Source organism: Mus musculus, chromosome 4, assembly GCF_000001635.26.
Source record: "Mus musculus strain C57BL/6J chromosome 4, GRCm38.p6 C57BL/6J".
In the NCBI taxonomy this organism is placed as follows: domain Eukaryota; kingdom Metazoa; phylum Chordata; class Mammalia; order Rodentia; family Muridae; genus Mus; species Mus musculus.
In genome coordinates this window covers 132,969,132-133,109,514 of record NC_000070.6, presented here as the reverse complement: position 1 = coordinate 133,109,514, position 140,383 = coordinate 132,969,132, and the positions used below count along the sequence as shown (strand labels likewise).

Below are 140,383 nucleotides of genomic sequence, written 5' to 3'. Positions count from 1 at the left end.
AGTCCCCGCTTGATGTGCCCCCCCCGCCCCCCCAAGGAGGTCTCACTTCTGCTTTCTGGGTCTCAGTTTGTAGACGAAGGGATGTTGGACTAATGATCTCCTTAGGGTTATTCCAGATGTGGCCTCTGGAGCAAGACTAACCCCTGGGGTTCGGGCAGTACACCACTGGGAGTTATTCCGGTTTCCTGCTTGAAAATGAGGCCCTGAGGGATTTGGAAACTTGATCTGTGTACAGGGTCAGAACCTGGGCCTGAGAGTCAAGAGACTGAGGTTTGAGTCCTGGGACGGTGTCTGGGTGATCTTAGCTCCGTGGCTTCCTTTCCTGGGCCTCTTGGACACAGAAGAGTCGGTGGGAGAAAGGTTGAACCCGCTCCAGGCTTCTAAGCGTTAAGATTTGGTTCCTGGGGAAGGGCAGTTTTCTGGCTCTGGGTTCAACTCTGCCAGGCACTGGGGATGGAGGGAGAGAGAGAAAGGCATGGTGTGATCCGCCCAGGGGGAGGGAACTCGAAGTCTGGCCAGGGACCCAGTGTTCAGCCAGGAACCAAATGGAAACTGGATTGAAGATCCAAATGAGTCTCCATGTGGGGGGGCTAAAGGGAGGTGCACTGGGGGACTCTGAGTGGGGTATAGGAGACCCCAGGGGAGCTTGTGGAGGAGACAGAAATGGCTTCCTGGGGGAGAAGATTTTTTTGAAATTGGCAGCGCAGTCTGTCCAGTGTTGCTTCCCAGAGATGGGAGGAGGCAGGAAGAAGGAAATTGGGTCCAGGTGACCACAGAACAGCAGCTTGGCCTGGTGGAGGAGAGGTGGGGCTCGCCTGTGGGAGCTTGGACAAGAGCCACAGCTGGGCTAACGGAGGGGAAGGGGGTGGGCCTGGCCTCAGCTCTGTGAAAGTACCATCTTCTTAGGCCACAGATACAGTTACAAACTGGAGGGACCTCTCCCTAAACAGCCCCGGGGCCCTGCCTAGCTGTCCTGTGACTGCAGGCTCCGGCTCTGGTCCCAAGCCCTTTCTTTCGCTCTGAGATAGCTTCAGTTTGGAGGACTGACTCCTTCTGGCATTCCAAACACAGGCCACAAAGAGCATGTCTGTGTCTCATTTCTCACGCAGAGGACTGAGGCCAGGGGCTGCTAGCCAGATTAGGGGACGTCTAACCAAGATAATGGGAATGGGCACCAACCATAGAGTCCAAAGCCTGGTTGCCGGGGTTTGACTCTGTTCCGCATAAACTGTGCATCCTCAGGCAAGCCTCTCAACTTCTCTATGCCTCTGTTTCCTCGCCTGAAAAATGGGACGATAATATTACTTCCAGGGCGTCGTGGTGAGAGTTAAGTTAGGAACTAGCTGTGCGACTCTGAGCTATGAAGAAACCCAGCCAGCTCTGCTCAGAGACAGCCGAGTAAACAGAAGACTTGAACGTCACTGTCACTCCAGCCTGAGCGCAGGTTCCTTTATCTCTAACCCGGAGCTGGTAGTTCCTGCCTTCTCAGGCACTTGTTACTCAGAAGGACACACTGTTCCTTACCAGAGCGTGCTGGAGGCCCTTCTTCTCCTACACCCCCTCTCCCTGCCCCACTGATTTCCTCAGCACCCCCTCCTGGTGAACAGCTGCCTTTGGCCACCCCTCAGGCCCAGGAATCTAGCTGGCAGTGTGGTTTGGACTAGGGAAGGGCACGCCCACGCCCTGTCAGCTGGCTCAAGGACTCCGGGATCCTTGGAATCCAGAGCCATTTTAGAAGAGGGTGGACTCTTGCCGGGCACGTCTTCTTAGCCTCTCTGTCTCCTTATTCTGTGGGGGGAACGACCAATGGAGGCGGGTGGGAGGGAGCTTTCCAAGTATTAAGGCCCCATGTCCCTGACTGCCTGGAATTAAGGGGCAATAACTTAAATCAGGAGTGGGCGAAAAACTAAACTAAAATAAAATAAAATAAATCAGGGCTGGAGAGATGGCTCAGGGGTTAGAGCACTGACTGATCTTCCAGGACCCAGGTCCAATTCCCAACACCCACATGATGGCTCACATGTCTGTAACTCCCAGTCCAGGGGATCAGACTCCCTCTTCTGAGCTTGTGGCACCAGGCACACAGAGGTACACAGACACATGGAGACAAAAACACCTGTATATACATATAAGTGAAGAAACCCAAAATATTTTGTTCAAAAAAAATGTATAAATGGCTCTCTTTTCTTCTGTTCTCTCTCTGTGTATGATGTTCGTTCTCTCTTTCCCTTTCCCCTCCCCTCTCTCCCTTCCCATAGAGACTCCCCTGGCTTCAGTCCTTTCGGCCAGTAAACTTGCCCAAGAGCCACTTCACAATAAACCTGCATCTAATAAATAAATAAATAAATAAATAAATAAATAAATAAATAAATAAAGGACAAGGCTAGGAAGACAGTTCAGCAGTGAGGAGCCTGTATCGTTCTTACAGAGGACCCGAGTTCAGTTCCCAGCACCTGGGTCACAAACCTCCTGTAACCCTATCTCTCGGGGATCAGACACAGTCTCTTGGCCTTTGTGGGTACCTGCATTCAAATGTGCACACACCCACACACAGACACACATAAGCACACAATTTAAAAGGAAATAAGCAAGACATGGGGCTTCACACATTTAATCCTAGTGTGCAAGAGCCAAAGGCAGGCAGGCTCTGTGAGTACTGGGTCAACCTGGTCTACACAGTGGGAACTTCCTCTCTCAGCATAAGTTAGCAGAGTGGTGGTGATGCGCACCTTAAATCCCAGCACTTGGGCTGGCGAGATGGCTTAGTGGTTAAGAGCGCCGACTGCTCTCCCGAAGGTCCTGAGTTCAAATCCCAGCAACCACATGGTGGCTCACAAACCATCCGTAACAAAATCTGATGCCCTCTTATGGAGTATCTGAGGACAGCTACAGTGTACTTACATATAATAAATCTTAAAAAAAAAATCCCAGCACTTAGGAAACACAGGCAGGTAGATCTTTGGTGAGTTCAAGGCTAGCCTGGTCTACAGAGTGAGTTCCAGGACAGCCTGGGCTACAAAAAGAAACCCTGTCTCGAAAAACCAAATAAATAAATAAATAAATAAAACCATTAATAAATTTTAAAGAACAACAAAGCTCAGTCCAGCACACAGACCCTGAGAAACAGTAAGAATGGCTACATTATTGACCTATTTGGCAGCTCTAGGGGGCAGATACTTCACAGCTCATTCTGAGGTTGAAGAACTGGAGGCTCAGAGAGGTGATGCTACTTACTCAGAGTCACACAGCTATATCTGAGGGCAGAACTAAAGTTCAAACTGAATCTGTCTGATCCCAAAGGAGCTCCTAGACAAGAGATGGAGCCAGGCGTGGTGGCACACGCCTTTAATCCCAGCACTCAGGAGGCAGAGGCAGGCAGATTTCTGAGTTTGAGGCCAGCCTGGTCTACAAAGTGAGTTCCAGGACAGCCAAGGCTACACAGAAAAACTCTGTCTTGAAAAAAACAAAGACAAGAGATGGAAATGACCATAGATCTTTGTGGGGAGGGGGAGGCTTGCACCGATTCAGGAGCCAGGTACTAGGGATGATGACTGGATCCAATCAGGGTGCCTTAGGAGCCTGTCCTTGAACCCCTCTCTCAACTCTCGATAGCATGCTACCTGAAGTTAGTTATTCTGTGTCCATGTGCACACCAACCTCTGGGTGCAGCCATGTCCTAGGCTCTCAGAGCCTGAATGCATGAGACTTCAATGTGCCCTCCCAGGTGCTGCTAGTTGGGTGGAAGATGAGAGAAAACTTTGCCACAGGTCTCAGTGGCAACAGCTGACTGGGGTTCGAGTCCCAGCTCTACCACTTAGTACCCGTGAGAACCAGCACAGTTACCATAGCCTTCTGAGCCTCAGTTTCCTCTGAGTTGGGTAGGGATGATGCTAGTGTGCTCACGAGCTGAGAGGGCTCTGTTTTGCTTCTGAGTATATGTGTGTGGATATATGTCCACAGAGGACAAAAAAGCGTGACAGATCCCCTGGAACTGGAGTTTGAGGCCACTGTTAGCTGCCATGTGGGTGCATGTTCTCTGGAGGAACAGTCAGTGTTCTTTTTTTTAGATTTACTTGTTCTTATATCTAAGTACACTGTAGCTGACTTCATACACACCAGAAGAGGGCGTCAGATCTCATTACAGATGGTTGTGAGCCACCATGTGGTTGGTGGGAATTGAACTCAGGACCTTCGGAAGAGCAGTCAGTGCTCTTAACCACTGAGCCATCTCTCCAGCCCCAGTCATTGCTCTTAACTGCTGAGCCAGCTCTCCGGCCTCACAAGCTGAGCTGGAAAAATTAAATAAGATCAGTGGGGAGGGGGACTGAAGAGACGGCTCAGTGTTTACACATGGAGTGCTCTTCCACAGGACCAGGGTTCAACTCCCAGCACCCAACGGTGGCTCATATCTGTCTGGAACTCCAGTTCCAGGGGATCTGAGACCTTCACATAGACATACTTGGACGTAAGACCAATGCACACAAAATAAAAATAAATTAAAAAAAAAATTTAAGATCATGACTGGACTGGAGAGACGGCTCAGCAGTTAAGAGTACCGACTGCTCTTCCAGAGGTCCTGAGTTCAATTCCCAGCAACCACATGGTGGCTCACAACCATCTGTAATGGGATCTGATGCCCTCTTCTGGTGTGTCTGCAGACAGCTACGGTGTAGAAGAAGAAGAAGAAGAAGAAGAAGAAGAAGAAGAAGAAGAAGAAGAAGAAGAAGAAGAAGAAGAAGAAGAAGAAGAAGAAGAAGAAGAAGAAGAAGAAGAAGAAGAAGAAGAAGAAGAAGAAGAAGGAGAAGAAGAAGGAGAAGCAGCAGCAGCAGCAGCAGCAGCAGCAGCAGCAGCAGCAGCAGCACACGACAGACAGGGAAGCACTGAAGCAGCTGCTGAGACCCAGATCTCCTCTAGTCAGGGCACAGAACTGCAATTTGTTGTATGAGGGCTGAGAGGAGAAACAGGAGGATCAGGAAGGCTTCCTGGGGGAGAGGGCATCCGTATCCGGCCTTTAAGGATAAGTGGAGGGGGCCGTTCTGGGAGGAATGTACAACCTAGCCTAAGGCCCAGAGACAAAGAAAATGACCTGTTTGGGTGTGGCGGACTGAAGCTGGCTGGGAGGAGCGAGTGGAATGGCAGTGGGCTGAAGGGCCTTTGGAGTGTTTCAAGGGCCGTGTTACCAAGCTCATACTTTGAAGGATTGTGGATGCAGAGTAGAATTCTGCCAGTTTTAGAAAGCCAATGCTAACTGCGGCAGGGAGAGTGAACCGGAAGGGCGAGGCTGAAGGGTATGCTGGGGAGAAGATGTGAGCATACTCCGGGTGGGAGCACACCCCCCACCCCCACCCCCCAACGCCAACCTCTGGTTCAGCTCTGACCCTTCCTACTTCCTGCCTTCCCAAGTGTGGACTTGTTCCTCTGCCTGGAACATCGACCTCCCCCCCCCCCGCCCCAATACTTGGCTACTTCCTTGTCCTTCAGGTCCCCACTGAGCAGCTGGTCCTCCTGGAATGCGGCTAGACACCCCCCCCCCCATCTAGGTTAGCCACGCCCCCCACCCACTCCTACCGATTTGTAGCCTTTCTGACTGGATGGACTCTGGCCTTTTGTTGTATCCACAAAACCGGCTGTGGCTCAGTGCCTGGCACTCAGGGTACCTGATCTATGATTCAAGAAATGATTGGTCGAGCCTGTTGGAGACAGGTGTGGTGAGGTCTGCAGTGGCTGCAGGGGAGAGGCGAGCCAGCGCTGGGGAGAAGGGCGAGGGGATGATAACTCAGGTTTGGTTGTTTTCCCTCCTCGCTTGGATAAGCCCTGGCCTTAACCAAGATAGCAAGTGTGAAGGAGGGGTTGGCAGGCGGGAGAGGAAGCCGAGGAGGCCAAAAGGGCCTGGCACACACTCTCTTGAATGTCTCTCTCTGCCCACTGGTGGGACCATATTAGGATCTGTCGTTCAAAATGTCCTCAGCCTTATGGGAGCAGCCGATTGGTAGCACGCTTCCCTAACCTGTTGAAGCCCTGGGTTTGATCCCCAGCACCACGTAAGCTGAGCATGGTGGTGTACACCAGTAATGCCAGCACTCAGAAGATGGAGGTAGGAGGATCAGAAGTTCAAGGCTAGCCCCAGCTACATATATAATTAAAGCCAAACGGGTTCCATAGCTCTAGAGGTGAGTGCCATACTGTGTTCTTCCAGAGTACTTGAGTTCGGTTCCTATATCATCTCACAAGGGAATGTCACGTCAGCTCCAGGGGATCTGACACCATTTTCTGGTCTCCTTGGGCACCTGCACGTATGTGATATACATCTACACACATACACACACACACACACACACACAAATTAATAAATCTAACAACAACAACTAACTTGCCAAGCCAGACGTGGTAGCACAGGCCTTTACTCCTGGCACTGAGGAGGCAGAGACAGGTGGATCATACACCTTTAAGTTCCAGTATCTGGGAGGCAGAGGCAGGGCAGATGTTTATAAGTTTGAGGCAATCCTGGTCCATGTAGGCAGCACCAGGCCTGCTAGGAATACATAATGAGAGCATGCCTAAATAAATAAACAATGGGGGCTGCAGAGATGGCTCAGCATGTAAGAGCACTGAGTGCTCTTGGGATGGACCCCGTTCAGCTCCCAGCACTCATTTTGGGCAGCTCACAACTCCCTTAACTCCTGCTCCGAGGCATCTGATACCCCTCTCCTCTGGTGTCTGTGGGCACACAAACTCATACAGGCACACACACACACACATAGATAAATAATTTAAAGGTGGGATGTGGGGAGATGGTTCAATTGACAAAATGCTTGCCACACAAGGAGCAAAATGAGTCTATAATCTCGAGAAAAATGAAGATGGGAGGCACCCCGGGACTTGAACTGGTAAACTCCAGGCTCAGTGAGCAACCAACCCTGTGCCAAAAAATAAGGCAGTGTGAGCTTCAGCAGCACCCTACAATTGGCGTGAGAAGAAGAAGAAGAAGAAGAAGAAAAAGAAGAAGAAGAAGAAGAAGAAGAAGAAGAAGAAGAAGAAGAAGAAGAAGAAGAAGAAGAAGAAGAAGAAGAAGAAGAAGAAGAAGAAGAAGAAAAGTGGTGTGGTCCCTGGACGACAAGGGTGACACTCAAATGCTCTTGAAGCATTCTAAGGGGGAAGGGAAGGACAAGATGAGGGGAGAGTGACTGACAGACACTTGAAGAGTAACCTCTGACCTCTATACATGTGGATCCATGCATGTATACACATATGCACACGCCTACATCCAAAACTGCCTCCCTGACATTGGTCTCTCAAACCAGCCTGTCTCCCTGTTTTTTTTTTTTTTTTTTCTCTTTTAAGGAAGATCTCACTATATAACCCAGACTGGTCTTGAATTCATCCTCCTCCTGCCCCAGCTTCCCAACGACTGAGGAGAAGATAGGCCTGTGGCACACATTGCCCAAAGCTCTCGCCTTATATTTATTTAACATATCCACCTCCCAAGACGGGCAGGTTGCCTTTCTCCACCAAAAGAAGCAGAGAACTCGCTTGCTACCTTGACCTTGTCGGTCTGGCAGACTCCTTGACCCGCAGGAGGATGCTCAGAGACCATCTGTGGAAGACGTGTGGCTCAGTTAGTGGAGTGCTTGCCTACCATGCACGAAGCCCATAGTTGAAGCACCATGGAAACTGGGCATGCCTGTGTTCTTGTTTAGTCTCAGGCCTTTAGTCTAAAGTGCCTACCTAGCCTCTAGGCTAGAGGCTGTGTTCAGGGATCGTCCCTAGCTGCATTTCAAGGACAGTGTGGGATACTCTGGGATACGTGAGCTCCCCCCTACCCCCACCCCCCACCCCCACCCCTTTTTTTTTTTTTTTTTTTTTTAGAAAGAAAGAGAAAAGAAGAAAAAGGTGAAAGACTCCCGAGGTGGGTAGTCAATTAATCTGAGGAGACCTTCCCAAGAATCAGCGAGCCCACGATTCGGATGCAAACAGCAAGAGGCTTTATTGGGAACACGGGTACCCGGGCGACTCAGTCTATCGGAGGACTGGCGCGCCGAGTGTGGAGTTCTTACCCTTTTTATAGGGCTGGGGCTGGGGAGCAAAAAGCGTGGGTACAGAAGCGAGAAGCGAGCTGAGTCTGGGAACCATCTGTTCTTGGCCCTGAGCCGGGGCCCAGGTGGGTATCATCTGTTCTTGGCCTTGAGCCGGGGCCCAGGTGGGTACCATCGGTATCCTGTTTGGCCCTTGTCCTAGTATTATTCAGCCTTGATTTTTAGCTGTTAATCTTTAACTGAACTTCCTTGTAGCTTTTGAGAACTCAGCTCTGGTACTTTTTCATGCCTTGCAAAATGGCGTTACTGCAGCTAGCTTGCTAAGCCTTATGGTGGGGTCTTTCATTCCCCCCTCTTTCTGGAAACTGAATAAAATCTTTTATTCACGTGATTCCACTGCTTCTGGATCCATTGATTTGAGTTGGTGATACTGTTGGGTCAAAACCAGGGCCTGCACCACCGAAATTCTGTCTTTTACAAACTGGACCAAGCGGTTGAGAGTACAGGGTCCGAGGAGTAGGATTAATAAAAGTATTATCAAGGGGCCCATAATGGTGGATATCAAGGTCGTGAACCATGGGGACCTGTTAAACAGTCCCTCAAACCACCCTTGTCCTGATTCGAACAATTTTACTTTGAGAGCGGTGGGGGTGGTCAGCAGGACGGTGTAGGGTCCTTTCCAGCGGGGTTCTAGGTTCTTAGTCTGGTGTCGGCGTACCCACACGGCGTCACCGACACGGAAGGGGTGTGGTATCACTGGCTGATCCAGCTGGTCCTGATAAGCAGCGGCCAGTGGCTTCCAGACCTCTCGTTGTACTGCTTGGAGGGCCTGTAAGTGAGCTTGGAGAGAGGGACTATTAGTTAACTTTGACATTTCAGGATCATGAAAATTGACAAGGGGCGGGGGTGCCCCATACAGAATTTCATACGGAGTAAGTCCATGTGGGCCCGGAGTATTCCGGGCTCGGTAGAGGGCCAGGGGGAGTAGGAGTACCCAGTCTCTAGTGCCAGCTGCAAGCGTTAATTTGGTCAAAGTCTCCTTGATTGTTCTATTCATTCTTTCTACCTGACCTGAACTCTGGGGTCTATAAGCACAATGCAGTTTCCAATCGATCCCCAACAAATCGGCCACTGTCTGACTTACCTGGGAGATGAAGGCAGGCCCATTATCTGTCCCCAATACCTGGGGCATCCCGAATCTTGGAAAAATTTCTTCAAGCAGCTTCTTGGTTACAACCCTGGCAGTTTCACGCTTGGTTGGAAATGCTTCTACCCAGCCAGAGAATGTGTCCACAAACACCAGGAGATACTTATATCCATACAGCCCTGGCTTCACTTCGGTAAAATCGATTTCCCAATGGGTGCCGGGTCGGTGTCCCCGCGCTCGCACCCTTGCTCCGATTTTGGCTTTACTAGCATTTACTCGAGCACAAGCTGTACAGGATTCCGTTACGTGCTGGAGAGTTCTATCCCGATTTAACATGTAGTAGGGGCTCTCTTCCCGGTCAAGGAGTGCCTTCATCTTCTGATAGCTGAGGTGGGTGAGCCGATGTAGGGAATCTAAGAGCTCAAAGGTGAATTGGTCAGGCATTACAGGTTTTCCCTGCAGGACCCAATACTTTTTGTCCTCATCGTATACGGCTCCCAGTCTCAGAAGGTCTTTTTTGTCAGTCTCTGTGTAGTGGAAGTAGCTGGGAGTATACGGGGACGAATCCTCTATTAAGAGCGTGGACGTTTCTGCGCTCTCTCTCATGGCTGCCTCCCTGGCTGCTTGATCCGCCATTTGGTTGCCCCTGGCTTCAGCACTGTTCCCTTTTTGGTGTCCCGGGCAATGGATAATACTGAGCCTCTTTGGCAAAAAGAGGGCTTTCAGCAAGGCTAGGATCTCGCTTTTGTTTTTGATTTCCTTGCCTTCTGAGGTCAGCAACCCCCGTCTCCTATATATTTTCCCATGAACATGGGCCGTAGCGAAGGCATAGCGGCTATCAGTATAAACATTTAGCTTCTTACCTTCTGCCATTTTCAGGGCTTGGGTGAGTGCGATCAGTTCGGCTCGCTGGGCTGACGTTCCAGCTGGCAGGGCCCTCGCCCAGATTACCTCGGTCTCTGTCGTCACTGCTGCCCCAGCCTTTCGCTGTCCTTCTTGCAAAAAGCTGCTCCCATCGGTATACCAGGTGTGGTCGGCGTCTGGGATGGGCTGGTCGGTGAGATCCGGTCTGGTTCTATGCGTTTCAGCCAAGATCTCGAGGCAATCATGGGGGGCTCCTTTCTCCGGTAGAGGGAGCAAGGTGGCAGGATTGAGGGCCACCACTGGTCCGAACTGAACTCGGTCAGTGTCTAGGAGCATTGCCTGGTAGTGGGTCATGCGGGCATTGGATAGCCAGCGGTCAGGGGGTTGCTTGACCAGTGCCTCTACTGCATGGGGGGCCAGGATGACTAGCGGCTGTCCCATAGTTAGCTTGCCTTCAGAGGTATAATCAGAGGCGCTTGGCGAACTGCCAGTCCCATGCCCCCAGTTTCCGCCCAGGCCTGGGGAAAATCAGAAAGCCAGGTGGACCCTAGAGAAACATCCGGCTCTGTTGAGGTCTCATGTAGCCGATACTCATCTTCTATGTTTAGGGTCAGCACTTGCAGGGGCTGTCCCATTGGTCCCACAACCTGAGCTCCTGATCCCTCGAAGTGGATCTGGGCTTTGAGTTTAGTCAGCAAGTCTCTTCCTAGCAGAGGATAGGGGCAGTCTGGTACATGGAGGAAAGAGTGGGTGACCTTACCGGTAGCTAGATGTACTTTGCGATCCGTGGTCCAGCGATACCGCTTTCCTCCAGTAGCCCCTTGGACCCAGGCAGACTTGTCACTTAGGGGTCCAGGATTTTGGGTCAGCACGGAGTGTTGGGCCCCAGTATCTACCAGGAAGGTGACGGGTTGCCCCCCGACTTTGAGGGTTATCCTGGGTTCAGGGGGGGGCTCCTGACCCTGACCTCCCTAGTCACCTAAGGTTAGGAGGGAGGTCTGGGGCCTCGGTCCTCGGGGTCCTCGTGGCTTCTTTGGGCAGTCCTTAGCCCAGTGTCCTTTTTCTTTGCAGTAGGCGCATTGGTCCTTATCAAGTTGGGGCCTCCTTCGCTCTCCCCCCTGTCTATCCTGTCTCTGTCCACTAACTACAGTGGCCAAGAGCTTGCTCATCTCTCTATGTCTCCTGCGGTCCCTTTCTTTCTCTCTCTGCTCATCCTCTGCCCTACGGCGTTCTTCCTTTTCCTCTGTTTCTCTCCTGATACGTTCCTCTCTTTCTTCCGGGGTTTCTCGCTTATTAAAGATCTTTTCAGCTTCCCTCACTAAGTCTCCTAAGGTCTTGCTCTTTAAATCTTTTAACCGCTCTAACTTTCGCCCGATATCCGGGGCAGACTGCCAGATGAATGACATAGACACATTGGTTTCTTGCCCTGGGTCCTCAGGGTCATAAGGAGTGTACCTGCGATATGCCTCCTTGAGTCTCTCTAAAAAGGCTGAGGGAGACTCATTAGGTCCCTGGGTTATCCCTTTTACCTTGGCCAAATTGGTGGGGCTTCTGCCCGCGTTTTGGAGACCCGCTAAGAGCAACTGGCGATAGAGGACTAGGTGGTTCCTACCTTCTGTAGTGGTGTAATCCCAATCGGGGCGTTCAAGGGGAAAAGCAGCATTGACTTCATTAGGCAACTGAGTGGGGCGTCCATCATTGCCCCGGACTGCCTTTCTAGCCTCTAGGAGCACCCGCTGCTTTTCTTCTCCGGTCAGCAGGGTCCCCAACAACTGCTGACAGTCGTCCCAGGTGGGCTGGTGGGTGATGAGGACGGACTCAATCAAAGCCGTCAATTTACCTGGGTCTTCAGAAAAGGAAGGGTTATTATTTTTAAGTCAGAGGAGGAAAACGGCCAGTACTGAAGCTGGCCATCTCCCCCCATACGGAGTGGGAATGCCTGGGAGGAGGTGGAGTCCGCTGCGGGAGGGTCCCTCCTTCCCCGCAGTCGAGACACCATGGGAGAAGGGGGGGGAACCTCGGAGGTGGCGGCCGCCTCTTTTTCATCGTCCTCTCTGGCAGAGGAGGAAGGTTGTGCTCCGTACGGCGGGGGGTCCTCTGTGAGAAGGTCAATGAGAGGTCCGCCGCTATCAGGGAGAACCTGGGGCTTAGGAGGTTTGGGCTTTATAGAGGGGGTAAGGGCGGGGTAAAGGGCAGATCGGGACGGAGGTTGCGCAGAAGGACCGGGCGGGAGGACGGGAGCTGTCGGTAAAGGAGGGGGTTTTGGAGAGTGCCTCCCAGGTGACGATATATGGGACCTGATCCGGGTGTCCGTGGGGACCAGGACAAAACACTCTAGACTTGACCTGAGAGATAATACCCAAATTAAAAGCACCATCCTGAGGCCATCCCACATTGAAAGTTGGCCATTCGGCGGAACAGAAAGTAACCCAGCGCCTCTTCCTGACATCCACAGACTGATTGGATGCAATGCGCTGGACATCTCCCCAGTGCTGCAAGGTTAGACTCAGGGGGGGTAGTTACGGTCTGTCCCATGATCTCGAAAACACTTAAAGACAGGAGAAAACTAACGAAGAACAAAAGAACAACAACAACAAACAAATCAGACGCGCGGCGCGGTTTCGGCGTAAAACCGAAAGCAAAAATTCAGATGGGGGAGGGGAGCGTTTCGGCCCCTCGCCGCCCAACAGAACCACGTATCCCTCGGTCAAAGGAGAGGCTCTAAAGAGTCCGAGACGGGTCGGGTTCTCAGATACAGATTGGGCCACAAAGATGGCCCCCGATGCCTCTGAGACGTCTCCCAGGGCTGCGGCCGGGAATACGAACTCGTCAGTTCTTCCGCGGACCCGCCAGATACAGATCTAGTTAGCTAACTAGTACAGACGCAGGCGCAAACATTAGATGCCGGCACACACACACACGCACGGAGACAGAGACAGACACGAAACGACCGCTGGCCAGCTTACCTCCCGGCGGGGGTCGGTGGTCCCTGGGCAGGGGTCTCCTAATCTCGGTGGGACCTCCAAATGAAAGACTCCCGAGGTGGGTAGTCAATTAATCTGAGGAGACCTTCCCAAGAATCAGCGAGCCCACGATTCGGATGCAAACAGCAAGAGGCTTTATTGGGAACACGGGTACCCGGGCGACTCAGTCTATCGGAGGACTGGCGCGCCGAGTGTGGAGTTCTTACCCTTTTTATAGGGCTGGGGCTGGGGAGCAAAAAGCGTGGGTACAGAAGCGAGAAGCGAGCTGAGTCTGGGAACCATCTGTTCTTGGCCCTGAGCCGGGGCCCAGGTGGGTATCATCTGTTCTTGGCCTTGAGCCGGGGCCCAGGTGGGTACCATCGGTATCCTGTTTGGCCCTTGTCCTAGTATTATTCAGCCTTGATTTTTAGCTGTTAATCTTTAACTGAACTTCCTTGTAGCTTTTGAGAACTCAGCTCTGGTACTTTTTCATGCCTTGCAAAATGGCGTTACTGCAGCTAGCTTGCTAAGCCTTATGGTGGGGTCTTTCAAAGGAAAAGGCAGTGAGCTCAGCCTCCAGGGTGTCAGGAGGCATGGAATGCTCTCAAGGAAGGCAGTGTCAGGATTCAGCTCGTGTTTTCAAAAACTCACCCTGGTGGCTGTGTGTAAGATGGATTATGGATTGAAGAGGGAAGGCAGGCGACAAGAGGAGGGGGAACTGAGGAGCCACTGGGGGAGACAAAGACACAGCACCTGAGGCTGGGCCTGAATGCCCCCTGCCTGTGAGGCTCTGAACCCCCTCCCAATCCTCCCCTCCACCCTCCAGGCCTGTTGTCTTGAGCAGCGGTGGGAAGGACAGGGCTGGCAAAACTGACACTCACTAATCACGGCCCTCACCCCAGAGCTGCACTGACTGTCTGGTCTCCATGGAGACACGGCAACCTCCGGCCACTTGTTAATGGCAACTCAACAAGGCTGCAGCAATGAGGCCCGGGCCTGACCAGTGTGCCCAGCTCTGCACCATTCATCCCAGTTTGGGCCTCTGCAGAAGACCCCAGGGGTGCGGGAGTTGGGGCACAGGAAGAAGGACTGGTTGGCTACACCCCTCTGCAGCCCCGCCTCCTTTGGCACTGCCAAGCAGCGAGGGCAGAGGCAGTCTCTGCCCTGGCTGACTCCTCCGCAGGGCTGCTGGGAAGCTGAGCTCATGCAGGTCACCCAGGCAAGGCCAAAGGGCTGGCGGGGGATGGTGAGGAATCCAGAGGGGACCTGCCTGCATCCCACACACAGCAGAATGGAGGTGGGGTGAGCTTCTCCTGCACCAACAACCCTCTGCTCTGCTAGCCTGAGGCAGGGGCCCAATTGGGAACCATCTGTCCAGAACCTCTTCCCAGAGCACTGTCGCTCCTCCATTGGAAATGCCACCATTAGCAATCCGTTCCATCAGGAGGCCGCATGGCTTAGCACACAAAACACTGGCTTTGCAGTCAGGCCAGCCTGGGTATAAAAACTTGGCTCTGTCCTTAACCGTTGAGCATTGATTTCTCCATCTGTAGGATGGGGACGATAATTGCGCATGTGTGTATGTGCGCAGGAGGAAGTGCTATGGATGTTTCCTGGAGACTGATCTTAATACCTGTGCTTTCCATTCCAGGAGCCATTTCTCTCTTTCTTTCTCTTCCCCCAAGGAGCCATTTATTTTTGCTTCTTCTCTTCTTCCCTTCCTTTCTTTAAAAAGAAAAAAAAATTTATGGGCAGGGCGTAGGCAGCCCACGCCTTTAATCCCAGCACTCTGGAGGCAGAAGCAGGTGGATCTCTGTGAGTTTGAGGCCATCCTGGTCTACGGAGCACAGCCCCATCTGGGGGTGGGGGTGGGGGGCAGTGGGGGTGGGTTGGGAGGAGGGGGAGATGGAAAATAAAGGAACAAACAAAAGATCTTTTTGAAACAGGGTGTGTTACCCAAGCTGATCTAAAACCAGCTTTGTAGCTAAGAATGACCTTGAACTCTGCCTTCACTTCCCAAGTGCTGGGATTGCAGCCTTTCTTTGCCACCACAGACCATCTGGGTCCTCTTCCACACTTCCCAGGATGATCCCACAGATGTTCCATACTCCTGTAACTGCCCCACATTTGTGGTCCCCATAGACTGGGCTGGGTAGAGTGAGCATCAGGACAAAACGGAGGAAATAAACAGGGGATGGGGAGGAGGGGGAAGAGGTTCTCTCTGCCTTTTTTCCCTCTTCCTCCTCTTCCTCCCCTCTTCCTCCCCCTCCTCCTCCCCCTCCTCCTTTTCCTCCCCTCCTCCTCTGCCTCCTCCTCTCCTTCCTCCTCTGCCTCCTCCTCCCCCTCCTACTCCCCCTCCTTCCCCTCCTCCTCCTCTCTCTCCCCCCTCCTCCTCCTCTTCTTCTTCCCCTCCTCCTCTTCTTCCTTTTCCTCCTCCTTCTTCCTCTTTCCTGTTAACCACTCCACGGAGATGTAGGCCTCTTCCCCACCCCCCTTCTCACTGTCGTCCATCTGTCTATCCCTCCCTCTCACAAACAAGAGCTGAGCCCCTCTATCCCCGGGTCCTCAGAGATGCAGATACCACCTCAGCCAGCAGATAAACCAGGAGCCAGGCTCCCAGACATCAGGCACCCCACCGTTGGCTGGGGGCCTAGATCCAGCCACATCCCTGCAACGTGGTTCTCCTCGCTCATTCCCTAGGCAATGCTGCAAGCCGAAAGGGTCCTGGGAACTCATCTACTGCAGCTATCAGGATGAAAAAACCAGAGGCCCAGGGCAGCCCAGGAGCCCACAGCAGCTCCACTTTGAAGCTGACAATATGGGCCTGCTTAGGAGGCAGCTTTTTGGCTCTCTGGATCCTGCTGACAGCTGTGTTCTCAGCAGCAGCTGGAATGTTGGTAGGAGCCTGTCTGGCCTTTGCACCCTGACTCCCCAGGGCAGAGCCAGGTGGCCCTGGTGGGGGCCCAGTGGGGAATGGGGATGGTTCTGAGTGCTTGGTGAGGGCATGGGATCCCAGGGAGAAGATAAGGGAGGCAGTGCTGGGTCTGAAGACTGAATCAGAAGCGCTGATTCATCTCAGCTCTGCTGGGCACTGGCTGGCCAAACCTGCCTTTTCTTTTCTCTCTTTCCTTTAACTTCTTAAAACAGATTTATTTTATGTGTATGTGTTTTCCTACACGTATGCCTGGGTACCATATGCATGTCTTGTGGCCACAAAGGTTAGGAGAGAACATGGGCTCCCCAGGACGTGGAGTGACAGGTGGTTGTAAGCTGCCACATTAGTGCTAGGAACTCCTGACCTCTGAGCCATCTCTCCAGCATCCCCTTTTCTTCTTATTTAACAAAGGTGGGCCTTGAACTCGTTGCAATCCTCCTGCCTCGGCCTCCTAAATCCTGGAATTACAAGGCATGAGTCAACATGCCGGCTTGGATCTGTTTTATTTTTAATGAAATGCCATTACCAAATTACCAATGCAGAATGAAAAAGATTTGTCAATGGAGGCAGCTGTACAAAGGTGAGAAATATTTATTTGGGGGCTGAAAAAGCTGGAGTCCACAGAGTGAGCCTATATGTCCCTCCTGTTGCCTTTGTTGAATTGCAGACAAAGACTTGTCCAGTCCAGACTGTTCATTTGCTAAAGGGGGAAACGAGACCAGAGATGGGGAACAAGTTGCTCAAGGTCACACAGCCATTATGGGACCAATGTGGGCCCAGAGCCCAAGCTGTACACAAGGTCCCCTGCCCAGCTGCATCACTTGCTCATTCAGCCCCTCAGCGAGTGGGCGCAGCTTCCTTCCTGCCGCCCTGCCCGCCGTCTGCCACGTTGGCAGCCGCCTGAAGCCTTCTCGCCCCTGCTGCTGCCGCCACTGCTGCTGCTGCTGCGGCGGCGGCATCGGCGGCCGAGACCAACCAGCCGCGAGTTTGCCCAGAGCAGCCAGGGCTGCCTGAGCCTGAGCTGGGGCAGGGCTGACTGATTCTGCCAGATGGGAGGGAGAGAGGCAGCCAGTGGAGGGAGGGAACCAGAGCTGAGCTCTTCTCTACTCTCACCAGCCAAGGGAGGGAGGTAGAAGGCTGCAGTTGGGGGCTAGGAGGCTACAGTATGTGACCATGAGGTTCAGACATCTGGGTCAGTCCCCGTAGGAGCATGGACATGCACATGTGTGCAGGAGCGCGCGCGCACACACACATGCACACACACACACTACCCTGAAGAATTGTATTGGGGTGAATCAATTTCCTTCAAGTGTGCAAATTCTCCTCTGCCCACTTCTTATACTCCACTTCCTCCTCCTTCTCCTCTTTCTCTTCTTTCTTCTCCACCTTTCTTCTCCTCCACCTTCATCTCCCTCTTCTTCCTCCTCCCCCCTTCTCCTTTTTCTTCTTTTTCTTTTGTTTTTCTCAAGACAGGATTTCTCTGTGTACTCAGAGATCTGCCTGCCTCTGCCTCCTGAGTGCTGGGATTAAAGGCGCGTACCACCACCACTCAGTTCAAGTGTGCAAGTTCTGCTGTGTGTGTATTTGTGCAGCTCAGAGAGCTACTGTGTGTTTGAATAAGCACTAGAGAAAGCTGTGCATGTCCTGAGTTTGAATCCTGGCTATGAACACAGAAATGCTGTGTCTAATTGTGTGTAACCCCAAACCCGTGAGTACCGTTTCATTGGCAAGGAATCCAGGCATTTTCAAGGGGGTTGGTACATGTGCCTATGTGTGTGCCATGTCCGGGTGTGTCAGGCATGCCTGTGAACTTGTTACAGTCAACAGGAGACTAATGAAGTAATTATGAACAAGGCATAGTGGGGATGTCTGCTTTAAGAGATGCTGTGTGAGGCTGTGGTTTGGTAATCTGTGTCTGGGGAGATACCGGGGAGCTGTGTGGGCTGGACCAAATGTCCAGGGGTAGGCACGCAAGCATGTCTGTGGCTATTGATGGCTGGTGGCACAGGGGAACAGCATGTGTCTGTATATATTTGGCTGTGTTGTGTGAGAGATTAGGGGAGAGTGTGGCAGTGATGGCAGTGGTGGGGATGATTGGTGGCGCTGTGCGGGGGGGGGGGGCGACGACACTGCTTGGTGTTTGCGCTTGTTTCTCTGGATGGCAGGGCCTGTGTGTGCCTGTATGCATGAGTCTGTACGGGCTGTGTGATAGAAACCACGTGGGGCTGTGGTGAGCTAAGCTTACATGGGGAGAGAGCCGATGCCTGGGTTTGTATTTGTCTGTGCAACCGAGGTCAGATGAGCTCCTATGTCCCGTGTGCACAGGTGGTCACTGTGTCCAACCATATGTCTTTGTGTGCTTCAGGTTGCCTGAACGTGCACGGGAGGAGGACAGGATGGGAGGACTTGAGTGTGTGCCTGTGTGGGCCCCTTTAACGTGGCAAGTCTAAGAAATGTCGGCCTTCTTGGCAGCAGATCTGGGCTTGGTTCCACTGGGGGTGTCTGCAGAGAGGGGCTTAGAAGGGACGTGCTTGAGCGAGAGAGACAGGAAGGGAGGGGGGGCAGCCCAGCTTGGGGTTTCCAGGAGGGAAAGCCAGACATTGGAACTTGTCAACGCTACCTCCTTCCCAACCCCCACCTCCTTGCTGCTGCCTCCCCTCCTGGCGCCTGAAGGCTGTTGGCAGAGGGACAGACAGACAGACAGTGCACACATAGACTGGCTCCATGGCACAGAGCCCAAACCCGAGCCCCTAAATACACAAGCCTGGATACAGAGGTCCAGAGAGGGCAGAGGAAGTGGCTAAACCTTGGAAGAGTATACGTGTTTATGTGTTGGGGACCAGGGGTTGCTGTTGGTCTCTGGTGCTTTAACCTAAACCAGCAGGCCTTGGGGGTGGGGGCTGCTAGGGAAAGCCTCTAGGGAGGGGGCTTTTATGGCTCAAGCCAGGCTCTCAGCCCTGCTCCCTGCTTATACAACTGCCGCAGTGTCTGAGAACGCCAGCCATCGCCTCAGGAATCACTCTCTGGCTCTGCCAGTTTTACTGAGGCAGCAGAGACCCAGGGAAGGTCAGCAAACTGATCCCAGGGTCACAGGACAGGGGACCAGGATTGGAACCTAGGGCTCCTCCTTGCAGAGAGCTATGAGCATGGTCCACGAGCCAGATAGCCTTCAGGTTATAACAAAGGATTTGTTGTTACTGTTGTCGCGAGCGATATGTCTCTCTGCCTTTAGCCCATCTGCTGATCACACAAAGGCTGTGATACCTTCTAACGGAGAGAGAGCCTGGTTCTGTACCAAAGGCTCCTAGAGAGGGAGGGTGGGATAGGGAAGATGGAGGAATGCAAGGAGGGAGGGAGAAGGGTGGGACAGAGAAGGGGCAGGAGATTGACCTGAGCAGCAGGGCCCTCCCACGCCACTATTAGCCACCAGATCACACTGTTTTGAGAGCATCCTGTTTTTCAGGGGGGTGTGTGTGTCTTCTCCCTGAACCCAACTCCTAAGTCCTAGGGGTAGAAGGGTTAGCATCTAAGGGCAGCATTCCAGGCATACACCTATGCTGTCCTTGTGCTAACCTCGCTGGTCACAAAAAAGGGGAGGCGCTGTGGTGGGCAGCACAGGTGTGAACTTGGGTTGGGTGCTGACCAGGGTGCATTGGCTTCCTGGAACCTGGCTGTGGGTGGGTATCTGTGAGGTTGTGAGTCTATAAGGACTCTCTCTGTGTGCATCCGTGAGCACATGACTATCAGGGCTTCATAGGAGGGAGGAAGACTTTGGGAGTGTTGGTGATAGTCTGGGAATGGCTGTGTGCGAATCTGTGTGCTGTGTATCTCGTGTGTGTGTGTGTGTGTGTGTGTGTGTGTGTGTGTGTGTGTGTGTGTGTAGACAGACAATTTGGAAAGCCATCTACAAAAGTGTGGGCGTGGCTGGGTCCACATGTCTCCCGGAACTGCATGAGTACATGTGAAACGTGCAGTTATGTATGCATACGGTGGTGTACATGACTCTGAGGAAGGCATGCATTGTCTATGTGAGTCATTACATTTCTTTTTCAAGTATGTTATTTATTACCGAGTGTTTTGGGTGTGTGCCTGTGTCGCTGCATTCCGTATGGAGGTCAGAGGATAACTTTAGGAGTTGGTCGTTTCCTTCTTCCGAGGGATACAATGAGCCAACTCCAGTACCCAGGCTTCCTCAGAAGTGCTTTTCCCCTCTAGCCATCTCATCAGCCCCCCCAAATTCCTGACTTGTGGGTGTCATTCACACAGGTTTGTGGGGTACTGACTAACGGGGAGCTGCTTACACAGGGCTCTATATTTGGGACGTTTGTCACATGTGGATTCACTGTAGCACCTTGGGTAAGGTAACTAAGCGCTCTATCACTGAGTTACACCCAGCAGGTTTTTTTTTTTTTTTTTTTTTTTTTTTTTTAATGTAGGCAAGGTCAGAACCACGCCTTTAGTCTTAGCACTGTGAGAAGCAGAGGCAGGAGGATCTCTGTGAGTTTAAGGACAGCCAGGGCCACATAGAGAGAGACCCAGTCTCTGAAACAAACAAAGAAATAAAAGGATAATTACATTCTTTTAGCACGTGTGCTCTCAGACATCAGGAACAGGGGAGGTCAGAGGTCACACGTTGGGAATCAGTGCTCTCTCTTCACTATGTGGATTCTGGGGTCCCGCAGGCTGGTTGTAAACTCCTTTACCTGGTGAGTCAGCTCACTAGCTCTCGGGCACTCAGCATTCTTTTTTTTTTTTTTCAAGACAGGGTTTCTCTGTGTAGCCCTGGCTGTCCTGGAACTCACTGTGTAGACCAGGCTGGCCTCGAACTCAGAAATCTGCCTGCCTCTGCCTCCCAAGTGCTGGGATTAAAGGTGTGTGCCACCATTATATATTTATTTTCTAGCATCAACCTCCCACTATCATTGACTCAGACTATGAGGACTACAATTTTAATGGTTTACTCAGTCTCTGGAATGAGTAGAATAAACAGTATATCCAATTCATAGTAGGCACTGAGTGCGTACTTCTCGAATGGAAAATGACTGAGCGTGTGCTTAGCTAGGTGTGAGAAATATATACGTGTTCTGGGTGTGCGAGTGGACTTTTTGTTTTGTTTTGTTTCGAGACAGGGTTTCTCTGTGTAGCCCTGGCTGTCCTGGAACTCACTTCGTAGACCAGGATGGCCTTGAACTCAGAAATCTGCCTGCCTCTGCCTCCCAAGTGCTGGGATTAAAGGCATGTGCCACCAATGCCCTGCTCAACGAATGGACATTTTTTATTGTGCGTGTCCAGATAGGTGAGGTTTCTGTCACGCGTGACATGTGAACCAAATCAGTGCTTTTGGATGCCTGTGTGTGTCTCAGTGTGGAACTGCATACCTGAAGCTGTGTCATGACTGAAGTGACATTGCTAGTGTTGGGGACATGGCTGCGTGTGCACAACTCTGTGTGCATGTGTGTGGGGGCGGGAAGGCGCTGCCGGCTTCTCCCAGCCTTCAGCACTCACTCAGCTTCACCCCAGGTCGCCTGCTGCGAAATGTCAGCGGCAGAGAAGCTAAAAATATCCTCTCTCCTCCTTCTGCTCACTGCTGGGGCTGATGGGACTGTGGGGCCCCAGCCGGCCCCTTGGGCCCTGTGGGAGGAGGAACTGCTGGATGTGGGGTTGGGACAGGGAAGGAAAGCAGGCCCTTTCCAATATGTTCATCCTTCCTGCTTCTAGTTTTTCTAGGCTTCAAAGCCAGACTCCAGGTTCGCCTTTTTCAGGAAGCCCTCCAGGCCGTGTCCCGCCCCAAAACTGTCACTTGCTCATATGTGTCTCTATATGTTTGTGTCTGAAGCTGTCCTTGAAGGAGATGTGCTTCCATCCATTGTACTCCAGGTTTCTGGGGCAGGACCTTCCCTCCTTTGTCAGTCCAGAGACTTCAGAGGTTAGGGGTCCTATGCTCATCCAGATAGGGGATCCCTGAGGGAACTGATGGCACTGTCTGGGTACTGCCTGTTCCCTAGGGCTGAGGATTACGGATGCGCTGGCAGCATGTGACTTCCTTCAGCCCTGTTCCTGGGACTAGGACTTTCCAACTTCAAGGCAGATGTGTCACTATGGACAGCTTGTGGGTGGGGAGAAGCCTCAATTCTGTCCTCACCACACCCCGGGCTGCCACATGTTTGTGCCTTGAGTACATGTGTAGGTTCAGGTGGGACATGTCAGGGCCTGTGGTCCTTTGGGGCTCCTGGGTGTGTCTTCCTGTGCCACTATCTGCCTTGGGCACTGTGGGCACTCAATTGAAGGGTTGAATGTGTCCTTGTGTGCAACTGAGCACATGTGGCTGACTATGTACGTGGGCTTTTGTCTTTTGTCACACAGCACTGCGAACACTATATAAGCTGGGTGGGCGTGGGAGTTGCTGATTTGTTTTGAGTGTGTCTGTTGGATGGTCCATGCCTGTCTTTGGTGTCAATCTATCTGCAGGTATATCTGTGTCCATGTGTCAAACATGTAATGACTGTGTTCTTGTAGTGTGTGTGTGTGTGTGTGTGTGTGTGTGTGTGTGTGTGTGTGTGCCTTTAGGCATCTCTGTGATATGTTGGATTCTGATGTCACTTTTTTGCATTTTGTTTTGTGACAGGGTCTCATGTAGTCCAGGCTAGCCTTGAATCCTCCGTAAGACAGAGGCTGACCGTGGAAATCTCATCCTACAGCGTCAGCCTCCTAAATGCCAGGACTTACAGGCGTGTATCACCTCTTAGCATGTGCCTCTAGCACTTGATTTGTGACCAGGTGTCCCCGTGTAGTGTATGTGGCTGTTCTCTGTGGCACTGGCATGTGGTAGCCTTCTGTTTTTCTTTCCTAAAGCTATATATTTTGAAATTGTGTGTGTTGCCTGCTTGTGCGTATGTGCACCATGTGCATACCTATACCACGTGCATCTACACATGCATTTCTCTCTCTGTCATATGTAGACATGCCCATCAAGGCCAGAATAGGGCATTAAATCTGGTGCTGAAATTACAGGCATTTGTGAGCTGCCACGCGGGTGGTGCTGGGAACCGTACCTCTGGTGTCCACTGGAAGAGCATCAAGAGCTCTTCATTGCTGAGCCGCGCTTCAAGCCTGCGGTTTGCTTTTCTTAAGTCTCTCCCTATTCTGTGATGAAGGCCTTAGGGTTGTGTTTGAGCGTGTGCCTTTGCCCTTCCCAAAGCCTCAGGTCTGCTTTCTACTTCTCTTTCTCCTGTGGCCTTGAGATGGGAGAGGTGTAAACAGGGCAGGCAGACGCGGCATCCACGACAGGCAGGGTTGGGACCAGGCTGCCACGAGGGCCCTGCCTCAGCTTTGCTCCAAGCAAGCACTAAGCCAGAGCCTCGGTTACATGTAAACACCAGCTGTGTCAAGACAGCGCAGCTTCTTCTAGGTCAACAGACAGCTGTGGGGTTGCTAGGCAACCGTCTGCCCCCCCCCCCATCAGGCTCCCCTCTCACTGCCTCTACCTGCAAAGCCTCTGCTGGCACCCCAGCTCTACGGGGCCTTCTCTCACCCCCAAGGCAGTTAATATAGTTTGGGTAGAGAGTCAGGGCAGCTTTGGGACTGAAATCCAGCAGGAGGTGTGACTCTTTCTAGTGTGCTCACTACTCAGGGCTCAGTGTTCTTCAGTTCCCACCTCACCCTATTAGGGCTGAACTGGAGGGCCGAGGAGCAGGTCCTGAAAGATAGAAGGTCTATCTAGCCGTGGTGGTAACGAAGTACCCCAACCCCAATGTCACACGAGGCTTGGAGAGGAGCTGGAAGCAGGGGTAGGGTGCCACTGTGTTGACCTTTGACGAGATCGCGTTGAAAGACAAGATTGCAGAGCCTGGGTCTCTCTTTTGCTCAGACCCACCTAAGGGTGTCCGCCTTCTTTCCAAGGCTGACCCGTGCTTCCTGTTGCAAAGCCCGCTCGGCATCTGCGCCGGCCCGCCCAGGCAGGTAGCCCCGCAGGACCAGGCTGTCATCATTGGGCCTGGCTGGACCTCAAGGAGGGAAAGATGAGGCGATAGCGTCCCGGGACCAAGGGCTCAGGATCTGAGAGGAGCGCGTGGGCCGAGGGCGCGCGACCGAGTGACGAGGGAAGCTGGAGGAAGGAGTGGGAGGAGAGAGTGGCCAGTGGGGGGCAGCTGTGGGGGCAGTGCCCGTGGCCATCCATTAGTATGCGGCCGCGCTCCGCGCGCCATGGCAACCGCTCCCCCCACCGCGCAGCCCGCAGCCTGGGGCGCAGTGCGCACCTCTCCTCCCACAGGTGGTGGCGCGCACGGGCGGGCACGCATGCACGCACGGGCACGCACGCTCGGGCCGCCTGGCGCCTGGGGGCGCGCCCAGGGCGCCAGGTGCGCTAGAGCCCCTGTCACCCACTGTCACCTATGGGCGTGTCTCCAAGTGAGCCCTGAGGGAGGAGTGTGTACCTGAGGCTGTTCTGCCAAAGTCCCTTGTGGGTGCCTCCGTGTGCCTCTGTCTCTGACTGCCCTTGAGGGTTTATGCTTCTGTGTGCTTCTCCCTCCTGATTCCTGGGTGTGATTTTTTGAGTGTGCTGAGCGGACCTGTGTGCCTGCATCTGCTACCTTTGTGTCTGTGTGCCTCAAGGTCTGTGTCCCTGTGCATATTTGTGGCTCTAGGGTTTTCTCTGTGTCTAGATGAGGATTTGACTGAGGCTTTTTCATGAAGCATGTCTGTGTGAGCCAGTGTCTGGCATCCTTATGTGCTTCTGGGAGTGACTGTGCTGTGCGTTTAGTTTTGTACCTGTGTGTGTTCCTGTGAAAAGTCCCCAGGAATCATCCTTGTACTTACAGTTCATTGTGTGTTCCTGTGAGCACTTGGAAGGTGTGTATCTTGGAGTGTGCTCCTGTCCAGGGCTGCTGGCTCTTGGCCCTCCTGGGCTTCACTCCCTGCTGCCTGAGTGAGCCCACACCTGCTCTCTGAGTCCCGGGCCCCTCCCCCCTCCTGGCAAGGACAAGGAAGGACAGAGGCAGACATGGAGGCAGAGACAGAGACATAGAGAGGGACACTGAGCCAAGTAGGCTGGAGAGGTGGAGACCCAGAGTCACATGATCAGCCTCCTAACCCAAGACCCAGAAGAGAAACAGATGCCAAGATCCTGACATTACAGAGAGGGACACCCAGAGTCACACAGAGACCCAGAGCACCAAGTCCAGAATTACTGAAACAGAACAGAGATCAAGGATGTGGCTCCCCAGCCTCCCTCCCTCCCTCCCACTCTCCAGTTCCAGCCCCAGCTGTGCCTCCCCCACATACCCAAAGCATAGCTCTCCTGGCTCTGACTGAAACAGGGCTCTCTCTCTCTCTCTCTCTCTCTCTCTCTCTCTCTCTCTCTCTCTCTCTCTCTCTCTCTCTCTCGTTCTTATGCACAGCCCTTCCCTGTCAGCCCCTCCCCACTGTCCACATTTTTACAGGGTTCAGATTAAACACACCTTCACATACATACACCACATAGCCATTGCTTAAACTCAGGCACACAATGTAAGAGTCCCTTTATCACATCTGTTTGTTTTGTGACAGGGTCATTGCACTGGCTGGCCTGGAGCTCAGAATAAAGACCAGGCTGAGGCTGGCTTTGAACTCACAGAAAGATCTGCCTGCTTCTGTACCATAACATTCTGTTATGTCACATCTGGACAGTGGGCTAGAACACAGTCATGAAGGCAAGTCTCTCATGTCCAAAGCACTGCCAGTCAGTCCTTACAGGGCTCCAAAGCCCTGCCATTCACAGGAAGAGACAACACCATACAGACTGTATACTTAAAGGAACACAATCCATTTGTGTCATTCGCCATTGTATCTTGTGTCCTTAGGTGCCTGGGCCAGTGGAAGCTCAAGAGTGAAGGATGCTCAGTGCACATGCAGACACACTTTGGATGACATATTACATATGGGGTGTGTGCACAAGTGGATGCTTGTGCAAATGCGTAGGATAATAGCTAGGCTAGAGGTGACCAACTCTGGCCATACCCTGAAAATACTCTAGGATCTTTAAAAGAGAACCCATGCTCAGACTACACCAGGCAAATAAATCAAGTGCCAGCAGCATTTATTAAAAAAGGAAAAAGACGCCGGGCGTGGTGGCGCACGCCTTTAATCCCAGCTCTTGGGAGGCAGAGGCAGGTGAATTTCTGAGTTCGAGGCCAGCCTGGTCTACAGAGTGAGTTCCAGGACAGCCAGGGCTACACAGAGAAACCCTGTCTCAAAAAACCAAAAAAAAAAAAAAAAAAAAAAAAAGCCAGGCGTGGTGGCACACACCTTTAATCCCAGCACTCAGGAGGCAGAGGCAGGCGGATTTCTGAGTTCGAGGCCAGCCAGAGCTATACAGAGAAACCCTGTCTTGAAAAACTCAAAAAAAAAAAAAAAAAAAGATTGGGGGAGGGGGGCTGGAGATGTGCCTTAGTGGTTAAGAGAACTGACTGCTCTTCCAGAGGTCTTGAGTTCAATTCTCAGTAACCACATGATGACTCACAACCATCTGTAATGGGATCTGATGCCCCCTTTAGGTGTGTCTGAAGACAGCTACAGTGTACTCATATAAATACAAATAAGTAAATAAATTAAAAAAAAAAGCAAACAAAAAACAGAGTCTCATAAATGGCCCAGGCTGGCCTTGAACTTTCTATCATCCTGCCTCTGGCCTCCTGAACGCTACCATTATAGGCCAGCTTCTACATGAAGGAGCACAGGCATCGCCATTTTGACATTATCTAGGTGGCTTCTCTCACAGGTGGCTGAGGACCACTGATCAGAATGGTCTGGAGAACTGAGGTACAGGCTAGAGCGGTACCATCACAGCATTTTGGGGGAGGCCTTTGTGATGTAGACTGAACTCAGGGCCTTGCTTATGGTACACTAGGTGAGCATTCTACTGAGTAAGACCCCAGCTTCTCGGTTTTCATGTTCTTTTCCCAACACTACAGTGAACTGTAGACTCCCGAACCAGATGCTCAACTTTGGTGTCTCGATTTACTGGCTTGGCTGGTCTTTACAAATTACCTCTCTGCGCTTGAGGGTTTCTTGGGTATGTACTTCCTGCCAAGATGTTGGAGGACAACTTACAGGAGTTAGTTTTCTTTCCACTATGTGGATCCGGGCATCAAGCTTAGGCTGTCAGGCTTGGTGCCAAGAGCCTTGACCTGAGCCACCTCCCTGGCCCAGGTTTCTTTCCTCTTTTCCATATTTTTTTTTCTCATGACTTCATTGCCTGGGCTCACCTTGAACCCCCTATGTAGCTAAGGATCACCTTGAACTCCTGATCCTACTGCCTTGATCTTCTTTTGAATGGAGATTTCAGGGCAAGTGCCACACCTCATTTGTGTGGTGTGTGAGGTTATACTGTGGCTTTGTGCATGCCAGGGAAGAAGTATGCTGAATTATATTTCTACTCTCAAAATTTTTGTTTGTTTTGTTTTTCAAAATGGTCTCTCTGTATAGCTCTGCCTGTCCTGGAACTCACTCTGTAGATCAGACTGGCCTGGGACTCAGAAATCTGCCTGCCAGGCCAGGGAGTGGTGGCGCACCTTTAATCCCAGTGCTTGGGAGGCAGAGGCAGGCGGATTTCTGAGTTCGAGGCCAGCCTGATCCACAGAGTGACAGCCAGGACTACACAGAGACACCCTGTCTTGAAAAAACAAACAAACAAACAAACAAACAAACAAACAAACAGAAAAGAAATTAATCTACCTGCCTCCCAAGTGCTGGGATTATAGGCATACACCACCACTGCCAGGCTCTGAAATGGTTTTAAAATGATATTTATTGAATCCAGGGCCTTGTGCATGTGACTAAGCAAATGCTCTACTGCTGAGGTACACCCTACCTGTCCTTGAGTTCCCTGTGTATAAGATGGGATACTGTTACCGTGAAACCTGTGGCACTGTTGTGGAAACTATGTATATGTGTAATATGATACACACCCCACTTAAATCTTTCATTTTGTAGTACTGGAGAATGAACCCGGGCCTCAAGCTTGCTAAGCCCACTCATCACTGAGCTGTATTTTGACTTAAAACCTTTTATTATAGGATGGACTAATGTGCAGTTTTTGTGAGCTGAGTCCTCCTCCTGCCTGTGCTGTGGATCAGACCCTGGCTCCATCTCATGCATGCTAACCTCAAAAGCACTATGCTCGCCTATGTCCCCAGTGCTAAATGGATTTTTCCCCCCTTAAGCCTGTACCAAAAAGCAAAGGCTTGGGAGTCAGTCCTCAGGCCAGTCTAGTGCCATTTTCTATATGACCTTGAACAACTCACTCCAGGGGCAGGTCACTGAGAACCTGTCTGGTCTGTAAATGATGGGAGGATATTTCTTGATTTCCGATTCCCTTGAAGAATGGACACCCCAGAAGAGTGTTAGTAATGGTAGTCAGATCTAAACCACCTAGGCAATGTCCTCACTGTTCTATTTGTGCTAGTGACTGAACTCGGGCCATCTTCCGGGCATCCTGCCACTGAGCTGGACACCAGCCTCAGGTGTCTCTCTTCAGATGCTATCTTGCTTTTCAGGCAGCATCTCTCACTGGCCTGGAACTCACCAAGTAGGCTTGACTGGCTGGCCAGTTAGCCCCAAAGATGTCCCTACCTCCATCTCCCCAATGCTAGGATTACAGGCATGTACCACCAGATTTTTCCTGTCTACATGGGGTGTGTGTATGCATGTAATGTGCATTGGTGTTTGTCTGCAGGTATGTCTGTAATTTGTGTGAGGGTGTCAGATCTTGGAGTTATAGACAGTTGTGAGCTACCACGTGGGTGCTGAAAACTGAACCAGTGTCTTATGGAAGAGCAGTGTTCTCAACCTCCACCTTTTTGACATCTCTCTAGCCCCCCAGTCTCTAATACATACCATGGTGTGTTTGTGACACCCTTATGGGAATACACTCTCTCCCTTTCCCACGTGGGTTTCAGGGACAGAGCTCAGGTTGTCCCGTTTGCCACTAGGCATCCCTTTACCTGGTAAGTCATCTGGCCACCTCTGCCTCCTCCATTTTTGTTTTTTTTGAGACAGGGTTTCTCTGTGTAGCCTTGGCTGTACTGGAACTGACTCGCCTCTGCCTCTGCAGCGCAGGAATTGAGGGTGTGCACCACCACCACCTGGCTGTTGGTTTTTTAAAGACAGCATTGCTAAATTGCCTACCTGGCTTTGAATTTACTGTTTAGGCCTTAAACCTGAGATCCTCCCTCCTGCCTCAGCCTCCGGAGTAGCTGCAATGAAAGGTCTGAGGCACCAGGCCCAGCTAGGAACCGTTTTGATGTGTTCTGAAACCCAGGTGTGTACAGTACCTTGGCTTTGGTGATGCTCCAACCTCTGAAAATAGAATAAACTTTGTGACTTCCATCAGTGGCTCACTTACCTGGGGAGCGTTTCTTCTGGCTCTTTCCTCAGCAATTCTAGGGCCTGACAAACTTTCCATCCCCAAAACTATCACATCTGGTCTCTGAAGTACCTTGGAGTCCTTACCCCTTACTAAGCAGTAAGCCTACCCACCCGGATTCCCCTCCCCGCTTTTGTCCCACTGAAGATCAAGGTTTGCAAGAGCTAGGCAGAAGCTCTACCGTGGAGCTAACATCCTCAGCCCCGTACCTCTTTCCCTCTCCTTTCATCTCTCATGGGGCACTAGATTATCACCAAGCCCCTCCCCTTTGCCCTCTGTCCTCCAAGCCTCTGCTGTTATCATCTCTTTAAGCTCCTACTTCCTTCATGGTCTCTCCACCCTAGCTCCTTAACTGTATACACACACAGCCCTTCACTACCTTTCCTCCCCTTAAGATCCATCTTGTGCTGAGAGCAGCAACTCCTTCTACTGCATAATCCACCCCCCACCATTCCTCTGAGCAACCCCCCAAGACCCCTACCAGGCCTTACCCTCAAACTGAACCCTGACTGCCAGAGATACCAACTTAGCCCAGCCCCCTTCATCTGCCAGCTCCACCCGGCTAAGACTCCCCTTTCTGCCCCTCAGCAGCCAGTCAACGTACAGTTCTCTTGAGGCTGCAAACAGGCTTCTTTTGAGTTGGTCTATCCCAGCTGTCCTGCCTGGGGTGTTTGGTTTTTGCTGTAGGAAACTGAACCTAGGGAATTGCTTGTGCCTGGTAGGCAAGCATTCTGTCGCTGACCCACTGCACCCAGCTCCCCTACCGCACAGCTCCATGGCACTCTGATGCTCTGCCCCTTGTTATCACCTTTCTCACCACTCAGACAGAACACTTCCATTCTGCTCTCTCAAACTCATGTGTCTACTGAGTTAGACCTACCTGGACTTCCTCCTCCTGCCTCCTCTTCCCACCTCTGGCCTTCGCAAGTCTTTCCTGCTTCAGAAATCACTCACAGTTCTGTCACCACCCTAGGCGTGGCTTCTTAAAAAGCTTTCTCCTGTGGAAAGCCCCTTCCCTGACCTGACCTCTTAGCAGGTCTTGCTGCTTCCTGCCCCCACTGGCAGCTCCACGGGAGACTGTCAGCTTGAGAGTGGTGTCACCTCCCCAAAACAGGCAGGAAGAGTAGGTAGGCCAAGGTCTACACGGTGAGGCTGTGTGGAGGGGGCCGTGTAGCAGATGGCTTTCACATCCAGCAGAAGATGCAGTTTTCAGGGGTTGTGACCTGTGAATCCTTCTGCCTCTTCCAGGCAGGGGTAGCCAGAAGGTGGGGGCATGTTTGCCTCTCAGCGGGATCCTCCCATGACCCCAAGTCATGGGCCTTGTTGCTAGGGGCAGAGAGGCTAAGTCACATGGAACGTGGCCTGGTATCACTGGGAGTGTCATCGAGGAAGAGAAGCAGGGGAGAAGCGCTCAGCAGAGCTTCACTGTGAAGTGGGTCATGGGAAAACATGCTTCTGAAAACCCTACAAGAAACTCTGTGGAATGAAGGAATGGCGAGCCAGGCCTGCCATGCTCAGGGAGTGAGAAGTAACCAGCCTTCCGGTCCGGGAGGCTGACAGTTAGTTCTTCTGTTAATCTAGGCTGGGAAGAAACAGTAGCATTTAGAATTGCAGGAAGGGACAATGAAGTGACTGGTCATACCTTAGGTCCTACAAAAGCACATGGGTATGTTAACAGTAAATGAGCAGACTGGGGCTGGAGATAGGGAGACTTGGTATGGACAGAAGTGGGGACTACTCAAGTTGTGCCTGGAAGTCACATCACTCCAGTCCTACAAGATTTGTGGATCATTTCAAAGATTGATATTGCTGGGTGTAGTGGCACATGCCTGTAATCCCAGCTCTCGAAGGATGAAGGCAGGCGGGTCTGAGTCTGATCACATAGAGACACCTAACTCAGTAAAATGAAGACTGGCCTCATAGAATCCCGATTGAGCCCTGGGGCCTAATGGCCAGAGCCAGGACAAAGGAAGAGATTTAGGGGCAGTGCTCTGGGACCTGAGGTGGGATGAGGGCACCAAAAGGAAGAAGATGGACACGGAGCTTACCATGGGGCTCCTCAGGGGACGGAAAGTGGCTCTGGGGGGCCACAGGATGTAGGACAGAAATGGGGACGTGTCAAGCAATGGCTCTGTTGGTGAGAACACTTACTGCTCTTGCAGAGGACATGGATTTGAGTCCCTGCATCTAAATGACAGTGTGTAACTATCTGTAACTGGGGATCCCATGCCCTTTTCTGACCTTCAAGGTCACCAAGCTCACATGCCGTGCACAAACATAGATTCAGGCAAAACATTGGTACACATAAATAAAATAAACAAATCTTTAAAGCTCTAAGCAGTGGGATGGGAGTGCTTAGAGGCAGGGGAGCAGAGGCTGCAGGGAGGGAGATGACACTCAAACACAGGCAGGTGGCAGGACTCAGAGGCAGGGAACCCAGGAACATCCTGAGGTCTCAACTCCTCTCAGAAGGACCAGTGGCTGTTGTCCCCAGTTTTACAAGACACAAGGTTTTTTTTTTTTTTTTTTTTTTTTTTTTTTTTTTTTTTTTTGCTTTTTTTCATTTCTTTTTAATACAAACTTGGATCTTTGGGTGTGTCCTGCCAACAAAAAACAACAACAACAACAGAAGAGAAAACCCAAGAGTGAAAAAGAAAAAAAGAAAAAAGAAAAAAAAAAAAAGCTCCCAAAAGAGGTTCTCCCTCCCGCCCCACCATGCGAATTTGCACACCACGGGACCACAGCAGGTTTACAGAATGCAATATACAATCCACAATTTATAATAAAACAGTATATACAATAAATAGGATATTGTTCATTTTTGTCAAACGACCTGTAGATAAATTTCTCAGTGCACACTTGCAGGGGCTCTGGACACCTCGAAGCCCCGCTCACAACCTCTTGCACACGCGCTCGCTCTCTCGCTCTCTCTTTTTTTTTGTCTTTTTCTAAAACTGTGTTTTGTTTTTAAGTTTTGTACATTTTAAAAAGTATTTACAATTGCTGGTTTTGTGCAGAAAGGGCTCACCTTCGGCTTCTGCGTGGAGGAGATGGGCAGGGAGGGGTTGTAGGGTGGGGTATGGGGCCGCAGGGGGTGCAAGGGGCAGGTGGGAGGCAGAGGGGCAGGTGCTCCTGCCAGAGGACGATGTGGACGCTGGGAGGGGTCTTGGCATTGCTCTTCTGAAAGCTGCAAAGAAGGACAAGAGAAGAGGCGGAAGTCAGCAGCAGTCAGAAACTCAATTTCAAGACCAGGGGGCTGGAGCTGAAAAGGCTTGGCTCAGCTCCTACCAAATCTCTGGAGATGCTAACTACCATTGTTCCTTCTCAAGACAGCCCCCCCCCCCCCAGTGACTTGGGGCCTGCCTTGTGTTCTCTAAGCTCAGTTCCCTAATTTGGTGATGCTTTCTGCTTAGTCTCACGTAGTCCAGGTTAGCCTCAAACTTGCTGTATACCAAGGCTAGGTCTGAGCTACTGATTCTCCTGACTCAGCCTCCGGAGAGCTGCAATTACAAGTGCAATCTCTTCATCTGTAAATGCTCAGAGAGATGAGAGAGGGACTAAAGAAGCTGGCCAGCCTGGTCTACAGAGCGAGTTCCAGAGCTACATAGAAAAACCCTGTCTCAGAAAAACAAAAACCCCACATACACAAACAATGATGGGTCGGAGGAGGGTGCCAGGTCCCATAGGACTGACTAGAGTCTAGACTCTGGAGTTAGAGAAAGAAAGCTAAGTTTACAAGCCAGTGCCACTATTTCAAAGCTCTGTGACTCTCAGAGCTGCTTACCCATCGGAAGCCTTTTGTTGTTGCCAGACAGGGCTCACTATAGAGCTGGCCTCAACTCACTGAGCTCCCACTTGCCCCTGCCTCCTAGGTACTAAGATTGAAGGGTGCCTGCCACTGTGCCTAGCTTAAAAGGGGGATATTAGGAAGGCAGACATGGTGGCCCACACCTGTAATCCCAACACTAAGGCAGATCTTGAGAGTCTGAGGTTAGTCTGGGCTGGAGACAGATTTCATTTAGTAGACTGCTTGACTGGCATATATGAAGCCCTGGGTTTGATCCACAGTATGGAATAAACCAGGTGAGCTGTAGCAGGAGTATCATCCTAGTACTCAGGAGGCACAGATCCTGTTTTAAAAACCCAACCAAAGCTTGGCAGTGGTGGTGCGAGCCTTTAATCCCAGCAATCAGGAGGCAAAGACAGGCGGATTTCTGAGTTCGAGGCCAGCTTGGTCTACAGAGTGAGTTTCAAGACAGCCAGGGCTACACAGAGAAACCCTGTCTGGGAAAACCAAAACTAACCAAACATCAGAGGAGAGTAAAGCAGGGACAACAGGGGTACCCAGCCTAGATCTTGTTGCTGAATCCAGTGGTTTAAGACAGAGGAAGAGTCAACACAGATATGTAATCACTAAAACTATCACTTTTATTATTTTCCTGGGGCCAGACAGGCCTTCCAAACCTCCACGGTGAGAGAAGTTCCAAGGACAGAGGCTTGTGAGGCGGAGCACCACAAGGGGTGAAAGCCTGCTTCTATTTATTTGAATGCCACCTCTCTTCCTAGGCCCCCTCACCCACTCTGCTCCCAGGAGAGAGAGATGAAGGTAGAAAGAACTCATCCAACACAATGCCATCTGTGTTGGTGGAGACACTCACTGCCTTCCTGAAGCTAGCAAACTCCCCAGTCCCCACAGCCACTCGGGTACCTCTTTTCCATAGACAGTTCTGATCACGTGTGTGGAACTTATCTTCTCTACGCAGACCACCAGTCTGGCCCAACCCCCTCACCCAGATCCATAGCTGTGGCTGTAAGGGATGAGATATAGCCAGGACAGGACCAGCTTGGTCATTCCCAGAACCCTGGGCCGTTAGACTGCCTGCCTTTCAGAGGTCTGGGATCCTGGCTCCCCACCCCCAAGTGCGAGACCATTTCCCCCAGAAGAGGAGCAGGGCTGGGGTGCTAAACTGACTTCTAAGTCTCCTCTGTGAGCCACCTGTCCTCCCCCACAGCCGCAGGAGCCAGGCAGCAGCGACAGAAAGCCTCTCTCCCTGTACTTTCTTGGCTTGCCTCTCCAACAGGACCACATTGGCATTCCGCTCAGCCTCAGCTGCTGTCTGCTGGGCAATCAGCCCCAGGGATGACTTTTGTCCTCTGGTTGGACTAGCCAGGACACCCCTGAGAGCCAGGGGCACCAGGTGGGCTCCTGCAGGGAAGGAGAAGCACCCCATTTTGGTGATGAGGCCAGGCAGAGAGAAGCAAAAGGGTTGGTGAGGCCTGAGACATCAGATCTGTACCTCAGTAAGGGGTAGCGGGGAGGACAAGCCGGTGAGTCTGTAAGGTGACAGATGCATCACAATTGGGGCAGTAAGCAGAAAAGCAGCTCTTGGGAGCAGAGGTGCTGCAGGGATGAATGTCAGCTCTCTACAGTTAGGGTGACAAGCTCGACCAATTGCAGAGATGAAGGGAAAGGACCGTGACATGTGGGGTGCCAGGCTCAGCAAGCACTGGGGGCCTCAATCCAGAAGCTGACGTCTCTGCAGTTGAGGGACAGTTGCCAAGATGAACAATCTTCTGGGTAACTAACGGGGAGAGAGGGTGGGCTCCTGCAAACTACTTGGCAAAGTGAGTGATGAAGAACCCCAGTTTTGCCTGCTCCCCCAAGGGCCTAGAGCACAAATCCTGCATAAATCCCCCTCGCTCCCACCCCCACCAGCCCTTAGCCACTGCCAGTGACCCTCTGTAAGCCAGGTCTCCATGGTGATCTCAGCCCAGCAGGCGGTTCCTGCCAGAACCTTCCTTCCCATGGTGCCTGCGGCCAGGCAGCAGGAGGCTTTCTCACCCTCTGCTAAGCTGCCCAGAGCACCTTACCCTTCCCTCCCACTGCCTTCCCAGCTTCTAGGACTTGGCCAGCCAGAGGCACAAGCAGAATCTGGGGGAGGGTGGTGGGTGGGGAAGAATCAAAGGCTGGGGTGGGGGTGTTCTTCGTGCAGGGAGGATGTTATGCTGGGCAGACTGCAGACTTAGCTAGACTCAAGTCCTGAAAACCGAACCAAATGCTAAGGTGCCAGGCAGCCCTGCTGAGGGATTAGGAACAAGGCAGAGAGCACAGTCGCTCTGGATCCACCCTAAAAAGCCTGCTGACGTGGAGGGACAGCAAAGCAGACGCGTCCTAATCCAGGTCATCTGCAGGTAGAGGGTTGTGCCAAGGCAAGGCCTGTGGGGCTCAGGACGAGGAGGAACCCTGCACTCACTGGGAAGGAAGACTGTAGCTCTGAACTTGCTGAGTTCAGAGCTCACTCAGCATGCTGGGATGGCACACACGTGTGGACAAATGGCAGCGTTGTGAAAGGTCTACGGCTGGTCAGCATGTCAGAGTGTCCACCTCAGCTTTCACATGCCTATAGGATGCCTTCTTAGAAGGCCTTGTTACCATAGCTACCAGAGCACTTGCCATTCCCCATGCTGCTCTGCTAGAGCAGGGACCTGTGTGTGGTACACCTCGGAACCCTCAGTTCCAGTATGCACCTGGCCCCAGGACACCAACTGCGTTACTTAGTGGCTCCAGGAGGAACCTTAGAACCACATCCACTGCACCCTCACACTCCAGCAGTTTTAGAGACTTCGGTGGTCTTTGCCTGGGCAGAGATTCAAAGTGCTAGGGATCATATAGAGATCTGGCTGCCCAGAGAACCATTCTCTCTATGAAGGGAGGGTACACTCCTGGTAAGAAACTGTGTACCACACCCACTTCCTGCTAGGGCATGCGCTAAGGCTCGACCTCCGCTCCCTGGTCTATGCCTCCAGAAACGGATTTCAGTGTCAGGTGCGGAAGATGGAGAGGGAGGCCCCTCCCTCTCTGAGCTTCAGTTCTCTTACTGAAAAGCAAGGGCTTGAACAAGTGATGAGACTTTTAGGTGTTCCAGACACAAGGGTCGAAGGGCAAATCAGTCGCCTGAAGACCAAGCTACTTCTCTGGCATTTCATGTTACTGCAGGCCTTTGAGGTACCTCAATGTGTAAGATATTTCTGTGGGGCTTAAACTACACCTGACAGGCAGAAATACCACGAGAGGTTCAGTGAAGGGTCACAGGAGGCTTCCAACTGAGACCAAAGACCTCAGGGTCTGGGGGGCTCCTCCACTTTTCAGGATCGGTGCCTTGAACTTTGGTTCTGAGAGCCCCCCCCTTTGTTGCTGGACACAGAGACCTACAAAACTTGCTGATGGACTAGACAGGCTTCTCATCTGCAGACACCCAATCTGCTGTGAGCATACCACCCACTTTCCAGTTCATCTTGTCCTGAGGTAACAAGTCCTCATCTCCACATTTGTACACTATTACACATATAGATGTGTCTCCAGGGAGGAGGCCTCCCCTCTGAAAGCTACCTGGTCCCGAGAGTGTCGACAGGTTCCCTGACACACCCTTCTGTGTGCCACTTTTAGGATTACTTCCTGAAGATTTAGGCACTGAGCCTTCACCTCTCTCTTTTGGAGACAGGGTTTTCTCTATGTAGCCCTGGCTGGTCTGGCAGTCAAGAGTGCACGTTTCTGCCTCCAGGGTGTTGGGATTAAAGGCAGGCACCGACCACCACGTTCAGGGGACCACCCTTTCCTCTCTTGGTTCTTCCAGGCTATTTCTTGCAGTCTATTTCTTTCACATGCATACATGTGTGCATGCATGTGCACATACACCTGCCATATCCCTCACATGATCAGACATGAGTGAACAGTCCAAAGGAACTGATGGCATGCTGGGGACACTCCTGGACAGGGCAGACAGGTAGGAGACCACAGCGGGTAAGAGAGGGCAACCAGGTGAGGGCAAAGAAAACGAGGGCATATCCTATAAAGACTTCTCTCATGCTCCCTCCTGACTCGGCCTGGTCAGGAAGGGTGTGTGTGTGTGTGTGTGTGTGTGTGTGTGTGTGAGAGAGAGAGAGAGAGAGAGAGAGAGAGAGAGAGAGAGAGAGAGATGGGGCTCAGGCAGAGGTGGATGCTGGGACAGAAGCCCAGATACCCTCTGTACCATGGCAGGCATTCAAGCCGGGGTTCTGTAGACAAGGCTGGAGAGGAAGGATGCAATCAAAAGGTGTGAAGCATGGAGCTGCAAGAACAGATGTGCTTTAATCAATTCATCCAATAAATATTTTAGGGGCTCCAGACACTGTGCATCTAAAAATGCTGAACAGCAAGCACTTTGGCGGCCACCACGGGCAGAATGGACTGGGGTGGGGGTGGGCCAGAGACCCAGGTGGCTGAGTAGGGCTCTCACTGCTGAAATCTCTCATTTGTTAGGCTCCATTTCCAGCCTCAAGGAAGTTCCTGCTGTCTACCCTCCCTCCTCATGTAGCTCACAAGGGCTGGTGTGGAGGATCCGCCTTCTTGCTGGAGAACCCAGCCTCCCCTAGACAGGGTCCTCATGTAGGGTTGAAACAAGCGCATTAGGTTCGTGGTCCATGGTGTCTTGGGCATGGTTTACTGGCCAGTGCAGAGTGGGCTGCTAGTTCACGTGGACTGGACACAGACTGCATCTACTTCTCCAGCACAGGCATCGTGGAACCAAAGATGGACAGACAGTGACGAACCAGACAGAGCTATCCAGGGAAAACCATAACATACTATAAAGTTATAAGGAACGTTCTCAGAGGCTTGGATTTTGGGGAGAAGACTGTGCAAACTGTATAGACGGGGATCTAGCTGACCCAGTAACTACTGAAGGTGCCTAGGAGTGGGGCCGACCTTCTCTCTACACCCCTACCTCTTCCCAGGAGGACTTGATCTAGTGGCTAACATAAAAGCACTGCGATTACCCTGTCTACCATCCATATCCCCAGGTCTGGGGGTGGAATCCAGGGCCTTGTGTGTACACAATAGGCAAACACTCCAACAATCACCTATATCTCCAGGCCCAAGAAGAATTTCAAGGTTTCCAAATGCTTGAGGCCCATACCAGAACACAAGGCTCTTGTCATAGGGCAGCAGGCAACAGATGCAGGAGGGCTATCTTTGGTCAAGCAAAGGTCAGGGACAAGGGTTGGAGATGTGTGACTCACACTGCTTGAATTAGGGACCCAGAATCCAGACCGTGGGAAGGTATTCATCCACCCATCTACCAGCCACTGCCGAGGTGCTTGCTTGTGGGCCAGGCCAGGGCTAAGGGCTTTACATGTCAATCCCCTTCATTCTTACAAGAGATAGAGATGCTGTGAATCACCAGGTTATGTGAGTCACCAGATCACCTAGTTGCTAAGGGCTGGAACCAAGTGCACAGAGCGGCCTGTGTGTAGCCACAGACACGTACTCCTAGCCACTGCCTGCCAGTTTTAGAGGTCTGCTTTTACCAGGAATGTGGGGTGCAGAGAGAGGAGCAGCAGCAGAAGGTATGTTCATAGAGAGATGGTATTTCCAAGAAGCGGGGGCCTGAAACAAGAAGGCCTAGCCTAAATATGGCTCCAGGGAAAGCAGACAGTAGAACTGGAGGGTGACCTCAGAAGGAGGAGAAAACCTGGTGCCTGGAGGAAGCAGGGCAAGACCGGCTGAGGCCTGACATGAGGCCTCTTGCTCAGAGCCAGAGGCAAGATCAAGTGACCTCTTAAGGATTCAAAACTCAGAGAGACAAAGCCCAGAACAGCCAGGCCTGGGCATGCCTGCTGACCCTGGCTGGCTGGTGGTCTTGGAAACTGCCTCCTGTTCCGGTCCAGCCCCAGCTGGTGTAACCTGGGAGGACCTGTGACATTTCTCTTGGCCTCCCTTCTACAGCCAAGAGCTAATAGGGAGGAGAGAAGGATTAGAGATTCCTGAATGTATCTGGTCCCTTTCCACCATCTCATCTCTACTCCTGGGGTCTGCTGCAGTTGGTATTTGGTTTAAGGGCCCCAGTATGGAGCTAGTCTGTCTGGGTCTGCTTTTCATTTAGGGGACCTAAGAATATGCCTGTATGAGCTGAAGGTCCCCTCCACTCCTTTTCACCCCTTTTCACCTATTTCCAACTGTCCTGTCAGCTACAGTACTCAGCAGAGGCAGGACACACATTCCCAGCTCTCCCTGGGACGGAGCTTGCTCTTGACCTCAGTTCCCACTGCCTGCGGTGCCCTCCCCTGGCTCCATAATCTCGCCTTTTCTTCAAGCTCAGCTTCTTACCACAAACCCACAAAATTCATTTAAAACATTAGACCTTCTGGACCCAGTGGTCAGTGCCTGGAACACCAGCGCTCAGTAGGCTGAGGCAGGAGGAAGCAAGTTCCAGGTCAGCCAGGGCTAAGATACAAAACAACTTCTGATCCCAAAGAACCATGGGGTTCGCCTTATGGGAGCCTCCATTTTGCTTGCACACAGGGAGCTGGGGATGTGGGTGAAGAACAGGCCTGTGGCAGCTCTGAAGGGCAGAGATGGCTCCATGTTTTACAAACTATGGATCCCTGGGCAGAGTTCAGGTGTCCCTGTATCCTTAACTCTCCAATGAAAGCCTAGAACATCCTCTCTGCCCAGGATGGTGTGAGGAGTCCTGGGGCAGTGTTACATACGAGGACAACACACATGTGTACAGAAGGATTTCTCAGCCCAACACCTAGTGCCTGGGGTGCAATCCTTGCTCCTTCCCACCTTTGGGGACATGCCATCCCCTACCAGGTGTCTCCAGGTTCCCGTGTGCCTGTTTTAACTTCCTGGGCCGGTGCTGAACTGCTGACAGGAGCCCTGTCTACTCTGTCTCCCCAGATCCTGCCACAGAATGGGCTCCAAGGAGCAGAGGATGAGTAGATGAGCCGGAGCGCCGCTACCCAGTGCCTATTAAAGCTGCTCGCTGCCCTGTCGGTGAGTGAGCGTTGTCACTGTCTTCTCTGCTTAAGCCTGCTGCTGACAGCGTGGCTCCCTCTACCAATTCTCCCTCCCTGCCACTCTACTCTCTGCATCCTCCAACCTTTCTCTCTCACAGGATTTTAACTAGTCCTTGGCACCAGAGGGTGGTTGCTCTACATGAGGCACTTGTCTGTTATCCTAACTAAAGCATTACCGCAGATCACTTTAGTCCAAGCCACCATCACGGCTGGCTTGTCTGGTCTCCTTTCTACAATGGCTCCCTGTACATCTTGGAATGATTCAAATTCCTTGCAGTGTCTGACAGGCCCTGCCTCTGCCAATCTGGCCCTTGCTTAGCTTTCCTGCCTCTTCATCCCTCAGCTCTTCAAAGCCCAACCCCTCCCTGCCTCAAGACCGTACACACCGCCTGCTGGTCCCCCTGCCCAGTAGGTCCTCCCCGCCTACCATGTAGCTCCTGCGTCCTATTGGTAGCTGGAAGGTCTGGGTTCCCTGATGCAATCTCTCACAACCTCCTTGCTGGCCTTGCCCCATTCTTCTCCACACCTCTACCCAACAAGTGTTCTGCGCCCTTCTGTGTTTCCTGTCTTTCTCTCTGAACCCAAGGTCCTCTGAGAATCAAGCGCCTCTTTTCTGGTGCTTCCAATGCCTGATGCATGCACAGGGAGGGCTGCATAGACATTCCTGTGAGGACAGCGCTGCTACCTCCCATTGCTGGGTGGGGAACAGGCTAGAATGTGGGGCTGGATGGCATCCCAACTCCTCCTGCATTCAGGCCTAGCTGGGTGGTTCCATTATGCACTGCGCTGAGCTGTGACCTGCCCAAACACCCAGCCCCCACGCCCATTCATTTTCCATCCCAGAGTCTGGGAGGAACGGTTTTGGGATTATTTCATTTCTGGATTATCCATGAGACATCTCCCCTCCGGTGAGAAGGATCAAGGGTTTGACATTTTAAACCCTAAGCAGCTTCTCCCTTTGCCTGCTTCAGATCTGCAGCCCTGCTGCTTGCAGGGAGATGCATGGGGAATGCAAGGCCATTTTAATCTTGGCTTGGCTTCATTAGGAAGGAAAAAACACTGCCAAAAAAAAAAAAAAAAAAAAAAAGAAAAAGAAAAAAGCTTGAGCCATTGTTTCTGCCATGCAGACCTTTGAGAGACTCAGATATTATTAAAGTCAATTTTTCTCAAACAGATGGGGAAACAGAGGCCAGGGAAGGACAAAGCTTAAAGACATGTAGCAAGCTAGAAGCCACACAGGGACCTGGTATTCCCCAGAGCCTTTTGGCTCTCATGAATGGCTCCTTGCCACCCTGAGGCACCAGGGCATCTGGGCTCTGACAAAGCGGGGGTCGTAAGTTTCCACTGACTTTGCTTCAGGACCCTGAATCACCCCGACCTCAAGTGGCCTCTCCAGAGCAGGAAGGACAAGTTGGCCCATCAGGAGGCAAAAATACCCAGGAGGCTTTGGGGCAGCAAGAGTAAAGAGTGAGGGTTTTAGTCAAGCTCTAAGTGACTTCACTGCCAATGGTCACATGGGGCCCATTCTGAGAGAGGTCTCTCGCCCCAAAATGGGTCTAGCTGTGGCTGTATTAAAAACAGACTGTTCTTCAAGAAGACAGTTCTTTTTGTTTTTTGGGTTTTCTTTTTGTATTCTTTTTGGCTTGGTTTTGGTTTTTTTTGAGACAGGGTTTCTCTTTGTAGCCTGGCTGTCCTGGAACTCACTCTGTAGACCAGGCTGGCCTCAAACTCAGAAATCCACCTGCCTCTGCCTCCCAAGTGCTGGGATTAAAGGCGTGAGCCACCACTGCCCGGCTAAGATATTTCTTTCAACCCAATTATTCTCTTCAGTTGTCTGGAAACATTTTCTGACTTTTCAACACAGGGGTTTCTATGTAGCTTTGGCTGTCCTGGAACTCACTCTGTAGACTAGGCTGGACTCCAGAGATTCCCCTGCCTCTACCACCTGAGTGTTGGGATTAAAGGTGTGAGCCACCAACAGCCGGGCTCATTTTCTGCCCCGTATATTCCTGAAAAATACTGAAACAGACTTCCAACAGGAAGGCACGGTACCTGAGAGCAAGTGTTTCTGAATAGAACTGGACTGTGGAGAAGCTTGGTTTGAGGAAAGGGACTTGTTTTACTCTCTGGACCGACCCCACTGGTTGTAATTTCCCAGGGGAGAGAGGACAACGTTCGTTGAATCTGGATCTTTGCCCCACAGGTCTGACTAGCAGACTAAAGGTGTTTCTCAAAAGCATTGAGAGGCTGGGGGTTGATGGGTAGCACACACCTTTAATTTCAGCACTCGGGGGACACAGGCAGGGGAGTGTGAGGCCAGCCAGGGCTATGTAGTGAGACCCTGTCTCAATGGGGAAAAAAAAAGCCCTTAAGGATAAGAGGCCAAGAAAGAATCCTATGGGCCATTTTGTAAAGCTCTTGCGAAGCACGCGACCAAGGTAAACTAGCCACATCAAAGGAGCCTGCAGAGCCCTGAGAGTGACTGGCCCCTCCTTTCTTCATCAAAGCACAAGACCAATGTCCTCCCTCCTAAGAGATAAGTGGTGGTGGTATGGTATTTCTTGCCTAGGCCTAGAAAGAACGAGGGGAATCAATGTCTGGTCTTATCCCATCTATGGTTCTACCACTCCCACGATCAGGACTTCAGAATGGTCCCAGATGAGTGAGTACATCACCTTTTCAAGACTGCTCAGGTTTTCTTTTTTTTCTTTTTCTTTTCTTTTCTTTTCTTTTTTTCTTTTTTGGTTTTTCGAGACAGGGTTTCTCTGTATAGTCCTGGCTGTCCTGGAACTCAGAAATCTGCCTGCCTCTGCCTCCCAAGTGCTGGGATTAAAGGCGTGCACCACCACCGCCCAGCCCTGTTCAGTTTTTCTAATTTTGAGTTTTTTCTTCTTGATGTGAATCCCTAAACTCTTCCTTGAATCTTACAGAGGTGAAGGGCTCTACAATCCCACACTCCCTCCATCTTTACGGCTCTCCCCCCAGCCAAGCGATAAGCAAGCTCAGCATCCCTGACCCTCAGGCTTTTGCCCTCTGCACCCACATCCCCAGACTTACCCAGGAACAAAACCTCGTGGTCCAGTCGGCACTTCAGTTGGTACTACAGGGAGGTGACGGTAAATGTGTCCTCAGGGTGAGGTTCTGCCATGGGCCCCAGGAAGCCACTCTTAGGGCCCCCACCCAGGCCAGGATGTGCCTGCGGCATAAAGCCTGGATACCTGTAGGCAGTGTCCTGCAGGGGCAGCAGCGAGTCCCTCGGCACAGGGGACAGAGTTAAGTCACTAAGGAGTGGGCAGCCATAGCCAGCAGTGGCTGCAGCAGGGCCACGGGGTGGACCCGGGGGCCGGGCCATCTCCAGTGGCTCCTTGTCGGCCTTGGGCGTGGCTGGTGGGCTAGCCAGGTGAGGGGCACTGAGGCAGACAGCTTCCGTCCTGCCCAGGAAGTCAGCCAGCAGCCCCGAGCCCACCTTGCCTTCATAGGGTGGGCTACGGGCAGCTGAACCTGGTGGGTACCAGTAGGCTGTACCCTTGCAACTAGGGGAATCATAGTGAGGCTGGCCCAGCGGTAGGTCCCGGCAGCTCAGGTGGGCTTGGGCAGCATGGCTCAGGCTAGCCCCCTGAAGACCATGCTTGAGGGGCTCACAGGCAGTCAGCTTGGAAGGTGGTGGCCGCAACTCTTCCTTGAAGCCTAGCGTTGGTGAACAGGTGGGTGAGTAGGCCTTCTGCAGGCCAGCATCGAACACTGTGGGCGGGTGGGCCAGTGGTGGGAAATGCTTGCCATCAAGCTCCGCAGCACCCAGGCTGGGAGAGTCACAGTGGAAGCCTTGGCCAAAAGTGCCATCAGAAGGTGTGGATGGATTCATGGAGTAGGGTCCCATGAAGTCACAGGGATCGCGTTCTCCCACACCAAAGGCTCTCGACTGGGAGGGCAGTGGTGACATGCTGCTGTCTCCACTGTAGTAGTCCAGGCCAAGGTCTGGGCTGTCCTGGAACAGGGGGTTCACCGGTTGTGGCTTGGGGATGAACTTGGCTTTGGCCGCTGTACCACCTCTCTCCTTCTTGGCCGAGCAGGCCCCACTACCCCGGCCACCCCGAGGCTGCCGGGGCCCGGTGCTCCGTTTGGACGGGTAGCCAGAGGCAGTGGCCGAGGTGGATGTTGAAAAGCCCAGATGGGAGGCCTCAAACAGGTCCACCTTCTTCCGTCGTCCACGGCCGGGCTTTGAGCTACTCTGAAAGAGGACACTCTGGTTCCAGTTGTAGCCGGGAGCAGACGAAGCTTCGTTCCAGTCCATCATGAGCTTCTCCAGGCTCGACAGGCTAGACTGGCCCTCACTGCTTGAGGCCTCGCTGTTGGCACGCCTGAAGCCACCACCACCGACTGGCTGACTGAACTGGGTGCTGTCAGAGGATGACTCGGAGAAGGTCTCGGACACGGCTGTCTGCTGCTTTACCTTCTGCGGCGTGTAGTTCGAGATGTCCAAGATCACATTGGGTTCGCTGCCATGGCAGTCAAAATTGGGATTGTAGAGCTGACTAAAGGCCTCTGAGGCCCAGTCCAGGCCTCCATACCCCTGCCGGAAAGGCCACTGAGAAGCCCCCACAAACTGCCGACAGTTCTCAGGTGAGGGCTGAAAGGAAGAGGAAGAGGAGGAGGCCACAGAGGCCGCAGAAGCCGTGGTGCCCTTGGGCACCATGTAGCCACCGGGTGAGACGGTACTGGCTCGACTGTCACAGCGCAAGGGTGTGGGAGCTGACCCAGAGAAGGGGCCCCCCTCAGAGCTGTTGAAGAAGGAAGCCTTGCTGGGCGGTAGGCAGGGACCCCCAGTAGGTGGCGGGGCGTAGCCAGCACTGTGGGCACTGCTGGGTGAGGCAGGGAGGCTATTGCCGCTGCCATAGGCGAAGCTGCAGTCCTTGCTGTTTGCACAGTCCTGGCCTGAAAAGGGCTTTGCCGAGGCAAACACGCTTTGCCCGGCCCCATAGCCACCATACTGAGGTGGGTAGGTGTTGGCGGGCGGATGGGTTGTAGGTGAGCGGGCCACGGCTGAAGGTGGGGGAGCCAGCTTTGGGAAGGTCTCAGCTGCCCGGCAGTCTGAAGTGGCTGGGGTTATCCCATAGCTTGTTGCCCGCCCTGGTGGAAAGGTCTGACGGGAAGGCAGGACAGGCTGAAAGGAGGGGTCTGCCCCAGCTCCACTGCTGCCCACTGCCACCGGGCTAGCCTTGGCTCCCCGGCTTGGGAAAGTGGCAAGGCCCCGCTGAGCAGGCAGTGCACTGGAGGGAGGCCCTGCATAGGTTCCTGATGCCTTCCGGGACTCTGGGCGAGAGGCCGACAGGGCAAAGTCCAAGAGGTCAGAGGAGTCATCTGAATCAAGCAGGGACCGAAAATAGCCAGTGAAGAGGTTCTGGCGCTCCTGGCTGAGCTCCGTCTGGCCTGAGGGCGCACCAGCATAGTAGCTGCCACGGCCTGAAGCCCCACTCTCCAGCCCAGTGGAGGCAAAAGCCCTGGCCTCGGTCCCCTGGAAACCACAGTTTCTGCCAGCTTGCCCTCCTGGGTGCCCATGGTGAGGGGCCCAGCCACCACCCTTGTCTCCGACCCACTCAGCACCTGCCTCCCCAAAGCCTGGGCCACTGGGCACCTGCTCTGGGAACAGAGTCCCATTCTTTCGGGACCGCCTCTTGCGCTTGGGTTTCCCAGTTACAGCATCTACCTCCCCTCGGCCCCTTTTGCGTGGATGCCCCAACTCGGTGAGACCAGGACCCACAAGCCCAGGAGCTGCCACTGCTACCACCTTCTTTTTCTTGCCAATGCCCTCAAAAAAGTCACTAAAGGAACAGCGGGCTGCCTTGGCTGCGTGGCCTCCACCCCTACCTCCAAAGCCTCCTGTTTTGCCTCCACGCCTCCGGAAGCCCTGCACACGATGCAGGAACTGAGAGATGCTCTGAGTGTCCGGGGCCTGGTGCACGGACTCAGGCTCACTGGGTGTCCAGCAGCGGGGTGGCGAGCACCTCCCAGCACACTGACTCTGGCGGTTCAAAAAGGCCAGCTTGGCGAGGACATCAGAATATTCAGCCTTACTGTCATTGGCGTCTGCTGCATACGATGGCTGCGGAGACGCCAGCTTCTGTTTCCGTCGCCGGCGTTTCTTCACCTCAGGCATGGCCATGGTGGCCGCTGTCACAGTAGCAGCCTCAGCAGCTACCACTGTCGGCTCTTTGGGCTTCCCGGGACCCAGCAGCAGGTTCTTGGGAGGGCGGCCACGCTTGCGCTTGAGAATGATGGGCATCTCACCTGGCGGGAAGACGACCACCACATTCCGCCCGTTGTTCTTCATCTTCAGCAGTGGGGTGGGCTCTGACGACACCCTCAAGCCCAGCTCCTTGCCCTCCACACTCAGACTGCTGCTCAAGGATGAAACTTTGTACGTGGTCTTGTTCCTCCGCCCCAGTGACACGGGGATCTTGGCCATCTTCACCACCATGCGCCGCACACCCCTGCACTTGCCTTTGCGGGTGGGGACCATCGGGGTTTGAGAAGACTCTGGCTCCAGCTCGGGAACTGGGCCTGGGCCTGACAGAGTAGGAGGTGGTGGCGGTGGCAGCGGTGGGGGCTCGGCCAGGGCAGCTGCCAGCCCTGTAGGCATGGGAAGAGGAAGCAGGCGACCCTCAGGTCCTGAGTCCGCCTTCCGGCCCCTTCCGGCTTTCCGCCTGCGACACAGGATCTTTGGCCTATCAGTGCGCCTCAAGGCGTACTTGGGGTGGCCCTCAGGCCCAGGGGGACCATGAGGTGAGCACAAGTCCAGGCGTAAGGGCTCAGCCAGTTGGCAGTGGCCCAAGGATTGCTGGGGCTCTAGACGTCGACCGGGGACATCCAGCAACTTGGGCAGGGGGTCCAGGGCCTGAGGGTCAAGGAGCTGGGATTCCAAGGAATCAGGTAGGGTATCTAGGGCCTGCAGGGTCAGGCTCGGCAGCCCCAGGGGATCAGCAAGGGGCTGCAGGGGTGGTAGCTCCAAACCTTCTCCTAGAGGCTCTAGTGCCTGTGGATCTAGGAAGCGGGGCTGGGGGTCCAGAAGCTGCGGCTCAGGCTGTGGTGAAGGCGGCTCAAGGGCTTGAGCCTCCAGGAGCTGGGCCTCAGGGCAAGTGAGGGAGGCCAGTTCACTGAGGATGTCGGCATCTGCCAGCTCAGAGTAATCAGGCCCATCTGGCTCGGGCTCGGGGGGCAGACCAGTGGCTGTGGCCGCGGCTCCAGGACCATGGCCTTGGCCAGGCTGGGGACTATCCCTGGGCTCGGGCTCAGGTTCATAGAGAGGGTGGCTGGGCCGCTCTGACTTGGTGTGAGGGTTAGCACGCTCCTCGGGGCTGCGGATGCTGTTGGCCAGGCTGGGCGAAGAGAAGAAGCTGTACTGCAAGTCGCCGGGTGGCGGAGCGGGTGGGCGGCTCAGCCGAAGCCCTCCACAGTCCAGATGCACACCGCTGTGCTGCAGGTCCTGCGACAGCCTTGTCAAGTCCTTCATGATGTCAATCAGCTGCACTACTGGACGCAGGTTCACACGCCCGTTGTCCCAGTGGCGGAGGGAGCTGTTGTCTGGAGCCGGTGAGGGACAATGGGCCTGGGAGACAGGCCGGGCTGCCCGAGGAGGTAGCAGGTCGTCTCCCTTGGCAAGGACTGGTGGACGGCGGGAGCTGGGGTCCCGCCGAGGGGGTGGGCGTGGGTTCTCAGAGAAGGTATGGGTGGAAAAGGCCTTGTCAGGTGGGCTGGCAGGGGGCCGGGTGGGAAGCAAGGGCCGGGGGGTTGGGGGGCCGCCGGGGTAGTACTTGGGCTCTCGGAGGTAGTCAGGAGAGCTGCACACGGCACTGGAAGTCACCACCAGGCCCTGGGGCTTCACACGCATCCTGACCTTGTCCTCCTCGGGCCGCCGGGCGGGGCCAGGGCTGACATGAGGGTGCGAGAAGCCGGGACCAGAACCTGCCAAGGAAAGAGAGGCAAGAGTTCTTCACCTAGCATTCACATCCTTAGGGGCCCTTGAACCTTTCTGGTCTTCTGTCATGTGTACATACTGAACTCCTCATGGGCCTCAGCACCCAGGGGCAACTGACCCACTTCTATAGGCTATGGGGTTAGAGATGACAAGATCCCCATATCTTGGCGAGGGAGACCTGGTAGCAGGGCAAGATGACCACTCCACATAACACTAGACACAAAACTGAAGAAGGTTGGGAAGACCCATTCACCACGATGCCGCTCCTCCTCACCCTTGCTCCTCAGGCTGTACTCACCCTCGGCTCTGCCGCCTGGGCCGTCACACTGGTTATCTCTGTGGGCAACAAGACATGATCAGAGCTCAATTCCCCGAATGGTTCAGGATCCACACTAACCCTGCTACCCAGACACAGCCCCACAGCTTTCCAGATGCCACCCCAGCTCCCTCAGGGCTTCCTCCTGACTGACCTGGTAAACAGAGGGCCCCCGTGCTTGGGGACTCTGCCAGTCGATGGCTGTCAGCTGGGGGTGTTGTGGAGCAACTTCGGCCTGAGCCCAGGCCTTGGGGTGTGGACAGCGCCTGGAAAGGACCACCGTAGCTCAGGTTTAGTGAGCACCTACTGCACGCCAGGCACTGGGCTGGAAGCTGTCCAGGCATTGCTTCATTTGATTCTTCATACCAATCCTGTGAGGTAGGGGCTATTAATAACCCCATTTTGCAGATGAAGAAATGGAGGCTCAGACATGAACTAATATCATTCACTCATTGGTTCATTCATTCACATGTTCACTATTTATGGAATATCTACTTTGTACAAGGCCTTGATAGTCAGACATTGAACAGGCAAAGCCCTACCTGACTTAGGAATCGGTGAATTAAGCAAGAGGTGCATAGACAAGTGAAGAAAGTGCCTGGGACCAAGGGCCTGGGAGTCACCAGGAAGGTGACTATAAAGGCTTTGGGACACTTTACTGCTGCCAGCACCAAGCACTTTAATGGATTATCTCATCTAACCTCCCTGCCATTCACAGATCAATTATCCTGCCCATCTTTAAAGAAGCCATCCAGTAAGGGTTCCAAGCCCCAGGAAGGCAAGCCTATCTGCCCCGTCGCTTGCTGAATCAAGCTCTGTGAGTCTGCAACAGCTCTGCAGTGAACAGGGGCTGCTGCAGGCATGGGCCACCATGTCTGGCTCTCATCAAGTTTTTTTTTTTTTTTATTCTTTTCTAGATCCAACAATGACGCCGAGGGAGAAACAGTGGCAAGAATATAGAAAGGGGCCTTTTCTTGCGCCCCTCAACCTTCCTTAGTCTATGAAGTTCTGCCTTTCCTACTGCCCACATCCAGCCCAGTCTGTCTGTCCTCCCGGAGCCCTGTCTATTTCACCTTCATAGGATTTATCACAACTGTAATCAATTACTTGTGTGACTGGCCATTTAGTGTGTCTCCCTTGAGACTGTGGGCTCTTCAGGGGCAGGGATCACATCTGTCTTGTTTACTGCTGTATCCTCTGACCCCGGAGCCTGGGCTATGGATGCTACATAAATATTTACGGAGTGACTCTGAGCTGGTCAGGGGGGCGCTAGGACTTAGATCTAGGCATGTTTGATTCCCAAAGGAGCCTGAAGACTCAGAGCTGCAGAGGAACCAGGACCTCAGTGAGCTGCATGGACCCCCAACTGCTGAAGGGTCCCAGGGACAGCAGCCACTGATCAGTGTCTATTGTTTGGTCCTGACCTAGAGCTGGATAGTTACGGCTTTTGCTCTATGGACAGGTTGCCATATTGCCCAGTACTGGTCCATGGGGAGAATGCAAAGCTGAATCAGGGATAGGGCAGTGTGGGAGAGTACATTCCTGTGGACCCCTGGGGTAGGCAGCAATCTCCAAGCCACTGACAGTTCTAAGCACCACCAAGGAGGGCAAGGCTGACCTGTCTGTTCTGCTCACGGCACCTCTCAACATCTGGAAAGGAATGCAGCCCACAGGAACTGCGTGCAGAACGTTGCAGTCCACATACACAAGCCTCTGCGTCCTCACAGATACCCAGGAGGCACTGTGTGGTTTATTATCCTGGTGCTACAGAGCAGAGAGGCCCAGAGCCCTTGTGAACCTCGCCTGAAGCCACACAGCTGCTCAGAGGCAGAGTTCTCAATTCTTTTAAGGCCAAACCCTCTTTCTCCTCTCAGCTCCTGCAACAATCCTTTAGCCACTTCTGCAAAGGCTCCTTCTAGAGCTGTGGTCTAATTTAAGGCTGGGAGGAACACTGAAATTATCTAAGCCATTGGCTTCTAAACCCTGAGCTCAGGGGAGCGGAGGAGCTGTGTAACACTCCAGATACCCAGGCCCTAGTCCAGGAGGGCCTGACTCACACATCTGAGGGACATCTGGGAAGCTGTCATTTTAATCTGCAACCTCCCCTCCCCCAGTGAGTACCCTGTGCTCTAGTTCCATTTTACAGAAGAAGAAGCTGAAATGGAGAGGTTAGAAGACTTCACTGTTCGTCCATTCAGGCTGGTCTTTATTTCTGTCCACTGCCCCGGGCTGCACCCTTCGCCTCCCCTGCACCTGCTAACTCAAGGCTCTCTCTCATGTCTGGCTGTGGACCTGTACCACTTCTAGCCCAGCTCAGCACTGCCCCTCTCCCTGCCCCCTTCTTCTCTATTTCCCACCCCCCCCCCATGTACACACACGCCTGCACCCCCAAAAGATCTCTCAATGTAACCTGGAACTCTTGTGTGCACCATGATGGCCTAATGGCAGCTGGGCAACCAAGGAGAACCTTGAACTTCTAATCCTCCTGACTCCATCTACCTACTCCACGTACCTAATGGTATATTACCACACCCAGCTTTTGCCATGCTAGAAACTGAACCTAGAGATTTGTGCACAACAGGCAAATACTCTACCAACTTGGCTACATTTCCAGCCCCTACCTTCTTCCTGGGCGTCAAGGTTTTACTCTTAGTCGTGGTTGGTCTGGAAATCACTATGTAGACCACGCTGATCGCACCCTTGCAGCTATCCTCCTGCCTCTCTGCCTGTGCTGAAGACACAAGCATGTACCACTCCACCCAGTGAGCCAGCTGGCACTGCTGTTCTTGAAGAGAGAGCACCTTCAGAGTGTGGAGGCAGCCAGGCAAGGGTATGCATTTGGGAGGCAGAGGCAGAGGCAGGTGGCTCTCTGAGTTACAGCTGAGCTTGGTCTACAGTTCTAGGACAGCCAGGGCTACACAGTAAGAGCCTGCCTCAGAGCACAACTCTAGGAAGTGGCTTGACCTGGCTTTTGGAGATACCTACACCAGGAGTCCCTCTCCTTCCTCACTGAGGGTGGGGCTGGCCAGGCCTTCCTGCCTTAGAGACCTCCCACTTGGGGCCCAAGGGCGTAATCTTGGCAGAAGAGACAAACCTCCTCTGCAGTGGCTGCTTCTGCTCCACCCACCCATGAAGACCTTTGGCCACATCCTCCCGACTGTCCACTGCTCTTTTGCAGCCTTAGGATCTGAGGGAAGCAGTTGGCTCCCTTCCCCACCACACCCCAACAGGCAGCCATTCTCTTGGCGTCTTCTCAAAGGTACCATCTAGCCCAAGTCTGTGAATGAAAAGTCAAAGGGTCCTCTGTCTGCTTGTCTGCTTCTGGGTCAGTGTCTGAGCTTGCCCACAGGGACAGCAGCTGGCTAGGAGGGGGGCCCCAACCTGCAGAGCAGAGTGCCGGGAAGCGCCAGCCCACATCCTTGATCCCCAGCCCCACCCTCCCCCACTGTGGCTGTGACCACCCCACCCCTTCCCCAGCCCTCCTCCCCTCTCACCCACCCCTAACCTCCCCTGGGGAGCCAAGCTGCCAGTCCCAGCTCTCACTTCCGGCCTCATGACCCTCTCTGCAGCCTGCGAGCACTCCCCTCCCATTTCCCTCAGCCCCCTCAGTCTGAAGGCTCCTGGATGTCCTTAAGCTCTTAGCAGTGGGAAACATGGCTGCTCTGAAACCTTCCTCAGGCCCTCTCTTCTCCACGGAGGCGTTACCTCCCAGGACTGCCAGCCCCCTTTCTCTCAGGAATTTCATGTTTCACTCTCTTGGTCTTCCCTTCCTTTTAGCCCCTAGTGCCCACCTAATTCGTAGATCTTCTAGCAAGCAGACACTTGCCCTAGATCCTAAGAAGGACCAGTCACTTGTTTTTTTTTTTTTTTTAAGATTATTTATTTATTACATGTAAGTACACTGTAGCTGTCTTCAGACACACCAGAAGAGGGAGTCAGATCTCGTTAGGGATGGTTGTGAGCCACCATGTGGTTGCTGGGATTTGAACTCTAGACCTTTGGAAGAGCAGTCGGGTGCTCTTACCTGCTGAGCCATCTCACCAGCCCCAGTCACTTGTTTTGCATTTAAATGTGAACACAGAGAGGCTTAGTCATGCCCTTAAGGACACACAGCCATGCCAATCAGCTTTGTTGTCACCTAAGTTTGGTTTTGTTGGGATCCTTTAAGTCAAATTGCTTCATCATCCAAAGATTCAGACTAGCCCTGGCCTCCTCAACTATCTCAACTACCACTTCTAATCTCTTTTCCCCCAGTTTGTTATCAAGATGCACTACCTCCCCTGACCACTAGGTGTCCCCCTGGAGCCACTGATGCCCCAAGGGGAACTGGTCCTGCCCCGCCCCCATCATCTCCCCCAACCCCAGAACAGTACAGCACTGCATACCCCACCCTACCCTATCCTCAGCCACACAGAGCTCCTTTGTACAGCCCCCGCCCACCCTCTTCCTGTCCAGAGTGGGGCACCTGGCAAGCAGGTCTGTTCCTGAACCGCCCCCTGCCAGCCCCTTGCCCCGAGTGCCAGGTGTGTAGGCGCCACTGCCAGCTCTCACTGAACCCGAGGGTCACCTCATTGGCAGCCCTCCCTTCCTCCCTCCGAGGTCACCCAGGGACTGTGCTTTCCGCCCCACTCCACCCCCATTCCCTCCTGCCCTTGGCCCTTCCAGACTCCTGTCCTTGTCTTTCCTTCTGTCTCCCAGAGGACTCCCTCTTCCAGTACCACTAGCACCTCCTCCCACCTCTCTCCCGCCCCCGCCCACATCCCTCCCCAGAGAGAGCCAGTTCGGCCACGCCCCTCACTGCCGACCAGGTCGGAAGAACTCCTCCCCCTGGAAAGTCACTGTTGAAAAGGAAGTGACTTCAGCAGTTTGGCCACAAGGCTGGGCATTGCTGAGCCCAGCGCAGCCCAAGTCCTGCCCAGCCCACCTCCAAAACACAAAGGGAGCCATGTGCACATGCCACCTCACCTTGTGCTCAGAACCCTGAGCACACACAAACCCACCCAAGGGTGTTTGAGTCTTGGTCCACTAGTACCCTGTGTGGTAGACAGCCCAGGATACCCACACCTGCATAGGATCCATAGCCAGCAGTCACCACTACAGCACACATGTGAAGCTCTTAACTATTCCCCCCACATAGGCCACTTATGTAACTCTTGCATACACAACCCTGTGCACTAAGGACAGAGAGCCCCACACACCTGCTTGCACACAGACCCAGCACAGCACATTTACAGCCTCACATCCTCCTGCAGCCCTGCCTCCCCACCCTTCCCATCCCTGGAGGCCCAACCCCCATGCAGACCTCAGGAATGCTCCTTTGGAAGTTGGGTGGGGTTTCCAGCAGGCTAAACTCTAAGGAGCTTCCTGGAGCCTGAGGCTTCATGTGTCAGTTCAGGGAGTTGCCTCTATAGGGCAGGGCAGCCCCACCTGGCCTCTGTGGCTGGGAGCCTGGGTGGGCTAAACCTGGGCCACAAGAAAGATGGGTCCTGCCATGGCCTGCCCTGCGGCCAGCTGCCGGGCATGCAATCACACCTGGACTACCATGGCCTCTCAGCTCTGTAGAGGAGTCCTGGGGAGGTCAGCTGCATATATCAGGCACGCTGGCTTCCACCTCTGCCCTGAATCCTGGTCACCGTCACAACCCATCTCTCCGCCCAGTTCTCCAGGTCATGGAGGCATAGGGAAGAGTCCTCAGGCTAGGAGGCAGGATGCTAAGGGACTCACTGTGCCACATGAGCCTCTATTCCCTTCTCTGGATAATGGGGAGTTCGAATAGGCTAGATTAATGTCTCTCTCTCTGCCTAAGCTAAGAGGCGATCTTTGTTACACTGGCTCACAGTTACCTGCGCAGGCTCTGCAGAGGCTGGACTCAGCAAGAAAGGGCTGTCTCCACCAGCATCAGCTTCTCCAGGGTAGTCTTTGCAGAGGCCTGAGCAGTGCCACTCCCCCGGTCACCTGGGACCCTCGGCACTCACTCAGCTGGCTTGGCTCTGGGGTCCAGGCCGATGGGTAGACAGTCAGGCAACCTCCCCATCTGTAGAAGCAAACACAGCACACCAAAGATAAGCATAGATGGAGCATGGACGGAGGAGTCAGGCAGAGGGCAACTGAGCCAGGTGGGCATGCTCCACAAATACCAGTCCTGATCTGACTTTACCCCACTGCAGAGGCTCAGTACCTACCTACCATCCCACCTTCTTTCTTTGAACTCTTTAAAAATGCAATGACTTGGAATGGAGAGATGGCTCTGTGGTTAAGAGCACTGGCTGCTCTTGCAGGACTCTGGTTCAACTCCCAGCAACCACATGGCAGCTAACAGCTGTCTGTAACTCCTGTTCCAGGAAATCGGACATCCTCACCCAGACATACACGCAGGCAAAGCACCAATAATACGCATGAAATAAAAATAAACGACTTTTAAAGTTACTTTTAAAAAAGACTTAATTATATTTTAAATGTTTTGCACGCCTGGTGCCCACAGATCAGAAGAGGGCGTCAGATCCCCATGGAATTGGAGTTACAAGATGGTGGTAAGCTACCCTGGAGGTACTGTGAATAGAGCCCAGATCCTTGGAAAGAGCAATAAGTGCTCTTAAGCCCTGAGCCACTTCTCCAGCCCCCAGTCCCTGTCTCTTACATCCCAGACTCCTGTTGAGAAGCAGTATCTTTGCAAGTCTAGATACTCACACGTGTGCACAAACAGCACACCAGAGAAAGTGGAGGGAACCTGGCCTTGGCTCAACTCCTTATCCTGTCTACAGCCTATATATTCTTCCCCATTTTCTCACCCCTAAAAATGAGGAGTGACATCTTATGAAGCAGAGAGACAGCTCTGGGGCTGGTAACTGTACAAGTCTGAGTCGCTGTCCCTAGAGGAAGAGGAAGGTGTGCCCACTGCCATGGAGGTGTATGTGGAGCTGGCACCTGCCCAATGCCAGCAGCAACTGGATATAGCTCTTGTTTTTAGATACAGGGTTTGTTTAGGTCCCCCTAACTGTTCTGGAACTCATTCTGCAGACCAGGCTAGCCTAGAGATCCACCTGCCTCTGTCTTCCTAGAGCTAGGCTTTGAAGTGTGCACCACCACCCCGTCTGGTTTCTTTAATAACCATGGCCTACCTTGCCACTCCAGTTTCCTGCCTAGTAGCTGGCCCCATTGTCTGCACTGAGGCCGGGGAGAGTGGGGGAGTTTAAGAACCAAGCATCACAGAAGCTTATAGGTTCTAGTTACTTGGGAATGTGCATTGGTGAGACTCAGTCATCTGTGTAGATACACACATCTGTATGTGGGTTGCTGGGGCTACTCTGCCTGTCAGTGTGCATCTCTGTGTGTCAGTGTGGGCAGCAGCATGCTTAAGACTGTACGTGTGGGAGGGCTCAAGTGTGGCTCAAAGGTATAGCACTTGCTAGAATACAAGATCCCGGGTTCCACTCCCAGCACCACAGAGAAATGAATACAGTTCACACATGGATCCTGAGTTTGATCAGTAGTGATTGGTATTATCAGCTGAGTCTACGTATCTACCAGAATTAAGTGTCTTCAGTTTATAATCGTGGACACGCCCACCATCTAGATTTCTATTCTGTTCACTTCTCTGTGTATTTGGCTGAGCCCGTGACAGGTGTGCCCAGCTGTGAGTGTATCTGTGTGTACATACTGCACCTGGTTCACTGAATCTCACTGTGTCAGGAGCCAGACCAGCCCCTGCCTGCCTCGGAGCTCTTTGGATGTGTTCGGCAGCAGGGTGGGGGCGGGTGGCTTATCCTCTGCTGTCCCTGCAGGTTTCCAATCTCCAGGCCTGTGACTGTAGGCGCTGGTGTCACTGCAGATCAGCACTGCCTACCTCCTACCTCTGCCTTTCCTTTCCGTGGGCTTTCAGGGTCATAGCATAATGGCGTGACTGGTCACAGTGTCCCTGTGGGTTTGTTTTGCCATGGTCAGCACGTGCTTGCGGGTGTGTTTGCATGTGCAGATTCGTATGACCTTATCATTGTGAGTCTGTGCATACCATGTATTTGTGTCTATATATGTTGGAGGGTCCTTGTGTTATCCCATTATGTGTCTGTGCCAGTACAGCTGAGTGTCGGTGTCAACCGGTGTGAGAGGTCTGTGGGCCTGTCAGCACAATGGTGCCTCGGCATTTGTGTGGTACCTTCGTGAGGCTCTATGTCACTGTGTTTGTGTGTTGTATGTATTCTTCTCTCTTCCCTCCCTCCCTCTCTCTAGAGTGACTGAATGTGTTCTCTCTCTCTCTCTCTCTCTCTCTCTCTCTCTCTCTCTCTCTGCCAGACAACTCCCCAAGCCTGGATTAGGGACAATTTATCCACAGGCAGAGGAGGAGAATTCCAACCTGCCAGAGCCTTCCTCTGCTCTGCTTCCCTGTGGTTGGGTGGGGATAGAAACACAGCCTAGCAGCTCACAAGCCCTCAGGGAGCCACTCCTCCCCAAGTTCCCCAGATGCCCAGAAAAGTGGAAAGGTGTCCTGAGCCCCTACCCCACCCCAGTGACTAACTGGTCCCCATGGCTCAGCTAACCTTCGCCCTCTTCTCCTCATATGGCAGGTGGGTGAGAGACTAGTCTGCCAGGCTCTGGGGGCTGAGGAGCCCTAAGGAGCAGCTGCCCTCAAAGCCCCCATATCCTGATATTCCCCAGTTGATAAATGCTATTCCCCCAATAAATAACTAGGGAACATGCCGCTATGCCCATTGCAGGGGGAGGATGTGTGGTGGGGGAATGTGGCAAGGGGGGAACAGGGTTGGGCTGGGACTAAGGCTCCCTTCACGGTGCTCCAGGCGCGAGGCAGAATCACATGTTTCCCATTAGCTGCTTTGGCCTCCTTGTTCGGGGGTGTTGGCTGGGGGAGATTTGTTCTGGTTGCAGACACCAGCAAAGACCACACAAGAGAGAGAAGGAAGGGGGTTCTGTAACAAACACCATAGGCACAGAGGAAGAGAGACAGAGAGACAAGGACAGAAGACAGAGGCCAGTAAAGAGAGATGAACAGAGACTGTGGGGGACAGGGACAAGGAAGAAGGCAGGCTGGGCCCCAAACTGAGACTGAGCTCAGGCCAAGAAGGATCCAGAGAGCGGCAGAGAAGACAGCAGTCTGACAGGGATGGCCTCGGAGAAGGGAGGCTAGAGACTAGGCTGAGGTACAGGAGCCTCAAGAGGATGGTGGGCTGGACAGAGGGAAGGCTAGGCTAGGTGAGGGTCTCACAGGCTGGGAAGTGGGTGCCCAGGCGGGTGGCGGGTGACGGGTGAGGGCAGCCAGTGCCTGAGCCTCCCGTCTGCTGACCCTCAAGCCTTGGAGATAACAGACCCGAATAGTGCTGACTTGCGGTTCAGAAATCCAATATCCTCCGCGGCGCACTAATCGACTACCTGAGCCCCAGCCCGCGTGAGCTGCCCCGATTAATCCTGCGGCTCCACAGCCTTAATTAGTTTAACAGTTTCAGGGGCAGGAGAGGCAGGCAGTAGGGTCCTTAGGCCTATGGGGACACAGCCCTCATGCAAACCCTGTCTAGTGCACTACCTCCTCAGACACACTCCTGCCTAGGCCCCAGAGGCCCCTTCCCACACTACCTGAAAAACACTGGGTCCCTTCTCCTGAGGCACAGGTCCAAGGACTGGTACTTGGTCAAAAGGTAGGTCATGCAGTATGAAGACCCACACACACACACTTGTCTGTGCTTAGGGCCACAAGTGTTTCCTCTGGCCAGACTTTTGGGGACCTTGTGGCCCACATGGGGAAGTCCCACCAACTGCCAGCCACACACAACAGGGTAATATGTTGTCTCTTTAGGGTGAGAGACAGGCCCCTACCTCTCTGACATCATCCCAACAGCATGAGACACTCATGCATGCCACCTTCACAACAGTCAGAGACAGGCAGACAGTCACTGAGAATCCTCCCAACATGAACAGCCGAGCACGCAACCTGTTGCTTCCTTCAAAATGTGAGATGGTCATATCTGATGCCCCCAGATGGCACAAGGCAGATATCCATCCAGTCGTCACCCTTTGACAGTGTGACTACCTAACCGGGCACCTCTTACCCATCGACAGGATGTGGGATGTAGAGAAAACCTGTCATAGACAGTGAACCAAAAATAGTTCCCGCCATGGGAGAAGTCTCTTCCACCCACAAAGTATGACCAGGGACACAACCATGTCCTTCTCAGAGTCCCCCATCTAGACATGGCATCCCACCCACATCCCTACCCCATCACTGTCACCAGCCTGGGTGGTACTGTCTGTCCTCTGCCTGCAGGAGCGAGCGTCACAGCTCACAGGGCATGAATGTCACCCCAGCAATGCTAGAACCAGGCACAGCCACACGTTGCCCCAGTGACAAACGCTTCTGGCCCCAGGAGGAGGTGGAGGCACACAGGGCTCTGGGTGTGACCTTGCTCCCTGGACAACAGGAGGGGAGGTACTGTGGCCTTCTGCCTGGGTAACCAGCAGCCAGGTGCTAAGAGGAGACTGGGAAGGAAGCTGTCTGGGTACACACAGACAACCTGGAAATGTCACCTTCGCAACCTCCCATTCCATTTCTAATGAACTCAAGGAGGGGGTAGGATAGTGGTTGAACTCCCCTTTGCTGGGACGGCTGCCCCTCTCCACACTTCAGACCATAGAACTAGGGATAGGGACAAGGAGGACAAAGTCCGGGAGCATGACTCACTAAGGGAACAGGCCCAGCCTGCTGGCTAGAGTGGTGTGGAAGGCTAGGAGCCAAGAGGCCTGGGTTCAAGTCTACGCTCCTCCCAGGCCAAGCTGGGTGACCTTGGAGCAGCAGCCCAGCCTCTCTGGCGTAGGGGAGAGAGAAGGGGCTGAGGAAATGCTGGGGTCAGAAGCAGCTTCACAGAAGGGAAGGGAAGGTAGCAGCTCCCACCCCCTGCTGCTTCTTCCGCAAGGGCCCTCCTAAGAACACAGGACACAAGAAGAACAGGAAGAGAGGGAGAAATAACTGGGGAGCTGAAGTCCCTACAGGTACAGGCTAGACCAGCATCAGCTGAACCCTGTCTCCACTGCTGGCTTCCCAAGTGGACTGTTTCTTTAAGGCAGCCCTGAGACGTGGGGTGGGGGTGTTGAGGTGTTGCTGGATATAGGACAGACTGCCTTAAGCTAAAACCATGGAATCAGACCCAGTCTGTCCTCCCCCTCACCTTTACCCTCGACCTCACTTGGACTACCTCAGAACCGTGGACTGGAGCAACAGCTCAAAGGGAGGAGAACACACTCCAGTCCCCTCCTGTCCCCATGACCCACAACAGCACCTGCTGCACAGGACTAAAGGACCTGAGACCGCAGTGTTCAAGGGCCCCCTTGCTGTATGTCCAGAGAGGGACAGACCAAACCTGAGGTCACACAGCCGGACCGCAGCAAAGGCCACAACTTTCCTCAGCAACATTCTCAGAGCAGAGTCCTTCTAGCCCCTGGGGGTGGCTAGAGCTAGGGGGCCCTGGGGGACTTAGCAAAAAAACGTGGTGACAGATGGCCTGCCAAGGCAGCGGCGATCTGGGCGGCTGGCATGCATGCTCGCTCGCTCCCGCGCAGGGAAGCAGCTAATTTTAGCTGAGGCCTCCATGCCAGCTTTGCTCCCCCCACCCACCCGCCAAGGGGGCCCAGCATGCCTTGCGTGCAACCTGCCTCCCCTGGCACCCCTACCCCCCTACCTGACCCCTTTGGTGAATGGTGTCCAGACCCCAGGGTCCTAGAACTGTCTGCCAGACTAGGCCTCACCACACCCAGAGGCCAGGGCTGAACCCTGGAGGCCTGGATCCCTATGCTAGGGCCTGTTTGCCCAACTCTTCATTGGAGGATGACAGGAGGAAGGCCGGAGGGCTGGACACGGGGACTGCCAGCCTTGTGGAGAGGTACTGCCTCCCTCTCGGCACTGGAGGAGACAGGACCTTGATTTCACCCAGACTCTGCCTCTGGGCAGCAGTCTTCCCGGTGCTGTGTGCAGTGAGTTGCCCGAGCCTTTCCTTGTTCCTCATAACTCTTTGTTCCAGGAACTCTAAGTACTTTAAAGCCACAGCTAGCGAGTATCGGGTCTGGAAACTGAGGCATAGCCTGAGATAGCCATCATATCGGGAGCAAAGGACGAATCTTAGGGATCAGTGCGGCCTAGGTACCCTACAAGATAGCAGGGTTCCTGTCTAGGTTAGCCCCTGGGAGTTCTCATTTGTGCCACTTGGGCTGCTAGAAGGGTGACCACTTTGTAACTGCAAAGGAGGCCTCAAGTTCTTCATCTGGCACCCCATTTTCTACAAGCTCTTTAATCTTAGACTCTGCCCACTTCAAGTTCAATTACATATGCCCAGTGGGGCACCCAGGGCATAGAGTTCCTACTAGAAAGGTGCCTTTCTTTGGGGTGACCCTGAAGAGCTACTCTCAGCTCTCTGGCCATTGGTTACAAGGCAGATGACCAAACAGGGCACAGAAGAGTCTTGAAAGAAATCTGAATTTAGAGAGAACCGGTGAGGACAGAGAGGATGAGGAGATAAAGGCAGAGAGTCAGAGGAAGATCTTGGGGGCAAGAAAAACAGCCTAAGGAGAAAGGAAGAAGGGAAGGGATAGGAAACATAGCTGCAGAGAGGTAGGGAGAACATGACAGGAGAGACAGCAAGAAACAGATTCAGGAAGAATGTGAAGAGGAGGGAGAAAAAGACAAAGAGAGAGAGAGAGGGAGAGAGAGAGAGACAGGCAGGATGATGCAGAGACAAAGACACACACAGAGGGAGAGAGATGGAGGAGCTTGCCACAGACAGGCCTAGGCACAGCAACCCGGGGAGCAGGAGACAGAGGGACTGACACACCCAGAGACTAGCGGAGACACTCAAGAGGGTGAGATGCACTCAGAGAATGGGGTGAAAAGAAGGGGGAGACACTAAGTGATGGATAGAGTGTGGGGGGACAGTAGGAGCAGGCAGGGGTGGAGGGAGGGGTGTGAGCAGGAGGGGCCATGTCGCCAGAACTGGGGGGCTTGGCGGGGAAAACAGAGGACAGAAATGGAATGTGGCTCTGGGCATGAGGCTCACAGATGCCTCGGCTCTGGTTTCAGCTGGGGCAGTTGGTTGCTTGGGGGGTGGGAGGGTGGACAGGGCTGTCAAGGGAGGGGGGCCTGTTGCCATGGCGGCAGGCACGGCAGGGGCACAGTCTGCTGGCACTTGGAGCTCTGGGCATGGTAGGGGGCTGACTAAGGGGGAAGGGGTGTTTGATGAAGAAGCTCGCCCCTGCCCTCAGGGCTCTATCAGGAAGGAAGTTTCCAGAGAGCAACTGGAAGATGCTGGAATGGAATGGGGCTCTTGGGCCTTGTCCAATCCCAGGGAGGCACCCTTCCCCAGGTCACATGTGCCATCCCAGGGTTCCACCTGCACCTCTCAGGATGTCCCCTGGGGATCTTCCTCTTCTATCCCCTCCAGTCTGGCTGAAGATCCCACATGCTGCTGCTGCCTTTGCTTGCAGGGAAGCGAGATTGTGAATTCAGGATCTGTAATCCTAACGCAGAGCCCAGGCCTACCGGGCTCCAGTTGCCAAGGCGACGGTGGGTCAGAGGGCAGTGCAGGGCGCCCGTTCCTCCAAGTCAGAATCCCAATTGTTAAAGCCCAAGAATAAACAGCTGAAGCGGCTGTGGGGGGGCGGGGAGGGGGGGTGCTGAGGTCTGCATCGGCTCAGTGTGGTGTTGTCAAGCGAGATGTCACTAATTGTCTGAAGGAACGGGCTGAGGCAGCTCTTAACTGCTTCCGTGCCACCGGAGACACCTTGGCTGCTTGGCCCCATCCCTGGGGCTTCCCAGCATTCCACTAGGCCAACCTGTGGGTGTGTGCAGGGGAGTGCTGGGCCAGCATGATCTCCGCCTCCCTTGCACTGAATCCCCAGACTTTGGCTCCCAACACTCCTCTTTGCCCAACTTGGAACCTCCCACCTGCAAGCTACATCTTTATGTCCCCAATCACTGGGCTCACAGTATTTCATGAAGTCCAGAATTGCTTCCCTTGGCCTGCAAAGGCTCTCTTCGCTGCCCAAACATGGCCTCCCCCCTCTTCCTCAAGTCAAAGGTCTGGTACAGATGCGTGGAAGGCAAAGACAGACACACCCAGTGCTCTCCTGTCCTGATGCTTGCAAGGAGGGGTGGGGTTGAACATCTCCCTGACACCTCTCACCGAAGCTCTCCCTGGCCTCCAGCGCTGGCTCTGTTGCTCCCTGTGTGGCTTTGGGCAGCTTCCCTTCCATCAGCTCGTTTCCTCACAGTCTGTCCCAACTTAAACATCTAGTGGTGCCTTTTCTGACTCACGCCATGTCCGTAACCCTGTTCCAGAGCTCCCAATAAAGATAAATCACACACAGAAGGGGCAGTGTCTAGTACCCAGCAAACTGCCTCATGGAGAGCTGGGGTTATTGTCATACCTCAGCGGCTGTCCCTCTGCACAGTGCTGACTGAAGGTAATGGGAGGGGCACCTTTACTGGAGGCTGGGGGGGGGGGGGGGATAGATTCTGGCAAGGTTTTCTCCAGAAAGTAGTATCTGGCAAAATGGAGATGGGAACTAGAAAGAACCAGAGGCTTCCTCCAGAAGCAGATTTTTTTTTTTTAAAGATTTTAAGCTGGGCCTGTGGTCTCAGGATCCCAGTTCAGCCTCTCTCACTGTAGCCATATGGGGGATGCCTTTGAGGTCTCCCCGCCCCTCCTCAGTCCAGCCTGTTCTAGCGTCTCCTGCTGACTCCACCCACTGCACTCCGGAGATCAGGCAAGGCTCCAAGGGGATAGTCCCACCTGGAGTGGTATCTCAAGGAGAGGGGCAGGGCTTTGGGCACACCAGCTCCTGACCTTCTTTCTGGGGACTTCAGTACAAGTCTCCCCCTGCCCAGGACGGGAGAGGGGACCCAGAAAACACCCACACCACTCAGATGGATACCTGTGGGCAGAGGCACAGTCCGTGGGCTGGGATCTGGGCTCAGAAACAGGGGATCCCCTAGAGAGAGCCCAGCCCAGCTGGGGGCTGGAAGCGGACAAAGGACTACTTGTTCTCAGGATGCCTGCGCCTTCTCAAACATACCTACAGCCGCTCTCTGGGGACACTTACACCCACAGAGCCACACAAGGCCTGCCAGGGTGGAGTTGGGGGAGTGTCAACAATAGGTACAGCCAACCCTAGACCGAACCAACCCTTACCTCACAGAGAAGGCCACTCACCTCATATTCCAACCAAGTCAGCTAGTTATGGCCCCTACAGCCCGAGGCGCCTGACTGAGACAGACCCAGCCAGTCTCAAAGCTGCCCTCTCCTTCCTATGTCTCTAGCTTACCAACTTATCTCTAGAGTCAGCCTGGCAGCTAGTGAGATCTGTTATCATTCTTTTTATTTTTGGTAGTGCTTGGAATTGAACCCAGGGCGTCAAGCATGTTAAGTGCCCTAGTCCCAAGCTCCACCGTACCTCGATCCACATTACTTTTCACTACCACCTACTCTGCCCCACTCTGCAGACAGGTAAACATTTAGGCTAAAAGCCTGCGTTAGTGTCACGAGTCCTGATCTCAATGCTAAGACAAAGTTAAGATGTGAACTCAAGCCAAGCTTGATGTAAGAGCCCACGTTCTTGCATCGTGTTCTTTCTGCCCCTACTACACTATCTTAGACCTCCAGCACCCTACCACATATATGACCAGACAGCAGAGACATGTCTGAATGGAGGTGTAATTGCCCATCCCACACACATCTCAATGCCAGTCTAGCACCAAGCTGGTAATTCTAACTCCTCGGTGTCTCTGCTGTCCCACTCCATGCTGGCCCGAGGAACCTCATCACAGAGAGCTAGAGCATGAGCTGAACCAGAAGAGGCCACCTTTAACATTTCCAGCAGGGTCACCTCTAACTCTCCTAATCCCAGGATGACAAAGCACTCCCGCACAGGCTGGGGTGCCTGACCCCATGGATCTAGGCACACACACACCCTACAGCCACTGATGAGAACAAGTCTAAACAAACCCCTTCCTGGGGATGTGAAAGCCCCTTTCCTGGGGAGGCGATGTGTGATCCCAGAGCCTAGCTAGGGAGCAGGATCAGGTTACTCTCTCCCTAGCAGTGCCCTGGGCTCCTTGGGGCTGACCTTTCACCTCATCCCGGCCTGGACCCAAAGGGGGGGGAGCCCAGGATGCACCTCCTGTTAACCCCCTGCATTCCTTATTTGATTCCAGGGCTCCTGCCAGAGCCGAGGGGGTCTAAAGAAGCCTAGGCAGGCATGGCAACCTCTCTCTAGACTCCCAGCCTCAGCATCCAGTTTTCAAGGAGCTTTACAGAAGGCGCATCCCTGCCCCCTGACCATGCTGTCCTGCTGGGATCAGATACCTCGGCCCAAGCAGCTGAAAATGACCTGGGCTATTTTCGCTCCAGGATCATGTTGCAACTCCCCCTGAGCTGGCTGCTTCCCACACCTCTCCAGACCATCACTGCCCACCCTCATCTCTCACCCATAATCACTGACTAACAGGATAGGAGGACTCTTAGCTGGCCTAAGCTCTTCATGATTGAGGCCGCGAGGAGCCAGTCATGGGGCTGGGCACAGAACCAGGCTCTCTGGGTTCCCGCCCAGGTCGCTTTCTAACAGTTCAGCACAGCCTGCTCTGTACCCTAGATGCCAAAGCCTCTGACCCAGCCAACCTCCCCCAAGCACCAGAAAGTCACTTTGGAGACTCTGGAGGCTACCCATAAGTCCCCAGGCTGCTCTGCATGTTAGAAACTGCCTCTGCTGCACTCCTTTTTGTTTAGAATTGGTTATCAGGTCTGTACACCTATGCCAGACTCGCAGGCCTACCTGGAAGGTTTGAGGGTAGAGAAAAGTGGGAGCAAAGATAGTGAGACTGAAGCTTTCAAACTTTAGTCCCAGCTGCTCCTTGCCCCCAGCTCCTTGGTGGAGTACACACACACACACACACACACACACACACACACACACACACAAATTCCCATCAACTCCCTCCAGGCCTCTGCCCCTGCCTCTGCCCTCTCTGCTCTAAGTTCCAACCCTCCTGGGAAGGAATGTGACTGGTCAGGTCTGAGCTGACCATGAGTGGTTATAAGGCAATAGACACCCCTCATACTCCCATCCCCCCAACCTGGGGGAGCTCACATACCAAGATGGGGGGCAGTTTAACCCCTTGCAGCCTGGCTTACAGAGCGTTCTATGCTTCCTTTGACCAGCCCTATTTATAATGGCTTCATAGAGGGTAGAATGTGTTTTCAAGTAATAGGAAGGGGTCATCTGCCTGCCAGGCTAGTCCTCATTAAGAAATCCTTTGCTACCCTAAATGTTTTATCTCATCTCCCATAAGATGGGAAAACAGCCAGGAACTGGTGCTGAGGGCAGAGTGTAACCTTCAGGAACCCCAACCTCGGGAGTCCCTAGTCTGATGGGAGAAACACAACCCTTCCCCGGGGGAGTCTGTTGGGGGAGACCAGGCACAGAGGCTGGGACAAAGAGCTGAGAGCAAGAGAGAGCCCTGAGCTGCTAACACAAGTGGGAGGAAGCCAGGGCAGGCAGGAGAGCGAGCCAGGTGGGGTCAGACCGGGCAGGCCTCCCGGAGGCCCCTAGCCCTACACCCCTCCCCCCAGGCTCTGGAATCTCGGGGGTCAGGGCCGAGGGACAGCTCCACCCCCTGCTCCCCTCAGGCTCAGGAATTTCCACCAGCAAATGGGGGGTTGGGGGGGGGAGAGGCTTCGGACTCCATCCAAGTTGGCTCCCACTGGATTGGAAACTGCAGCTACTCCTAGCCCCCACCTCCACCCAAGCCCCTAAGGCTGGCCCCCAGCCCTCTTTCTCTCCCCCCTGCCTGGGCTGGCATAGTGCGTGCCAGGCGCTGGCAGAAAACAAACCCGCCGGGGTGGGTTTGCAGGGAGCGGGGTAACCTTGACACAGTTGCAGCCGTCGCTAATGGCAGACACACACTCCGCCTGTTCTGGGGGGACTGTTGCCGTTGCTAGGAAACCGGCAGCCGCGTGAATGGAAATGGGTCAGTAAACCTGGGGAGAGATAGTGTGACACTCGAACCACTGCAGCTGCTCCAGCCCACACCGAAATCCCTCCTCTTCAATATTTATCACTCCCGCCTGGGCCCTCAGCTCCTGCCAGACCCGGCACCAGCCTGGCCCTCAGGTTCTCCCCAAGGCCTGATAAGGATGGAGGGAGAGAAGGCAATGGTTGTTGGGGTTGCTTATCCACTGTTGGGGTGGGAGGTGCCTCGGGATGGAACTAGTTCTGGAGAAGATTGAACAGGAAACAGAATCTAATCCCACGGTGGGGAAGGGGTTAAAAGGTCAATTCACGCCTGTTCCTGACTTAGGCACCGTGGTAAAATTACAGTGAGTGAGCGGCCTAGGCCTGCCTGTTACCTACACAGGCACTAGAAGGGGCAGATTTCCAGCCTCTCTTCACCCAGTTTTGGGACCTCCCTCTTGATAGGCGCTATAGGAGTAGAGGCACCCAAAATTTGAACCAGACTGATCGGTAGCCTGAAAATACCAATTGATAAGCCCCATACAATCAGATGGCATCCCAAAAGATCAGGGGCTGCCTACTCTCTTAAGACACACCCTCCAGATAGTCACTGCTCAGGAAACCTTGACAACAACCCCACACAGACTCCTTCACAAGAGAACAACTGCAATTCCGAATAGTGCAAAGAGGGCAAGCCTTCCCCTCTGGGGGAGGCTGGAGCCAGTGCAGCACAGCCCCTAAACCAAGCCCGCTAGCTTATGTATGGTTGTTTTCCTTCCTTCTCATGGCCAGCCTCCTTGTCTAGAGCACACCCTGATCCACTGTCACTGCAATGACTCTTCTGGACACGGACACACACATCCCACAAGTTAGCCGCCTCATGCTCAGCACCCCATCCCTAGCAACTGACTGGTCCCTGACACACACACATTCCATTCCTTTCCCCTCTCTCTCTCTCTCCCTCTGTCTCTCTCCAGATTACAGGAACATAGAAGCCCTGGGAGTGAGCAACACTGCTCATTTGGGTAACAAGCCCCCTCCACCCACCAAGATTCCCGTCAGAATCCCTGAAGGGTTTGTTTCTGTAAGGAAGGCGCTCTAACTAACTCGCTCTCCGGGAGGTGTGGGGGATACCTTGACAGGGTTCTCCCAGTCAACTTGGTTCTCTGTGTGCTATCTCCTAGGACGCATCAGTCAACACAGGCTTGGAGCCTGTCAGAGCTACAAGGTGCCCGAGGGAGTAACTTACCCAGCCTGCGTCAAGAAGGGAACAGAGACACAGAAGAGAAATTGCCTGCTCAAAGTCACACAGCCTAACTGTTGTTTTTCAATTCATTACCGTGAGCCCTCTGTGGGTATGAGAAACTAGCCAGATACATGCATGTGTATTTTTTGTTTCTGCAGACAGGATTGCTTTGTGTAGCTCTGGCCGTCCTGGAACTTATTTCGTAAACAAGACTGGCCTGGAACTTGCAGAGATTCACTTGCCTCTGCCTCCAGAGTGCTGGGGACTAAAGTCAGGCACCACCACTGTCTGGCTTGCACGTTGTTAACTTCTGATGGGACCTGTTTTACAACCTTGCCGCCTACTCTCTAACCCAAACGGCAACACTTTCTGATTCCCAAAGAGGTTGAGAGCGGGCTGTGCTGGACTTCCTGGCCCAGCCAAAGGGCAAGTTCCTGAACCCCAGAGTATTGCTAGAACCCAAAGGTTTCTCTAGCCCATACACATAGCATTCAAGCAAAATCACTTTATTTCCAGGGTACCCATTAAGTATTATTTAAGTAGATCTCTGCCAGGGTGTCCCTGGGACGGTGAGTTGGATGATTTGAAGAGATAGGTGTTCAAGGTAGTTCTATTTACCCATATATAATAATTGGTGGTGTTGGGGATTTAAATGGAAGGCCTTGGGCCTGATAGGCAGTTCCATCTCTAGCCCATTCTGCAGAAAGGCAAACTTGAGGTTCAAGATGTCAAGTTTACAGTCAAATGTAACCTTTGTTGTTTTGAGACGGGGCCTCACTGTGTAACCTGGCTGGCTTCGACAGTACGGAGATCCACCCGCCTCTGCCTCCTAAGTGCTAGGATTAAAGTCCTTCAACATCAGCCCTACAGAAAGGAATCTTGGGCTCCTTCCGGTATACTAGTCGTTCTCAATGGAGAAAGGCCAATCAAACAGAAAACAGAACCAGGGTAAGTGGGGGTGGGGAGAAGGTGTGAACAACAGGTCCAGGTGTACTTCCTGGGCTGGAGTGGAGCCTAGGGGAATTTGAATTTGAATCTGCGCATCTGGTGGCGGCGGTGGGGTGGAAAGAGAGCAAGGAGCCCCAAAGGAAAAATCCTTCTGACCTTAAGCCGGTCTGGGCCTTACACCTGGAGACGCCAAGCTTTGTCCTCTGCCAGCCCCACCCCCCAGCGGAACAGTGGGAGCATCCGGAGGAGACCAGCCCCCACCTTGGGCATCAGTTTCCAGTCCACACTTAGAGCAGGCTGGGGAGGAAGGGCTTTAATTTAATACATTGTGCCCAGAACTGGTTTCCAGCACCCAGCACTTACAAGGTCTCTTACTCCGTGTAGATCTACCTGAACCTAACAGTAAGCACGGGTTTAATGAATAAATGAACACTCAATGACGCCAACGGCTCTCCCTCTCCATCCCCTTCTCACGAGACACTGATTACCTTGGGAAACCACATTATACAGGGGCCAGTGGAAGGCAGATGGGATTAATGCTTTAAGGGTGGCCTCTATCCTCCTGAAAGCGACTGCTGGTACTCAGGTGTCCTTACTGAGTTGGCCCCACACTAATTGCCTTACATGTGCAACTTTAAGCCCCACAAGGCCTAGTTTTTTCAGAAAAGTCAAAGGTAAAGGAGTAAAGAGACTTGCCCAAAGACACTGAACAGTGCAGGGCAGAGAAAGAATCAAACCATGCCTACTACCACCGATGCTTCGGTTTAACGCGGCGCGGTGAGCTCGGTGGGGGCGGGAATTGTAACTGAATCAGAGCCTTCGGCTGGGAGTGGCCAAACGGTTCATCCGTTTCCATCCGCACTTTACCAAACGGTACTAGAATCAGGCAAAGTTGTGGGGAAAGTAATCTCTGAACACACACGCGCGCGCGGACACACTCCCAACAGTAAAGGAAAAGAAAAGAAAAGAAAAGAAAAGAAAAGAAAAGAAAAGAAAAGAAAAGAAAAGAAAAGAAAAGAAAAGAAAAGAAAAGAAAAGAGAAAAGGAAGAGCCCTGAGAGGTCACTTACCAACTCCCCTGGCTTTCGGGGCTCCGGTAAACGGGACGCCCTCCCTCCCGGGTCCCTTTTCTGGACTCCCTGACCCGCAGGGTGCAGTTATGCCCCAAAGCAAGCTGCTGCCGGAGTTGGGGAAATCATCAAGGATGGTCCCCAGCCGTCCGCGGTCCACTGGCTCGGTCGTTGCCAGAGAAGGGGGCCTGGGAGCGAACGGCCTCGCCTGCCTTCGGCAGAGAGGAAGCCCTTCGACGCCTCGGCTCGAGCAGGAGGCGCGGGTCTGCCGGCCGAAAGAAGCCGCTCCGGAGTTTTGCCGCCGCCGCCGCCCCTCGAGCTACCTGGCCGCCCGGTGGCCGCGCCTGCGCCCCCGCCCCCTCCCCAGGAGGCCGCAGGGCTTCTGACTCCGGCGGAGGTGACGGGGCCGAGAGGGAAACCAGGCGGCGGGGGGAGGGGCGTCGCCTGCACCTGGCCCCTGTCCGCCGCCCAGGCCGGGGAAGGGCGGGCCTGGACCCCCGCCAGCCCCGAAGGAGCGGCGGGGGAGGGGAGCCTCCCGCCTCGCCCGGGGGAGGTCCGGGAAACCTCTCCCACCCCCGGAGCGGCGACGGCGGCGGCGGAGGCTACGGAGACGCGTGCGGGGGTCGGCCGGCTCGGCGCCCCCTTCCCGAGCCGCGCTGGGCCGGCTCCCCCGGCCGCTCGCGCTCTCCAGCTGCAGGAAATTCCAGAAGCTCTCCATCATCCCGGCGCAGCGCGCCGCCTGGGCTGCCAAGGCTCCCCGAAGGAGAGCCACATGCGGGCCGGCCGAGCGAGGGAGCGAGCGACCGCGCGGCCCGCCCTCGCCCCCACCCAGTCCCACTCGGCGAGGCAGCCACGTCGCCCGGCCCGCCGCTCCTTCCCGCGCCCCGGGGACGGCGGAATGCGTGGCAGCCCCGGCCGGGGGCTATTTTGAGCGGGAGGGGAGCGGCCCGGCCGCGCTGTTTTCGGCTTTTTCCTGGCCCCCGTCCCGCTAGCCGGGGCCCTCGGCTACCCGCGGAGGAGGGACACGTGGAAGGGGAGGGGAGGGCCGCTTCTATCCGGCTCGGGGCTGGGGAGGGCCCGGGAGACACCCGGCCCGACTCGCTTGCTCGGCCGGTCGAGCGGCAGAATTGCTAACACCGCCTGATTGCGGCTGGTGGCTGCGAGGCGCCCGCTACCTGCACGCCCCTCCTCCGGTGAGCGCCCGCGGCCCGGGCACTCCCTCCCCAGCGGCGGACTCAGGCCTCACTGGATAGCGCCGCCGAGCACCAGTGGCCAATCACCGGCCTCGATTTCCTTACCTGTAAGTTGGGATGAGCTACCCGGCTTTATTCGGAGAGTACCTTATTCACTTTGCCGTGCGCCTTTTCCTGAGCAAAACTTTTTTTTTTGAGGGGGGAGGGATATTTATTGAGAGGGATTTAAAAATCCCCCCTTTCAGAGTAAAAGTCCCTTACACCAAAACAGTGTATTTTCATACATTTACATCTAGCGCCTACTTCATATTAGTGGCCAACAACATGCACACTGGCTCTGCAGTATCAAAGAGCATTAACTCCATTAAGGTCCCAATAAAGATACAGTGTTTCTTGCCGGAGGAAACTGAGGTTCAGTAGTGACCTGCCAGAGGTTTGACAGCAGCACAGCCCAAAGTCAGACAAACTGGCTTCAGAATATTAATTACTGACACAAAGTAATTAAACCTTAAACAGAGGCGGAAACTAAAGCCCAATGTGTCAGAGTAGGTACCCAATAGAGGTCTCCCAACTCTTTAGTACCCCGCTGCAACAGTTGAGTCGGTTCAGCACCTGCTGTGGGACAGCTAGAGGGTCTAAAGATGGATACCATTTTGGATGTCCAAGAGCCCAAAGACTGCACTCTGCTTTCCAATGCTCGTCTCAGACTACTTGGCCCCTGAAGTTAACTTGTTTATCATATTCCGGACTCAACCCAGCCTCAGAGGTAAGGGGTACAAAAATGAGAGATGTGACACAGGGCGGGCGGGCGGGCGTGGGGGGGGGGCGCATCCTCACAGAGCCTGGAGATGCTTCCTGCTCCCTACACACACACACACACCACTCCAAGCAAGGAAACACAAAGGTTGGCAGTCACATATCACACCCTCCCTCCCGCCCCGGAAACCTGGCAGTTTATTTCTGTCTCCGGGTCCCCTGTTTCCATAGAGTCAGTCCAGGAAGGCTGGCAGCAGCTGGCTTAGAGGGGCAGGGTTTCTGCTCCAAGGGTCCAGCTGCCACCCTGCCTTCCCCCACCTACCAGGCCAGGACGGACTCCAGAGTCAGAGGTGACATTGGGATGAAAGGAAGGAGCTAAGAACCGGTGCTCAGAGGCGATGCCAAAAAGCCCTGAGAGGCGGGGGAGCCGCAGTAGAGGTTCCACCTGGGGCCAGTTGGTCAGAACCCTGAGGGAGGGGAATCCTTTCTCCTCAACCCACAGCCCAGGTGCCTTCTCCTGCTGGGCCAGTCTATACCGGTGCAAAGTGGCTAAAGGTGTAACCCAACACTTCAACTCAATTTATTCCAGATAATTCTGCCTCATGATTCCTGGACCCTCGTCCCAAAGAAAAGGCTGCCACCTGTCACACGTGGCTTCTGAGAACACTGTTAGTCTCAAGTGAGAGATGGATAAAATACACGGCAGTTTCTTTAGTCCTACTATTAAAAAAGGAAAGTAGCCCAGCAGTCCTGTAATGATGATATGCTGAGGTGACCCTACCTTTGATGTGCTGCGTTAGATATGATACATTAGTGAATGGATTTTGCTTCTCTTCTCTTCTCTTCCTTAGAGCCCCCAGCACATGCCTGTAATTCCAGCACGTGGGAGTCTAAGACTCCTTTGCGACAGAGACAACCTGTCTTAGGAAAAAAAAAAGTGGTTGCACGCCTTTAATCCCAGCACCAGGGAGGCAGAGGCAAGCGTATCTCTGTTGGTCCAGGCTAGACAGAGCTGTGCAGTAAGACCCTGCCTCAAAATAAATAAATAAAAATTAAAAAAAAAAGAAGAAAAGGATAAAAGAAAAGAAAAACAGGTTTTAGGAAATGCTTCCTTCCTTCCACTGTGCTTTATTCTAGATCCTGTGCGCTGTTCTAGATCAGATGATGTTCTGGTATATGACCAAAATTCTGCCAACTCCAGATCAATATCTGTAGCTGTCAGATCACCCACCTCCCCAATCCAGACCACAGCCTTATGGGGGGGGGGGAATCTAAATCTCAACACCCCATGCTTCCCCATCCCAGCTTTCTGTGAATTTAGGCAAAGCCAGAGATTTTTAAGTATGTTCAGCCACTGTCAAATTTTTGGTTGTTATTGCTTCTTTTTGAGACATGACTATATTCTGTAGCCCAGGCTGGTGTGGCGCTCACTACAGAGCCTAGGCTAACCTCAGACTCAACATCTCACCTCGTGCCTGGACTTTCCTGGTGCTGGGATGACAAACAGGTGCTCACACTTGACTCTAGTCCAAGATCACCTTCCAGATCAACCTGCCTGATACATCAGACTTATTTGCTCAGAGATCACTAATATTAGTTTAAAACCTGCACATCCTTCAGAAAGAATAAGGCTTTTCACCAGGAGTTGGCAAATTACAGCCCATGGGCCAAATCCAGCCCGTGTCTATTTTATAAGTGAAGTTTTACTGGCACACAGCCTGGTCATCTGTTTATGCATTGTCTAAGGCTACTTTCAAGGTACCACAACAGAATGAATGGCCTACAAAGCCTTATAACTTTTACTATCTGACTCCTTACAAAAAGACCTATTCTCGGCAGCCAAGTCCAATTCCCCACAAACCCATATTCCAGCCTGCCGAGCTAAGCTCCATCACTCCTGGCTGTGCTCCTTGACGGAGCCCAGTGAGAACCCAATACGGGTGGGTTCCAAGCGGCTGGGGTTCTAGAGTCCACTGTAATCTCATCAAACGGACCCCAAGTGTCTTCTCTGGAATGGAGCCTCTACTTCTGCATTCCCCTGGAGAGTTCAAGGCCCACTGGCAGTTCTCAGTGGCCTTGGCACAGGGAGGGAGGGAGGGAGGGCAGATTCCAGAGACAGCACTTGAGCTGAGTCAAAGGGTCAGGGATAAGGCCTTCTCTGCCAGCCAGCTCAACATAATCAGGTCATGAAGTTAGAGTAGCCTACACTCCACCCTTCCCCAGCAGCCACCATTAGCTGTAGGATTCTACAAGGCAGACTCTGGAAGCCAGGCCAGGGAAATCTAAATGTGATGTTCCTTCTCAGCCCTCACCCGGATCACCTGATGCCTCTCATGCCTCAGGGCTAAGCTGGCATTGATGCAGCCCTTTTCCCTACCTCTGGCTTCAACTTCTCCATGGCTTTAAGACTCCTCCCAGGCCTGTCCTGGTCCCTGCCATTCCTCCCCGCTTGGTCCTAGAATCCCGAGCTAACTGTAATATCCGAGCTGACGAACTCAGTCTTTCCTTTGCAGCTGTGATTCTGAGCCTGTCACGCAGTCTCTGTAGGCCTCTTGGGCTACGGATCTGAACGAATAATGGTATCCGTCCCATGTGCTGTGCGCAGCTTTCACGGGACACGCAGCACCTGGTCCAGGAGAAGCACTTGGCGCTGGTGCCACTCTTACTCACGCTGACCCTCCAGCTCAAGTCATGGACTTTTGTCACAAAATGTTAGCCAAATCGTTCTTATATTTATCTGCAGAGAAAGGCCCTAGCTCTGTCATCTTCTCAAAATGGATCCTTAGCCCCAAAAGTTAAAAAAAATCTAAATGAGAAAACAGGTATACAGAAGAAGGGACCCACCTAGGAAGGACCTCTCGGGTCTCATTCTTTTCTGCCAACCTGTCTCTGGCCTGACCTCATCACCTGCTCAGCCGTGGAGGTTCCTCGACAGGCTTCCCACCCCATCTCCTTCAAGGACTGTCCCGTGTGTACTCAAATCCCACGTCCTGACTGTGACTTTGCCTTAGTGCTGATGTCAACTCCAAGGCTGAGGTCTCAGGCTTGACATTCAGTGGCCTTCACAGCCAGCCTGGGGCCTGCTGATCACGTGACCCTTCGCTCTCCTCTGGTTAGTGCGCTGATTTCTCCCTCTCCACCCATCTGAGTACCACCCACAGACTCACTCAGTTCTGGACAGAACTGGCCCTGCTGGCTGACACCCCCCAATGCCTCAGGCCTGGCCGGTTGCCCCTGTGCCCTTAGGGTCATTCCTCCACTCAGCTTTTCTCAGCTCACCCTGAACGGACCAGGCTGAAGTGTACTGACCGTGCTCCTGACTCGAGGAAGTAGGCCACTTCCGTAGCTATCCAGCCTGGCTCCGTGTCTGGACGCTGGCTTTACCTTAGCGTTTCTCTCTCTACTCCACACTCATTCTGCCACCTTGCCACAGGGACGCTCAGGGAATCAAGGGTGATTCTGGTTGTTTTTTTCCCTTTGAGCTTCAGTGTCTCCCACCTTACTAATGGGGACAGCAACATCTACACCTCACATGATATTCATGAAGGATAAATCACTTGTAAACTGTGTAAACGGTGTGTTCTAATAAAATTTAACAATTGCAAATAATCACCACAGCCTCTATCTGTAACTTTATTTCAATTTATCATCTGTGCCAAGAGTGATGGTGTGCATCCATACTTCCAGATACTCAGGAAGCTGAGGCAGGAGAGTGGCCAGGAGTTCCACAGCAGCCTGGCCAACTCAGTGAGACCCTTGCTTCAAAAATCCAGCTAGGCAGTGGTGACAGCACACACCTTTAATCCCAGTACTTAGGAGGCAGAGGCAGGTGGAACTCTGTGAGTTCGAGGCCAGCCTGGTCTACAAAGTGAGCTCCAGGACAGCCAGGGCTATACAGAGAAACCCTGTCTCGAAAAACCAAAAAAAAAAAAAAAATCCTGTCTCAAAAAACAAAAGTTATAGCCGGGCGTGGTGGCGCACGCCTCTAATCCCAGCACTCGGGAGGCAGAGGCAGGCAGATTTCTGAGTTCGAGGCCAGCCTGGTCTACAAAGTGAGTTCCAGGACAGCCAGGGCTACACAGAGAAACCCTGTCTCGAAAAACAAAAACAAAAACAAAAACAAAAAAACAAACAAACAAAAAAACACAGAAGTTATATATTCAGGGCACCCTTGCAATCTATCTTGTATGCTATTAAGTGCCATACTGTTTCAATTTCCTCCTTGGTACTTCTAGTAACCTTCTAACTATACACACAAACACACACCACACATGTTCTTGTTTGTGTTGGAGACAGGGTCTCACTATATAGCTCAGGTTGTCCTTGAACTCATGATGTTTTTTCCTTAGCCTTCCAAGGGCTGGGATTACAGAGACACCACCATGCCTAGCCAGCTAACAGACTAACATTCTACCTGCCTTGTCGTTGTTGTTTTGTAAATACATCAATTCTGTTCCCTCTTTGTGTCCTAAAACAGCCTAGCCCCAGATGCACACATCCCTGAGGATGAAGGAGCCATGTCGGCCGGCCCGTGTTCCAGGCACTATACTGCTCTCGGGCCATCTTGTACTTGGGTCAGGTGCTTCAAAGACAGTGGTCAGGAGGCAGCTTGGTTAGGCTACCTCCAGAGCCCACCCTGTTAATAACTATGCTAGACTTCCTTTCCTGATCATGAGCTACGCCTCTTACTGTCACCCATCAAATGGCCCAAGGACACTAGCCCTCCCAACCCTTCTTTACTAAGCCATTTCCTCCCTTTTCTCAGCCCTTCACTATTCAGTCTCCCCTTGAAGTGCTTGGGCCCTGCCTAAAATGTTATGGGCCCCCATCTCTGTCAACTCAGCTTTAACTAGTGCTCGGCCATTCCTGGGAGCATTCCTGCCAGACCAGATTCCACTTCCCTTTACCTGAGCTCACAGCAGGGAGCCTATACAGACTCAGTCCCACACTAACCCTGCTTCCCCATTCTGGAGGTTTTCAGCCCCGAGTAGTGGCTCACACCTGTAAGCCTAGCCCTTGGAGGCCAATTGCAGCAAGTTCAAATGTGAGGGCAATCTGGACTTTGAAAGTCACTCCCCCCCCCCTTTATGTGTTTGAGCACAAGCACATGCGCGCCCCTACGAGCACGCACACACTACAAACGCACCTTGTCCTCTTCCATTCCTACTTCGCTATTCCAGTCCCCAGTCCCTCTCCTGACAAAGGATTCCTCCTTCTTCTGCTGGATCAACCCCCAACCCAACCCCCAACTAGCTTGACTCTTTGTGAAAAGTAGCTCCAGGCAGCCAGTGGTGGCCCAGGTCTTTCATCTCAGCATGTAGGAAGCAGAAACAGGCTGATCTCTGAGTTCCAGGACATCCTGGTCTTTGAGTTTAGGACAGGCTGGGGCTGTGTAGACAGACTTATCTCCAAAAGGAAGGAAGGAAGGAAGGAAGGAAGGGAGGGAGGGAGGGAGGGAGGGAGGGAGGGAGGGAGGGAGGGAGGGAGGGAGGGAAGAAGGAAGGAAGGAAGGAAGGAAGGGAGGGAGGGAGGGAGGGAGGGAGGGAGGGAGGAAGGAAGGAAGGAAGGAAGGAAGGGAAAAAATAGCCTCATCCCTACTAGGTAACTTTCTCCTTTTACTTTGTTTCCCATGTGTGCGCACATGTGCACACGCGTGTGATTTCCGGATTAGCTGTGTTACTTGGGGGATGTCACTGTGCCTCTCGGAACCCATTTCCGACCTGCAGATGAGGATGATACACGCTCTGCCTCCTGAGTGTGGTGCTCCACGCAAAGCCCTCGGTGAACACCAGCCCACACTGTGACATTTTATTGTGTAGCTCATCTCCGTCCAAAGAGTGTCAGCCCGCTCAGTTCTTCCTTTCTGAACGGGGCCCCTACACACACTTCTTTCCAAATTATGATGAAAAAAGAAGACAGGTAACATGTTCAGTACCTTACTCTCTGTAGTGGTTGGAAACTTGCGTGTTACCCAAGAGGCTCTTTGTATTACTTGTTAAACTAACTCGATCCTCACTCTCAAGAGGTGGGGAGAGCTACTAATATGTCCATTTTACTGACAATCAAGGCCACGTACCATAAGCAGGACTTAGAGATTTTGTTTTGATTTCTGTATCTGTTGTATGTATGTGTGGATGCCTTCAGAGGCGGGAAGATGGTCCTGGATTCTCTGGACCCTGTGTGGTGACAGATGACCATGAGCTGCCTGCCCAACATGGGGACTGGGAACTGAACTTGGATTCTCTGGACTAGCAACAAGTATTCTTAACTCCTGAGCCATCTCTCCAGCCTCATGCCTAGGATTTAAAACCAGGCACTGGGTTTGCCTTGGCCTTCTTCCCTCCACCTCGCTGTTCGCTGTTCCCTCCTCCTGTGCTCTGGGGTGGGGCTCTCTTTGTTCAGGTGTAGGGGGTCTGAACATCCCTAACCTCTGCTTTTGAGCTCCAACCCTTTGTACTGGACCTCAGCGAGTCTAATAAAACCCTAAAGCATCGGTCTTATAATCTTCCTCTTGACAGAAGAGGAAACTGAGGCTCAAGGAGAGGTAACTGTAGGCAGCACGGGATCCAAATCTAAACTCTCAACTCAGGACGCTGAGATAATTTTTCTCTCGCTGTGTGACACACAACCCTTGAGAACCAGTCACACTCATCAAAGTTATTCCTCCAGTGCGACAAGGAACTTTCTGAGGATAATCGATTCTCCTGGGCCCCCTTCTGTAGCCACCACTGCAGCAATGGAGCCCTGTTCCACAAAGAATCCCTAGCCAGGGATACCTGGTGCTCTCTATTCCTGTGTCCTCCTACCAGGCTTTGAGTTGTGGGCTATCTCTCTACCCTTTCAAATATCCGTGATGGTGAAGTCTGCCTTCTAGCCTAGATGGGATGCTTCCCAAACACACCTTTTCTCTGTAAGTTCAGGACTCCCCCCCTAACTTAAAGCACCATGGTAGTGGGGTAGGGGAGAAGGATAATATGGTGGTTCAAAGTTGAGAGCCTTGATTCCAGTGTCCCAGGTTCAAAAGCACTGGCTTTGTAGGACCTTGAACAGGTCCTGAAGCTCTTCCAAGCTTTGCTTCTGTGATACAGGATGTTGTACCCCTGACCCGGACCCCCTCCCCCTCCCCCTCCCCCTGGGCGATAAGTTAACAAGACTTGCCCAGGTAAAAGCTGAGGTTGTGAACAATACCAACCCCTACAGATAACTATGTTTTCAAGTTTATAAATTACGAACCCTGAGAGATTAACAACACTGTAGTGGAATGCTTGCAATAAAATAACTGCAACAAAAGTACTTAAAACGTATGAACTGTTTATTTCTAGAATCTTCCAGTTAATAGTTCTGGGCTCCAAGTGATCACAGTTAACTAAAAGAAGTAAAACAGGCCATGGGGCGGGGGGTGGGGGGGGAGTGCAGACAATGTATAAAACAAGGACAACAGAGGTGATGGCTATGTGAATATCTACTTGTAAAATTCTAAGTGTTTGCTAAGTAAAATTGAGGGTGTGGGAGCATCTCAGAGGAACAGAGTGTGCTCAGCGTGCAGTGCAGGAGGCTCTAGGTTCAATTCTCAGCACCAGAAAGAAGTCCTTAATGAAAGCAGGCCTCTACCCTGCTGTGGAAGGCCTCCCAAGGATGGCCACACAGCACACACAGAGATGGCTCAGGAAATGGAAAGGGAGCAGAAACCTTATCCGGGGAAGCCACTGTGACTCCCCAGCCCCACATCCTCCCAAGTCATCGGTCCTGGCCTCATCCTCCCTCCAACCTCTGAGTAGGGCAACTGTTAACCCTTTCCACCCAAGAAAGGTTACTGCCTGAATCCAGGCCTTGCTTCTCTTAGCTGCTGTGTGACCTCAGGCAAGTAAGTCACTTGGCCCTCTCAGAAGCCTCACTTTCTTCATACTGACCAGGGGCAATCCTGTCCCCTATCACTGATGATTGAGGTCACAGCCACGGAAGTGTCGAGGGTGCTTGGTCATGCACCTAGAAGCCTGACCACGCACTGAGCATGTCCTCTGACCACCAGGTAGGGCAGGTAGCTGTTAGTAAAAACTGACATCAAAAGTTCTCCAGCAGCCTCAAAATACCACCCAAAAAGCACATTCTCTCTTACAACCCCAGGATGCCCAAACTGTTTATTGAAGAATATAGGCAGGTTCAAGTCAGGCTTCTCGGGGCCACCACACTATAGCTACAGCCCCATGCCAACCTGGAGGGGAAAGGGGGTAGGGAAAGCCCCTTGGGAAAGAAGCAGGGGCCATAGGGGACACCTTGAGATAGCAAAGGTAAAGGGGAAACCATGCTCCCCAGAGCCCCTATTTCCCCACAGCTAACCCGGTATCACCTGGCCAGGCCTTCTACCCCTCTGAAAGGCAAGAGGAACCACTGGCAGCAAGTTAGAATAAGAGATTAACTCTGTTAATTAATTAAAATAAATAGCAAATTAAATACAGTAAAATTAAAATAGCACAGGAAATTAATTCTCCTAGCCCCACCTCACAGGTGAGATGCTTAAAGGGCCCCTCACAGCCCGGATCTAGGGCAGCTGAGAGAGGGGTGTGGCAGATCACTTGCCTTATGCTACTACAACCCCATCCCTAAAGATTACAGCAGAGCTTACCTCCCCACCAAAACATTCAGCTGGCTCTGACACCCCAATCGGCCTCCTGGCTCTTTACCCCGAGAGGATTCCATGAACTAGCTTCCTGACCCTTGCTCCTTGGTCAGTGGGAGGAAGGGTCCTCACACTGCCCAGGTCAGATATTAGACACTGTGACCTCCTGGGCACATGGCCCATGGCCTATATCCACTGCCACATCAGAGTTGGAGCAGGACGCAAGAGGGACGGACATAGGCCCTCTCTTCTGGGTCCTTTCTAGGGCTTGGAGTCAGATTTCGGAAAGCCCTCTGTCTTCTGTGCTGGGCTCTGGGCTCTCTTCGGGGTGCCTAGCATCCCTCCTGGAGACCCTTCACTTCATTCCCACAGTGCACTCAGAGAAGGCACTACTGGGGCTCAGAACCCACGCCAAAGATGTTCACTCCAGTTGGCTAGCCCAACCCTCACGGTGCCAGTTTCCTCCCACACAAGACAACAGCTCACGTCACAGATGGGGAAACTGAGACCAGGGCACTCATGAAATGGGCCTGAAGCTGAATCTCAGTGGCCACATTTCAGTTACCATCAAACATTTTGGAGTCTGAGTGAAACCCAGCGCCACACTGACTGACCCTTCTACAGCCCCAAGCCACACTCCATCACCTTGTGGCCTTCCCAACAGTGGATGAAGGACACCCCACTCTTAGTTCCTGCCCTCCCTCCGGCTGTTGACCACAAATAATGAGTGATTCTACCTGAAGCTCCTCCCCCCAACCTTGGCCTGCTCAAGAGTCTACCAGTTAGCTCCATAGGCCACACAGGCTCCTCCCAGCGCTCCTTTAAGCAATCAGGATGTTCCACCCGCCAGGGCAATTTCTACTGTCTGCCTGATAATGTTATCAGTGGGTCCGCCCAGTACCTGGCATGGCACCTAGCACTCAGTAGGTGCTGAGTGTATCTCATCTGATGTCCTCCATCACGGCCAACTGATATCTGACCATAGTGACTACTACTGACTGGTTCTCTACAAGTCCAGCATCACCCGTACGGTCCCCTTTTCTCAGGACGGTCCCTGCTCAGAGAGGCCTCACAGCTCTGAACCTGGAACCATACGGATCCTTAACTATAGGTGAACCTCCGTTTCTATGCTGCAAGCTTCTAGGTGAGACGAACCAAACCGAACCAGCAAGCAATTCCCAGCAAGCAATTCCCAGCAAGCAATTCCCAGCAAGCAATTCGCGCCTATTCTACTCAAACCTCCCAAAGAAGCCTCCTGTGATCCCAGTGGTGCATCACGCCAGCAGGTTCCTGGGCTACACAATGAATTCTGGCCTAGCCCGAATTCCAGGGGAGACCTTATCTGAAAACAAGGTATGGCACCTCCCACTTTTAATCCGAGCACTCCAGAGACAGAGGCAGGAGTTCTGCGAGTTCCAGGCCAGCCAGGACCATACAGTAACACCCCGTCTAAAAAAACATCTAGTGGTTAATCAACAGGAGCATGTAGAGTTTCATCTACAGACAAGGATCAGTGTCGTTCCAGGTTCAGAGCTGTGAGGCCTCTCTGAGCAAGGGCCGCCCTGTGAACGAACAAAAGCAAACTTTCCCAACTCTGTCTCCATTCTGTCCTAATCCGGATCCTGAGGCTAAAGACTTTGTGTCTTCTTGTGGCTCACTGGACAAAAACTCCACTCCCCGAGTAGGGCGGCCATTCGGTGTCACCTGGAGTCTGCCCTCTCTGAAGCTCTCCTTTGCTCTGAGCTGTACTACACCCTCGTCAACTTCTGATTCCCTTAAGGCTTTGTACATTTTGTTCCCTTCCACAGCGCTCCTGTTATGACTTCATACATATCCCTCAAGAGCCAAGATCAAGGCTTACCTTCTAATCTAGCAGAAAGGGAGAAGCAACAAGTAGCCAGGTTGGTCCCAAAACTTGGAGTGAGAAGAGTCTGTGCCTGTCTTTGTTACCAGCCTCCCTGGGGCTTCACTCATAAACACTGTTCAAGCAGCATGTGTTAAGGGAGTGAGTGCTGGTATATACTAATTAACCAAACAGAAGAAAAAGAAAGACAAAAGAATACAAGGCCACAGTACACAGCATGCAGGGCTGGGAGTGGAGGAGAGACTGAGGCTAGGAAGGCCAAGGACGGCCTGAGGAGAAGTGACAAATGCCACGAGGCCCTAATCTACAGCAGAGCTCCACTCCTGGCAGCCAGGGGGAGTGTTTGTGGGAGACAGAGGAAGGAGTGTAATGGAAGGCTGAGGAAGTGTGTGTGCATGTATGCCTGTGTGAGAGGTGACAATACATGTGTGCTGCATGTGTGAGTTAACCTGTGTAAGAAGGCAAGGAGGTGGGGGTGGGGTGGGGAGCTCTGTGCTGGCAAGCCATAGAGCCTGTGGGCCTGCCTAGGCATCCAAGTGAGGAGAACTATGTATGTGTGCATACAGTCCACACACAGACGATGCTGTCTGTACCTGACTGAAGTTGCTGCAGGAAGGAGGAATGACTGAAGAAGACAGAGGAGGAGGAGGAGGGACACGGAGGAGGGGGTGACTGTAAGGAGGACTGTCGTAAGGCAGCACAGGAGAAGACGGTGTCCCCGTGTGAGTGTGAACAACGCAGAAGTTTGAGAGGTGTCAGGGCTCTGCTGAGGGTGTGGCTGGGGTGGCCTCTGCCACAGGCTTAGTGCCAGAAGTGGGGGGCCAAAGAGTGGGGGTTCTCCTAGGGCAGAAGATTCCTCAGAGCCTCTCAGGTGCCAGATCGCTATGTTCCAAGGCAGGGAGGCTGAGAAAGAGGCCCAGATGTGCGAGTGCCTCCACATCTGTCCACAGCAAAACCTCTGGGCATTTATTTGTCTTTGTCTATGTCCGGGTGTGCACGCCTGTGCTTGTGTGAGCCCTGCCAGTAGCCGTGTTGTCTACGCTTGTCTTTGTCTGTATGTATCTAGGGCCTTTGTCTGAGAGTGTGGCTGTTGGTCTATGCCTGTCTGGGTGGCAGTGTCTGGTTTTGTGTATCGAAGTTGATCTGTGTCTATGGGCTCCCGTGTGTCCTTGACTGTGCATGTTTAAGGATCGGATGCAAGAGACCTCTTGAACTGCTTGTTTGTATCTGTTGATCGGGGTGGCCTTTCTCTGAGGACACACTATTTTGAAGCTTTGGGTCTTGAGGCTTTGGTGTATCTGAGCGTGTGCTAGGGTGTGAGCCATGCTATGGATTGTATGTAGCCTAGCAATGCTTAGCTGTGTTTGTGACAGTGTGGATGTGTGTATCTCTGTACCTCTGCATGTGTGTGTCTCTGTGTGTGTGTGTGTTGGGTGTGAGGGTTTGTCACAGACTGGTGAGCAAGTTAATCTCAGACTCCGTGACACGTGGAATAAAATCACGCTCCCGTAATGGGATCATTCGTCTTCCTGTCCAAAGAGAGAACTAACTCTTCGCCCTCCACCCTGGGGGAGCCAGTGGGGCCAGGGCCAGCCCCCAGCCCCCACTCAGGCCCCTTCTGGCCCTTGGCACCCTACCCCCACCCCTTCTCTGCTGCAACAGGCTCATTTGGCCTCCAGAGTGCCCTGGTGCCCACTGTGGACTGGGCAGGGCTGCAGGACATGTGACTGGGCCTTAGAGGCCTGTCCTGGGCCCCCCCCAGCCCCACCCACTGCCAAGGAGGGCTCTGCCCCAGATGGGAGGGGGGGGTTGCAGGAAGGAATCTTTGGGCCCCTCCTCCTCCCGGAGGGGAGGGATGAGCTGCAGGCCTAGCCGGGATTTTCCATCTCTCAGCAACAAGATTCCTGGTGAGCAGGCTGCGGGGTTTGGCAGGGCGCCTGCTGGAGACCCGCCCTCACCCGCTAGGACGCCTGGGTCCCCAAGGCCCAGCAGCAATGGGCTCCCTGGGGGGTTGAGAGGGCCTCAGCACTCCAGCCTACAGTTGCCTGGGCCTGTGGGAAAGCCAGACCCCCCTGCCTTCCAACCAAATATGGCTCCCCAGCCCCCACCCCGCCCCCCCAGGCAAACCACCACCCTTCCTCTGGCCTCCTTGAAGCCTGCTTTCCCAGGCGGGCTACCAAGCACCGCCCTGGCCTGACCTCAGCACACACCCTGCTTGGGTTCTAAGGCTCACCTCCAGGTCTCAGGGCTTGCAGGACAGGGTTGTGCCTCTCTTCTCAAGACTGGGGGAGGGAGGGAGTCTCAGACCAAGGCTATTTATGAGTCTTGCATCTGTGAAATCCTCATGGTCTCAGCTCTTCTGGCCCAAGCTGAGAGGAACCAGCTGGGGAAACTGAGGAAAGGGAGCCCTCTATATCCCCTACCCATCACAAGGCGTCCGAGGGCGCTTCGGTTTGCCCAGCCACAATGCTGCCTGTCTGGCTTTCCCGAGAGTGCAATGTGAGCTTTCCTCAGAGACAGAGAGAATGGGCAGGTGGGCTCTCAACTCCCAGCAACATGGGCCGCCGAGCAGCTGGAGAGCAGGTTTGGTAAGAGATTAAGGCTGAAGAGGAACCAGAGGCTCCAAGATTTAGGAGGCTCATTCTTCTCCCTCAAATTCCCCTCAAAGTCCCCCAGTCCCAGCCTGGTCCCTCCAGGGTTGTGCTGTGGCCCCAGGCCAATGTCAAGGCCCCAACCCATCCATCAGCTGTTGCCAGGGAGTTTCCACCCCAACGGGTACCAAAGGGAGGGGCTTAACTGACACTGGGGACTCAGATGGATGGGAGGGGGCATGGCCCTAAAGAATCAGCCAACAATCCTGCACCTTCCCAAGAGCTGGGGGGCTCCAAGCCTCTAGGGAAGAAATGAGGCTGCTAGGCGGGGGGGGGGGGGGGGAGGCCACACCCACTCTAAGCCCCACCCTTTTAACAGACCTGAAGGCCTGGGATCCTGAGATGCTCTGAGATGCTCTCCAGCTGGTTGGGGTGTGAGACCTTAGGTGGCTTCTACTCCTCTCTGGGCCCCACCACACACTACAGGAAGTGGCTCTGATAGGCATTCTCTGTTCACATCAGCCCCTTCAGCACTAAGCCATTCCTTCTCCAGAACAAGGGAGTCAACAGGGTCTGGGCCACATGGAGTGAGATGGCCAGGCAACTAGCAGGAAGAGACTGAAGTCACCCAAGTTATGCTAAAAAAACTATCTATAATTATTCTCCCTCCTGTAGCCATTTTGTGGACCAATGAAACTGAGACTCTGGGAGAGGGGGTATCCAAGCACAAGGCTTGGATATTACTGATTACAGTGGTTAAAAGGACAGCTATGGGGGCCTGAATTAAAAGTACCAGCTGTACCACTAACGTGTGAATTCCGATACGTTCTCTCGGCCTCAGCCTTTGCATCTGTAAAATGGGGTTGCAGAGCCCCCCTCATAGGCCTGCTGAGTCCAGCCAAGTAAATGCAGGCAAAGGGCTTGGCACAGTGCCTGACACACAGTGAGAGCCTGAACAGGGCCGCTCTCCTAGCTGTGCCTAATACTAGCTTAACATTCCAAGTGGCCAGAGGTGAAGGCAAAGAGGGATCCGGATGTGGCTGGAGGGTGAAACCAACCTTCTCCTTAAGCCAGGTTGGGACCCTCAGAGCCTCAGCCCAGGAGGGCCAGCCAAATTCCTGGAAGCCCCCCAGCTGTCTCCCCTATTCGTTAAAGGCTTCTCATTAGTGAGCCCGGGCACCTGCCCCTCCATGCGTAATAAGCCTCATTAGTATCTTAGCCCCAAGCTCTGAGCCCAGAGTCTATATGTGTGCACACGCAGGAGGGTAGGGGGGCCGCAACAGGCCACCAGCCAGGAGACAGCATCCTTACCAACCACACCCCCTGCCTGTCATCCACAGAGCCCGTCACCACCCAGCTTGTCACCTGCCTGCCTCACACCCGCACCACCTGTCACCCACCCAGGCTTGTCACCCACCCAGCCCATCACCTGCACCACCTGTCACCCACCCAGCTTGTCACTGACGCCGCCTGACAGGCATCTAGGTGGGGGGACAGGAGATGGGAAGAGAAGCCCACAGAGGTGTAGAGCTGGGGGCCCCAGAGACCCTGTGGGACCCCCACTTCTGCTCGGCATCCTGCAGTATCGCCATGGCAACCTCTCAGCCGCAACCACTTTCCCAAACATCCCCCGCCTGCCCCCCCCCCAGGCCCTGCTCTTAGCTGAGCTGAGGCTCAGAAGAGCCTGAGTGACAGGAGAATGGGGCAGGAAGGAGGGGTTCATCTGCTGGCTGGCCTTGACCATCCTCTCTGCCTTTGGACTCGGTTACTCCATCTGCAAAATGGAGGGGCCAGCAGGTGAGGCCTTTGGAGAGCAGGCCATCCCTTCTCCAGCCTGGATTGGCTGAGTTGACTGCCAGTTAACCTGGGAATGCTGGGAGGTGGGACAAAAAGGAAGAGGGGGTTTCTGAGCTCTTCCATACTCCTTAGCCAAGGTTCGGTCCAGAGTGGCTAGGCCTCTGACTCAGGCTCACACAGCAGGAAAGAAGCAGGCTGGAAGGGAAAGGGGCTCTGCTTCAGGACAGCTAGCTAGAGGTAGCGCACTGTGACCCAAGGTGACCAGGGGCAGGCTTGGCTCCCACCACTGAGCGGCATTATTTATGAGACTCTAAGGTGGGGAGTTTGAGCAGCTGTGACACTGGCCCTCAAGGGACTTATGCATGGTGGGACAGTGAAGACAAGATGCCTCCTCAGGAGAGGACTTAAGAGTCCCTGCTTCCCAGGGCTGGCTGGGGCAGGGGCTGTCATAGCAGAGAGGCACTACTAGTCTGTCCTCCTTCAGAACCTTGGCCCCCCCATCCCTCCCCACTCCTCCAGGCAGGCAGCGATAGGATTACTTCTGCATGACTGCCCGCTCCACGGGGTTCCGAGACCCTCCTGCCTGCAGCAATCTTTAAAATTCCTCCAGCCCAACCTCTCTCCCTTTCTCCCCGCAGCGTAAGCTCCGGAGTCTACCGCAGTGTACCTACTGCTGCCGCGCGCGCAGCCGCCACCAACAGCACCACTACCAAGCAAGCAGGGGCCCAGGTCCCTCGCACCAAGGACAAAGACAGGCCGTCCTCCTGGAGTAACCCGACCTCCTTCAGACCCACTTCCCCTTGGTACTGACCCGATCCCACAGACCACCGCTCCAGCCAGGGGCAGGCGTACCAGCTGTACCTAGGCGGATGGGTACTATGTACGAGCACCCCTGAAAGTGCCTGCCCGTATCTGGAGTGCCAGAGCCTGGTTGCACCATCTCAGTTATGTCTCCCTTCTCTGTCTCCCCAATCCCTGCTACCCCCAGGGTGGGCAGACAGCTTGGGTCAAGCTGCTCCCAAGGGCACAAAGGCAGGAGGAGATGGGTCCTCTGAATTTTTTAAGGCCCTGATAAAGGCTACAACCTTGGACTTGCTAAACTGGGACCTAGGTAATGTTTTGGGTACCCCTCCCACAGCAATATAGCCGCTTCCCCTTTTACAACTTGGGGGTTGGGGAAGTCCTCTATGAACCTTCTCTAAGCAAGAGATACCAGAGACCCTTAGGAAAGAAGTGAGTTGGGGGGGGGGGGCTGTAATACCCATACCCCAGTCTTTCCATCCCTAAAGCAGGCAAGAAGCAGCTCGGGCTCTAAATCACTCCCCTCACGCTGCCCTCTGAGGCGGATTCTGTGCATCTGTAATTAGGGGGTGGAACAGATGGCGGAGATTCCGTTTAAAATCATGCGTCTAGTAGAGTAACCTTCACTGTCGGAACTAACTCCCAGGGAGACCGAGCCCCACAGCCTAGATTTGGGGGGGAGGGGGGCTCATCAGTACTCTCTCCCCCTCTCCCAAAGCCCCACCCCTCTCAGGTATGGGTGGGGGAATCAGGCAGGGTTGAGGAGAGGGAGTAACTTCCCCTACCCCAGACATGCATGCCAGAACCCAGGCATAGGTACTCAAAGAGTTCTTGGCTGAGAGTCCAGGGTGACCAGGTGCCAAGTGGCTCTGCCTACTCCCCAAAGGGGCTCAACCCTGCAAGCTTAGGCCAGAGCGTCCACAGCCCAGGATCTGGGGGGCAGCTTTGAACCAGATGTCCAGCCTCACTGTCCAGGAATGAAAGGCCTCGGGCAGCGAGGGTGGGGATGGCTCCCCAGGCAGAGGAGGCTCTGGGAAGTGGAGGAGGCTTGGGCAGTAGACAGAGCAGTGCAGTGCGTGTGAAAAGGCTTGGGGGGGTGGGGAGCAGGGTGGGGGGAGGGTGTGCTGGAATGTGTGGCTGGTGGGAGTGAGGGCTGCCTAAGAAATGAGGCTGAGGCGGGTGTGTGACAGGGTGCTGTGGGGTGCGGGGGGGGGGGGGGGGGGGGCCTGGAACGCTACATGTGAGCTCAAAGGGGCGAATGGGTCAGGGCGGTGACTAGGCAGGGCTGTGCATGTCACAGACAGGCAGAGTGTGTTTGGAGAAAGGTGTAGGAGTGTCCTTATGCCTTTCCAGGGTTGAACCTAGAGTCAGCTAAGCCTGAGGAGCTAGGCCTCTGGAAGGGGTAGAGTGGGACCCTCTGAGGAACAGGAAGGCTTGCACATGCATGCTAGGGAAGGCACTAGAAGCTATCAGGACATTTGGAGGTACCCGAGAGCTAAGGCTTTGTCTGTGAATTTTGAGAGAAATGTGAATATGAGGAGCTGTGTGTCTGTGTCTGTGTGTGCTTGTGTGCTGGAGAGGGGGGTGTTGATAAGGTGTAGAGGTCCCCGCCTGTCTGCAGGCTGACACGCTTTAGCTGGGGGTAAATGTGTGTAAGAGGAGATGTTGGATGTGAAATCTGTGCATGTGAGAAGGCATGGGGGCTGTGGGCAGGTCCTGGGGTGTAGCTGGTGAAGTGTTGAGGCTGAAGAAGGTTCTGATGCCCTTGAGGATGTGTGTGGTAGACGCTGTGTGTGTTGGGGTGACTGGGAGTCATAAAAAAATCAGGGTTTGGTTAAGTGCTGGAACTGCACTGTGTCTGGAAAGATGTGGCAATATTCCTGGACAGGTTACAGGGACTTGAACTGGGTATGGATGCGGAGGTGTCAGGGCTGAAGAAGCCGTGGGTCTGAGAATGTCACAGGGGCTTCTGTTTTGAGGAAAGGAGACTGTATTTGAGGAGGTGCCCTATGGGCTGGGAAGGCAAGTACGGTCCCTGATATCAGAGAGGATGGGCTTATAAAGTGTAGGAGTGGGAGAGTATCAGGGTTAGGACGAGGCTCCTGGTGTCTGGGGAGGTGTTCCAGGTACGAACAAGAACAAGGGTAGCGGTGTGGTGTTTTCATTTGGGGGTGTGTTGGCTATGTGCGTGTGAGACAGTTGGGTATCAAGGAGGTGTTGGTGTTGGGTGGTTGTGCAAGAAGTGTTGGGGCTCTGTGTTTGTGGGTACGCTTAGCTGTGATTTGGAGTTGCTGGAGCTGTAAGCATACACTAGGGGGCTTGTGTATTTTGGGGACTGCAATTAGGGGTCCTGTGCTTAGAGAGCTGTTAGGGAGCAGTATGGTGAGGGGAAGGGAATAGGCTTCTAGGATGATGAAAGGCAGAATCTCTGGGGCCCACCTGGGGACTGCACACTGCCTTCCCTCCAACTCCTTGCTTTGGGGTATCTATGCTAGGACCACACTGTTGAGACAGGCCAGTCCATCTGTCTCCACCTGTGCCTCAGCTCCAGGAGCAGAGCTACCTTCTCAATCCCTGGGGAGCAGCAATGCATCTCAGCCCACCCATCTGCCTTCAGAAGGTCCGCACAGAAGCCTCCACCAAGCTGCCCCGAGGGGCATCACTATGTTTGAAGAGGCACTGGCTGTGGGTGGGGAGAACTACACAGAAACTGTTCTTATGGAGGCTCCTTTGAAAGCCACCGCCACCAGGCAAGGGGACGCAGGAAGACAGGGTAGATATGTCTTGTCCTTGGGCTGCCTGTGTGGGTCAGTGGCCAGCTGCACACACACACACACACACATATACACACCCCGTAGCCTTCCTCGTGCTTTTATGCTGATTGTCCCTATTCAGGTAGGACCAAGGCCTTGGCAAACACCCATCCAAGCCAGAACAGCAGGCACACACTGGTACCTGCAGCTATACCCTCAGCTATGCACACCCCTAAGTTCAGACAGACACCCACCTCCTTCCACATACAATGTGCACCACGGCACGGTTCTATGTGTAGTTCATCCTCAGGACATATATATGTATATATAATATATATGTATATTATGTATTATATATTATATATATATACACACACACAAGCATGCACGCATGCGCGCGCGCGCACACACACACACACACACACACACACACACACACACTGCATCAAGCTACTTGTCTCTGTAAAACCAAGTATAGCTGCACACCATCTTGTCAAGGTAACCTGAAGTCAAGGTTTCTTTTTCTTTCTCTGATGATACTGGAGATTGAACCTGAGGTCTTGTGCACTCTAGGAAAAGGCCCCCCAGCACTGAGCTATGGCCCCAGTCCCTCTTTGCTCACCCTCATCTTATAAGTGTGCATTCACATTGGTACCTGCACACACACCACACCACACACACACACCATCACACCCATAGCCCTTCTCACACATGCTCTTTCTCACATACTCCATGACAGACAGACTCATGCATGTTCATGTTTGCCTACCCATACACCCTTACCAGATAACTCCTTCCCACTTCCCAGTCCTCCAGCCCACCTTTGTGTCCAGGTTATCCCCTCCCCCCTCACTGAACAGATAGATCTTCTACCAGCCGGGTCAGAGCAGGGCCCCTCTGTGCTCAGGTCTGACTCTTACTGTGTCAGAGTTTGGGTTGTGACAGCACATCCCGAGACCTCACAGCAGGCCTGTGTGTCACCAGCTAAGAAAGCACAGACATGTAACCTGTTACATGGCAAGAAACAGAGTTGATGTAAAGGTGGCAGGACCAAGTCACAAAATGTGGCTGTGTGTACAGGTGGGAGCCTCCACCGGAGACATCCTCTGGTAAGTTAGTGAACAAGAAGGGGCCTTTCCTGAGACAAGAGAGCCACACATTTTTGGGTAGGCGTGGGGGCCAGGAGAGCCCTCTCGCCAATCCCCCTTCCAACAGAAGAGCAGAGAGGAAGGGACTGTTCAAGGCTTTGCTGGCATCCCCATCCTGACCTCCTTTAGCAGCTGGAAACCGAGCTGGGGGTGGAAGGAATGGAGACTTGGCTAGCCTGGGGGTTTGGGGAGGGCCGAGGCAGAAAACACCTTCCAGATTCTCATCAAATTCCTGTTTGTGGTTTGTAGCCTCCAGTCAGTCAGTCTCTCTCTCTCTCTCTCTCCCTCTCTCTCTCTCTCTCTCCCACCCCAGGGTTTCCCTCCTTTCTTTATCTCTTCCTGTTTCTCAGTCTCTCCCCATCTTTCTCTTTGCTTACCCTGTCTCTGTCTCTCCTCTGCCTTTCTGTTTTCCTGACGCCTCTCCCTGCAGGCACCTCTGTCTGTCTGTGTCTCCCTGTCCCAGTTCATCTGTCTGTCTGTGCGTGGGTGTCTCTGTCCATCTGTTCTACCACCCATCTGTCTGCATTAGTCCTTCTAAAGGTGTCCATTCCCATATTCTCATTCTCTCTCTCTCTCTCTCTCTCTCTCTCTCTCTCTTTCCCCTTCCCTCCCTCCCTCCCTCCTCCAGGTCAGCAAAGGCCCCTCCTGGCTCAGGAATGGGGGGGGAGGGGGACAGACCTGCAGCTTCTGGTTTCGGTAGCATCTGGACAAGATGGGGGAGTTGAGGCCTGCCAACTGCAGAAATGGCCCCTCCCCTCAGCTCCCAGGCCAAGGACCTCAGAGCAGAAGAGTCACAGCAGGGCTTTACCTGCAGCTGAGTTCATACCTGGTTAGGCAGGGGTCTCACTTCACCCTCACACCTGTACCCTCCCCTTAGCCTACCTTCCTTAAGCCCCAGCCAATGAGAGAGACACAGGGCACCAGGGGAGAGGGAAAGACTAGGCCTTAAGGGAAGGAGGGGCTGGGAGCCAGGGCTTCCTGTCAGCTGGGCAGGAGGGGCTCTTTCCCTCCTCCTTTCCAGGCAGTCTCAGGGGACCTCCTCCTCCTCCTCTGGTCCTAGCTCCAGGCATTAGGGGCTACCCTAGCAGTTCCTGTCAGCTCCATGAGGCCTCCTGTCTGCCTGCAGGGATATGGGATGGGAGGGTCACACCGGTGTCTCCCCAGAAACAGCAGAGACTGGTTTGGGCCATGTGTGGTACTGGTCCAGTCTGGGCACTGGCCATCCTGAGAAGCACAAAGCAATGTATCCACCACCTACCAAACCAGCATCTACCCCTCCATATATATATACACGCACACACACACAGAATCTTAGTGCCCTGCCCACTCAGCAGCCCCTACTGCACTGGCACACACCCATCTGCTGCCTACCTTGCATTCCCAGCAGGCTCCAACAGTGCCCCAGCACCCAGCCTTCTTCTTGAAATCGCGCCTCCCAACATTCTTCCAGGCTGCTGTGTTCTCTCTACTCCCCTCCCCTCCAACAGTTCATAGTTCAAGTCACACAACTGACAGAGAAAAGAAGGCTGAAGAGGAAGGCATGGGAGGACACTGTCATCCTCCTGAGACCCTGGGGTCAGATCAGCAATGAGACTCATCAGAGAAGGACTTGCAGAAGGGACGGAATATGGCTTCCTCCTGACCCACCTCAGGCAAAGTTCAGATTGGCTTCACCCTGGCATGCCACTGGGCGGGGGCCAGGGGCTGGCTGCCTCTCTTCACGGCTCTCCTTGCCCCTGGCTGGGCTCTTTCTCTCTCCCCCTTCAGAGCAGCCCTCCCTGCCCTCTCCCTCCAAGCTCCCTGGCTCTCACATCCTCAGCTCTTGGAAGCCTGACTCACTGTTTCCCCTCCTCTCTCCCCTCCCTCCCTCCCTCCCTCTCCTGGCAGCAGTGCCTCCCCCTCCCCTGAGGGGGCTCTGGCCACAAGGGTGCCTGCCTGCTCTTCTCCATGGGCTCCAGCCCCTCTCTGTGCCAAGGAGGCCCCCCTGCAGCTGAGCCAGTTCCCCAGCTACAGAGAGGTAGGATACAAGAGCTTGAGTCCCAGGCTGGCCTAGCCAGGGTATCTGTGACTCTGGGCAAGTGGCTCCTCCCCTTTGGGTCTGTATTCCTTCTGTCAAGCACACGGTTGGGGAGGGGTACCTCAAGGGATGATGACAGACACCTTTGGGGTGCTAAAGTCCCCCACTTTTATAACATGGGTGTTTCCTTGCACAGGGTGCCTGCCAACCTGTGGAGTAACCCACCTAGCCTAGGCCCCGCCCACAGGTCCCAAGAACTCTGGCTCCCAGATACCTGAGAAGGACAGAGAGGGAAGGCTGCTCTGAGGCTGGAAGCATTAGTCAAGACCCATGGAATCCCCGCCCCGTCACGCTATGGGATTCTTCCCTTGTCTCTTTCCCACCTTCCCCCCCCCCCCATTTCCCAGAGACATATACACTTTTATTTCTATAGTTCACTCCTAGCCCTCAATCATGGCAAGGAGGCCTGCAGTGCCTCCTAGAGTCTGCCTGCAGGAGAGAGGTGGTGGGATGAGGCTAGGTCCTCGGAGGTTCCTGGGGTCCACCACCGAGCCCTGAGACCCCAGCATTCCTTGCCTAGTTTCTCTCTCACTCTCTTCAATGGCTTTAGCCTCTCTCTCTTTCCCACTCTTCAGGAGCATGTGGCTGTCTGGGTCTCCTCCCCCCCATCCCACTCTGGGGGGGGGGGGGATCTGCTGGCATTAGCAACAATATTACCCTTGCTTCATCTAGCTGTCGCCAACTCCACCACACCTAGGCTTTGCCTCTTCTCTCTGTCCCAAGAGATCCCAGCCACCAGAGACAGAGCTTGGCTCCATCCCATAATAGTGCATCTGCTTGACCTCACCCAGCCAGACCAGAAGGGCTAGGGCATCTGGTACACAGACATGGCACCCCTTGGTCTTGGGAGGCTGGCAGAAGACATGTAACTCGCTCACGCTCCCCACCCCCTCATAACCCCCTCCCGAGCGCTCCTGAGCGCTCTCTCTCTCTCTCTCTCTCTCTCACTCACACACACACACACACACACACACACACACACACAGAGGCTCACAGGCTCACAGATTCACGGACTCGACTCACAAGTAGCCCTGGGGGTGGTACAGAGCAAGGGAGGAAAATGACCAAATCCAGGTTTGCTTGAAGGGAAGCCCTGTCCAATGAGAAACAGAGCCATGCTTCAGGCTGACATCCCTCAGGAGGCTCTATCAGTGCACCCACCAAACCCTTTTCTGTCAGGAACGGTCTGCCCCAGTTATAATCAGCTGGAGCCCCCACCCCTTAACATCTTTCAGAATCCAGACCTAATCTCCCTTCATATACCTCTGCTGAACTCAGCAAGCAAGAGACCTTTCCCTGCCAATAGCTAAGCACATGGCGCGGGGGGGGGGGGGGGTTGCCCCACCACCACCACCAAAGGCCCCATCAGTTAGGCTGGAGAACAATATAGAGTAATCCTGGAAGCCTCACACACTAAAACTGGAAAACTAAACTGTTTACCCAGATTACCTGGGGGTGTCAGGGGCTCCCTGACCCTGAGACCTTGTTCCAGACCCCCCCCCAACCCAACAGCCATAATAAACAGCCAAGTCTTTCTCTAGGACAACAGATTTCTCTAAGCCCAACAGCTCCTTCCGTCACTACCTCAGCCATAGATCACATTAAAAACTCACAGAGGGCAACTTAAACCCATCACATTTGTTTCTCTCTATATTATTTCAAAAGTAACGGCATTAAAAATGGATTTTAGTACAGAAAATAAATATCAGCACGTGGGCCTGCAGCCCAGGCGGAGAAGAAAGCCCACCAGGGGACTGTCCCTGGGGGGGCACAGGCACAGCTTAGGCACTGGCCAGGGAGGTGCCTGAATGGTCAAACAGCACCCTGGAGATGCCAAGGGAGGGGGGCAATGTCTGCCCCACCTGGGCACCTGCTCCCATGCCAAACCAAGTGGGAGATGAGTCACAGGTTTGGGTGGATGCCCATCCCCTCTCTAGTCACTGCCACCTCTGAAGGGTGGGTGCTCTGGGGCCAGAAGTTCACCAGTCTCGGGGGATTACTCCAGCTATCAACACAGGGGAAATGAATTCAACTTACTATCCCGTTTGGTTTTTCCATTACAATAAAAATAAATATACATCTGCTCAAAGGAAGGCGATTTAACAAGTGGCATGCATGTGCTACCTCGAGGGTCCCTCCACAGCTGAACACCACAGCCGAGCCTGCCTGCTCCTCCCATGCTGGGGGGGTGGGGGGGGTGGGGGGGGGATGAACAGACTGGTAATCTTTCACTTACAGCCCTGGCGCACACAGACACACACACCGGGCCACACTGAACGGGGACAAGTCAACAATAGAAACACCCCGAATGCTCCTGGCAGGACTCTGCCCAGGCCTGGGCTCATGCCCCTGCCCTGCCAGCGGCAACAGCGAGAGCGGACAGAATGTGGCCACCCTGACCCGGAGGCAAAGCTTGTCCTCACACCCTGAGCTCAGCCCAGGGAGCTGGGGCCAAGTCCCGCCTGACACCAACTGGTCCAGCGGGAAACGCCTGCCCAGCCAGACAGGCACAGGCCCCCCAAGGGTCCCTCCTTGTGCTCAGGGACCAGGCTGGTGCAGCCCAGCCCTGCCTCCCAGGGTGACGCCTGGGCCCAAATTCAGCTGGCCCTGCCAGTCAAGCACTGGTGCAGAACCGAGGGCACCAGGCTCAGCCCCTCCCAGCCCAGCCCCAGGGCCCCCAAGCTGGGAGGGAGGGGAGACTCCCCACCCCTCCACATCTGGCCCTGGCCCCTAGGGTCTGCGGTAGAGAATTCCCGCCCCCGCTTCTCTCCCTCCTCCTGCTCTGTGCGATCTGTGCCCGCTGCCCGCCTCAGGGACAGCCCCAGCTCCCGCCTCCGGCCAGCAAGGCCCACATCCTTCCTCCCTCAGCTGGCCCCTTTGCCTGGCAGGAGGCTGGGGGGGTCAGGCTGCTGGGGAACCCTCCCCCCCCCAGCTCCCATCAGTCCTCGTCCCCAGCCCCCAAACTCTGGGTTGCTGTCCCTTTTCCTGTAGAACAGGAAACAAGGTTATCTCCTAGTCTCAGAGCCAGCCCCCTGCCCCTTTGGCTCTGCCCAGGGACCCAGACCCAGCCAGGGAAGGCGCCCTCAGCCAGAAAGCAGAGATTCAGCAGCTCACCCCAGCTCCCGACCTAGGGGGCTGACAGCTGTCACTCAGCACCCCACCCCCTGGGGAAGAGGGGGCCGATTCAATCAGAGCCCTAGAGGAAACGTATTGATACACGATTATTTATTTATTTATGCAAAAGTGAGCCGACTTTGTTCGCCAGGTAACCGGGCACGCGGCCCAACCCCTCTGGCCAGGCCGCCCCCAAATCCCTCCTCCGCCCCACACCCCCTCCGGGTCATTAGGTCCCCGCCCCTCAACTCCCAGAGCGCCAACGGAACCTTGGGATTTGGGGGCTGGAGGGGAGGGGCTCCTCCCTCCGCAGTCTCCCCTTTTCCCAGCGCCTATCCTAAAATCCAGCCTTGTTCTCCGCTCCCACGGTCCCCCTACATCCCCCCCCCCACATTCTCAGCAAGCTGGAGAGCAAATTGCAGTTTTAAATCCAAAGGCGGAGGGAGGGGGAGGAGGAGGGGGTGCGCGGCAGCTCTGGGCGCGCACCTCGCCCCCGAGCCGGGGGAGCCGCGGGGCGGCCAGGAAACCCGAGAACCCCCCCTCCCCGCCCCCCCTCCCCGTCCACCTCCCCCTCCCCCTTCCCGGCGCTGCCTGCCAGGCTTCGAGCCGAGCCCAGCCGAGCCGCGGGCCCCGGTGGAAACAAAGACCGATCGCACCGCGGGCACCGCAGCCACGGGGTCCGGCGGACCGGACTGGGGGCGCTGGGCCCCCCCACAGTGCGCTGCACAAAAGAGCCTGGCCGGCCGGTCCCCAACCGCGTCTATTGCTGGGCAGGAGGCGCTACTTACCGGAGTGCTGGGCTGCCGGCTCCGTGGGTCCGAGCCAGGCGAGGGGTTTCGGGGGGCGTCTATCTTCCGCCGGCGGCAGCGACACGGGCGCCCGGCTGCTGGGAAGAGGAGTCGTAGAGGAGCCCTGAGCCGCCTGCCGTCGCTGACAGCATGGCTCGCGCCTCGGCTCACATTCTCCGCCGCTAACTCCGCTGGACACGGCCCCCCGCTCCCGCGGCGTCCCCCCCACCACGATTACTCCTTCGCTATCTGCGCCCCACTCGCTTCCCCAGCCGCTCACACACTCTCACAGCCCTGGACACCCCCGCCCCAACCCCCCAATTGCAAACCTGGGAGGGAAGACGCCCCGCGTAGTCCTCCTGCTCCTCCTCCGCCGCCCTCCTCCCTCCCGCTCTGTCTGTCTGTCTGTTTGTCTGCCTGTCTCTATTTCTCTCTCTCTCTCTGCCTTTCTCTGCTCTCCGAGCTGGGTGGGAAAAGGAAATGAGGACAGAAAGCAGACGCTGGCTTTGGGTGGTGGTAGCTGGATTCCCTCTCTCCCTCCCTCCTCCCTCCTCCCCTCCCTCCTCCTGCCTTCTGCTCTCTCCGCTGCGAGCGGGGCTGAGCGCAGCCTGGCGGGTGGCTCGCTCGGCCCGCCCGCCCGCCTGTCTGTCTGTCTGGTCTGCCTCGCTCGCTCCCTCCCTCCGTCTCTCGCCCTCGCCCTGCCTGCCTGCCTGCCTCTCTCCGTCTCCGCCGCCGCCGCCGTTGCCTCTGCGAGCTCGCCTTACCTTCGCTGCTCACCATCCGGAACCCCAGGGGGGAGCGCGCGCAGAGCACGCCGGGACTTGTAGTCCCTGTTCGGCCGCTCCGCGCGCTGTGCGGGCGGGGCCACTCCGGCTGCTCCGACGGCGCGGCCCGGAGCGGACCCTATGCCGGAGTATCCCTGGCCCGGATGAATCCCGTTTTATCTAGGACTGCTGATCCTCCTCAAGGGTTAGGAACATTCCGGGCGTTCCGAGGCCCCTACTCGGGGCTCTGGCTGCGCCAAGGTTGCGGGTGGTAGCGCAGGGGCGGGGTCTGAGAATAAAATGAGTGGAATCGGGCATCAGAGGATGAGCCAAAAGGGCTGCGACTTTCTGGGGTGTCCCAAACACGTTGAGAGGGCCCATGGAGAGACGAGAGGACCTACACTTTCAATTTGGGGACGTTTTTCCTATCAGAAGAGGCGTTTGGCAAGAAAGCCGCTCTGGAAACGCTACAGTCTCCTCCGCATTTCGTGGCCCTTCGCCTCAAACTCAGCCCTGGATTTAGTTCTTCCAGCGCCTACTTTTTATTGTCGTCCACGGGCGGCGAGGGCGCAAAAAATTCTGGACAAAGTGTAGATACCATGCCTTCTGAATTTGAACAATTGTTTGTGAGCGGAATTCAACAGTTCTCCAGCGCCTGCTGCGGCGTGGGGGTTGGGCGCAGCACTTTCACCTACCTCCTCTTCAGGTCACATCTGTTCTCCAGCCCCTGGCTCTGGGCCCCCTGCCTTGCCTATCCCACAGATGGGAATGTGCGCCTCTGAGGAAGGCTTTGTTACCCCCAGGGAGGTGGCTGGACAGCTCTGAAAGGAGAATTGCCGCGGCTGCCATTTACTGAGCACCCGGGCAGCACGGGGTCCTTGGAGCCTTGCAGAAAAAACCCTACGAGACCTTATTTCTATTTTAGATATAAGAGTTCCGGAGCCCAGGTGTCCCGATTAGAAAGTGGTAGATTCAGCATCTGGATAATTTCAAAGCTTCCTTCCTTCCTTAACCCTTGGGCGGTAACAGAGTGGTGATTCCCTCTACTCCACCCCCCCCCCCCCGCGTCCCCGCCATCCTTTACTGTTGATCTTTCTTCCCTGTGTCTATGTGTCCTCCCTTGGCACTAAGGTAGATAAGGTTTGCAGAAGAAACAGATGAGTGATGCAGTGATCACTGCCCTGCTACTTGTCTATTGACTGCTTCTGAGCTGATCCCAACTCATGACTGTGTCTGACATTCCTTTGGCCAATGTCTGCCAACTTAGTCCATCTTGCCCCATGTCCTAAGCTTCTCTAGCAATGCCTTTACTCCCTGATCCACCTGCTTCTGATGCCTTCTTTGCTCTTGCAGGGTAATTGCTAGTCAACACATGTTTAGATGGTGACATTATGCTAACAACACATCCACACCACCTTCACCATCCCTCCATCTCTCCCAGTCCCTACCTATAGAGCAATTGAAACTTTTCCAGAAAGCAAGTAACAGGGGAGGCTCTAAAAAGCACACCCACTGATGTGGCATCGTGGCACATGTGGCCAGCTGGAGAGGCCTCTGTCTAGGGGCCACTTCGCTTGCAGACAAAGTAACCCCAAGAACTGATTATGATAAGAACGGGCATTAATAAAAGCAGGAGGTGCTTTAGCGATCCTTTGTAGCTTCAAAACTCAACTCTGAGGTCATCACAAGCAGAACTTTTGGTGTCTTGCCATAACTGCCGCCCATAGGGCAAACTTTAGTGCTGATGGGTGTGAGAGACTCCCAGGTCTGCCCATCTCTAATGCCTCACCCACCTTTACCAAGGATAGGAAGACCCTTACTGCTTGAATTAAATGTAGGCAGAGGTTGGGATGAGATCATACTGGTGGCAGAGAGCCCCAGGAAAGATGGGACTAATCGATATTCAAGAAAAGCATAAAGGGGGCGGGGGGAATGGCTAGTTAGGTGGCAAAAGGCACACGAAAAAGAAGTTAGGTAGAATTTCCCAAATATGCTCCAAATTCTCCAGGCTGCTTCAGGTGTCCCCTCTGCAGAAGTAGTGGGTAGCCCCAAAGGGTTACAGATTCCTAGAAACAAAACACAGCAGAGCCTTCCTGGAATTTAGGGACAGGTTTTTCTTATGGAGCCTTTCCAAAGTATGTTGGGGAAGGGGTCCCCCAAACTGCACATGAACTATTATGCGGGATGCTGCTGCCACCTAGTGTCCAATCTCCATATCTGCTCCGGTGATTTAAGCTGAGGAAGAGCTAGGAAGAGCCTCTCCTCTTTCTGGGGTCAGCTTCCTCCAACCACGTTTGTTTCACTGGAGACAAAACCTAGTATATTCAGACCCAGGAAATATTACTTGAAAGTAAAGATAAAACTGTGGGGACCTAAGGTTTTAAAGGCCGTGTAAACTGGGATCCAGGCACACCTGGGCTTGCCTTTATTTGTTGTGTTGTCAGAGGCCCAGGTTTCCATGGATAAAATAGACTCAGGTTCCTGAATGGTATGTGCCTGTAACCCCAGCATAGGGAAAGTGGAAGCAGGAGGATCAGAAATCTAAGGTCATCTTCAGCTGTACAGGTACACAAGGCCAGCCTGGGCTACATGAGAGACTCCCTCTAGAATAAATAAATAAATAAACAAATAAATAAATAAATAGAAAACTGGCAAGGTAGAGGAGAGATTAGGTTATAATAAGAATGGCAATGACAGCCGGGCAGTGGTGGCACACTCCTTTAATCCCAGCACTTGGGAGGCAGAGGCAGGCAGATTTCTGAGTTCGAGGCCAGCCTGGTCTACAAAGTGAGTTCCAGGACAGCAAGGGCTACACAGAGAAACCCTATCTCAAAAAACAAAACAAAACAAAAGAACGGCAATGACTGATAGTCCCTGGGATTCATAGAAAGGGGAGAAACGATGGGTGCCCCCTCTCTGAATACAAAGGTTCTGGGGCTTCCAGAAAGGATGTCTGAATTGCTATAGAGTAATTCAGTTTCCTCCATACAAGAAGAAACTGGGACCTAACAAGCTTTCCTGAACTTTCCTGAGCCACTGAGCTGCAGATCCAAGAACAAGATGTGCCCTGGACTAGAGCCACTCTGTCCCAGCTTTACCCGCCATCGAATGCAATGGCTAGATCTAGGGTCCAGGAGATCAGGGTAGCAGGAAGCCCCCCTGACAGTGAAAACTACTACGGGCCCCCACTTTACCCTCCTTCAGACCAGCCCCTCTCCCCTCCCCTGCACAATCCTCCCACATTCCTCTAGGCAACAGGAAACCCCAGCTGCAGCCCAGACTTCAAACAGCTCCTCCCTCTGGGGCAGGGGGTGTGGGAGGAGAGGCCAGAGGCCACAGGGCAAAGGTCAGCTTTGTTCCTGCCAGAGGTGGTGAGGGACCTGGAGAAGACAGAGGGGGGTAGGGTAAGGTCCTTGACGGTCACACGGCATATGTGTAAATTCCTGTGTCCATCAGGGTGTACAAGGTCCTGGCTCTCTCCACCGAGTCTTGGGGGGTAAGTGTGTGTCCTTGGCTTGCCTTCGGTTATCTCTCTAACTGTAGGTCAGCACATTGTTGTCTGTCTGTGTGTGCTTAGCCTGGGACACCACTGATAATTCCGTAGGTGTTATCAAGTATAGTGATATGCTCAGTTCACGGGCCTGGTCAAAGCTATGTGTCCTAGAAGCGTGACCTAGTGTGGTTCCATGTGTTCAGAGTGGATGTCCTCCTGTCTCTTCTGTTATCCCTCCTCTACCCTAGTCACGAAGTGGAGGCTGAGCTTGTGCCTGGAATCCCAGCGCCGGTGTTCAGGAGGCTGGAGTTTGAAGCTAATGTAGATGACATATTTCCTAGCCAGCCTGAGGCATGCCCGCCACCTCACCCTAAGCCCCATCTCAAAAGCAAAACAAATCAGGGGCCGGAGGGTCACAGCCTTTCAGCTGGTCTCCTAGAAGACCAGAGTTTCTTGCCACTAATTGTGATTTCAGCTCGGGTGCAGGGTGGGCGTGGGGGAAACTTTGGTATCCACAGACACTGTACACACACACACACACACACACACACACAATTTTGAAAACCCCCCACAAAACTCTATTTTGCCTTCTAACGCTGTTGTCCAAGGGTTAGAATCCCAGCCAAGCACATGGCTGACCAGGACTTCAAATAATTCACCATCTCCATTTTTGGCACTAACCCACTGTCAGTGTAGTGCACTCCACTCATACCTAATTCGACTTTCCAGCAGCTTCATTTCCTGTCTCTGCATCCACTCAATTCTGTCTCTTGCTTTTTTTTCTCTTTTTTGGTTTTTCGAGACAGGGTTTCTCTTTATAGCCCTGGCTGTCCTGGAACTCACTTTGTAGACCAGGCTGGCCTCGAACTCAGAAATCTGCCTGCCTCTGCCTTCCGAGTGCTGGGATTAAAGGCGTGGGCCACCCCCAACCCCCCACCTCCTACCCCCCACCCCCCACCCCCACCCCCACCCCCGCTTGCCTTTTTTTTTTTTTTTTTTTTTTTTTGGTTTTTTTTCAAGACAGGGTTTCTCTGTGTAGCCCTGGCTGTCCTGGAAGCCTTTTTTTTTTTTTTTAATAAGGGTTTTGTTTTGTTTCGTTTTGTTTCCCTTTGTTACAGGGTTTCGAATAGTTCAGGCTAGCCTAAAGCTTACAATGTAGCTGAGGATGACCTTGGATTTTTTGATTCTCCTGCTTGTACCTCCCAAGTGCTGGAATCACAGGTTTGCTGCAGCAGGCTGGGACTTTCCACCCCTTTTTCTTCTCTCACCTCTCTCTCTCTTTTGAAACAAGGACTCTCCATACGTAGCCCAGGTTCACCTCAACTTCACAATCCTCAAATGCCCACTCTTTTTCAGCTGCATTAGAAAACAAAGAAGTTAGGCTGGAGAGATGGCTCAGCGGTTGAGAGCATCTTCAGACACACCAGAAGAGGGCATCTCATTACAGATGGTTGTGAGCCACCATGTGGTTGGTGGGAATTGAACTCAGGACCCCACTCCACCCTCCCCACAAATAGCCAAAGCTATCCGTCCTAGCCTGGTGTGCACATCATTACTGTTCCTTTTTTTTTTTTTTTTAAAGATTTATTTATCTATTATATGTAAGTACACTGTAGCTGTCTTCAGACACTCCAGAAGAAGGAGTCAGATCTTTTTACAGATGGTTGTGAGCCACCATGTGGTTGCTGGGATTTGAACTCTGGACCTTCAGAAGAGCAGTCGGGTGCTCTTACCCACTGAGCCATCTCACCAGCCCTGCTGTTCTTACATAATGAAGAGCAGCCAGTGCTCTTAACTGCTAAGCCATCTCTCCAGTCCTAGTCGCTTGTCTTTGTCTCTTGTTTCATTGGTGTTTTTAGACAGTTTTACTATGTAGTTTATGTAGTCCTGGATTGGCCCGGAACGAAAAAAGAGCAGCCTGCCTCTGTCTCTCAGAGCGCTGGAACTAAAGCTGCCTATCTGACTGTGTTTATTTTCTTGTTTCCTCTGAAAAGGACTTGCCCAGGGCTATTGTAGTAGTTCATGCCTTTAGTCCCAGAACATGGGAGGCAAAGGCAGGCAGATGTCTGTGAGCTTGAGGCCAACCTGGTCTACAGAGTAAATTCCTAGACAGCCAGACCGATATTGTGAAATCCTGTCATGTAAAAAAGAAAAAGAGGCTGGGCAGTGGTGGCGCACGCCTTTAATCACAGCACTTGGGAGGCAGAGGCAGGCAGATTTCTGAGTTCGAGGCCAGCCTGGTCTACAGAGTGAGTTCCAGGATAGCCATAGCTACACACAGAGAAACCCTGTCTTGAAAAACCAAAACCAAAAAAAAGATAAAAGGAAGGAAAAAAAAAAGGAAGAAAGAAAGAAACAAAAAAAGAAAAAAAAATTCCCGCCCAATTGATTTTGGATCCTCCTCTGATCTCCAACACATCCAAAACTGTCATCTTCTCCATCTTTCCTCTGAACTTGGTCACCATTAAACTTTGTGTATCTTGAAATGGGAATTGGAACCTGACACCCCACCATCCCACCCAGCAAAAAGTTTCCTTCATTTCTGGATGTAGTTCCTAGAGTGTCCACTAGGTGGAGGGCAAGCATCACTGCAAGGCCATCCAGGCCAAGTGCCTGATTAGGAATGGTTAAGGGGAGAAAGGCTTCCTAACTGTACCAGGAAAACACGTATAGGAGTGGACAGAGGATTCCTCCAGCTCAGTTTTGGAGCAGAGGGACTCAGAAAGGTCTCCTATGGTGTGTCGTGGATGCCCAGGCGATTTCTAGCTTTCTTTTTTCTTTTCTTTTCTTTTTTAATTTTGGTTTTTTCAAGTCAGGGTTTCACTGTGTAGCCCTGGATGTCCTGGAACTCACTCTGCAGACCAGACTGGCTTCGAACTCAGAAATCCGCCTGCCTCTGCCTCCAGAGTGCTGGAATTAAAGGTGTGTGCCACCACTGCCTGGCTTTCTTTCTTTCTTTTTTTTTTTAAAGATTTGTTTTATTTATGAGTACACTGTAGCTGTCTTAAGACACACCAGAAGAGGGCATCCAATCACATTACAGATGGTTGTGAGCCACGATGTGGTTGCAGGGAATTGAACTCAGGACCTCTGGAAGAGTAGTCGGTAGCTGGGTGTGGTGGCACACGCCTTTAATCCTTATTCTGCCCTGGTTCATCTAAGCTCGCTGCCATCCCATATGTAGTTCTTTGCATTTGCCTGAGTCTCCCTCGGCTATACCTCAGGGCCTTTGCACGTGCTACTCTTTCAACCGGGATGACCTCATTCTCCTGTTTCCTCAGAGCCAATTCATTCCACATACTCTAAGAAATCTCCATGGGCGCCTACACTGGCCTCGCTGCTGTGTGTTGTAATGGTTTACTGTCATGTTTTCTGGACAAGACCAGCCTAGTGGAGACAACACTAAATGCATACAGAAACAGGAGGACTTTGAGTTCAAGGCCAGCATGGACTACATAGACCAGGTCCATCTCAAAACAACAACGACAGCAACAACAACAAAGAAAGAACAACGCCCATTAAAAACTACAAGCAGAGCAACACAAAAACAGGTGTATATGAAATTAACAAATGACTAAGTTGGTGGGTTATTTAATTTTTACTTATGTGTGTGTGTGTATGTATGTATGCATGCATGCATGCATGCATGAGTTAATATGCACATGTTAGTGTCCTCAGAGGCCAGGGAACATTGAACCCCATGAAATAGTTTCAAGTAGCTGTGAGCTTCCAGATGTGGGTGCTCTGAATTGAACCCAGGTCCTCTACAAGAGTGGTAAGGACCCTTAAACATTGAGCCACCTCTCTAGTCCCAATTGAGTGCAATCAGCAAGTACGGAGACACCTGTATCCACAGCCTCGCTGCATCAGTATTAGATTTTGTCCTACAGCTCTATCATGTGTGCCAGTGGAACACACGAGTGAGTCCTAGAGTTCAAACCCAGACTCTATCATCTCACGGAATGACCTTGGGTGAGGGTCAGAACCTTCATTTTCTTCTCTGTAAATGGCTATAATCTCCCATTGCTGCAGAGCCTAGTGGTGAAGATCAAATTAGACCACGCAAGCGAAACATCCCCACCCCCACCCCCCAGTCAATTAGGTGCCCTCCCGCAGCATGGAACCTGGAGATAAAATCGCCCTCTGAGCCGTAAGCCAGTAAAATCTACACATCACGGAGGAGAAGAGCCAGGTGGGGGAGTGAATGAGGCGGGAGATGGTTTTGTAAACGACCGAAGAGTTTTGTGAACGGGAGCGAGTTGCAATCAAGGTGACCGGCCTGTAATCTCAGGGAGGCAGGGCGAAAGAGGATGTGATTGAAACGGAGAGAGCTGTAGCTTAATCAATTGCATTGTGCTCTATCTGGAGGGAACAGAAGGCGGCACTGAAATGGGGGTGCCAGGGAGCTTCATCCAGCTGCTCTGGAGGGAGTGATGGGGAACCTGTAGACACAGGGACGGTCTGGTTCGGCTGAAGAGCAGCGAGGGGCCTGGAGCACTCCAGATGGCTCACTGCATTGCTGGGGCCTTCACTGAAACCACATGGGCAGAAGGCAGCAGGCAGAGCCCCAGGAGGCAGACGACAAGAATATCTTAGTTCCAGGAAAGGGCTGTGGAGGATAAGTGCTAAATCTGGGGCCAGAGACTTGGTCCCAGCCCCTGATCCACCAGCTTAATGTCCTGGACACCTTCAGAAATCCGACTTCGGTCAGGCATGATGGTATATGCCTACGATTCCAGCACTAAGGAGCCTGAGCAACATGGAAGGGGTCTATCTCAAAATGGATATGTGTGTGTGTGTGTGTGTGTGTGTGTGTGTGTGTATGGTGGGGGTGTCCACGAGTTATCTCACAGTACCTCAGTTAATCAGAACAGCCGCCTGTTTTTCTAGGTTGTGTGAGGCTGAAATGGCAGCATGCCCTGAGCAGGACCCCTGGCACGGAGCCAGCATTCTGTAAATGGCAGTGGCAGACAGCTGACGTGCGTGTATTAAACATTTAACGCTACCTCACAGATGGACAGACTGAAACTTGCAGAACGTAAACCCTTGCATAGAGCCACGGAGCCAGCCAGTGGCAGAGGCAGGATTCTCGGTGACTGGGCTCACAGTGGGAAGTACAACCCCATGGCGGCAGGAAGACAGAAACAACACTACCTTCTGGCTTGTATCTCAGGTTCTTGTGAATTTGGCTGGTTAGGACCCTATGGCCTCGAGAAGCCTTGGAATCTACAGAGCTAAGTCTACCATCCTGTGACACCTGGATTCTCTCCATGTTTCTTCTCTTTTCTTTTTTTTTCATTTATTTATTTTTATTTTACGTGCATTGGTGTTTTGCCTGCGTGCGTGTCTGTGTGAGGCTGTCAATTCTTAGAGTTACAGACAGTTGTGAGCTGCCCTGTGGTTGCTGGGAAATTGAACCCAAGTCCTCTGGAAGGGCAGTCAGTACTCCTAACCGCTGAGCCATCTCTCCAACACCTTCACCATTCAACAGCCTCCAGCACAACCCTGGTCACAGGGAACTCTCAGTAGATGCCACCCTGTCCCTTTTCTTTAGATTCCTCAGTTTGACAGAGGGTTATAGGAATCTTTCTGCCAGTAAGTAAAGAACACACACACACACACACCACCCTTTTCAAAGCCCAGCGGTAATGAAGTCTAGTGAAGAGACTGTGGGCTTTGTGTAAGATCAGCTCTACCATGTGCAGCTGAGTGATCCAGGCATATCAGACAACTCCGGGCCTCGGTTTTCTCATCCAGTGGAACTAATAGAAAACAGTCTCAGCATTAGATTACATGCGGGAGAAAGACTGCAAACATATCTAATAGTCAGCAGGCAAGTTTGTTTGTTTGTCTGTCTGTCTGTCTGTTTGTTTGAGATAGGATCTCACTATTATCCCTAGCTGTCCTGGACCTTGCTGTGTAGACTATGCTGGCCTCAAACACATGCCCATCTTCTTGCTTCTGCCTCCCTAGTGCGGGGACTAAAGGTGTGTGCCTCCCCACACTAGGCATGGTAGGTGGGACACAACTGTAATTCCAGCATTTGGAAGGTGGAGACAGGAGGATTGGGAGGTCAAGGTCCTTCTTGGCTATGTAGAGAATTTAAGGTCAGCCTGGGTTATAAGAGACCATGCCTCTTTTTTTTTTTTTCTTAAAAGGTAAGTATATGTTTATTTATTCATTCATTATTTCTCCACCCAAGGGAAAGCCTCCAGGATAGGAATAGCTCTTACTCATTTTTATTTGCTCAGGGTCCTGCTCAGTGAAGGGCCCATCAGAGTCAATTCTTAGTAATTGCCTAGTGCATTAGTGACTCCAAACTCCCAGGCTCCTTTCCTCTCTCCCAGCAATAAGCCAGAGGGCCAATAAACACTTCCTGACAGGAGAGGTGAGACTCCATATATCCTGTTCTCCTGGTTTCCAAAGAGGCATGTCAGCTACCAGTTTCTCCACAGAGGATCCAAGAAGTACATCAAAGATGGTCTACCATCTCCGATCCCAGCCAGTAGGTGCTTCCAGTCACTATAATAAAAATATCTCCAAAGGTCTCCAAAAGCTCCCTGGGGTGGGGAAGAGCCCACCCTACTCCCCAGTGAGGTGGTATGAGCTAGGCCTTCATCCTCCTCTTGCTGTGTTCTGGGGAGCCTGAGAGCTGTAGAGAGTTTGTTGTATTCTTCTCCATGCCTCTGCCATGGGAGGCCTAAGACTGTGCCAGTGTGCCTGTGATGGTTGGGAAGTAGGCTGAAATCAGGTAAAGAATTAGCTGTACGAAGATTCAAAACCACATTTGTCTTATTTGCAATCACCTGCTTTCTGGGTCTCTCAACTCATGGTGAACTGACATGTGGGTGAACAGTGGGACATAGGGGTGCCCTGAAGCCCCACGTGCTGGGTATCTGGCACTTAGTAGGTAAGAGGGAACTGCTAACCACCCCACTCCGCCCTCCCCACAAATAGCCAAAGCTATCCTGTTCGCCTCCTGCAGACTACCACCCCTCTCCATAGATGGCTCAGGAAATTGTTCTAGCCTGGTGTGCATATCATCGTTGTTCTTACATAATGAATACACACATACACGTCCCTCAGAGGGGTGGTGAGCATTCAACAGCTCTCTCCCTCAGACCTGGGCCCGGACCGGAGCATCCAGTCTGAAGGCTTTTGTAATGTAGAGAAACCCAAGAGATGCTAAGAATTAAATTCTTAGGGTCTGGGCTGGAGCAGGCTGATAGGAGGTAGGAAAGCAGGAATAAGGGATAAGTGGAAGAAGAGAAATACAGTTTTATAAATAACTAGACAAAGGATGAGTATTTTTAGGAGATGGGGAGAGAGACTAACGGTATGTCGGAGCCTAATGGGACAGGAAAAGTGGTACTGGGGTCAGAGTGTTCGAGAGAGGAGCTCTGAGCATCCACTTACTTCATCTGTGAAATGAGTGGGATGCCCTAGATTTTTGGATGGGGCATGGGTGGGAAGGGAAAAATGAACACTTGGGGTCAGAGGAGGTAAGAGATGAGTTTCTCGTCTCCATTTGCACCCTCTATAAAATGGCTTCAGAGCGTCGGACCTTCTCTGATCCTGTGCTAGGATTCCACAGGGGTTCCAAGTCTTGGGCACTGGGACCAGAGTGCCCCGGGGGATTGGCAAGAGCAAGTACATACTCCCAGAGGGTCAGTGATGCCCAGTCAGGCTATGTCTGGTCTCCAGGCTGGTACTGTGGTTCTGTGGAGGTGAAATAGTCTTCCAGGAAAGACTGCAGGTACTCAAAGGTGGGCCTCTCCTCTGGATCCAGGCGCCACGCCTGCTCCATGACCTCATACAGGGATGCAGGACATCCTGGAGGGCACGGCATGTGGTAGCCATGCTCCACCTGTTCCAACACTTCCCGGTTGTTCATACCTGAGGAGTGGAGCTCTGTCAGCCACAGGAAGGGAGAAGGGAGCAGGGCTGGAGGAGACCCTTCCCCACGACCACACCCCCAACTCCCGGCTCACCTGGGTAGGGAACTCTGCCCTTGGTGATCAGTTCAGTGAGCAGAATCCCAAAGGACCACACGTCTGATTTGACAGTGAATCTGCCAAAGAGGGCGGCCTCTGGGGCTGTCCACTTGATGGGGAACTTGGTTCCTGGAGATATTGGGGAGAAGGAAGGTTAATGGGGGGGAGTGTCCCTGGGAACTGCTGGATTAAGAAAATGAGGACTTTAGGATTGGATTTCTTGGGGAACCCCAAGCATAGAGGTCTCTGTGCACAGCAGAAATACCTGCTATTTTCTATACGTGATTTTGCTTCTCAAGATAAGATATTAGACTGTCTCTAGCCTTTACTGAGAGCCAGTCACAGTTTCATTTGTCTTGGTTTGAGTTTTATGGCACTGGGAACAAATTCAGTCCCCCTTCCACTAAGCAAGGATTCTCCCACTGAGTTATAGCCCACAGGCCCCAGAACTGTTTTAGGAACTATGTCAATTAACACATTAAGCCCTTACCATATTGATCTCAACTTACCAGTTAGGAAAAGAAGTTGGCAAATAAGTTCTCTGCCCAGCCAGCACAACCAACAAGTGGCTAGGATCTAGACATTCTGGCGTTATTATATCCCATTGTCTTTTAAGACTTAAAGTTAGTTTGTTTAAATCTGCTTAAGACTTAGCAATCTAGGGGCTGGTGAGATGGCTCAGTGGGTAAGAGCACCCAACTGCTCTTCCGAAGGTCTGGAGTTCAAATCCCAGCAACTACATGGTGGCTCACAACCATCTGTAACGAGATCTGACTCTCCCAGCTACAGTGTACTTACATATAATAAATAAATAAATCTTAAAAAAAAAAAAAGACTTAGCAATTTAGCAGTGCCTGATACTTACTAAGTAGCTGGTGAATAGTTTCTTTCTTTCTTTCTTTCTTTTTTTTTTTTTTTTTTTTTTTTGGTTTTTTGAGACAGGGTTTCTCTGTATATCCCTGGCTGTCCTGGAACTCACTTTGTAGACCAGGCTGACCTCAAACTCAGAAATCCACCTGCCTCTGCCTTTCAAGTGCTGGGATTAAAGGCATGCACCACCACTGCCCGGCTTTTTTTTTTTTTTTAACATTTATTTATTTTATGTATATGAATACACTGTAGCTGTCTTCAGACACACCAGAAGAAGGCGTTTTATCCCATTACAGATGGTTGTGAGCCACCATGTGGTTGCTGGGAATTGAACTCAGGACCTCTAGAAGGGTAGTCAGTGCTCTTAACCTCCGAGCCATCTCTCCAGCGAATACTTATTTTCTTATTGTGGACTAAGTATTTTCATTTTATAGCTCAGAAATGGTAACACATAGATGTTAGGTAACTCAGGACGTGGGTAGCTAGTGTTGGAGGGGAGACTTGAACTCAGGACGTGGGTAGCTAGTGTTGGAGGGGAGACTTGAATTCAGAATTGCATGTGACTCACATCAGGATCGGGGGTGTCTGGGATCATCAGGGATGGGGAAGGGTTTCCTACTCTGTGGGGTGCATGGCAAACCCTTAGAGTTTTTGGTCTCTAGGGAGGTTCACCTTGTTGGGGGTTATACTCATTGTCCTCTATGAGGCGTGCCAGCCCGAAGTCAGCGATCTTGCATATTAGGTATTCCCCCACCAGGATGTTGGCTGCCCTCAAGTCTCGGTGGATATAGTTCATGCGTTCCATGTAGGCCATGCCCTCGGCTACCTAGGAGAGAGGGGGGGAAAGGAAGTGAGAGGCAGGTGCTAGCATGGGCTCACAACACCATAATTACACCTGAGGTGTGTGTGGGAGTCTCCTGAAAACTACACTGTCCCGATGGACACCCCACCCCCACCCCACCGCTGCCCAGAGCACATGGGGAGACAACAATATCTTCCTGCCTCAGGTCTCAGAGCTCATAAGCTGGGCTAGGCTGCAGTTTCTGTGGATATAGGCATATGGGTTTATGGAAGGCCAATAGAAGAGAAGTCTGGGAAATGACGCCTGCTGGTCCAGCTTACCTGGGCAGCCATGTCCACTAGATGGGGCAGCATCAAGTTCTGACCTTCTCGATCCTTTAGGAAATCCAGCAAGCTACCTAGGGGGAAGCAGCCAGAAAATCAGCAGCAAGCCCCTACCTCCAGCAAGCCTTCTTACACTGGCCTTGCCCTTACCCAGCCAGTCTAGCCTCACTTTGCCCCCCTCTCTCCCGGTTCTTTCACCTAGATCAATCTTCCTGCTCTGACTCCACCTCCGAACCCCTGGACACGACCCACTTAGACTCCTCTCCAGGTCGGCTCTCCATTCCCAGAGCTTGCCTGGTATGCTCAAAGATATCCACATGTTGGCTAAGCACCTTCTGTCAAGAGGAGGCCCCGCCCCCCGCAACAGTCCCCGCCCCTAACCACTCCCCCTACCCCCTGGAACTATACAGTTTCTAGTTCCTTTGCAGGTCCCTGGTCCCACCCATCCAAATCCTGCCTGTCCCCCTCACCATAGCACATGAACTCTGTCACAATATAAATGGGTTCCTCCGACACCACCGCATACAGCTGCACCAGCTTGTCGTGCCTCAGCAGCTTCATGATCTGTGCCTCCTCCAGGAATGCCTTCGGGGACATGGTGCCCGGCTTCAGCGTCTTCACTGCCACCTTTGTGCTGCAGTTCCATGTGCCTGCTCAGTGGCCGTATACTCATCAAGACTGGCTCCCCGCAAGTCCTGTGCCTTTTCCCAGACCCCAGACAACCTCCCAGCATCCTCCATCCCCATCCCCACCCCCATCTCCTACCCAGCCACACATCTCCAAAGCAGCCGGTGCCCAGCCTGCGTTCCAGTGCTATGGAGTTCCGGTCGATCTCCCAGGCATCCTTGGCCAGGCCTAGAGTCTGGGGCTTAGTGGTGGTACAAGGCGCCGTAAGCAAGTAGCACAGACCATCATTCACTTCTGTAGGAAGGGCAGATGGAAGGAGGTCACAGATGGAAAGTTATGGATACTCTCTCCGAAACGCAGCCCAGCATCAGACCCCAAGCTTAGCTGCCATAAATAATCAGGGCCTAGTGGAATACTCATGCTGGTAATTCCAGCACACAGTAGGCTGAGGAAAGAGAAAGGAGTTTGATTCTAGCCTAGGCTACAGGGTCTTTCTCTCTCTTTTTGTTTTAAGAGATTTATTTATTTTATGAATATGAGTACACTGTAGCTGTCTTCAGACACACCAGAAGAGGGCATCACATCCCATTACAGATGGTTGTGAGCCACCATGTGGTTGCTGGGAGTTGAACTCAGGACCTTTGGAAGAGCAGTCAGTGCTCCTAACCTCTGAGCCATCTCTCCAGGCCCAGGCTACAGGGTCTTAAATAAATAAATAAATAAATAAACCCAGAGAAACGAAAATAGTTTACAGTTTGTCTTCACAAGCCAGGATTAAAAGAAAAGAAAGAAAGAAACAAACAAAGAAAGAAGAGCCAGGCACAGACAGTGGTGGAACACAACTTTAATCTCAGCACTCAGGAGGCAGAGGCCAGCCTGGTCTACAGAGTGAGTTCCAGGACAGCCAGGGCTACACAGAGAAACCCTGTCTTGAAAAACAGAAGATAAAAAGGTTCCTATTTGAGCTCACAGCCAGGAAAGAAGACAGTTCAGCCCTCTGAGAACTTGTCTGTGCCCAAGGAAGGGCAGTAAGTATACAAAAGAGAGATGACCCCCGTGGAAACTTTATGGGTCTTCCGAGGAGGTGGCCTCCAGCCAGGTCTTTGAGGACAAGGACTAGTTCTGACAGGTAAAAACAGAGGTAAGGTTCTGAGGCGAAACTGTGGACATGAGTCCGTTCCTGCCGCAGATCTCATCCTGGGCCTAACCAGTCAAGATGGGGACGAGAGGCACTGAAGGTGCCTGGTCTCCATGCTGGGTTTTACTCCTGGATGGACCATAACTGCTTAACCCCACAGGAGGCCTCGGTCAGGTCAGGTCCTTGCTGCCTCCTGCTCAGGCTCAGAATCATTGGCTTCTGCTTGTTTGCTGTCACCACATGGAAAATGACCGCAGCTGTCCAAGGGACCGCTCCTTCAGCCTTGTCCCCGACGTCCAGGTAGCACACAACAGCCAGAGAGTCTCCACAAAGCTCTGATCAGCTTCTGCAACCCACTGCTTAGAGCAGCAGTTCTCAATCTGTGGGACATGACCCCTCTGGGGTCGCATATCAGATATCCTGCCTATCAGAGATTTACATTACAATTCATAACAGTAGCAAGATTACCGTTATAAAGTAGCAATGAAATAATTTTATCGTTGGAAGGGTCACCATGAGGAACTGTATTAAAAGGTGGCAGCATTAGGAAAGTTAAGAACTGCTGGCTTAGAGCCTATGATAGATAATGACTCTGCCTAGGAAGTACAACAGGGCCAGCAAGGTGGCTCAGCAGGTAAGGTGTGAGCCAGCAGCCAACCTAGCCACCCGGGTTTAGTCTCTGGGACCTATATGGCAGAAGGAAAGGACTTACTTCCACAAGTTGTCCTCTGATTTAGACACACACAACGAGAGAGACAGAAAGAGACAGAGAGACAGTGAGACAGAGAGATAGAGAGAGAGAACAACAAATGCCCCACAAAGTTTCCATACACTGAATAGACCGAAGCCAGCAAGATTTTGCTCGGCAGGTAAAGACGGTGTCTGCTGGCAACCCCAATGACCCGAGTTCCATCCCCAGGACCCACTTGGCTGAAGGAGAGAATCAACTTCCACGAGTTGTACTCTGACACGCATGAGCCCCCCCCCCAAAAAAAAATGTAAAATTTTCAAAAGTTCCCCAGGCTTAGGCCTGGAAGCAAGATTAGGAGGCATTGCTTGCTCTCCGTCTGCTCAGACTCCACACAGAGCAGAATCCTGGCCTAAGGACGCATGTACGTGGCCCAGCCACTACTTCTTTAGGAGATTTTTGTTCTCCAGGCCTCAGTCTCCCCGTCATGACAACACGGTCAGTCACACTTAGCAGCTCACCCATGTAGTGCCGCACTAGGTCCTGTATGGAGTCAAACTGGGCCCGTGTGGTGATGTAGTAGCCGCCCGTGTCCAGCTTTCGGATCTTATAATGCTTTATGTGATCGCCTCTGTTCTGGTCCCAGTCACGGATGGACAGGGAGTAGGCCCCTGGGTGGAAAGGGTCCTTTAGTTCTCGTCTCCCTCAGAGCAGGAGGAGGCCCCCAAAGGAATTCCCAGAGCCCAGCTTAGCTCTGCCCCTCCACTTGGCCCTGACCCAAGCACTGACCAGCCCACTGTCCTTATTGTCTGGTGGCATGTCTGCCGTACCAACCCACCTTTGGTGGTCTCGCTTTCCCGAATGAGAAAGGCCCCCTGGGGGTTACCAGAGGACAGAAGCTGCCTCTCTGCATCCTTTCTACTGATCTTTCCGAAGTACCACCTGTTAGGAAAAGCAGGCAGAACCAGGCACATTCATTCCAAACGCCAGTTCATCTTCCCCGGAAGTCACCGCAACAGCCAAGTCTCAGTTTCCTCATCTGACAAATGGGTTGTTATAATCTGCTTCATGACTTGAGTATAAGGATCCCAGAGAAGGGGAATGGGAAACTGTCGGGCACACATGGTCGATGCTGAGAAAGACCAGGATTCCTACCCACTGGTGTCTCTTGAATTAAAATTGTTAGATTCTCCCTGGTACAGTGGTATGATCCCAGCAATCAGGAGGCAGAGGCAGGTACCGCTCTGAGTTTGAGGGTACCCTGGTCTACATAGCAAGTTCTAGGTCAGCCAGGGCTACATAGTGAGACCCTACCTTAAAAACAAATAATGAGGGAACAGGGCATAGTGGTACATGCCTTTAATCCCTGCACTTAGGAGTTGGCGGGGGCAGGTGGATCTCTCTGAGTTTGAGGCCAGCCTGGTCTATAGAATGAGTTCTAGGACAGCCGGAGAAACCCTGTCTCTGGGAAAAAAAAAAAAAAGCCATAAAAGTCCCTGGTAGTGTAGTGTATGCCTTTAATCCCAGCACTTGGGAGGCACAGGCAGGCAGATGTTCCAAATCAGTCAAGGTTACATGGTAAGACGTTATATCAAACCAACAAACACACCAACAAACCAAAATTGGTAGAGCCCAGGCATCAGTGACTTTTTCAGGTATCACAGGGCCCTTGACCCTTCTCACTAGACCTCTCCAAAACCCATTTTACAGACAAGGAACTCAAGTCTCAGAGGGGAGCTGGTGTGAACAATTAGTGTCCTCACGTGCCCTGATTCTCTCCCACCACCCTAGGCAATCCTTCAGACTCCTGCCCCACCCTAGCCCCAAATTCTTTCCCTGCTTGTGGCTGTCTGAGACAATGTAGTCCTGAGCTGTGTGCATACAGGGCAGACTGGGGGGTGGGGAACAGATGTGACCACACTCGCTGTAGAAGACTCTGTTGTTATCTGATCATTAAATTGACTGTGCCTTGTGGGCATTGATAGAAAAGAACACAGTTTTCAAATCAGGGCGGGTGAGGACACCTGGGAACGCTGGCACGCTCAGTCCATACCTGAGCACCAGGCAAATCTGGGAGACAGAAGCGGTGTCTGCTAACCGTGTGCCTGGGAAAGCAGGCAGCAAGGAGAAAGGGTTGAAGGGATACCATACACATTGTCAAAGGTTTTCAAGATCATCCTTCAACCCCAGCACAGTGTTGTGCACCTTTGACCCCAGCACTCTGGAGTCAGGAGGCTCTCTGTGAATTCAAGGCCAGCCTGGTCTACAGAACTTTTTCTAGGACAGCCAGAGCTACACAAAGAAGCCCTGTCTTAAAAAAGCCAAAAACTTCCTTAAGAATCAGCAGAGTAAGTTAGCCCCTGGGAGGAGGAGCTTCTAAGAGTGAGATAGCCTGAGCTACATCGCAGGACCTTGCTTCAAAATAAAAACCAAGCCTTAACAGACTGGGCACTTCCTTTGTGGTAGACGACAACTCTGAACATAAATAGACTTGCTTATAATATTCAGAGAAAAGTGCCATGTTTAAACTCATTAGACAGATGAGGAATTGAACCAGCTACCTAGTGGTTAAGCAGCTTGCCTGAGGCCACACTGTGATCCAAAACAGGAACCCAAACTGTCTCCTCTCAGGCCTGGGCTCTTAACCAGGAACCCACACTGAGCACTTTAGACAGCACCTTGCTACCCAAGCTGTGGGCGCAGCTGATCCAACCCTCCACACACACACACACACACACACACACACACACACACACCATTGCCACCCCTCTGATCCACACCCCCCCCACTCCCACACCATGGCCACCCCTCTGATCCAACCCCCACCCTCACACCCACACCATTGCCACCCCACTGATCCAAACCCCACACCCCCACACCATTGCCACCCTGCTGATCCAACCCCCCCCACCATTGCTACCCTGCTGATCCAACTCCCCCCCCAACACACAACACTGCCACCCTGCCCCTCCATCATCCTCCATGCTTTCTGCCGCTCTCCACAATCCAGCCTCTTTCCTCTTGTGCTCTGGGCTTGCCCATGTCCCTCTACTAGAGAAAACCCATCTTACCCCATAAACATCCCCCTGAAACTGCCCCATCCTTCAATCCCTAAACACATACCTTCCTCTTTCCTAGAGGGAAGAAGTTCTGAGTCCTACGTTGCTGTGTTTTAAAGATGTATTTCTTGATATCACTGCACACACATGTGCATGCAAGTGTCCATGGGGGCTGAAAGAGGGCACCAGAGCCCCTGGAACAGTAGCTAATGAGGGTTATAAGTCCCCACGTGGGTGCTAGGAATTGAACCCTGGTCCTCTGGAAGAGCTTCCTGTGCACTGAACCACTGACCCATCTCTACAGCCCCCTACTTTTTTCTTTTTCAACAACAAAATTATTGCATGTTCTGTATTCATGTTGTGTGTGCATGTGCGCATGCATGCTATAACAAAGGAGTGGGGGTCAGAAGTCAGATCCGTGCATGCTGGGTCTCTCCTTTCACCCTGTGGGTTCTGGAGATCAAACTTAGGGGGTCAAGCTTGACAGCAAGTGCCTTTACCTGCTGAGCCATCTTCTGCATGTTTGGTCCCGGCTTCTTAGCTCACCTTCACTTAGATCCATATTTCCCCTCTTGAGACAATACTTTCCTCCCCTTCCACTAACTCCCTCCTTCCTGGGCTCTGCTGTCAAGCCCATGTGACAAAGGTGACTTAGGAGGGTCACCCCATTGCCAAGGATGAGGGCAGCCTCAAATCCCCTCTCTCCTGTTTTCAGAAATTTCTCCTCCAGACTTGGATGTTCTGCACTTGGCCGGGCCTGCTTTTCTCCGCTCTCCAGTGGCTCTTTCTTCACCAGAGTCAAACCCCAGGACCACCCTGTGTCTTGCTTGCTCTCTCTTCCTCCTTTTTCCTACTAGGCAGCTCTAAGTGTCATCTCTACTCAGATGAGGCCCAGTTCCTACCAGCACCAGAGTGCCATAACAAATGACAGAGTCTCAGAGACAATTAGGAACAGGAGCCCCTTCCTCTGGGATCATGAAGTGGCATGGCCCGGCACTTCTCATACACAGGGCAGCCTGGTCTAGCTTCTGGTAACTTCCTTCACGTGTAGTGTTCCTCTCTACAAACCACAAAACAACAATCCTGCCCCACCCCCACCCCCGCCGAATCCATGGACCTCCACTTGTTCCCGTGTCCCCCATTTTATCAACTGACACCACACCTAACTTGTTTCTTCCAAAGATACTGGATCATCCAGTTCCCCTCGCTTCCCAGAGTCCAAGTCCTGAGGACTCTCACTCTGGTTTTGGGGTAGCCAAGACTACCCTCAAATTCACTACAAATGTCAGAATCGTGGGCACAACGCTACTACGCCACTGTCCTGGCTAGCTTTGTGTCAACTCCATACAAGCCAGAGTCTTCAGAGAGAAAGGCAGCTCAGTTGAGGAAATGCCTCCATGAGATCCAGCTGTATGGCATTTTCTCAATTAGTAATCAATGAGGGAGGGCTCAGCTCATTGTGGGTAGAACCACTGCTGGGCTGGTGGTCCTGGGTTCTCTAAGAAAGCAGGACTAGTAAGCCAGTCAGCAGCATCCGCCATGGCCTCTGCATCAGCTCCAGCCTCCAGGTTCCCGCCCAGCATCCTCTATGGCCTCTGCATAAGCTCCTGCCTCCAGGTTCCCCCCCCACCCCCAGCCCCATTTGAGTTCCTGTCCTGATTTCCTTTTGGTGATGAACGGGGAATATGGAAGAATAAGCTGAGGAAACTCCTTCCTCCCCAACTTGCTTTTGGCCATGGTATTTCACTGCAGCAATAGAATCCCTATCTGAGACACGTGTCCAGCCCAGTTCTTCAAAGTCTCTTCCATCATTTTTTTTTTCCCTCACAAATGTATGGGAGAGTTTTGTTGGGAGGAGAGGACTGAAGATGGAATCTAGGACCTGGCTCATGTTAAACTACACTTCAGCTCCTCTCTGTGTCCAACAAAATGAACTCTAAGGACTGTTCCTTACAAGCCTTTTTTTTTTTTTTTTTTTTTTTTTTTGGTTTTCCTAGACAGGGTTTCTCTGTGTAGCCCTGGCTGTCCTGGAACTCACTTTGTACAGTACACCAGGCTGGCCTCGAACTCAGAAATCCACCTGCCTCTGCCTCTTGAGTGCTGGGATTAAAGGCGTGCACCACCACCACGCCTAGCTTTTAATTTATTATGAGTACATTGTAGCTGTCTTCAGACACACCACAAGAGGGCATCGGATCCCATTACAAATGGTTGTGAGGCACCATGCGGTTGCTGGGAATTGAACTCAGGACCTCTGGAAGAGCAGTCAGTCCTCTTAACCCCTGAGCCATCTCTCCAGCCTCCTTTTTTTTTTTAAAAGGATGAGCTTTCTTTCTTTCTTTTCTTCTTTCCTTCTTTCTTTCTTTTTTTTTTTTTAAGATTTATTTATGCATATGAGTATTGTGTCTGTATGTACATCTTTTTGCCAGAAAGGGGGATCAGATCCCATTACAGATGGTTGTGAGCCATCATATGGTTGCTGGGAGTTAAACACAGAACCTCCAGAAGAGAAGCCAATATTCTTAACCAATGAGCCATCTCTCCAGCCCAAATGTTTTTAGGTTTTAAAAGATTAATTTGGCTGGACAGTGGTGGCACACACTTTTAATCCCAGCACTTAGGAGGCAGAGGCAGGTGGATTTCTTTGAGTTCAAGGCTAGCCTGGTCTAGAGAGAGTTCAAGGACAGCCAAAGCTACACAGAGAACCCTGTCTTGAAAAACAAAGGATTTTATAATAATAATATTACTTATGTGTGTGTGTGTGTGTGTGTGTGTGTGTGTGTGTGCGCGCGCGCTCACGCATGCACATGCATGCATATGCATGTGCCTATAAAAGCCAGAAGAGAGTGTCAGATCCCCTAGAGTCACAGATGGATGCCAGCTTCTGTCTTCGGTGCCGGGAAGCCCAGCACTGTTGACCACTGGGCCGTCTCTATAGTTCCCACCCATTATAGGCTTGAACGCTCATAGGTAGTAATCCCTGGGCACACCTCCCACTCTCAGGAATTCTTACACACCTTTCCTTTATAAATTCTACACTCTCTCTGCTATGATAGATGTAGACAGACAGACAGACACACATAGATTTTTGGCATAATATTACTGTTACAGATAGGCAAGGTGTATACTGACTAGCACACGGTATATGTCTAGCTGGGTTCACACACCAGTTCCATCCGTTACTAGCTAGGAAACCTTGGGCAGATTATTCATTCTCTCTGCACTTCAGCTTCCTCATTTGATGTTTTATTTTTTTTAAAAACAAATTCTCTCTGTGTCTGACCTGGAACTCACTATGCAGACCAGGCTAACCTCAAACTCAGAGATGCACCTGCCTCTCCCTTGCAAGTGCTAGGATTAAAGACCCTGGCCAGCTTCCTCATTTGTAAAACAGAACAATAGAGTTTCTATCTGGACCACACAGCAAGTCCTCATTTATAGAACACAGCACCTGCTGTGTTATCTGCTGTTACTTTTTTTTTTTTTCTTTGAGACAGAGTTTCTCTGTGTAGCCCTGGCTGTCCTGGAAGTCACTCTGTAGACCAGGCTGGCCTTGAACTCACAGAAACTCACCTGCCTCTGCCTCCCATGTGCTGGGATTAAAGGTGTGCGTCACCACTGCCTGGCTCCTTACCATTATATGGGTGGGGAGGCTCAGAGTGGGCCTTGTCATTTCCTAAGCGATGGCCTTGGCCTTGGAAGTTAGCACCAGGGATTTCTCCACAGGGTTGGCCCCAACTGTACTCACTCTTCAGCCTGGATGGAATCCACAGGAGCAACATAGTTGCTGGGAACATAGCCTCTGTGTCCGGAGCTCAGGGAGCGAGCCTCCCACCAGTCATACTCCCTGTAGACACAGAACACAGGGGTAGTCAGCAGCACTTGGGGTCCAGCCTGGGCCACATTAGCTGGAGGGTGGCCCGGCCAAACCTCACCTTTGCTCCCCTCCCCACTCCAAGCGCTTTCCTTGGCAACTGCCCCACTGTTTTCCCTGAAAAGGGAATGTGTTTGAGGGTCCCTAGGCTCTTCCGCCTTGTTCTTCCACTAAGCAGACTCAAGGATGCTGACCAGCTTCCCTCCCCACTGGACATTCCCAGAGGCTACAGAGGTCCTTCTTGGATAAAATTCAGGCTTTACAACACAGCTTGAAACGTCCATGGATTCTGACCATCTGCATGTTCTCCGTGTCTCATTCTCCAACTTCTACTTTCTATTCATTCGTTTGTTTGTTTGTTTGTTTGTTTGTTTTTCAGGATGTGGTTTCTCTGTGGAGCCCTGGTTGTCCTGGAACTCACTCGATAAACCAGGCTGGCTTTGAACTCACAGAAATCCGCCTGCCTCTGCCTCTGCCTCCCAAGTGCTGGGATTAAAGATGTGCATGCCACCCCACCGCCCACTAGGCATCTTTTTTTTTTTTCTTTTAATTGTTAGTTTTTAGTGTGTGTTTATAGGTCAAAAGATAACTTGCAGGGGCTGGAGAGATGACTCAGTGGGTAAGAGCACTGACTGCTCTTCCGAAGGTCCTGAGTTCAAATCCCAGCAACCACATGGTGACTCACAGCCATCTGTAATGAGATCTGACGCCCTCTTCTGGTGCGTCTCAAGTCAGCTACAGTGTATTTAGATATAATAATGAAAAAATCTTTAGAAGAAAAAAAAAGAAAAGAAAGAAACGTGCAGGAGCGAATTCCACCCCCTTTCCCATGTAGAGGGTGTTCTAGGGGTCACATTCATGTGGTCAGGCTTGGTAGCAGGCACCCTTAACCTGCCCAGCCCTGTGCCTCACTCATTATGTTACCCATATGCAACCACTTGGTGCTCTCTAGAAATCATTGGTTAGTCTTATTCTCTCTTTTCTCACCTCTTCCTCTACTGTCTGCTTATTTTTCTGGTCTCAGCTTATAAACCTCTAGGAAGCCTTCCTCAATCACAGCTACCCTGGGGGACCAGGTTTAGTATTCTGCTGTTGTCTCCAGTCCTTCATCTTCCCTCTTCCTGCAATCACCCAGGGTTTCCTTGCTCTCACCATTTCTTTTCGGGGCTTTAGGAGCTCAAGGCCCACATGCTAGCTCTGTTCTCCCACCCCTGAGTTTTGCTCCCAGTCCTCACCTGGGAGCTTTATTGGCTTCTACGGCCCCACCAGGCTGCAGCTTTCTAGCCAGGGATCAGAGTTTTGTCCTCTCTGGGACTTGCTCCCAGCCCAGGCCATGTCCTCAGTGGGGTAGCCCAGTCACTTACGTATTGTTCAGGATGTGGAACTTCTCGCCTTTGGTGAAGGTGAGGTCATCCCCTGTCCTGGCCTCATAGTCGTACAGGGCGACGAATATGGTCACTCCGGTCCCTGCAGAGTCAGAGCTGCTCAGCAGAGGATTTAGGGAGGGGAACCAAGAAAGCTGCATCCCGGATTCCAGTTCCCTAGCCCAGCTCTGTACCTCCCTGCCACATCCCGGATTCCAGTTCCCTAGCCCAACACTGTATCTCCCTGCCTCTATGATGCTCCTAAAAGAGTTCAGGGACAGGTGGGGTTTCTGATTTAGGTTTCATAGCTTGTCCCTCCAGGTCCAGGACAAATAGCCTAATGTTCCTCTTACCCTGTGGAAAGTGACTAAGTTGCTTCCCCACCAAGAACACTTCTCACCTTCTGAAGTGACATGTAAGAGGATAGAAGTGTGTGTGTATGAGAGAGAGAGAGAGAGAGAGAGAGAGAGAGAGAGAGAGAGAGAGAGACACTCAGAGAGACAGACAGACACAGAGAGCCAGAGAGCCAGAGCCAGACAGGCAGGCAGACACACATACAGAGAGGGGCTGAGACACAGAGAGTCAGACAGATTAGATAAAGCCAGAGAGAGAGAGAAAGCCAGAGAGGGGACTTAGAAAGGGGAATCAAGGAAGCTGCATCCCGGATTCCAGAGACAGAGACAGAGACAGAGACAGAACAGAGCGCACGCCAGAGAGCACCGGAGAGCCTTACTGGAATCCCTCTTTAGTGAGAACAGAAAAAGACCCAAACTGGGCTCCTAGGGTAGATTTACACACAGGGACTTAGCTACGTTGAGCTAGAGAATAGAGCTGTCTCCTATATCACTCTAGGGGCTTCTCAGGACAAGTCTGAGTTTCCCCTTTCCTTAGTTTTCCCCAGCACCCAGACAGCAGCTGTGCCCAGCCCTAGAGTTCCACCTGAGATGCTTCTCATGTTGCCAGTGTTGAGGAAAGCAGGGCTGGTGGGCTGAGGAAAGACGGACGAAGTCCGGCCTTGAGTGGGGTCAGGGAAATAGCGTTCTTCAGCCGTTTGGCTCCGGAAGTCCCCTTCCAGGCCCACATCCTCCTTGGATGCAGGCTCCAACTTCTTGCAGAACACACAGCCCATTCCAGATGCCCTGATGCAGAAGGGGGACAGGCCTCATAATTCAGGGTCCCTGGCTGGTGTACCACTACCCTAAGCACACAAGTGTGTGTGTGTGTGTGTGTGTGTGTGTATGTGTGTACATAGATTCACACAAACATGGAGCTACCGCTCTCTGGCCCAAATTGGGGTCTTTTTAAGTAAGAGTCACCTTTGGCCTGCCTTCTAGCTGTGTTCTTGTTTGGAGAGAGTGTGTGGCTTTCCCATGCCTCTAGGGCAAGAGCTCAGATGGATTTCTGCATCAGGATGTTGATGTGTTGGCTATGTCTTCTCTGTTGGTGATGGGTCTACAGGGTCTGTAGTTTAGGCTGGCTTCAAACTCACTCTGTAGCCAAGCAACCCTGATGTCCTGATCACTCTGCTTCCGCCTCCTAATGGCTGAGGCACTTTTATTTTTCCAGACACGGTCTCCTTGGATATGCCTGGCTAGTCTAGATCTCACCCTGTAGAGTCGGCTGGTCTTGAATTGACAGAGCTCTGCCTGCTTTTGCCTCCCAAGTATTGAGATTAAAGATGTGTGTTACCACTCCTGGTTTGGTTTGTTTTGCTTTGTTTGTTTGTTTGGTTGTTTGGTTTGGTTTGGTTTTTTTCGAGACAGGGTTTCTCTGTGTAGCCCTGGCTGCCCCGGAACTCACTTTGTAGACCAGGCTGGCCTCAAACTCAGAAATCTGCCTGCTTCTGCATCCCGAGTGCTGGGATTAAAGGTGTGTGCCACCACACCCGGCTCTGTTTGTTTGTTTGTTTTTGTTTATTTATTTTTAATTAATTTATTTTACATGCATTGGGTGTTTTGCCTTCATGTGTGTCTATGTACCATGCTCATGCCTGGTGCTCAGGGAAGCCAGAAGCCAGCTTTGGACCCCCTGGAACTGTAGTTACAGACAATTGTGACCCATTGTGTGGGTACTGGGGATTGAACCTGGGTCGTGTGAAACAGTAGCCAGTGCTCTTACTTGAGCCATCTCTCTAGTCTTCGGCTCAGTTTATGCACTTTGACCCCTATTGCTTTGACACGTTAGGTTTCTGTGATTCCTTTAAGGTATTTCTTCTCCCCTGTGTGTATTTATGTGTCTCTAGACATGTGTTTGGTGTGTGTGTATGTGTGTGTGTGTGCAGTTTTGGGGGAATGTCTCTGTGTGTAGAAGAATGTGCTGACTTTGGGACAAAGCTCAGTTGGTAGAGGGTTTGTCTAGCACGCATAAACTAGATTCGATCCCAGGACTTCATAAACTCAGCATGATGGTGTGGTCCTGCAATCCCAGCTTTAGGAGAGGGAAACAGGAAGATCAGAAGTTCAAGGCCATTCTGAGCCATATATCAAGTTTCAGGTAAACCTGAGCTACAGAAGACCTCATCTCAAAAACAAAAATGTATTCACGTCTGTTACATGTATTTGGTTATGTGAATGTATGTTTATATAGATGTGGTGGGCAAGGAATTGTGTGTACATCTGTGTGTGTGCATGTGTGTGTGCATGTGCTTGCCTTTTCTCTCTCTCTCTCTCTCTCTCTCTCTCTCTCTCTCTCTCTCTCTCTCTCTCTCTCTCTCTTTCTGTCTCTCCCTCTTGTGTGTGTGTGTGTGTGTGTGTGTGTGTGTGTGTGTGTGTGTGCAGGCGCGCACTCAAGTGTGTGTTGTAACACACATCTGCAAAGCTGCCTGTGTTTGTGAATGTTGGAGGCCAGAGTGCCTGCACCTGGAGATTCCCTGCAGAGGGGGATCAAGGCCATTTCCTGTCATGAGTCCAGCCTCCAGCCTCTCAAGCTGCCTCATTCTGGCTCCTCTCTCCGTTTCCTAGCAACAGGGCCCTTGTAGTTGGAAGGGGCTGGAAGGCAGGCTTTGCAGGGGCCCAGAAAGGCCACCCTACCCTGTTTCCTGACCCTGAAAGTCTCTTTGCACTTCCCACCCTACTCACCCCACAGACCCCTACTCCTGGGTCAATAGGACTGATGCATGATCCCTGGGAGGTGCCGGAAACCTGAGGGTGAGACAGAACAGCAGGAAAGATAAAGCAGGCCTTGTCAGTATTTCTGCAGCCAGCTGCCCAGATCCCAACCTCTTCAGGAAGCCAGAAGGCCTGAGCTCTGGCCCATCCTGACTTCTACCTTTGTTTTCCTCTCCCATCACTCCTGGAACATTTGCATATCCATCCCTACGTAGTACACATAACTTGTGCCAGCTCTTGCACACTCCATTCCACCTGAGATGTGGCAAGAAGACACACACAGACACAGTCACACAGCATCACAGTGGATACTGGAGTGAGTGTCCTTGCTGACGTCACTGCACAGCCACACTGCTCTTGGATGAGCTCTGATGCACAGTAGCACGCACACACACATCGGTACCTAGACACCTGTGCACACACATATATGTACTTGTATACTTGGATGCTTCTCAGCTTGGCACACTCACACACTTAATGTTGTTCTTTTTTTTTTTTTTTTTTTTTTTTTTTTGGTTTTTCTAGACAGGGTTTCTCTGTGTAGCCCTGGCTGTCCTGGAACTCACTCTGTAGACCAGGCTGGCCTCGAACTCAGAAATCCGCCTGCCTCTGCCTCCCGAGTGCTGGGATTAAAGGCGTGTGCCACCACGCCGGCTTTCAGTGTTGTTCTTAGGTTCATCCTTCACACTGCGGCACTACCAAGCTGTGCTTAGCTCCCAGGGCCCTAGTCAGTCAAGATCTCCTAAAAAGGAGCCTGATCCTGGAACCCTGTCTCCACCCTCATCTTGGGCCAATCCCGGCAGACCTATGCCCATCTCTGGTGCCAGGATGAAAGTGACAGTCTCCCACAGACCAGGGTTAGGGAGAGGCCCAAGACGGAAGCTGGGGCCACTATAGTCTCCTGAAGAGATCTGGGAACAAGCCAAACTTTCCCCAGCAGCTATGTCCTGTGAGCAACTCCACGAGAAGGTCATTGAGCAAGGGGTCCTCACCCCACCCCACCCCACCCCACCCCTGCCGGAAAAACTCCCCCATTGCAACACTCAGAGAGGAAGTGCCTGGGGAGAAGCCTGGTTTCCTAAGATGTGACACATCTAGTGATGTAGGGCGGGGTTAGACCAGGGACGGACAGCCAGCCAGGGTCCTCCACTGGGGGTCTGAAGGTCACAGCTCCCATCCAGTTCACCCACCTCTCTCACCGATCCAGGAAGCCTTTCTTCCTGGATCGAATAGGTCTAGTTGCTGGTGTCTGGCTCAGTCACCCCAGAGTTCCAAATTACATCCTGGCTCCTTTCACCCTTTACTAAAAACATCATCTGTGTGTTGAGATGAAGAGTTAGCATGCACGTGGTGTGCTGTGAGGCAGGCTCTGTCAAGAGGCCGGTCCAAAACAGTTTCTACTCCCTCAGCCTTACTGAGATGGTCACCTCAGGATCCCCACAACCCCAGGGAGTGAGGGACCCCTATGTCTGAAGGGGCCCAGCCTTCCAGGCTGTTCAGGTAGTGGAGGGAGGTGGGGGAGGATGTGGAGGGAAGAGAGCCCACCACCACCACCAGGGCCTAGCTGAAGAGGGTTCAGAGAAGAGGGGAGGAGAGATTGGATAATATGAAAGCAAGGGCTACAGGTGAGAGCAAAACTCCTCTCACCAAAACACAAACAGAACCTGTACCAAGCTACACAGGTCTCCTGTAATGCAGCTCAGACATTATGCAATTTCTCAGCAACACACCGGCTATAAAGACTCTAAATTCATCCACACTGATTTCCAGAGACATGCATCTGTGATTGTATCATACAAACACCAACTTACAGCCCTCATCCAGTGCACACATGTGAGCACACACATATTACATGTATACATACACACACCATGCAACCTCTCCACAAGAAAGGTAAGATTAAAAAATATATAGCTCTTTCCTGGGTATCTATGGCCACTTTAGACACTTTGCCTGCACCATCTCATTTTACCCTCCCTAGCAACTGAATCGTAGAGACAGTTAGATATTTGCCTAATGTCACACACGTGAGGAATCCCATCATTTGGGACCAGAATCTGAGCCATTTCCCTGCATTGCTTGTTGCTGAGAAAGAGATGTAGTGGTTTCAGAAATCATATGCAAAAGTACTGCCTGGGTAGGACCTACTGGGACTGGGACACAGCCCTCCCCTGGAGACTGAGCCCTCCCCAAAGCGCTCCTCTATAGGATACAAACTTACACAGCCTGGCAGCTCTCAGTAGGCACAATGTTGCAGTAATACCCAAGTGTATATCGCTAGGGCATATCCGTCACAAGGGAACCCCTATAATCTGTCTGCCAGTGCAAAAGGAAGACGGTTCAAAGAGAAAGAAGCTCTGCGGGCTGAGCAGGAGTACTGTCTACTGTCGGGGTGACAACCAGCAGGCAAATTTGGACAGCCCTCAGGGCTCTGTCACACCCAGACTCTGAGGGGGTCTGTGGTCCTAAGGGGATCTGGTTTTCCCATATGAGTATACTGAAGGACTCAGGCCTGGTGACAGGGGATGTGTTTGAAGCCCTGGTGCAGGCAAGAACCACACTGGATGTGACCACATGAACCAATGGAAAGATGGGGAGGAAAAAAAAGAGGCAGAGACTGAGAAATATAGAGAAACCGGGAGAGACACAGGCAGCTAGGGAGGTGTGAAGATGAAGAGGAGAAGATGGGGTGGTGTGTTCATAAACAGATTTTCAGGGACTAGGAAGAAAGGAAAGGAACCAAAACAACAACAACAACAACAACAACAACAACAGCAGCAAAACCCCCAAGCTCCGATTCTGTAGCATCGGCTAATTTTCATGGTGTAAATATTCCCACTGTGGCTGATTTAGAGCGACCGGAGCAGCTTCCTGATGGCTGGGCCCGGGAAGGAAGCGAATGAGCTCCCCGGAGTCAATGCCAGTGAATGAGGCAGCACCTCGCTGCCAGAGAGAACCCCAGGCAGAGACAAAGAGACAGCACTCCAGATGAAGAACACCAGAAGACCAGCGTAGTAGTGCACCCCCATAATCCTAGCACTCCAGTACGGGAGGCAGGAGCTTAGCAATTCTGAGGCTGGTGCAGGCTACAGAGCAAGACCTGGTGCTGCAGAATCCAGGGTTAAAGCTGTGGAGTGCCTGCCTACCACGCACAAGGCCCTGGCTTCCAGGTTTGATCTCCAGTAGCAGGGAAAAAAAGGAAAGAGTTAAAGAAGAGCCGGGCGGTGGTGGCACACGCCTTTAATCCCAGCACTTGGGAGGCAGAGGCAGGCGGATTTCTGAGTTTGAGGCCAGCCTGGTCTACAAAGTGAGTTCCAGGACAGCCAGGGCTACACAGAGAAACCCTGTCTCGAAAAAAAAAAAAAAAAAAAAAAAAGAAAGAAAGAAAGAAGGAATGGAAGAAGAAAGAAAGAGAGAAAGAGAAAGAGAGAAAGTGTATATGTGTGTGTGTGAGAGAGAGAGAGCAGTCACTGAAGATATAGCTTAGCCCTAGGACACTAGCCTAGCATGCCTGAGGCCATAAGTGCAAGCCCCAGTATTGAAGTGGGGGGATAGAAGGATTGGGGAGATAAGAGAGATGGTTCAGTGAGTTAGTTAGTGCTTGTCACACTAGCAGAGAGGAGTTGGGTTCTATCCTGGTGCCCTGCACATGAGATCCCAGTATGGGTAAGCCAGAGACAGGAGAGGATTCCTGGGGCTCCCTGGCTGGTTAGTCTGGGGCTAGGCTCAGTGGGAGCTCCTGTCTCAAAACAGGAGGAGCCTGAGAGATGATCTGTCTGCTCCTCCAGAGAGCTTGGGTTTGATTTTTAGCACCACATGGTGATTCACAGCATCTGTAACTCCAATTCCAGAGGATCCAACAGCTTCTGGCTTCCATGGGTACCAGGTATGCACAGGTTGCCCAAATATACATGCAAGACGAAACACTCATATACATACTATTAAAAAAAAAAACTTTCTTTTCTTTTTTTTTTTTTTTTCGAGACAGGGTTTCTCTGTGTAGCTCCAGCAGTCCTGGAACTCACTTTATAGACCAGGCTGGCCTCGAACTCAGAAATCCACCTGCCTCTGCCTCCCAAGTACTGGGATTAAAGGCGTGCACCACCATGCCTGGCTTGGTTTTATTTTTTAATGTGTATTGGTGTTTTGCCTGCATCTCTGTGAGGGTGTCAGATCTCAGATCATCTGGTACTAGGATTACGGGGATACTTTTGAGCTGCCATGTGGGTGCTGGGATTTGAACCTGAGTCTTCTGGAAGAGCAGTCAGTGCTCTTAACTGCTAAACCATCTCTCCAGATCCTTAGACATATTTTTAAATTAATTTTTTTTGGTTTTTTTGGAGCTGAGGACCAAACCCAGGGCCTTGCTAGGCAAGCGCTCTACCACTGAGCTAAATCCTCAACCCATATATTAAATTTTTTTAAAATAAAAAGTAGGGAGCAATTTAGGAAGACATCTGCATTGCCCACTGTATGGGCATCCCTTCACATGCATGTACAGATACACCCATATCCACACATGACATGTCCATGCATATACACACCAGAAAGGGGGGGGGAGGTTGTAGGGGGGGTCGGGAAGGGAGGGAGGGAGAGGGAGACAGCCCTAGATGAAGAGAGTCAGAGCTGGGCAGAGGGAACTGGGTAGAGGGAGCCAGTTTTGACTAGTCAAGCATCTGCATGAAGTCTCTCTCCCTCCTCCTCCTCAGTGCCTGGATACCAAGCTCTGATGCCCTAGGGAGTCATTGCGCTCTCCAGAAGTCTGGGTGGTGGCAACTATTAGTGAAAATGTGCTAATTTATTAAACATTTACACAGGGACTGGCATCTTGCCAAAAAATTTCTACACATGATCTCCTCCGTGACCTCCTGGGGCAGGTTTCAGTTTTAACCCTTGTTGGATTAGGACACTGAGGTGCAGTGTGGCTTTTTTTTTGTTTGTTTGTTTTGCCAGACAGGGTTTCTCTGTGTAGCCCTGGCTGTCCTGGAACTCACTCTGTAGACCAGGCTGGCCTCAAACTCAGAAATCCGCCTGCCTCTGCCTCCCAAGTGCTGGGATCAAAGGCGTGTGCCACCACTGCCCAGCTCCCTTTTCTTCTTGTGTCTCTCTGTCTGTCTGTCTGTCTGTGTGTAGAACAGAGAACAACTTGTGGGAGTTGGCTCTCTCCTTCCACCATATGAGTTCCTGGGATCAAACTCAGGCTGTCAGGCTTGTTGACATTAGCCACTGCGCCATCTTGGATGAAGGACAGCACAGGTCAACAGCCCTCCTGTCTCTCTTTCCTAGGCGGCAGTGAACTTTGGCTGCCTGCTTAAGTCAGAAAGGGAGCCGCACAAGTCATGGCCGCCAGCACTCTGGACCACTCTGAAGCATTGGTTTGTTCATGGATATGGGTCTTGTTCTGATGCTAGGGTTTCAACCTAGTACGTGTCAGTCATCCACTCTACCACAGAGCTGAACTCCAGCCCCAGGTAAGTCCGACAGAAAGGAATCAACTCGGCTGGGTGCTGATGACACAAACCTTTAATTCCAGCACTCGGGAGGGAGGCAGAGGCAGGCAGATCTCTGAGTGTGAGGCCAGCCTGGTCTACAGAGAGAATTCCAGGACAGCCAGGGCTACACAGAGAAACCCTGTCTTGAAAAACCAAAACCGGGGCTGGAGAGATGGCTCAGTGGTTAAGAGCACCAACTGCTCTTCCGAAGGTCCTGAGTTCAAATCCCAGCAACCACATGATGGCTCACAACCATCTGTAACAAGTTCTGACACCTTCTTCTGGAGTGTCTGAAGACAACTACAGGGTACTTAAATAAATAAATCTTTACCAAAAAGAAAAGAAAAACCAAAACCAAAAAAGAAAGAAAGAATGAAAGAAAGAAAGAAAGAAAGAAAGAAGTCAATATTCAAAAGCCCTATCAAGAGCTGTATCAAGGTTGAAATCAGGTTATGGATATCACAGCTAAGGTCTAACCCTGGACCACAAAGCTGCCCACTTCAGTATCTGCCCCTGTTCAATATCTGCCTCTCTCTCTCTCAATATCTGCCCCTATGTAGTAATCTCTCTCTCTCTCTCTCTCTCTCTCTCTCTCTCTCTCTCTCTCTCCCCCTACCCCTACCCCTCTCCCTCTCCCTCTCCCCTCCCCTCCCCAACCTCTGATTTTGTTCTCTCTTGTCTTTCTTCCTTCCCTCCCTCTTCCCTTCAAGGCATACGGGATCTCTCTGTGTAACCCTCCCCTTGAACTTGTGATCTTTGTGCCATGAGGATTAAGTGCTCAACCCCCCTCCCCGGCTCTGTTCTTCAGGAGGTTGTAGCCTTGCATGAAGGGCAAACCGTCTGAACATCCGGTTTCTCACCTGCACCCTCTGGGCAGAGCAGCTGGGAGGATTTCATGAGAAGCTCTAGCTAGCTCAGTGTGCAGTAGCCAAGAGAGGCTAAGAATGGCAGCTGCTTAGAGACCCCCCAAGGGCACGTGGTCCACCAGCCTTCCTGCATAGATCAGAAAAGTGACTTCCCTGAGAGGTCACACAGGCTGACAGAAGATTCAGGTGACTGTGAGAGTCAGTCCACAGTTCTGTCCCTGGCATTGTGGCTGGACTCTCCAAAGCCCGGGCAGGATCATGCTGTCCCTCACTGGTAAATGTCATTCTACCCACACGGCCAATGTCCAACTAAATCCATCTAATGGCATCTAAATGCCTAACAGGGAGCCTGCCTCTCACATACCTGTGTTCCTGGACACAAGAGCCCCAACCTTCTCACTCTTTTCCATGGGTCCTATTTCCCAAAAATCATGTCAAAGCAGTGAGGTAAGGCTTGAGATGTCCTGACCTCCCCAACCTCCAAGAATGAGGAAGAACCGGAGACAGGTTTAAGTTCAAAGTCTATCCCAGTGTGAGGCACTGGGCAAGTCAGTCCAACTCTCTCTCAGAGAGTTAGAGAGACAGAAGCACCTGCACATCAGATCCCCATCTGTCCTTATGTATATCAGCCATAGAGTGGGTGGGTGTCCAGTCAAATTCCTTTGTTCTTCTCGAAAAGGTCTCGCTGAGGCAGGGAGGATGGACAGAGGTGCAGGGCTGGGCGGGGCAGGGGGGAAAGAGAAGTTCCCAGACAAGGTGGGAGGAATGAGCAAGCCCAATCAACCCGGACAACTTACCAAAAAGGAACTAAGACTGGGCAGCGGCAGGAAACCACCTCCTACAAGAGTTCCGGTTTCCCTTCAGAGCATGGGGCAGGGACAGTCCTGGGCTGAGGGGGCAAGTGGGAGTCTAAGGTGTGAAGGCATCACCATCCCTCACCGCATACACTCAGAGCCCTGACTGTGGGCTTTCAGGATCCTCCACCGTCCTTTCACTGAGCACTGATACCTCCTTCTCCCTCACAGAGGCTCTCATGGCTCACTAACTTCCTCTCATTTTACACCATCCTTTTTTGAGAGTCACAGCTGGTCCAGTCCTGACACCATCTTTGTACTATCCTAGCTCTTCCCCCGACACGGTCCTTAAGGTGTCAGCTGAGTTTCCCCCATTTGTGGTGGGTAAAACTGGGTCTATCTGGCCTGACACAGCAGTCTGAACCTTAAATCCCAGCACTTGGGAGACAGAGGTAGGTGGATCTTTGTGAGTTTGAGACCATCCTGGTCTGTACAATGAGTCCCAGGCTAACCGGAGTTACACAGTGAGACCCGGTCTTAAAAAGACAGAGCCTCATGATGGTGATGGTGGTGCATGCCTTTAATCCCAACACTCAAGAGGCAGAGGCAGGCGGATCTCTGTGAGTTTTGAGATCAACCTGGTCTACAGAGTTCCAGGGTAGCCAAGGTTACACAGAGAAACCCTGCCTCGAATATCCAGGAAGAGAGAGAGAGAGAGAGAGAGAGAGAGAGAGAGAGAGACCCCTGCTGTCTGTGGTGGCCCAAGCCTTTAATCTCATCCCTTAGTCTTGAGGGAGTGGGATGGGGCAGTCTGCTTTCCTTACCATCGGCTGACCCAATGTGCTGTGTGGAAGAGACTTGGCTCTTCCTTCCTCATCTCTGTCTTCCCTGTCCCTTACCCAGCCTGTCAGGGCTGGTTACGTCCCTTGTCACTTCAACCTTAGGTAGCTTCCGAGCAGCCCCCACCCCCCACCCCCAATAACCACACAAAAGCAAGCACCCAGGCGTGAACACATTCACTTCAAGCCCACAGCACACTGGGGAGCACCCTCACACAATCTCACTCACAGCTTCAAGCCTGCTGGGGAGCAGGAGCTGATATAGGCAGGAGCCCCCCTCCACCTCCCCCTCTCTTGGGTCCACACAGCTTGGCTACCCCCTCCACCTTCCCACTACAAATGGAAGGATGCTCATTGCATCCAATTCTAGACTACAAAAGGCTTGCTTGTAGGGTGGCCACCTGGAGAGTGGGGTACAGATGCGAACCCTGCTAACCTTCTTGGAATGGGCCCTAGTAAACGTGACATTTAGTAGATGCCAACTGTGTGCTGGTTCTCAGAGGCCCTGTCAGCGAAGCTTTCTGGTCCTCCATGCTTTGAGAAGGCAAAGAACTGTGTAGAGCCAGCTGGCCTGGATCTGATAGAACTTCATCTGCCTTCTCCTCCATTCTCCCCTCTCCTCCCCGCCCCACCCCTTCCCATTCTATTTCTGTTTCCCCCACCCCACCTGTCTTTCTGCTTATATCGCTCAAGGTGGTCTTGAACTCGTGACAACCTCCCTACCTCTGTTTGCTGGATGCAAGGATTATTATAGGCATGAGCCACTAGGCACAGCTTTGGTATGGGGAGGGCTAGTTTCTTCCCCAAAGTTCCAATGAGAAAAGCAAAAGTCCAGAGAAAGCTAGCTCTCCTTGAGGTCTGCATAGCAATTAAAGGCCCATTCTTGCTAAGAGAACATGTCTCTGAGGCAGGAGACCCCTGAACACCAAGCGGCACCCTCTCACTCCCTCTGTGGTGCAACACACCCGGATCAAGGACCAAAAATGGGGACGAAGGCAGGGACCAAAGTTGGCTGCCAGCCTTGAGCCTGCAGCGGCCCAAAGCCAACTGGCCTCACTGCCCTGTGTTGCCATGGAAACAGCCCCTGCGGGCATTGGCGGTCAAAAGCAGGATTTCCGTCGGGGCTGCCAGCAATTCCCGGATCCCGACAGGGACGCAAACCTTGACCGCCACTGCGGATAGGGAAAAGCACCCAGGGAGGTCTGATGCCCCAGGGTGAGGTCTTCCCCAGGAAACCCAGATCCACGCCTCCAGCTGCTGGAAGGAATCCCCAGGGTGTCTGGAACCCGCTGCCCCACTGATGTAGCTAGAGGGTCTGGGGGGAGTTTGCAGACTCCCCGCTTCCCTCTGAGGAATCCAGATAGCCGGCCTCTGAGACCCCAGAACTGCACTCTGGACTCCGAGTTCTGCAGAAGTCACTCTCCTAGACCCCCTTCTCGGGAACTCGCGACCGATTTCCTCAGTATCCCCTCCCCCTTTCCAGTTTCCCCACCTACTACCCCTCTCTCATACCCCCTCAGCTTCTTTCCTTTTTCTCCTCCTGAAAGCCTCTCAGGGCTCTCCCTAGACGCTTTTGGGGGATCCCACAGTGCCTTCCTGTACTTTCAGCCCTCTCCCCAAATTTTATCAAATTTACAACACAGTTTCCCTCTCTTTCCCCATTTAGACTTTTAGGGGGAATTTTTGGTCTGCCTTCGCCGTACTGCCTCGGCCTTCTCCTAGGTTTTTATCAGCCTTTTCCAGCTTTCCTTAGTTTTCCTTCTTCATTTCCTTTCTGAATGGGATCCCCACCCCCATCTCCCGCTTTCAACTTGCTCAGCTCTCAAAGTTCAGGTTTACCCCCAAATCTTCCCTCCAAGGTGAGGACGGTTAGGGGCGGGGCAACATTTGCCCTACCAGCCCCCACCGGGTTTGGCCGCCTACCTGGTCTCAAGGGAGCCAGCTGCGGGTGACTCGATCTGGGGCGAGCCAACCCTAACTTCCAGCAACCAGGAGAGGCGATGTGGGGGGTAAAGTGAGGTGCTACCCGCCTCTGCCCCTACTACCTACTCTGGGGAGGGAGGAGGAAGCCGTCTCGGACTTCTCTTATTTTGGTGACTGCGGAGGAGGAGGCGGCAGCCAGAGAAGTCGAAGTCACGCCTCAGCCCCTAGACTGCTGCCCAAAGCCAGGAGGGGCCCCCAGATCCAAAGTCCGCTGGCTCCCACTTCCCGCTGTGGATGGGCTCTCCCAGCGCTGTCCCTGCGCCCCAGCTCCTTCCCAAAGGTTCCGGCCAAAGGGACCTGTCCCTTTAGTTACTAGAGTGGGATACCAAGGGGGTGGGGGGTTGGCCATCCCAAAGGCTCCCACTCCCCACTCATCTCCTAGGTAGGAAAACACAGAGCCAGGTCAGGATAACTTGGCCCAAGTTCACATAGCCTGTAGCCTTTACACTACTGTCACTACATTTGCCAGGGATCTTTTGCCTGTCACTTATACCCTGCCGCCTCATCTTTAGGAACTGGGCGGTGGAGATAAGGCCCTTGCCTTTGGGTACCTGTTTTTCACAACAATCAGCTCCCATCAGGCTACTGCCACACACAAGTTTTAGAGAAGCTGAGGAGAATCCTTAATCAATCACAGTGTCTCTAGGAGAGCCCTCCCTATACTCCCCCAGCCCGATACCCACCCTCCCTTTAAAACCAAGAGTTATTACCAGTATTACCTCTCTAAAACCAAGGTGCACTGAGACCCAGGAAATCCCCCTGCCTGGGGAGGGAGAGCTAGGGTTGAATTGGAAATGTTTGTGGGAGGGTGAGGGCTTAAGGCATGGAAGATTCAAGTGGGTGTCCCCGGGGCTATACTGATGATAGGCGATGACGATGCGTGACTGGGTTTAGAATCAACAGCTCGGACACATTATGCAGTCAGGTGTGCTTCTGTGTACAGACAGGGGTGTAGGGGGCTGTGTGTGAGCGCCCTAAAGTACAAGTTCAGGAGGATCATGGTGACACACACGGTGTCAGCAAGTGATGGATGCAGATAGGAATGCTTCTCTCAATGAGCCATGGCAAACACCTTTAACTCCAGCACTTGGGAGGCTGAGGCAAGCAGATCTTTGTTGAGTTTGAGGCCAGCCTGGTCTATGGAGTGAGTTCCAAAACAACCAAGGCTACACAAAGAAACTCTGTCTCAAAAAACCAAATAAAAGTGCTTCTCTCTTAGGAAAATATGAAGTGGGTGTAGGAGGAAGAAAGGAAATGTAGTGGAGGTTCAGGGACTGTGGGAGGGTGGCTTTACCCTGCCTGGATAGCACTGCCACCATTATAGAGCATCCTCTAAGTTGGCCTTGGCCATTGATCCATGTGTGCAATTAACAAATAAATGTATATCGTGGCCAATGGGAGCCCAGCCATAGGGAGCCCAGATACAAAAGGAACAGCCGCACCAGCTGCACTCCCAGCTACTCAAGAGGATGCTTGAGCCCTGTGGATTGGAGGACAGCCAAAGAGGAGTAGTGATTCTCTACCTGAGAGGAGGGAGGAAGGGAAGAGGAGGAGGAGGAGGAGGGGGAGGCAGAGGAAGGCAGGGAGATAGGACAGGAGAAGGCAGAGATTAGAGGAGATGGGAAGAGAAGACAGAAGAGGAGAGAGGAAAAGAGGAAGGAAGAAAAAACAGGAGGGAAAAGAGAGAAGCAAGGGAGAGAGGGAGGGAATAAGGGAGAGACAGAAGGACATACACTGATCTTGGAGGAATTGCTCTGTAATTCTTCTTCTAAGTCCAGCTCCTGGGTGGCTCCCTAGGGGCCTTCCCCAGTGTTCACACACTTTCCAGCAGAGCCCTCACCTGCTCTTGCCTGGAGCACTCTTCTTCTGGTCTGAAACCGGCTCCTTCCGGTTGGTTACTATGTTTGCTCCCTCCTCAGAGAAGCCTTCCTGACCACAGACTTCCGTCCCATGCTACCTGGTTGCAGAGACAGACTCCCTAGCTGTTGGTGCCCTTGGACAAGTTATGCTTGCTCTCTGCATTTCCATTCTTCATGCAATAAAGACTGCAGAAGACAGCACTTCACAAAAACCTTGGGAGAGACCCTGTAGCTGTCACACCAAGGGCCTGCCACGTGGTAAATGCTATTTGCTTGTGGACATCCATTCCCTTCTTCCTTAGATCAGACTTCACAGTTTTGAGTCACTGTCAGCGCTGGGCAGGATGGAGGCTAGGGCTCTGGGATGGATTCTGGCATAGTCGGCATAGTCACAGAAGCAATGCACAGGGCCAAGCAGCCACAGGATGACTCAACGAGACTGTTACTTCTCTCGATGCCCTATGTTCATGTTCCTTTAAGACAATCCCAGGGGCTGGAGAGAAGGCTCAGTGGTTGAGAGCAGATGGCTTCTCTTTCAGAGGTCATGAGTTCAATTCCCAGCAACTACTCGGTGACTCACAACCATCTGTCATGGGACCTGATGCCTTCTTCTGGTGTGTCTAAAGACAGCAAAGACAAAAATCAAAAGGCAGCTTGCCGGCCTCTGGTCTTGTCCTCTGTCTTCGCTTCCCTTTTCAGCCAGTTTGGCTTCTCCTGTCCTTGGTCAAGCCAGACCCATTGCTTGCCTAGAAGCTCAACCTATGAGAATCCAAGCAGCCACTTTCCCTGAGGAGACGCTGAGGCCAGGGCCATGACTCTGTGACTTCAGGAGGAAGCTCCTGGGGCCTGGCCAGATAGACACTGTAAAAATGAGTCTGCATCCCCTCAACCTTCTGGGGACTCGCAGCTTCTGCCACCCTGCACCACCATTTCTCCCTTGACAAATTTATCCTCTCAGCCTAGAGACATGTTGTAGAATCTGCTTCAAAAGAGAAACCTAAAGTCATACTGATTTGTTATTTTTTATTACATTATATATATATATACATATATATATACATATATATATATATACACATACACACACACACACATATATATGTGTGTGTGCATGTGTGTGTTTGCAAATTTGCAGGAATGCACAAATGTGTATGTATGTGTGCAGCAGTCAGAGGACAGCTTAAGACAGTCATCTCTCCCCTTCCACTGTGTGAGTTCCAGGGACTGGACTTAAATTGATGCCTTTGCCTACTGAGCCACCTCTTGGCCCCCCTACTTATTTATTTGCAGCAGAGGAAGGTTGTGTGAGTGTCAAGATCAGCAGGCAACTCCTTCCCCAACGTGCAACAGGGTTTCCCTGTGTAGCCCTGGATGTCCTGGAACTCACTCTGTAAACAGGCTGGCCTTGAACTCACAGAGACCCGTCTGCCTCTGCCTCCAGTGTTCTTGGATTAAAGGCATATACTGCCACCGGGCAACTTTTTCTTTGAACTTTCTATTGATTCTTTGTGAATTTTGCATCACGCACCCCCCCAAATCCCACTCATCTCCCCACCCCTTCATCTCTTCTCTGCGTCTTTGCAACCTCCCCTCAAAAAAAAATTTTTTTTAAAGGAATAAAAAACAAACATCTTGTTGTAGAAGCTGTAGTGTGTCAGTGTGTCCCACAGTCTACACTTTTGTCCACACATTTTTTAAAGATCTGTTTATTTATGTAATGTATGAGTGCTCTATCTGCATGTACACCTGTGTGCCAGAAGAGAGCATCAGATCATGTTACAGATGGTTGTGAGCCACCATGTGGCTACTAGGAATTGAACTCAGGACCTCTCTGGAAAAGTAGCCTGGCCACACATCTTTACATGTAAATGTTCTTTGCAAGGCATTGTTCATCTACTTCGAGTCCTCTGGCTTCTGCTACACTATCAATACTCACCCTTCACCAGGATCCTCCCTGATAGCCTGTTGTCGCCCTGTGTCATGGACAGCCAGCAGCTCTGGTTCTGCAGGGCCAGCAGAGGCAACTTTTCAGAGTTGGTTTTCTCCTGCTAGCTTGTGGGCCCCTAAGATTGGACTAAGATTGTCAAACGTGGTGGCACATGCCTTTAATCCTAGCACTCAGGAGGCAGAGGCAGACGAATTTCTGAGTTCGAGGCCAGCCTGGTCTACAAAGTGAGTTCCAGGACAGCCAGGACTATACAGAGAAACCCTGTCTCAAAAAAAAAAAAAAAAAAAAGATTGTCAAACCTGGCAAATAGACAGAGTCACCTCATTGGTCCATGCTCTGACATTTTATTTCTTATTTTATTGAGGCGCCATCGTCCACTTTTTATGGATGAGAAAAAGTTCTTTGGAGAACAATATTGTCTAGGTGTGAGCACATGGCAGGACAGTGGCTGTTAGTAGGTCAAGAGAAGAGGCTGTAACATGGACCATACCTTGAGACTCCATACCTGAAAACTGCTCAGTGTTCAGATAGCACGGCAGGCTCTGGAGAACCAGATAAGCTCCATTTTGTAATCTCAGCTCCATAGCTGATTTAGGGATAGGATGTAGCTCAGCAGTAAAACGCTTAACACGAACCAGATGAGGCACTGGGTTTGAGTCTCAGTGCTGAAGAAAGAAAAATAGCCATTGGTTTTAAGAGCTAGCCTCATGCTAGGTGCTAGGTATGATGGCACAAGCCTGTAATCCCCGAAGGCAGGAAGACTGGGGATCAGAAATCAGGCGTCAGGAGTTCAAGGCCAGCCTTGGCTACCTACCATGTTAGAGGCTAGCCTACTCAAGGCTCTCTCAAAACAAACAAACAAAAAGACTCTTACCAGGCATGTTGGTTCCTGTTTATGGGTCTAGCATTTAGGAGGCTAAATGGAGACGATTGTGAGACTATGTCTAGTCCTTCCTCAAAAACTAACAACAAGCCGGGCATGGTGGCGCATGCCTTTAATCCCAGCACTAGGGAGGCAGAGGCAGGCAGATTTCTGAGTTCAAGGCCAGCCTGGTCTACAGAGTGAGTTCCAGGACAGCCAGGGCTATACAGTAAAACCCTGTCTCGAAAAAACAAAAAAACAAAACAAAACAAAACAAAAACCTAACAACAACAACCAGAAAACAAAACAAAACAAACAACAACAACAAAAACCACCGGGGCTGGCAAAATGGCTCAGTGAAAAGAGGTGCCTGTCACCAAACCTGATGGCCTTAGTTTGATCTCAGAACC

General features: G+C 52.6%; 2 protein-coding genes and 2 long non-coding RNA genes across 17 annotated transcripts; 1 reads left to right on the top strand and 3 right to left on the bottom strand.

The window, feature by feature from the left end:
• Positions 1-22,460: 22,460 nt before the first annotated feature.
• Gm26615 lies at positions 22,461-26,080 on the bottom strand. The gene is made up of 2 exons (XR_390814.3): positions 24,757-26,080; positions 22,461-24,046 (listed from the first exon to the last, which is right to left on the bottom strand). It is a non-coding gene; the product is annotated as a predicted gene, 26615 (long non-coding RNA).
• A 5,324-nt stretch (positions 26,081-31,404) lies between these two features.
• Ahdc1 (AT hook, DNA binding motif, containing 1) lies at positions 31,405-98,250 on the bottom strand. Of its 12 annotated transcripts, none has more exons than NM_146155.3 (7): positions 97,992-98,009; positions 97,228-97,325; positions 54,312-54,502; positions 48,623-48,853; positions 48,451-48,488; positions 43,238-48,139; positions 31,405-32,528 (listed from the first exon to the last, which is right to left on the bottom strand). In NM_146155.3, exon 6 carries the CDS (start codon positions 48,063-48,065, stop codon positions 43,281-43,283), a length of 4,785 nt encoding a protein of 1,594 aa, NP_666267.3. In that variant the 5' UTR covers positions 48,066-48,139; positions 48,451-48,488; positions 48,623-48,853; positions 54,312-54,502; positions 97,228-97,325; positions 97,992-98,009; the 3' UTR covers positions 31,405-32,528; positions 43,238-43,280. The 12 variants fall into 12 exon arrangements, with proteins under 12 accessions (NP_666267.3, XP_006538800.1, XP_006538803.1 ...); XM_006538737.1 differs by having other exon boundaries at positions 31,641-32,528; positions 48,623-48,734; positions 97,992-98,250; XM_006538740.2 differs by having other exon boundaries at positions 31,641-32,528; positions 48,623-48,839; positions 97,992-98,072.
• Positions 98,251-101,362: 3,112 nt separating this feature from the next.
• Positions 101,363-108,321, top strand: Gm36599. The gene is made up of 3 exons (XR_390813.3): positions 101,363-101,487; positions 104,766-105,035; positions 106,375-108,321. It is a non-coding gene; the product is annotated as a predicted gene, 36599 (long non-coding RNA).
• Positions 107,622-135,420, bottom strand: Fgr (FGR proto-oncogene, Src family tyrosine kinase). Of its 3 annotated transcripts, none has more exons than NM_010208.4 (13): positions 135,245-135,420; positions 125,301-125,363; positions 123,163-123,362; positions 122,224-122,326; positions 120,734-120,832; positions 114,765-114,868; positions 114,448-114,597; positions 112,239-112,394; positions 111,944-112,123; positions 111,471-111,547; positions 111,021-111,174; positions 109,476-109,607; positions 107,622-109,380 (listed from the first exon to the last, which is right to left on the bottom strand). In NM_010208.4, the coding sequence occupies exons 3-13, from the start codon at positions 123,350-123,352 to the stop codon at positions 109,172-109,174; spliced, it is 1,554 nt and encodes a 517-aa protein (NP_034338.3). In that variant the 5' UTR covers positions 123,353-123,362; positions 125,301-125,363; positions 135,245-135,420; the 3' UTR covers positions 107,622-109,171. The 3 variants fall into 3 exon arrangements, with proteins under 3 accessions (NP_034338.3, XP_006538607.1, XP_006538608.1); XM_006538544.4 differs by lacking the exon at positions 135,245-135,420 and adding an exon at positions 132,486-132,775 and having other exon boundaries at positions 108,739-109,380; XM_006538545.4 differs by lacking the exon at positions 135,245-135,420 and adding an exon at positions 132,053-132,472 and having other exon boundaries at positions 108,739-109,380.
• Between the last annotated feature and the right edge of the window lie 4,963 nt (positions 135,421-140,383).

What these genes read in the sequence shown, in the direction of transcription:
- Ahdc1 (XM_006538737.1), bottom strand. Translation starts at nt 48,065, where the DNA reads ATGCGTGTGAAGCCCCAGGGCCTGGTGGTGACTTCCAGTGCCGTGTGC.
- Fgr (NM_010208.4), bottom strand. Translation starts at nt 123,352, where the DNA reads ATGGGCTGTGTGTTCTGCAAGAAGTTGGAGCCTGCATCCAAGGAGGAT. An exon ending in GGAAAGCGAGACCACCAAAG is followed by an intron (nt 114,598 to 114,764) that starts GTGGGTTGGTAC and finishes CTTTCCACCCAG; the next exon opens with GGGCCTACTCCCTGTCCATC. An exon ending in CTTTGGAGATGTGTGGCTGG is followed by an intron (nt 112,124 to 112,238) that starts GTAGGAGATGGG and finishes GCCACTGAGCAG; the next exon opens with GCACATGGAACTGCAGCACA.